The 132,787-nt window shown below is 37.7% G+C and overlaps 2 protein-coding genes across 3 annotated transcripts; one reads left to right on the top strand and one right to left on the bottom strand.

Annotated features, from left to right (window-relative positions):
• Positions 1 to 8,879: 8,879 nt before the first annotated feature.
• On the top strand, positions 8,880 to 31,144 carry LOC121370758 (phospholipid scramblase 1-like). The gene is made up of 8 exons (XM_041496204.1): positions 8,880 to 8,976; positions 11,045 to 11,104; positions 14,666 to 14,764; positions 16,001 to 16,078; positions 19,821 to 19,960; positions 21,836 to 22,000; positions 27,006 to 27,164; positions 29,825 to 31,144. Exons 2-8 carry the CDS (start codon positions 11,071 to 11,073, stop codon positions 29,888 to 29,890), a joined length of 741 nt encoding a protein of 246 aa, XP_041352138.1. The 5' UTR covers positions 8,880 to 8,976; positions 11,045 to 11,070; the 3' UTR covers positions 29,891 to 31,144.
• Positions 31,145 to 40,356: 9,212 nt separating this feature from the next.
• On the bottom strand, positions 40,357 to 124,794 carry LOC121370756 (mucin-22-like). Of its 2 annotated transcripts, none has more exons than XM_041496203.1 (7): positions 124,743 to 124,794; positions 63,827 to 63,911; positions 59,596 to 59,892; positions 58,430 to 58,579; positions 53,721 to 53,789; positions 48,427 to 50,532; positions 40,357 to 42,020 (listed from the first exon to the last, which is right to left on the bottom strand). In XM_041496203.1, the coding sequence occupies exons 2-7, from the start codon at positions 63,834 to 63,836 to the stop codon at positions 41,941 to 41,943; spliced, it is 2,712 nt and encodes a 903-aa protein (XP_041352137.1). In that variant the 5' UTR covers positions 63,837 to 63,911; positions 124,743 to 124,794; the 3' UTR covers positions 40,357 to 41,940. The 2 variants fall into 2 exon arrangements, with proteins under 2 accessions (XP_041352137.1, XP_041352136.1); XM_041496202.1 differs by lacking the exon at positions 124,743 to 124,794 and adding an exon at positions 94,314 to 94,545.
• Positions 124,795 to 132,787: the final 7,993 nt, after the last annotated feature.

Below are 132,787 nucleotides of genomic sequence, written 5' to 3'. Positions count from 1 at the left end.
TAACTAGTGGCGTAGGAAGGTGCCACAAAGTGTGTGTGTGTGTGGGGGGGGGGGGGGGGGGGGGCACACTTTTATATTTACACACTTTTACACTATTATAAAGCAAATATAAAGCTTCCTAAGCCAGTGATAACACGTTTATTTTGTTATGACGTACAATTATTTTGAATGTGTCAAAAGGTACACGCTCTAGCGGCATTCAGTGTAAAAAAAAACAAAAATCCACCCAACATTTTAGCCTGGAAAATTGTCTATCTATCTATTTACCAAACATAATTTCACATTTCACGATGTGTTTTCGTTTTTTATTTAAAATTAAAAATTTACATTTAATTGACAACTAAAAAGAAATCAAAATAATATGCTTACATGAGATAAAGCATGTTCTTGACAATGTATATTTCAGGGGCGTAGATCTAGACCTGGGGGAGGGGGGGGTCGAATATGAAAGCGGACCATTTGCTTCTGCGGAGGGGGGGGGGGGGGGGAGTGTTGGTCCGAACCCCCCGAACCCCCCTAACCTACGCCCCTGATATTTCCTGTTATATTGCATATATATATAAAGTTGGAAATATAAGTAGTGTCATATTTTTTTTAAATTTGAAACGAATTTTACATACCTGGAAGTGTATTTCATATCCGTCTTCTGTATATCATTAAAATAAAATTAATAATCTGAATATTTGTTTTATTTTTTATTTTTATTTTTATTTTATTTTTTATTGTCCCCAGAAACATAAGCAAGGTCAAGGTTGGGGCCTTGAATCATTGCTGTACATGGTATTAGGACTTCTGCACTGACTCTCGTGGGATGAAGTTGTGTTTGGAGAACGTGGAGATTACTCCCCCCCCCCCCCCCCCCCCCCCCCCCCCCCCCCCTAGGGGCTGTGTTGCGATCGCTTGGGCCTTTGTCCAAGTACAGGATCGAACACAATGGCGACTCGGCGACCGTCACGCTCATATATGGCAGTGACCGGAAGAACCGCGTACCCAGCAGAAGACGGAGGAGGCGACCCAAGACTTCGCAGGGGGGACCAAACTTGGCGGCTCAACCGCCAGGGGCGGTCCCACCTGTTCCGAAGAAGAGGACGGGATTAGGAGTGGCGCAGGGTGATCCAAACTCGGTGGCTAAACCACCGGGGGCGGTTCAGTCTGCGCAGCCTCGATCACCTACTCGGCCGAAGCACTCGCCAGGAACCATCCAGGGGGGACCAAAGCTGTCAGCTCCACTGACAGTGGCGGCCCCTCCTGTTGAGGAACCTTCGAAGATGGACACGGGCCACGTGGTCATTCATGATCCACCGGCGAGCCCACCACCACCTCCGGCAGTTGTTGTAGACACGGCGGCAGTCCAGCGAGAATCCAAGAGGAGGAAGATGTCATCGACCACCATACCGAAGACGTCCGATGAATCCGACTGGATTCTCGTCTGCGACAGACTCCCAGCCAAATATACAGGGGCGGTTATCGGTGACTTCACCGATACCAAATACCTCAAGGGACCTTGGATCGACAACCACTGGCGCCAACTTCCAAACGGACATGGGAAGTACCAGCTTCAAGATGCCCCAAACTCTGACAAACTTTACGTGACAGCCCAGCAGGACGGATTGTACAGGCAGGGGCTCCTGATGCCAACGATGTCAAATGGTACCATTCACCGCATCTTAAAGATGGTACTACGAGACATCTACCCAGGAGCCATCGGCCGCAACATCGAGGCCTTGACTGAAGGACTCCCCAACTTCAAGCCTGAACAGTCCATCAACTCGCCATGAGTCCTGCTGCGCCAACCTTAACTAGGACAGGTAACCTCCTTTTTGGGCTTAGTTGGACTTTAAACATTTTTCGATCGAGCTTCCAAATTCTTATGTTTATTTTTTTATAAATAGTCCAACGCATTTTACTTTGGCGCCCGTTCAATTGCTCAAATCACCTTAAAACCTTTTCGGCCGAGCAGTCAAACTTATTTTTGGGTTTAAATTCTTAGTCCGGACATGATGTTAGGTGCAGTTATTCTCCGTAGACTTAAGTTTTTCTAGTTAGATCCGAAGGAATCGAAATTCAGCCAATCAGAACATGGCCCATTTTCGGTGTCTACTAGTCGGTCCGCGCAGTCGCTGGACGCTACTAAATACTTATTCCAAATTCCGACCATTTCAAACTCAACCCCCCCCCCCCCCCCCTTGTCCTGGACTTAGTCACTGGCAAAGGCCAGAGATTAAGCCCAGGACAGGCGTGCGTGAAACCTTCGTGGTATATATGCACGTTAAACCTTTTACCTGACCGGACCTGACATGGTATTATTGTATACATAATTAAAGCTATACACTCGTATATAAAGCACTTATTAAACAATATGTGTATACATATGCATGTGCGTGTGTGTGAGAGGGATAGAGAGAGAGAGAGAGCGGGGGGGGGGGGGGGGGGGGGACAGACAGACAGACACGGACGTGTGGAGTAACAGGGAGGAAGCCGAAGATAGACAAAAGGGAACAGAAACGGCGCGAGCCGTATGCACACATACATAGTATTCAATATTAAGATGAAACAGATAGGCTTAACATGATATTGTAAAACAGGATATTAGCAATGCAAAAGCCTTACATAACTGAAGAGGAAATATTCTGGAGACTAGGAAGAAGAGTACTAGACATAGAGACAAAGAGTGAGAGAAAAAGAAGAAGAAGAAGAGAAAAAAAAGAGAAAAAAAAAAACCCCAAAAAAAACTTTCTTGAAAGATAAATAAGATCAATGCGATCTTTTAAAAAAAGAAATTATAGAAAGTCAATATACGTTTTCCGAACTGGCGATATTTTGCATAAAAGTATGTTTATTAGCTTATTCGTATATTTTGCTATTAATAAGTTTATACATGAATTTATACAATTTGTTTGAGGAACTGCTGCCAAGGTTTCCATTGATTATCAAAGTCTTTACACAGGCAATTTTTATAAAATATATATGTTTCAATCTGTATTTTATCAATAATGAATCTTAGCATTGCGTTTTTATTTAATCTGATCTTTTGTAATTTCGTTCTATATATATAATACTTAATATTAATAATGAACCAATTAATAAAACAATGCTTTTTTGTTATGATACCAAATAAAACCATGTTTTTATCCAACTGAAATTGTTCACCTGTTTTTTAATGCCCATTCTTCTACTGCTTTCCATAGGACAGTAACTTTAGAGCACTCATAAAATAAGTGTTCCAGTGTTTCTGGCATAAGATGGCAAAAATCGCAAATATTAGAATCAACATATTTTATTTTATGTAGAAATATATTTTTAGCTATTATCCTGTGTAAAATGTTATACTGAAACCACAATAAAGATGGGTCTTTAATAGTTTTGAATGGTAGAGCATAATACTTTCCTCATACTTGTGAAGTGAAGTCAAACCCCAATACTGAATATCTTTTTTGGGACGTAGGGACTATTGTAGTGCGATTTAATATTGCGTATATTTGCTTACTTAGGTTTGTATCTTTTAAAAATAGTTTTATTTTAAAAGGAAGAATCGGGTTGCAAACAGTGTTAAAACTATGATTGTTTGATTTTGTTGTTTTACAAATATATAGTTTAATGGCTCTGAATAAAGAAGCATATTCTAAAAAATTGGACTGTACTTGATATTTTGTTATGAAAGTATTGTAATTCATTAATGTCCCATTTTCGTCCATTAGATCTTGAATAAATATTATGCCTTTTTGCAAATACTTCATATAAATAAAAGGTTTGCCGTTTTTTTTTTTAATTTTGCTATTGTACCAAATGTTTAGGCTCATTACATCTTCATTATTATCAGGCGTTTCTTTCTGTTGAATGGTAAGCCAGCTTTGTAACACATCTTTCCAAAAATTATTTTTAATTGTTGTTATTTCTAGCTGAATATAATAATCACCTCCTTCATTTTAACACTCAAAAGCGGGGCGCTTCCCAACCATTTTGTCACAGCTACTGGCTTCTTCATCAGCTAGCGATGACCACTGATAGCAATAAAATACAGGTTAATATTAAAATTGTAGTTGTGTTTTTATTTTACAGTTGTATTAAATGTTGAGGCGAGATTGCAGCATATCTACAGTTAGCCCAACGAGAATCAAACAGATAGACTGTATACTTGTCACTGTACACTGTGTTTATGTTTACAACACTGTACTAAAATAATCCATAACCTTACCCGTGTTGCCTCCGGTAACCACAACAACTCTATCTCTTGGCAGGGAAACATCGGGAATACTCGGACCGCTGCCCATTGCCCTGTTATTATATTATATATACAGCAACGTCTAAACAGCGACGTTGACGTCTTTTATCAAGTTGTATGTAATGCACAACTATATGTCGTGTGTATGTGATTGAACAAGGAGCCTCGCAGTCGGGCTTTATTTGCATATAGCCTATCTAGTATAGTCCTGTTCAACTGTTTAGAGCCTAAGTAGGTTTTTTTTGCAAATGTTATACCGTATATGCAAAAATATTCGCGAATAAAATATACTGTAAAAATCGCGAACACGTTGACAGCACCGCGAATTTAATTACGCGCGAAGTTATTTCTGATTTGGTATTTTCATGGATACAAAAGACAAGCAGTCAGAGGTACCTGTTAAATTTATACTGAGTTTCATATGCACTTTGTCTTTACCACCAAATTATCCACAAGGTCAGGTGGTTCTGTAAACCTGCATGGTCACGTGAATTTGATCGAAGTGACACACAGTTGGGTGTAAGTCTGTTGTTACGTAATCTGTTTTGTTTGTTTTCTTTGTAATCTTGAATGGAAGTGTGTGGGTACCATCAATAATTAAAAGTTATTTCTTCTGATATTTGTGTTTTTCAATTTTCTGTATCACATGTGCGTGTTCCATCGATAACAATGTCTTATCAGACTTACATACAACATTGAGGTCTTGCTGACAGCATGGTGAACATGTCCAAGTGTGTGCGTGAAATCGTCATTGAAAAGAGTTTGGCAAATGAAATATGGGTAATTTTGATTTTATTATCGGGGGACACAGTCGCAAAAATAATTCCTCGCGAAAATGTAAAATGAAAGCCCGATCGCGAATTATTTTAGCCGCGAAAATATTTCCGTATACGGTATTTAATTTGAACCTGCATTCAAAAGATATATATTTAAAAAAAAAAAAAAAAAAAAATATCGAAATAAATAAACTTCGTGCGTTTTAGCTGATGAATTATATATGAAATATGTGGAGTTTGGGTTTGTTTTCACGCGTATGTAAAGAAAACAAATATTGAATAGGAATTAAACGTAACATTTGCAAAACACTTATGCTCTAAACAATTGAACAGGATTATAGTACATGTATATTTAGTTGTATACCGGCCTCGGTGGCGTCGTGGTTAGGCCATCGGTCTACAGGCTGGTAGATACTGGCTTCGGATCCCAGTCGAGGCATGGGATTTTTAATCCAGATACCGACTCCAAACCTGAGTGAGTGCTCCGCAAGGCTCAACGAGTAGGTGTAAACCACTTGCACCGACCAGTGATCCATAACTGGCTCAACAAAGGCCATGGTTTGTACTATCCTGCCTGTGGGAAGCGCAAATAAAAGATCCCTTGCTGCCTGTCGTAAAAGAGTAGCCAATGTAGCGACAGCGGGTTTCCTATAAAAAAAAAGTGTCAGAATGACCATATATTTGACGTCCAATAGCCGATGATAAAATATAAAAAATCAATGTGTTCTAGTGGCGTCGTTAAATAAAACAAACTTTTTTTTATTTAGTTGTATATCCGTATAGCGTCGAGTTCCCAACGTTGATTTGTGTAATTTGCATTATGTATTACCTAACCAAGGGGTCCAACCTAAAACGTATGACACATGCTTGAACTTCGTATACCACTACCAAAATGGCGGATAAAGCTCGCTTCGCTACACGACGGTGAGTACATTTTGTCTTACAGCTATATGATGGATGCCTTTCTGATTAAAATAATATTGCGATACGGCTCTAGAATGATTACTCTATCCATATGTTTACGTAATTCTCGATTTTGTTCAACCACAAAAAAGCTATTGAAGAAAAACCTCGTTGTTTTGACGGTTAAAACAAACATTATCAAAGGTTTTTGTATTATTTTAAGGAAACGAGTTATATTTATATACTTAAAAAGTGTCATGATGAAAGTTTGTATACCCTGAAAGCTAAATTATGCAAATACGTTTTGGAAAGTCATTTTATAATTTTCCATTCAAGAATTTTCTTATAGTTTAGGCATATCTTCGTCTGCTCTCTCGGGTTTAGAACACCTAATCGTATGTTCTAAATTTTGTTTTTCAGAACAGTTTGTGAAGACTGCGGCCAACAATACTCTGGAAGGTCTGCTGTCCGCAGACATGTGGTTGTCCATCACGGCAGACTAGGCGGGCACCAGTGCACTGACTGTGGACGAGTGTTTTCAATTAGGAGTCATCTCCAAGGACACCGCGTTTCCAGATTCATTGGAATGAATGATCTGGTTTTTATATATCGTTTAATAAATCGACATTATAATGCAGTGTATTATTAGTTTGTTATTAATCCCCCACTGGACACCTAAAACAACAATCCTAGTATATGGATACATGCCATGCATCTCGAATAGGTCAAAGTGACCGTAACTGACCCTTGACCTACATCTGGGTGTTTTCAGATGTGTTTAGACACAATTTAATGACAATATAATGTATTGTGTACATAAAGGTTCCACAACGAGTGACGGTTGATTATTGTATTTATTTCACCCGTGGCGGGGGGTCTGGGGAGATATGAATTTTTTTTTCGCCTTGAGCAGGGGGGAGGGGTTTCGACCCCCCAACCCTCCCCACCGGCGCACGCGCCTGATCATCGTAACTAAACCATGTTGGAGTCAATCCTCTTGGCAATATTAATTTATAAATTATGGACCATTGCCATAATTCAGTTATGTTTTACAAAATATCATTAATAAATGAAGTATGATGGTTACGTAGATTGTTGAATAAAGTACATTTTGGGACAAATCAAATACATATTTTTTATGTAATACTTTGTCAGGCCAGTGGTCTGTGACAATATGCCTTTAAAGGACATAGGGCCTGCTAATAAAAAATATGGCCTGCTGGAAATAAGACAGCACGGGGTGAGTGGAGGGTTTGGGACAGTGTGTGGAAAATTAGGATCTCTGAGGTGTATTTTAGAGCATTATAAAATTAAAATATAACAGAATCACGAGCGAAATAATTTAAAAAGACCTGCAACTTTAACATGTGGATTGTCATTTCACCTGCTAGCTCTAAACAATGGATTTTCGCAGGCCGCTATTTCGAGCCCTCTAATTAAAGTGACAGACCCTAGTTTTTAAACACAACGACGTATAATTTTTCGGGCCCGTTTCCGATAATTTAAATTAGAAGTTACTTCATTTTATTGTTCAAAGTATCCATTTTCGTACTTCCGAAGTGTTTCTGGTCATCCTGGTTTTTGAAATACTCCGAAATACATTTTCCATAAGTCTAAAAACACACGAACCTCTGAGAAATAACGGTTATCCAGCCAAGCTCTAGTCTATTTTTATATGGCATTTCCCCGTTTAAACATTATAAAATTTAGTTTCACTCTGTTGTAACTTTATCTGGATTTTTTGATTAACCAAACTTGGTGCTCATTTTTACAGGTTAAAAATGGGCATGAAAAAGAACCAGTCACCGTCGGAACACATTGAAATGTTTTTGTAAGGGTCTCGATACACCTCAGCCCCCGCGCGCAAAAAAAAAACAAAAAAAACAACAACATCCACCCCATTTTGTTCCTTGGGTTAGAATTGCCTTGTCTATATCTCACAACAGTGACAGATTCTATCAGTCTTCTCCACTGTGTTTCCAGAAGAAAGAAAGAAATGTTTTATTTAACGACGCACTCAACACATTTTATTTACGGTTATATGGCGTCAGACATATGGTTAAGGACCACACAGAGTTTGAGAGGAAACCCGCTGTCGCCACTACATGGGCTACTCTTTCCGATTAGCAGCAAGGGATCTTTTATTTGCGCTTCCCACAGGCAGGATAGCACAAACCATGGCTTTGTTGAACCAGTTATGGATCACTGGTCGGTGCAAGTGGTTTACACCTACCCATTGAGCCTTGCGGAGCACTCACTCAAGGTTTTGGATTTGGTATCTGGATTAAAAATCCCATGCCTCGACTGGGATCCGAACCCAGTACCTACCAGCCTGTAGACCGACCTAGCCTAACCACGACGCCACCGAGGCCGGTTGGCTCCAGAAGAGAAAATGTAGGCCTATTAGAAACGAAAATGTATTGCATACACGTAAAGACACAGGTATAGACCGTATAGTGATTTAAAAGCAGACTTATATCGAGTTGGCGTTAGCACCGATTCCTCGTGTAGTTGTGAATGTTATTTCGATAATTTTCTGTGAATGTATTTTATACGAAAGGCAAAGAATTCATTTCAAAATTTACAAAAATTTACAACTGGTTTTAAATGGTAAAAATTCTCAAAGTGAAGAAGACAATGCATTTGTTTTTTCATGTAGGCCCTACACGTAGGACTACAAAACGTTTTCCTTAATTAATAAATAATGTAGGGAGGTCAGTCTTGGATCGATCCCCGTCGGTGGGCCCATTGGGCTATTTCTCGTTCCAGCCAATGCACCACGACTGGTATATCAAAGACTGTGGTATGCACCATCCTGTCTATGGGATGGTATTTATTTCGGCCTGGGCACCTAGCTTTACTTTCTCACGTCGTCTGACATCATCATTACACGCCTATAAAGGTCATCCGTTTATTTTATTCCATTAATGACGTCAGGGAATTCCGACAGAATAGCCAATGAAAACATGCGACATAACAACGGTAGTTTGGTCATATTAAACATTTTAAAACTAAAGTTTATATGCCGTGAATCGGGCCATTGCTGGTTTTGTAAAAACGGTCTTCAAGTTCAAAGTAAGCAGTTGAATTGCTAGAATACGGACACTGTATTTTACTTTATTTTACGTTATAGGCTCAGAGCACACACCAAACATTTAATTCTTAAACTAAATTCTACACTGTTGTGAGTCATAATTTTTGTGCCTTTTAGTTTTATTTCCCCGTTTCAACGTCAAACGCTTGCTTCAGTCTATTGTAACTGTATCCAAATGTGTTACAGATTTATAGATTATTCAATTAAACATAGTATCCATTTTCATAGGTTGAAATTTAATAATGTGTGTTGGTTATTTTTTGGTTATTATTACTATTTTTTTTTAAATGTTAACAAACATCTGAACATAAATTATCTTCCGTTGACCTGTTTCGGTGAGGAACCTGTTTCGGTGGTTGCGTCGTTTGTGCGCAACAGTACGTACATTTGAAGATTTCTGACATCGTTGACTTTTGTATAGAGAAAGTAAAGAAATGTCTATCACATTCATAGAAATGTTCGTAAAAATAAGGTTATAACTAGCAAAGAAAGCAAGATTGAACTTGACCCTTCTTAACACATTTCTTAATATCATTTTTTCCCCTATGATTTTCAAAGACTCGTTTGAAAGAAAACTTAATATTAAACACTATTTTTGTCTGTTTTCAACTGACAACTGTACTACTGTCTGGTTATTGAAGTTACATGATTGTTACAGGGCCTGCTGGTAAACCTCTCTCCAGATAGGCCTACTTGCAAACAAAAAACATATGGTCCTTATAATATGTTTTAACATAAATATCTTTCTGGATGTCTGTTTATATATTTATTAAAACTCAGAATGCAGCTTATACTTTTAACCAAACAGTTTTATTATTATAATCATTCAGTTGCTCAACTTGGAACATGATTGTAAGACATCAGAAATGTTATATTCGTTTTTCAAACATGTTGTCTATTAACATTGGTTCTTGAAGACTCCATTTTGTAATTTGCCTTAAAATATTTAAAATAATATAATAACAAGTTACATAGTTAACAGCTGAAACATGTTACAGTTTTTAACGCACATGCAGTAAACTTAGCTACTTACTCAGTTAGTGGCCAGTTTAGTGCTCATTTGAAGCGTAGAAATACTAATAAAAAGGTAGCTAAATTAGAATAACAACTGTCTGTTTATAAATATTGATATGCTTTAGAACCGAATGCTTATGCTCACCGAAGCTGGTCTCCCTATGATATCACATTCGAATGTTGAAAATGTCACATTTTGCACCATATTTCTGTTAAAGTGCTTATTTAAAACAAAATACTCAAAGTGCAGTCTAAGATATAGCAGCTCTTGTAATTGTATTGTAATCGTTTAAAGGTGCTGTCAAAGTTGTGAATAATGACGGTTCCCACCAAATATAATTTTTTTCTTTAAAACAAACTTTATACCTTCAGCTATGCCTATAGAAAATTACAACCAAATAATTCCATTTACTAGTAGAAAAAAAAGATAGTATTTCAGGGGGGAATCTTGAGTGTATCACACACATTAACTGTAGTGATGTCACTGTTTTATGCATACACATTCCACACACTAAGATTTTTCCATAATAGGCCTACTTTGTAAATAACTGACAAAGAAACAAAGATGGTGACCATGCTATATTTAGCCACAAATTATTTTGTAAACCCCTCTTGACCAGTACAAAACTTAAATTTTTTATTATTATTGAGTTAATTATGAAAAGATTATGCATGGGATCCATTAATTTATTACAAATAAATATAAAAATAACAAAATATTGTACATAGTTTCAACTTTGACATTGGAGCTTTAATGCATCAAAGATAATTAAACAGACATTAGCTGCAACCTAAAACACCAAGGCCAGGGTATTATAGACTCCTTAAAGAATTTCTCAGCTGTCAAAAATATGTTTCCTGTCATTTACTTGCTCTCACCCCCACATTACCTGAAACAAAGTAGCATAACGCCCCCACCCTGCACTTCGATTATATAAAAAATACACGATTACATAGGTCTATTATAGTAATTGTAGATAAAAATGAGGATTCCATACTCAGTTTGTACTTTTTCTTTCATTTTCACCATTTTAGATTTTCCCACGTAATATCACGAAAACATGTCTGTTGCACCAGAAAAATCACCAAAAAAAGGTATGATGCCAATAATCCTGCTAGAAGGAGACTGATGTTAAGAGTGCATGGATTATGCAACCTTAGGGCAGTTCGGGTGAAATACATACAGTTTGCCCTATATCACTGATCTTCATCTTGCTTAAATCCACTTCGCCTTCCATATCTTAGAATTAAAATCATTACACCATCGGTAATATGGTCACCATGAAATCAGATTGCAATGATGTTTTCTCCAAAATAAAATTTAACAAGTAAATATAGGCATATGCAGGGCTCGAACTTAACAACGGCACCGACGGCATTTGTCATCATTGAGATATTTATTAAATTGTTGTGGGTCGGAAGCATCACGGACGGCACTTCAAAGACAGCAAACTTGATACATCTGGTCTACATTATCTGCCAGTATTTAACATTTGTACATTTTAAATATGTCTACATGTAACAAAATAAGCTTTCATATTTATTTGCTGAAAAGGCACATTAAAAAAATTGTCATAGGCAGACCTAATAATTGCCATAGGTAGGCCGTTTCACCCATGGCAATTGAAAAATAAAAATGACGTAGGTGACAAATTCTTAAGTTCGAGCCCTGCGTATGGACTCACATTTTTGTGGGAGAGGTAAAAAAAAAAAGGATCGTCCCTTTTTTTTAAGTCAAGTGACATACATGTATTGTGAGAACTTTTTACCCATTGTCAGTCATCTATGCCGTTGTTTGTAAACTTTTCACATTTTCAACTTCTCCAAAACTGCTTGACTGATGTACCGTCAGTCTAGGATCAATCCATGTCAGTGGCCTATTTCTCGTTACTGGTGTATCAAAGGCCGTGGTATGTGCTATCCTGTCTGTGGGATGGTGCATATGAAAGATCCCTTGCTACTAATGGAAAAATGTAGCAGGTTTCCTCTCTTAATTACTAAATGTTTGACATCCAATAGCCGATGATTAATAAATCAATGTGCTCTAGTTGTGTCATTAAACAAAACTAACTAACTTTTTTTCTTCACCAAAACTACTTGACTAATTGAATTTCAAAAACATTTTGTGGAAAATTCCCTTGGTACATGGAGAAACAAATTTGTGAATATGGTCATTCTGCCCCACCCAGGGGCCTATGGGGCAGTGACAAAAGGGGGGAATGTAAGCCAATTTTTAAAATCTTCTCTTCTTCCAGAAATGATAAAACCAAATAGTCTAAAGTTACATGTGTAAAGGTCAATTATGAATAGATCTGATTACCGGTAATTTGTTAATGTCATCAATTGTAGGTGCCCGTTTTGTTCCTGGAGAGGAAGTGAATACATTTAAACTATTATATCTTTGACTTCTTCTCCAAAAACCCATTGTGCTATTTCTCGTTCCAGTCAGTGCACCATGACTGATATATCAAAGGCTGTGGTATGTACTATCCTGTCTGTGGGATGGTGCATATAAACGTCCCTTGCTGCTAATCGAAAAGAGTAGCCCATGAAGTGGCGACAGAAGGTATCCTCTCTCAATATCTGTGTGGTCCATAACCATATGTCTGATACCATATAACCGTAAATAAAATGTGTTGAGTGCATCATTAAATAAATAAAAAAATTCTTTCTTCAAAACTGCTTGACCACTTGCAACCAACTTTTGTGGGAAGCTTCCTTGACATGGAGAAACACATTTGTGAATACAGTCATTCTGACACACACACACACACACACACACACACACACACACACACACCCTCCAGTTAAATTAATTTCTTCATTTCTACCATACCAATTCCAACTAAATTTGATGGGAAGCTTCCTTGACCCATCTTGAAGAAACAAAATTGTGAATTTGGTCATTCTGATTCCCAGGTCCCTGAGGGGAGGGGCTCAAAAGGGGAAAAAAAGCAAAAAAAGAAAAGAAATAAAAGCCAATTTTTTAAAAATCTTCTCTTCCATAAATATCAAGTCTTGGCACATGGAGATGTAAATTTGTGAATTTGGTCATTCTGATTCCCAGGTCCCTGAGGGCAGGGGCTCAAAAGGGGGAAAAAAGCACCAAAAAAAAAAGAAGCCAATTTTTTTTTAATCTTCTCTTCCATAAATATCAAGTCTTGGCACATGAAGATATAAATTTGTGAATTTGGCCATTTGGGACACAAAAGTGGAAAATTAAAACAATTTTAAAACATCTTCTCTTCTTCCAGAAATCCTATAACTAAATAGTTTTTATATATGTCATAAGTTTGCATTGGAATTTTTCAGCATTCTTAAAACGGAAACATCATGCATGTACCCAGTTTATGATTATTATAAGGAGATGCAAAGTGACGTCAGTGGAATTCTGACGTCATTCAAATTCAAAATTAGCTACATTACTACAATGCTTTGCCACATTAAAATAAAAACTGGTCTACTAACCTTGACCCCTGTCAAATTTCTATAACAAGCAGACAACGCTGTTTACAGGTCGGTACTTTTTTCTTTCTTTTTTAATTCTGAACAAAATATTAATTTTAGGTTTTAAAAGATGAAAGAAATAAAAAGTACCTTTTGTCAAATATATCATATCAAAAAATTACCGTTGGTTATATTACATGTATTGTGTACTAAGCCAAAACAAGGGTCCAAAAAGTGACTGTCGTCGACCTGAAGATTAAATACTGGTATTTGACAATCCTGCTTAGTGTTGGTAGATGTTAACCATCTATGAAGAGTATGTTTACTATAAGATTATCATATATATGTATTTATTATATATATTTATTTATTTATCATATGATATCTTAAATTTTCAGTGCAATCAAAGTATGTGATATTTTTCAGATCACATACTTTAAGAATTTGATAACTTTGCAAATTAGATGTAAATTAATTGAGGTCACGGCACTAGGTTTATTGACATTTAAGAAAACGTACTAGGGTGACACTCCATAATTGACGTATGCATTCATAGTTATCAAATAAAAATATTTCAATAGCAATTTTACACTGAAAGCTGTCCAGCATTCAGAAAACATAAAACATTATGCACTAGTTTATTTTGATGTAAGGACTTGAATCGTGTGTGTGGGAAGACATTACATCATAAGATTTCATGACATCAAACAAAGCTCGTCAGTTTAAATATATTTTGCGGGAAATGTAAGTGCATACAAATTTCCAGTGAAATAAAGAAAACATGAATGTAGACAATTTACTGATGGCATTATGTAACAAAACAATTATTGACTACATCTGGACGAAAATAGAGTTTATGGACCCATGAAATCTGGACATTTTGACATGTTTAGAAGCAAATGAAAAAAGGCCGGAAGTGGCAAAACTAAACGGTTGTACTTTGATGTGATTTGATTGGTTGAGAGCTTACGATTTGTCATGACATGAGAAATAGGACATGTTCTAATCGGTACGATTCCGACACAACTTGTATAAGACTGAAGTCGTTCCGATTTAGGTGTTCTCGCGGTACGATTCGATCACATGCGACAAGTCGGTACGACTAATTGCGTAATGAGAACGCCCCTGTACATAATGTGTACTGATGAGTGTCAGTGAGATGAGCTCAGTGTGAGACTGGTAACTGTGTCTTTGTCTTCTACATTATAGGACATGGACATAGATATAGTTCGCATCCACCCCCCGGTCTAGAGTACCTGGCCCAGGTAGACCAGCTGCTCGTTCATCAGACAACAGAGCTCCTAGAAGGTAAGTCTTTTCCATACAGCTCCCCCATCCCCATCACACACACACACACACACACAGTTCGCATCCACCCCCCCAATCTAGAATACATCGCCCAGGTATACCAACTTATCGTTCATCAGACAGCAGAGATCCTAGCTAAAAGGTAAGTCTTTTCCATACAGATCCCCCGCCCCCATCACACACACACACACACACACACACAGTTCGCATCCACCCCCCCCCCCCCCCAGTCTAGAATATCTCGCCCAGGTATACCAACTTCTTGTTCATCAGACAGCAGAGATCCTAGCTAAAAGGTAAGTGTTTTCCATACAGCTCCCCCACCCTTATCACACACACACACACACACACATACACACACACACACAGTTCGCATCCACCCCCCCAATCTAGAATACCTCGCCCAGGTATACCAACTTCTCGTTCATCAGACAGCAGAGATCCTAGCTAAAAGGTAAGTTTTTCCACACAGCTCCCCCAGCCCCAACACACACACACACACACACACACACACACACACACACACACAGAGTTCAATGACCTAGTTGATACTTGCTTAATTTAATGCTGCTAATTTACACATGTAAATTTACGATCATGCCCGATGGTGCTGAGATTCAGATACTTGGTAATTATGGTGCAGTTACTGTTTTAATATTTACTTTTAATCTGTTTTCAGTTCACAAAGTATATTTTATTTTTAACAATGAGGAAAAAATAAATCTTGAAAACAAAAATCAAAAATGGTCCACGTAAAAACAAAATGCAGCATTGCCGATTGCCACGGACAATTGCAGAGGTGGGGGTGGGGGGTGGGGGTTGATGGGGAGTGAGAGTGATGGCCCCTTTAACATTGAGGTTCTGCATCTGTGATAATGTTTTCAGGTATGTTCTTCGTTTTGTGTTTACTACAGCTCCATACACTGTTTTCATCGTCTGACCAGTGACCATATAGCATTTGTTGTTGTTTTTTTTTTAGAAGATTTTTGTCATTAGTATGTTATTGATATGCATAATTGTTGTCTTTCATGAATATAACTTTAACAGCTGTTTACATTAATTGTGTTTTATTGATAACATTAGAACTTTTGTATTGATGTTGATCATCATAATATACCTTTGTTTGATACATGTACCTGGTGGTTGATGATTGTATTTATTCATTAATTCATTCATTCATTTTATTGTGTACTGTGGCCCCGGGTGTCATTAAATATTTATTCATTTTAATTGCAGCTGTTCTTGGATTTGAGACGAATAATAAGTATGTTATTAAAAACAGTCTTGGACAACAAGTGTATTTTGCTGCTGAAGGTAAGATTCTAACACTGGTCAATGTATAAATAAAACACCAACACTCATCCACAGTGAAGAATGATGACTGCTCATAGTGTTTGAAATTATATTTCTTTATTAGTTTTTTCTACTGAACCCTAATTGTTTGTTATTATTTTGTTAATCTGTCTCTACTTAGTACTAGCTGGAGATCCCTTTTATATGTGTGTGTGTGTATATATATATATATATATATATATATATATATATATATATATATATATATATATATATATATACGGTATATATATATATATATATATATATATATATATATATATATATACGGTATATATATATATATAAGATTTTAAAAACCTAGCGATATTTATTTATATATTTACACCACCGGTATATTCTCAGGTTTTTATTTTTTTTATTTGGAGAAAGCTTACAACACCACATGGAAGTTTGGGGTTTTAAAAGAGCACCACTGCAAAATGTTATTTCAGTTTCAAAAAGATAGAATGGGATCCACTTTATTTAATATGTTACCCACCCACAAGAGATGAGTGTAGCTCAGGGTATCATCCTGCCTGTAACCTTATTCAGGCTGTCTAGTGATTCTACTGGTACTTTTTCATACCATTTGGTCTTTGTCCTAGTTTTCCTACTTTTTCTTCACTATAGTATACCTAGTTTTTCCTACTTTTTCTGTAAAATACCTAGTTTTTCCTACTTTTTCTGTAAACTACCTAGTTTTTCCTACTTTTTCTTGTTTCAAAATGTCGCACAATTTTGTTAAAGTGTGCTTATTGTTTGCGTTATTATAAGAGTCAACAGTTATGGGATTTTTTATTTTTTAAAACATTTTTAAAAACATGTTTGTAGCAAAATATACTGTATCTCACAATTTGTGGCAGCATATAATCTCAACATATTAAATTTACACTCTGAAAGTCAAATGTGAGATAAAATTTAATTTCTGACACTCATATGTTACTTTTGCTATCTCTAATTAGTGTTCTCCTTCAATACTCAGATGAAGCTGTCTGCTGAGTACTGGAGTTGTAGCACTACTATATTGAGTCTGTACATGCATGGGTTTTGAGTTATTGTCTTTATCTCACATTAGTATTTATGTATTTTTGCCTCTCACATCACTGTCAAAATTTGGTATTTATTTATGCTGTTTCTAACAGTCTTTAAATTTAAAAAAAAAAGAATTTCAGCCTTAAAATATCCAGATCACTCCTGTAAAATTTCACAATATTTATAATTTTCTACCTCATTTTACATTGAAAAGACCCAGACGAAATGTGGTGCAGTAAAACATTATTTGAACCCATGGAGAGGCTCTGTAGAGAACACAATCATTTTGGCACTGCAGTCAGCTAGTCATGATGTTATCGTGAGCCATACAATGATAGCACTGCATCCAGCTATTTCCATTATTTTATATATTTCACATTCATATGCTTTTTGTTTTAGCCGAATTTGACAACCTAGGTGCATTGACATTACTGTACATATATAAACATGAATATCGATTAATACAGTTTACAACAATTTCAAATTACCATTACATAAGATTCATATTATTGTGCATAGAATAAAAAATACAGATACAAACTGAGCGCGACATAAAAAATGGTTTACATGTTTTCTCATTAATACCTTTTTGGATTTAAGACATTCATTTATACCCAGTATGAGCATGGATAATGTTGCTACGTACTGTTTCAGTCCTACTTTTTCCTGCTGTTTTCCTACTTTTGTCCTACTTTTTCTATATTTTCATTCCTACTTTTGACCTGAGCAGGATAAAGCTGATATCTTAAGACACTAACCATTTATTTCTTTTATCCTGCAATTCTACAGGAATATTCGGAAAAGTATTATTTATTCCAGTTTTGTGTACGCAAATTGAGTATTGTCAACCTAGCAAGGCTTTTGCTGTATGATGTCATACAAGATGCATGATGTCATTATTGTAAAACGCTAGCTACATTCTGTCACATTAAGCGTTTATAAACTCTTAATTCATAAATAAATATACAAGTTTTGTATTGTTATAGCAAAACATAAAATTATTTGTATTTACGGCACTTCAACAAATGATTCAAAGAGTGTTTATTGAAAATCTACTCTGAAATACTCGAGTCGGGCTTATGTCACATGACCTATATTTTTGGTCAGTGACCAAAAATATAGAGATTTATCTATTGTCCGAACCAAATTGTGAACAACTACGAAAAATTGCTCTCCTACCTTTAATTGCCGTTAGGTTTCCCCCAAAGTCTGTCCAGACAGAAATCTTGAAAAAACCATTACAATGACACAGATTCCACATACCAGATGATAACTATGTCACCTATATCGACTTCGCTGAGAGCGCATAGGGAAAAAAGCTTGTAATTTTGTATCAGCTGCCATTTTAACTTTTTATGGAATATTCTTCAAGAGGGGTGAAAGGATAGGACTTAATCTAACAACGTCATAACATGTTATGATATAAAAGCAAACGCGATGACATCATATTATTATTTTATTATTTTATTTTATTATTATTATTTTTTTAATGATACCACTAGAGATCATTGATTTCATATTAATTGTGTCAAATACTTTGGAGGCTTTCACCCCTCTTGAAGAGCATTCCATAAAAAAGCAACATGGCAGATGGCAGAAACTGCATGTATTTTTCCCTAAGCAATCTCAGCAAAGACGATATCAGCGACATCGTTGCAGTCTCGTGTGGGGAATCTGTATATTTGTAGTGTGTTTTTTGCGATTTCTGTCTGGACAAACTTTGGAGGAAATCTAACGGCAATTAAAGGTAGGAGAGCAATTTTTCGTAGTTGTTAACAATTTGGTTCGGACAATAGATAAATCTCTATATTTTTGGTCACTGACCAAAAATATAGGTCATGTGACATAAGCCCGACTCGAGTATTTCAGAGTAGATTTTCAATAAACACTCTTTGAATCATTTGTTGAAGTGCCGTAAATACAAATAATTTTACGTTTTGCTATAACAATACAAAACTTGTATATTTATTTATACATTAAGAGGAAATCTAACGGCAATTAAAGGTAGGAGAGTAATTTTTCGTAGTTGTTAACAATTTGGTTCGGACAATAGTCACCATATCTTGCCAATGTATACAGTGATTGCGGGATAAATGGTATCTAACGGACATGAACGTATTATTCTATTTCTTACATATCCTCAAAAACCAGGTTTTAAGCAAAATTTAACATCTTTTCGACTAAAAGTTATTTACAGCCTTTGCACTTGTAGCTAACTTATGTGTCACAGACAAATGATTGTCAAGTTAACTATACCTCACAGGGTAATCAATTTTGATCGTGCTGGTTTTTCATTGGATGTATGGCATTGGTGACCTGGTCATCACCTAGGAGCAGCCAGTCGTATAACGAATGATGTTCTCATGTGTGTGTCAGAAATGCATTGCTGTGATTTGACCTGCTGACTATTATTGCAGGCCCATTGGGCTATTTCTCGTTCCAGCCAGTGCACCATGACTGGTATATCAAAGGCCATGGTATGTACTACCCTGTCTGTGGGATGGTGCATATAAAAGATCCCTTGCTGCTAATCGAAAAGAGTAGCCCATGAAGTGGCGACAGCGGGTTTCCTCTCTCATTATCTGTGTGGTCCTTAACCATATGTTTGATGCCATATAACCATACATAAAATGTGTTGAGTGCGTAGTTAAATAAAACATTTCTTTCTTTCTTTTTTTTATTATTGCAGATACGGACTGTTTTACTCGAAATATTTGTGGCCGATACCGACCGTTCAACATGACGATTGTAGACAACTCAAAGAGAGAGGTTATTCATTTGTACAGACCTCTGAGGTGCTCCAGTTGGATGTTTCCCTGTTGTTTACAAGTGCGTAAAACATTTTATAAAGTGTTTCTAAAATCAAAGTCTTCAATTTGCTGTCATTGATTCGTTAAGATGTTGCTGACCAACATGGACTTTTTTAATTACTAGAATTACATATTAAATATATAAATGGAAATTAAGTAAATTTATTTGTAATACTTGAGAGCTCGAGATGACATTTGTATTTTATGGTAATAACCCCCTGCAGAGAGGACGAGTTGAACTCTGTTAGTAAATAGCTAAATTTGGTAACAAACAGAAAATTTATTCCAGCACATGTTAACATTTTTACTGACTGTTACTCATTTTTGATTCTGTTAATACATTTTCGGATAATTAAGGGACAGTAAATTTCTTGCTGCCCTAATAATAGCAGTTTGACTACTCTGCAAGATGTTAATACCTATCAGTAATGACCACATGTACATGGATGTACATGTATATTTATGATTTGTTTTTTGATATTGTTGTGGGGTGGTCATCCCTAGAACAAATAAAAACAACTTTTAATTATTAAATATTGAATATTAAATGTGTTTCTGATTGTTCTAGTGTTTTTACTGGGTCAAACTTCAATTTAATTCCTAAAACATGTCTATATTTTTTTCGTATTTATATACAATGTACTAAATTATTGGGAGACTGAATCCAGTTTGGGCTATATTTAAATATGAATCTGTATTTAGTATGTAATTTTAGTCATTACACAATTGTGTTAGTGAGAAACATCTTACAATAACAGTAAACAAAGGACAATCTCTTTAAGGGATTCATGGCATTAGTCAGTTTAGCCTACACATATATGTCCCTATTTCTGTGAACTTTCATTTACAATGGATTCATTGTATTAGTCAGGTTAGCCTACACATATGTCCCTGTTTCTGTGAATTTGACTTACCAATAGAACTTGCTAAAGCTTGTGACAAGTGAAAATTATTTCAATCTGGTAATAAATTTGATAGCAACTGGTAACTCATTTATTATCTTCTATTATATCTTAAATGACTTCCCATAATCTAAGAGGGTGCAACTAGTCACTCTCCACAATTTGTTTTCACCGCGACGTCTGCTTTTGTGAAATTGGTCTCTGGTCTTGTTATCGTGTAGTTTGTGATCAACTGGAGCCAGTTTTGGTACCTTACCGTGCATGATTTATTTTGTTAGGCAATAGTTTTATATGCCTGATACAACATGAGCCCTGCATGTTTCTGTTTGGTAGTGGAGAACGTACAGTGAAGTGTGAAGTGTGGATTTGTGAAAAACAATGAATCCACACTTCCAAGTGCATTCTCAAAATTACCACTAATCAAAGTTAATTCTGTTTAACGACACCACTAGACTGCATTGATTTATTAATCATAGGCTATTAGCACATTTGGTAAGTTTGACATATAGTGACCGATAATTCATTAAAAATGTATCAAAGGGACATTCCTGAGTTTGCTTCAATGTTTAAGATGATATCGACTAACAGAGACTTTTTAATGACTGTACCGGGTAATTACATATCAAATATATTTTTCTGCATAAAATATCAGTGGCTGTATTTTAAACGTGTTTCTGATTGTTCTAATATTTGTACTATGTTAAATTTCATTTTATTTCCTAAAATATAGTTTTTTCGTATATACGAAATTATTTGAGGACGAAATTCAGTTTGGGCTTCTTACAAATATTAAGATGACCAGAAACACATTGAATATACAGACACTGATATTCTAGTATGTGGAATCTGTGTCCTTGTAATGGGGTTTTCACAGTTTTTGTCTGGACAAAATGTGGAGGAAATCTAACAGTAAATAAAATGAGGAGAGTAATTTATCGTTGTTAACAATGTGGTTCGGACTTTTTAAACTGTTTGGTTGACTTGATTTGCAGAAGATAGCAGTGGAGTCTCCCCCCGGCCAAATAATCGGCTACGTCTGTCAGGGCTGGTATGTGATCTTCCCACACTTCTACATCCAGGATGAAAACTATAATTCAATCTTGAGGATCAAAGGGCCACTCTGTCCGTGTTCATTCTGTGGAGATGTTAAATATAATGTAAGCAACTTGTCCTGCTTGTTTTATGTGGGGTTTTATTTTTTTGTTGTTGTGTGTTTTTAATACATATATCGGAATCTTTGGATTCGTGTAGATTTGTTTGAGTGTTTTTGTGCACGTGCGTTTGTGTGTGTGTATCCACCAATGTTGCACCATATTCGTTTAAGATGGTCTTTAATCCACCCGTGAAATCAGCTCGGCTGGTTTACTAATATATAGCTGTGACTAGTGAATCTGAAAGCAGTAAGTTGAAACTCCTGTGCAGAAAACCTTTTACCAGTCAAAACCTCGCTGGCAGGACCCTACCAGTCACTTGAAACCATTCGCAATTAGGCTGAATATATACAAAATGCTTCTGGTGAATTATGAACATGACGGAAACTAATTTTCAGGGCTCGAATTTAAGAATTTGTCTCCTACGGCAATTTTTTAAAGAATTGCCATGGGTGAAACGGCCCACTGATGGCAATTTTGAGCCTGCCTATTGCATTTTTTTTTTTTGAAGTGACATTTGCAGCAAATAAACATGACTGAAAGGTTATTTTGTTGTATGCAGACATTTCAAATGTGCTAATGTTAAATATTGGCAATTAATGTACACCAGGTGTATACATTTTACCATTGTTGAGGAGCTTTACCGATGGCACTTTTTTTTATGGCACAAAAGTGCCATCAGTCATTCTCTCTACCTATGGCAATTTATATCTCAATAATGGCAATTGCCGTCGGTGCCGTCGTTAAGTTTGAGCCCTGAATTTTGATATAATATTTGTACTCAACAAAATTAATTAATTAATTATTACGTTTTAGCATCTCGTTTTGAAATTCTCGCACTATTCCTGTAAAACAAGCATAAATAAAGTCTATTTGTGAGGCCACCATTCTTTATTGTTAGTGGCGGGACATAGCCCAGTGGTAAAGCAACCACCAAATGCGTGGTCGGTTTGGGATCGACCCCCTTAGTGGGCCCATTGGGCTATATCTCACTACAGCCAGTGCACCACGACTAGTACATCAAAGGCCGTGGTATGTACTACCCTGTCTGTGGGATGGTGCATATAAAAGATCCCTTGCTGCTAATCGAAAAGAGTAGCCCATGAAGTGGCGACAGCGGGTTTCCTCTCTCCATATCTGTGTGGTCCTTAACCATATGTCCAACGCCATATAACCGTAAATAAAATGTGTTGAGTGCATCGTTAAATGAAACATTTCCTCACTTCCTTCCTCTTTATTGTTACAATAAATGTTGATCAGAAAATTACATTTAAAATCTTCCATTCTGTTCATCGGTTCATCACAATTATAGTGTGACATAAATGAACAATGTTGATTAAACATTTAATTGTTTTTGCCTCAAATGTGGCTTCTGTTGTAGCACGTGTTTCAAGAGTTGGAACTTAACTTTAAAATCAGAAAAGCCTCAGTCAACTGATGACATTGCGTATGTCAGTGCAATTGTAAGCCATTACGGCACTGTGATGAGACTGATGTGATGTTTTAATGAAGCAAAACAGAATATTTTGACTGAAATTGGATGCTGAGGTCGATATTTATTTCTTGTTCTCCATGTATATTGCTCTATGACGTCATACATGAAACACGTCATCTGTAAGACGCTATAATTTCCGAATTCTCTCGAGCAAACCGATAGTGCTCATTGGTCAGTGCTAAGTGGATTCCCCATTTCACAACGGAAATAGTGCAATATCATGAATTATTGGTTTGCAGAAACCACAGAGCAAGAGTTTTAAATGTATTAATTAAATAAGGATGGAACGGTTCAGGTTTTTATTTTCAGTTTGATTTTTGGTGTTAGGTCCATGGTTCGATTTATTAGCGATACTTTTCACAAGTAGTATAAATATGCCAATTATCATACATACTATTTATAAACAAGATATTTTATTTTTAATGGTCATTTGTAAAATAATTGTAAATATAAAATTATATCTTGACTAGAAAACAAAAATTGCATTTTCACCCTGCTATGTTAGTGTGTTGGGTCTGAGGTACTTGGGCAATGTCAGGGTTGAAAATTAACATAAAAACCATGATTGCCAGCAGGGCCAGTTGAAGAAAAATCTTACTGGCACTTCTCAAATTCAAGTAGCCCTCCAAGTATCACACTGAAATTTAACTGAACAGCCAAAATCAAAACTAGAATGTTTTTTGTTGAATAATAGCCATGTGCTCACCGTACATAGTCAGTTTGCTTCAAAAGAAAACCGATGAATTGGTGTTTAACTTATAATGAATAAAGTTGAAATTCATATAAAAACATGTTAAGTTTTAAACCATTACCAACTCAAATAGAACAAAATTGAAAAAGAAATCAAGTATAACTAAAAAGGTTACTTTAATTTACAAAGTACCATTAAATTATACATATTAAATCTCATTTTTATACGAGGTGAAGGCAAAATGCTAGAACAGCCGAGGTATGCTGCTTGACTTGCATTGTCTCTTAAGTAAAATATAACGCAGTACAAAGGTAGAACTGTGCTTGGTTTAAGTGGCAGTCCTCTTTGTTGCGATACAAGAGGGATGAAATGGAATAAACTTTGTGGCGATGCAAGAAGGGTGACATCCCCAGTAAATTATTTCATCGAGAGTGGCTTTTCTCCTATAGACGAGGCACTAGATAGAGATCCATGGAATCATCCACTATTTTGGCAAATGCCCATTCGACTCTGCTTTGTGCAGAGATACGGCCCTGGTCATGTATTACAGTTTTGTCATTCAGATTACCTTGCATGTTCCATCAATTGCTTTAAAACCTGTATCAGAAAAAAAAGAGTTAACCTATGCAGTTTGATGGTAATTTGTAAATAATTTTTGTTTTAATTTACACTGGACTTTTACCTCCAATAAAATGTTATTTGAGATGGTATGGGTTTAAAACCTAATAAATTAATATGTTTTTATATGAATGTTATAATTATTCATTATTTTGGCACTGTAAAAATATAAAACATTTTCTATGTCTTCTGCTGCCAGATCTGTAATATTTTGTCACGTTCGATTCAGTTTTAGTGTGTTTCTTTTTCAACTGGTACCATACTTGCCAGACCCTAAAATTGATGGTCACCCAACGGACTACCTTTGTAAAATTCATAGTCGCCCTTAGCCAATAAAGGTCGCCTGTGGTGACCGGGCGACTGCTAATTTTCAACCCAACAATGTGTTCCCCAGGATTTGAATTCAGAGGGTTGTCAAAATAATTTGGGGGAGAGAATGCTAGGGGGTCCCGGGATAGTCTCCCATATTTATTTTTTAATTCAGTGGTCTTTAGATGCATACTGGAATACATAATATATGGGTGTCATGTACACATTATAGAAGTCTAAAAGAAAGACATATGTCAAGACATATTTTTGTAATGTTTATTATTATTTTGATAATGTCAAATCTTTGATGAGAAGTATATATATATATATATATATATATATATATATATATATATATATATATATATATATATATATATATATATATATATATATATATATATATATATATTTATCATATAATATCTTACATTTTCAGTGCAATCAAAGTATGTGATATTTTTCAGATCACATACTTTAAGAATTTGATAACTTTGCAAATTAGGTGTAAATTAGTTGAGGTCTCGGCACTAGGTTTATTGACATTTAAGCAAATGTACTTGGGTGACACTCCATGATTGACATATGCATTCATAGTCATCAAATAAAAACATTTCAATGGCAATTTTACACAGAAAGCTGTCCAGCGTTCAGAAAACAAAAAAAGGTTAGGCATAACTTTATTTTGATGTAAGGACATCCAAAATGACGCCATTCGAGTTTGACATCATTTCCATTCAAAAATATACTGCGCCACATATTCTTACGTCATTTAAATATCTAGTAATGGCGGACTGGAATTAAAGTTGCGTGTAGTTTACAAAAACATGTTGTATTAAGCTTGAGCTTATATGATAAAGAGATTATTACCCTCGTGTATTTCGGTATCTTCAATATCATATATACATAATACAATTTTTATTCCTAATATATGATATTGATGATACCGAAAAACACTCTGGTAATAACCTATATATATATATATATTTATATTTAAAGTATGGATTACTCAGTATAAGCACAAATACATAATTATAATATATAGGCCTACTGTTGTTTATTTAACTTCACACAAGTACATAAAAAGCTATCACTGATTAAAAAAGAAGATAAACAAGCACAAATACATGCACATAATATATAATAGTCAATTATTTAACTAGTTATTATTATTTTTTTATTTTGTGCTTGTACTGAAAGTGAAAAACAAATTCTGCAAAGATTTATTTTTGAAAAAAAGAGAAAAAAAAGAGTGCAAAGTAGTTTGCTTACATTGTACTTCTGGAACTGCGGACAGATTCGTCCCACTAAAAACTTAGGAAAATTATCGATACTGAATTGTTTCAAATTAATATGACGGAAATTGGGCACCATTTTATAATTCTTGAAATAAAGGTAGCTGTACACAGTTAATTCCCTTGTGTACCCGGGCACGCAAAGAGTTTGCTTGTTGGGTTTGCACAGTTCCATGTATGAAGGCTAATTATCTGGAATAGAAAGTAAATTCTTAAGCTTAGTGATAGCCAAGGAGTTATTTTTAAAAATGACAGTTGGTTTGTCACCAGCAATGCAAATGGGGCGTGATCATTTTGGGTAATTTTCAAACAAGCTAATTTTGTGAAAAATTGAATAGCTAAACCTTTATTCAAATGAGGCTTTTTGTAAGATTTGATGAGCAAACTTTTCATAAATATATGTATGATACCCGCCAACTCCCGCTTGGGTGTGGTTTATATGGGTGTGAACATTGCCAAAAATACACCTAAAAGCATGCAGTTTGGACACATTATGATGGAAGTAACACATTTAACAAAAAATATTTAAAATAAGTCCTCTTTATAATTATGACCCACCCCAATCTTGTACGCTTATGCTAATTTTGAGCATTTGTGTTTCAGCTTACAACGATGGAGGGAGCCATTATTGGGAAGATCACGAAACAGTGGTCGGGTATTTTAAAGGAAGCGCTGACGGATGCGGAGAACTTTGGTGTCACTTTCCCTGTGGACCTTGACGTCCGGACAAAGGCTATCGTTCTGGCAGCAGTGTTTCTTCTTGTGAGTTTGAAACAGTCCCGATATTTTAGAAAAAAATCACATTCTCAGTTAAGTTGGACCCAAAACATATCATTAGGCCTAAAAAAAAAAATATGTGTGTTTCCGGTTTCCCGACCTACCCTAGTTTTAATGTAGCAAAAAAAAAAAGAAAAAAAAAATTAAATTTAAAAAAAAAAAAAAAAAAAAAAAAAAAAATATGATACCTGATTTTGTTTTTTAATCAGCAAACTAAAGTCTGAACCAAATCTTGGTTTGATTTGAATTTTTAAAAAAAATGAAAGAAAAAAATGAAAAAAGTTCCTACCTACCCAATCTAATTAAAATTAGCTCCACTATTACATGTGGATCTAACACCAGCCAGTTGGAGCTCATGTCCACCAATCAAAACCTTACTTGCAGAATCCTGCCAGTGATTTAAAAATAATTTGAAAACATTCCGAATTATCCTGAGGGTATACGACATGTTTCGTGTGAATTACGAATGCCTTAAAACATGTTTTATTTTATAAAATAAATAATTTGTAATGTAAAACTGAAGACTGATTTAGTTTGGGTTTTTTTATAAATAAATAAATAATTTTTAAAGTAAAATTGAAGACTGATAACCCACCCCGTACGTATGGTTTGCTGTACTGCGGCCACTAAAATAGACTCGCCCGATTTTTTTAGAATTTGTATGCTCCCAAATAACGTTATAAAAGGCGAAGTGTGATTGGTCAATATTTAAATTATTATTTACAGACGAAATGTTACCTGGACATTGGGGACTACGCAGTGTTGTTAGCAATCCAATTAAAATTAGTTCTACTGGTCTAAATAAGGCATTCGTAATTCACATGAAACATATCGTATACCCTCAGGATAATTCGGAATGTTTTCAAATTATTTTTAAATCACTGGCATGATTCTGCAAGTAAGGTTTTGATTGGTGGACATGAGCTCCAACTGGCTGCTGTTAGATCCACATGTAATAGTGGAGCTAATTTTAATTAGATTGCTACCTACCTACCCTATTTAGTTTTTTCAGGCCTTGTTAGCATTTTGGCAAACATGGTCAGAATATCAATTCAAGTTTCATTTAGTCAAACAGAAAATGAGGGTAGGTCTATAAAGGGCATGTATGTGACTCAAATTGGCTTTTTGGTGAATTAACAATGAAATATATTTTCCAAGTTCGACTGGATAAATGACAGCTTCAAGTCTGAGATTGATCATAAGTGATCATCAAGACATTTTTCGCAATCATTTGTAGCTTCCAATATGACGTTCTTCAGCAGAGCTTTTCTTATACTGATTTTTCCGGTGTCTGTAGGTACAGGTAATAAAGAGATATTTTTTAAGTTTTGAATTTGCGTATTTTTGTAAAGTCCATCAAGTTTGTCTTTGAATCCTGTCCATGATGGGACATTTTGTTTAGTATGGCGTCACGATTTGCTACCAAGTTTTAGAGATCGCTACAAAATTTTAAAATATTAAACATTAGTTGCTAAACAATTTTAAATTGACTAGAAATATTGCTAATCAAGATTTTGAAAACAAAATTTTCCCTGCTATCTTAAATTATCCTAGAGTTTTATGTTATTTTTCGGGCTAAATATATGGGGAATGTCAGTTTGCATTAAAATCATTACAGGTACTCTGATTACGTGATTTTAATTCGCCTTGTTACTAATGGATAAATTTACCGGCTTTCCCCTGTAAAACTGTATGTCAATATTACCGAATGTTTTGATTAATAAATCAATGTGCTCTAGTGGTGTCATAAAACAAAACAAACTCTGTTCCGTTATCAGCTTCATGACCAGGGGCGGATCCAGGAATTTTAGCAGGGGGGGGGGGGGGGTCCAGTCTTGAGCCTTTGAAGGGCCCCCCCTCGATAGGAAATTTTCATATTTGAAGATAGCTTTAGATGGATTTGAAGTATATTCCCGTTGTCAAGATCAACTCTCTGGATCCGCGTCTGATGACTCTTACCATAGCCCAGTGGTAAAGCGCTTGCTTGATGCATGATCGGACTAGAATTAATCCCTATCGGTGGGCCCATTGGGCTATTTCTCAACCCAGCCAGTGCACCACGACTAGTCTGTCAAAGGCCATGGTATGTACTGTCCTCTCTGTGGGATGGTGCATATAAAAGATCCCTTTCTACTAATGGAAATGTGTAGCAGGTTTCCTCTCTAAGACTAAGAGTGAAAATTACCAAATGTTTGACATACCATACAATAGTGGTGTCGTTAAACAAAACAAACAAACTCTTACCAGTCTTGTTGTCCATGTTCCCGAACAATTAATATAAGATTTAGACAGTTGAATTACGTTCTCAATGAAGCCACCATTAAACATTTCACGTTATGACGTAACCAAGTGGAAAACTCGCTTGTGGAACAGTCTCTCATTGATTGATGAGTGGTTTTTTCATATGCATAAATGCATATATATATAACATACACATATAAGGTAGTACTTGTGCATGGAATTGCATTACTGGAAAGTGGGTCTAATATTAACTGTCTGAGCATAAATTGATGGGGTTCTTTTTATTAACTGTATGTATAATATATATATATTTTTAAATTACTCTTTTAATTAATTCCTGTTTTAATATGACAGAAATCAAAATTAGATGTTTATGTTTTGTGTTTTCTATTTTAATTTTACAGGATTTCATGTTTTTCGAAGATGGACCTGGGGATAAGGATAAAAAACTTTCATTGTTTAGTACTTAATGAACATGTTGCATTTGGTTACACACCTAGACATGTTTACCCTCCCTGCCTCCCTCCTTCCTTTCTCTCCCTCTTTCTCCCTCCCTCTTTCTCCCTCCCTCCCTCTCTTTCTCTCTATCTCCCTCCCTCCCTCCCTCGCTCTCTCTCTCTCTCTCTCTCTCTCTCTCTCTCTCTCTCTCTCTCTCTCTCTCTCTCTCTCTCTCTCTCTCTCTCTCTCTCTCTCTCTCTCTCTCTCAGACACACTTTCTCTCTCTAATTCTCTCCTTTCCCCATCATAATATTATAGGCTAATGAGATGTTTTGAAATGAAACTTAAAATACCCAGTTTTTGGTAAAACAGCATTAAAATTCCCAAAATCTAAACCATGGGCATCAAGTTAAATTTGAGAAATAAAAGCCTGGTAGCACATACCACTGTATTACATCAGCCATAGGGCATATTGCTTTAATGAGAATCAATTCAAAGCTGGTTATCCAACCCCAACACTTGATAGAAATTAAGTTGCCTTCGTTATCCCTCTTTTGAAAGAAAAATTTGCCTTGGTGTCCTTCCAACTTACCTTGGTGTCCATCCAATTTCCCTTTGTGGCCTAATTTTTGTTATTAAACTGAAGACAACACTTGCCATGTAAAATGCGACCCCTGGTGTAAAATTCTGCACACCCCACTCCCTATTTTCTAAAGACTTATGGTCTTTGCATTACGTTTCCATAGTACGTAAAGGACAACTAATGACCCACTTTTTGTATCTGATGTAGGGACTTGGAGAGTGAGTAATTGTTACAGAACTCTTTATCAATTTTAAAAAAATAAAATTAAATTAAATTAAAAATTAAAAGAATTAAAAATTAAAAAATTAAATAAAACACTATTAACACATGGTGCTAAGACTTACCCAACATGGAAACTTTTATGAAGTAGAATCATTGGACCTAGTACTAGGGTTAGAAAAATTGTAAATTTATATTGTGATAAAATAGTTTGTTTAATTTGAAAAAAACCCCCAGAAACTGTAGGAAATGCAGATATCTGTCTACGACTAGTTTATACATATGCACACTGGTATTTTAAATGATCTCACATGCTGATATATTTTACAAACCATATTTATGTCATTCTACGACTTTCATGGATATAACCTCACTTATATACAGAATATACTTGTGTACTTATTGGTGTTATTTTATTTAATATTATATTTTTTTAAATGTTGATCATAAAATCAATTCATATGCAATAAATTTATACACGTAATTCTATTTGTATTGTCTATTACCCACTGGCATAATTGTGAGGACACCACATGTTAGTGATATTTCACTGGTAATTTCAGTTTGAATAAGTAGAAACATGCACAGCAAAAAGCAGTGCATCAATACATTAACATAGCCAGCCATGAGCCCAGACCTTTCCCCCATTGAACATGTGTCGGCATCATTAGGCAACACTGGCCTCGATGGTGTCGTGGCAGGTCATCGGTCTACAGGCTGGTAGGTACTGGGTTCGGATCCCAGTCGAGGCATGGAATTTTTAATCCAGGTACCGACTCCAAACCCTGAGTGAGTGCTCCGCAAGGCTCAATGGGTAGGTGTAAACCACTTGCACCGACCAGTGATCCATAACTGGTTCAACAAAGGCCATGGTTTGTGCTATCCTGCCTGTGGGAAGCGCAAATAAAAGATCCCTTGCTGTCTGTCGTAAAAGAGTAGCCTATGTGGCGACAGCGGGTTTCCTCTAAAAAAATCTGTGTGGTCCTTAACCATATGTCGGACGCCATATAACCGTAAATAAAATGTGTTGAGTGCGTCGTTAAATAAAACACTTCTTTCTTTCATTAGGCAACATCCCTGAAATTTAAGTTGATCAGGGTCCTCAGTTGTCATTGGACGTTTTATGCATGCTCAGAGAACTGCAGTTGTTTTTCATTTTATTAATGCATTTCACAAGTTCTGCCACCCAATATCCGATGCATATTTTTGTGCCGTTAACATTCATTCATGCACAAGTTCTATGCTTGTTGCCTATATGGATTTGGTTAGTGTATATCTAACCTTGGCATACCTCTGTAACCTGACATACCTTTATATCCTGCCTTATATATCTGTATCCTGACATAGCACTATAGTTTGGTTTACCCCTTAGATTGTATCCAATCTGATTAAAATTAGCTCTACTGGTCTCACCAGTAGATCTAACAGCATTGCATGGACTCCCATGTCCAGGTGACATTTCATCTATAAATAACAATTTAAAGATCACCCAATTACACTTTGCCTTTTATAACATTATTCGGGAGCATACAAATTCAAAAAATATCGGTCGAGACTATTTATGCAATAGGCGAAGTTGTTGGTCTATTTCAACATTTAAAAAATGGGGGGAAATGCAGTAATAAACTCTGGATTGTATATTAGTATAAACAGATTTTATGGCTATACCATCACTTTTTTTTTTTAGTCTTGAAACGAATTTTATATAAAAATTTATATTGAAATTAGTTTCCGGCATACTTCGTAATTCACCCGAATTATTTCGTATACCTTCGGCATAATCCCGAATGTTTTCAAATTCTTTTCAGATCACTGGCATGATTTTGCAAGTAAGGTTTTGACTGGTTGAATGAAAGGTCAACTGGACATGAGCTCCAATGGGCTGCTGTTAGATCCACATGTAATAGTGGAGCTAATTTTAATTAGACTGAGATTGTATCCTGATATATCTCTATAGCCTCGCATACCTCTATATTCTGACAAATCCCAATTACCTGACATACCTCTTATAACTTTGCATACCTCTTTATCCTGGCTTGCCTCTATATCCTGGCTTACGTCACAGGATTGAACCACCTTGGTGGATCCATTCAACTGATTGGTTTTTTTTCTCATTCCAACTGGTCAAAGGCCATGGCATGTGCTTTCCTGTCTTTGTAAAAGTGCATGTAAAAGACCTCTTGCTGTTAATGGAAAAATGTAGTGGGTTTCCTCTGATGACTCTATATTTGACATTCCACAGCAGATGATTAATTCATCAATGTGATCTAGTGGTGGTGTTAAACAAAACAAACTTTAACTTTCTAAGTGTGGTATGCAGTCCCTTAAAAATGGGTACAGCTAGCAGAGAAAAAGTTGTTGTTTTTTCATGCCACTTTCAAAAAGTGGTAGTCGATATGCTATATCTTTTTCATGCAATTGGGCACATAAGGCAATCTTGGCATTGAAATGCGTTGTGGACTAAATGGTGATGTGCAACCTTTTGTAGGTCAACTGGTGTGAACATGGCTTGAACTTAACGATGGCACTGACGATAATTGCCGTCGTTGAGATATATAAATTGCCTTAGGTAATTGCCTTTTATGCCGTCTAAAAAAACTCCACAATTACAAAATGTATACACCTTGTGTACAATATCTGCCCGTATTTAACATTTGTTCATTTGATAATGTGTCTACATACAGCAAAATAACATTTCAGTCATGTTGATTTGCTGTAAACGGGCTGTTTCACACATGGCAATTATTTTTAAAAATTGCCATAAGAGACAAATTTGTAAGTTTGAGCCCAGCTTTTATAGTGAGTTAATATTTTATACTCTGTCAAAAAAGAAATGCATAGGCGAAATATTCACGGAATTATCTCTTTAATACAAAGTGGCATAATTTCGTTATTTATGGTTGTATCACAGTCAAATTTGACATGAGTATGTGGCAATGATCTTGCTATGGACTGACGGCACCAAACATCGTCGCACGAGGGCGCTGACATCAGTACCTTGTATAGCCACCAGCAGCAGCAATCACTGCGCGACATCTCCTTGGCATAGACTGAATGAGTCTCTGAATCCGGGCACGTATCTGAGACTCCGGGTCACGCTCGCTGTCCAGTTCGTCCCATAGATATTCAATGGGGTTGAGATCTGGCGATCTTGATGGACACTACCCCAATCTTTTCCCCGAGTTTCACGTGCATTCGCCAAAATCTGACCATTTCATGCCGATTTCCTGCAACTGTCGCACAACGTGCCACAACGTGTGTTAAATGTGTTTTAGGGTGCATTTGGGAATGCTGTCCCATTCCAGGAACGTTAAGAAATATGGTCATTCAGCAACATTGTACAAAAACCCCGATATTTTGTAAAATCAAACGCTTTTCTTCTTTCCCTATCACCTATGCGTTTCTTTTTTGACAGAGTATATTTTTACGTGACCTATATTAGTGACTGCATGTATAAAATATCAAAGAATGGCGTGTCATCAAAATAAAAGTAATGTGGATGATCTATTATAATATTTATATACTTGCATTAAAAAAAAAACAACCCCAAAGCCCAGTTGTAAAGTGCTCGCTTGTTGTCTGGGATCAATCCCCATTGGTGGGCCCATTGGACTATTTCTCGTTCCAGCCAGTGCAACAACTGGTATTTCAAAGACCATAGTATGTGATATACTATCTGTGGGATGGTGCATATAAAAGATCCCTTGCTGCTAATCGAAAAAAGTAGCCCATGAAGTGGCGACAGCGGGTTTCCTCTCTCAATATCTGTGTGGTCCTTACCCATATGCCAGACGCCATATAACCATAAATAAAATGTGTTGAGTGCGTCGTTAAATAAAACATTTCCTTTTTACAACTTGCAAAACCTGTATGATACCAGTATGTGCAGCTAGTGGACGCAATGTCCACTAAATATCTACAATTAGCGCTAGTGGGAATTTTTTGTTTTGTTTTAAGAAGAAAAAATTTATAATAAATTGCCAAAATATTGACCGCCGCCCTGCCCCGACGCCCCTGACCAGTGCCTCAACTATCTGTGGGATGGTGCATATAAAAGATCCCTTGCTAATAATGGAAAAATGTAGCAGGTTTCCTCTCTAAAATGATGTCAAAATTACCAAGTGTTTGACATCCAATAGTCGATGATTAATAAATCAATGTGCTAAAATGGTATCATTAAACAAAACAAACTTACAAAAACCCCCCACAAAAAAAACCCAACAACAGCCATATGAATTTGGTATTGCAGCTTTAATTATTCAGATTGCAGCTTTAATTATTCAAATTGCAGCTTTAATTATTCAGAAAAAATTAGTCAAGCAGCACACTTTCATATTCCCTAGTTAATTAAAGTTTCTTTTGTTTTGTCGACACTAATACAGAACATTGAATATAATCATCAGCTATTGGATGTCAAACATTTGATAATTCTGAAGAGATGTTATACTAATTTTAAGATAAAAGCTGAAATGATCTTTTCAAAAAGGTTTGTTTTATTTAACGACACCACTAGAGCACATTGATTTATTAATCATCAGTTATTGGATTTTGATCTGGATCTGGTATTTTTGACATAGTCATAGAGAGGAAACCCGTTACATTTTTCTTTTATATGCACCATCCCACAGACAGGATAGCACATACTACGGCCTTTGATATATCAGTCGTGGTGCACTGGCTGGAACGGGAAATAGCTCAGTGGGCCCACTGACGGAGATTGATCCCAAAGCTAGCGCTTTACCACCGGACTACGTTCCGACCACCTTTTAAAAAACTAAAACCTCTATACTATAGCTAAATAAAAATACTTTTAAAGCATTGTAGATCAAATCCAATCTACATTATGAAAATCATTTTACACACACAAAAAAAGATGAAATCTGATAATAAAAGTTGAAAAATCACATCCGAGATTCTGATCCAGTCTTCAGAAGAAACCACCATATTTTCTCAACAAAAAGAATCTTTCCCACAGACAAGACAACACATACCATGGCTTTTGATAGGCCAGTTGTGGTGAAAAAGTCCCATGGGTCCACCGATGGGGTTTGATCCAAGCACCACAGATAAGTGCTTTGCCGACAATGCTACTCATTCTGGAGTTAATTATTAGGGGTGACTTATTCAATAGTATTGCTATATAGTTAAAATACTATTGTAATAGTGATAGCAGTGGCGTCGGAACTGGGGCGGCAGGGGCGGCGACCGCCGCCCCAATATTTGGAGAGAAAAAACAACAACAAAAAAACCTTTAATTTTTGGGTGTGAGGTCGGGATCGGGACATGATTTGGGTAAACATTACAAGCACCCTGTGCAATGTAGTGATTATCTTATTAATAACATTTTAATTAGATGATGTAATTTGAGTCAAAGCCAGGCCAAGCTACTAAATGATATAGGCTATCATTTAGTAACTTGTATTGATGTGTAGGAGGACAGTTATAATTTAAAAGCTAAATTGAGTTATGTCACTTGGCCCATGTTTTCATCACTTTATAAGGTGATTCAATACCCTGGCTTCGTATAATAGCAATAACTGACTGTACTATGTTGTTTGTTTATTATTTTGTAATACATTCTAAAACAGTTTACACACATGTAAAATGGTATTTGCATTTTGCACACTTCCAAATATGTCAAAGAAAAGGGTACACATGGTGAGACCATCGGTGAAATACGCTTTTTTAATACACCCTCGCTTCGCTCGGTCAACATCCGCCTCCCCAATATTAATTTGCTTCTGACGCCCCTGGATAGTACTATTGCAATATTATCGTGACTTCTTAAATCGGGGGAGGGACGTAGCCCAGCGGTAAAACGTTCGATGCGCGGTCGGTCTGGCATCGATCCCCGTCGGTGGGCCCATTGGGCTATTTCTCGCTCCAGCCAGTGCACCACGATTGGTATATCAAAGGCCGTGGTATGTACTACCCTGTCTGTGGAATGGTGCATATAAAAGATCCCTTCGAGAAGAGTAGCCCATGAAGTGGCGAAAGCGGGTTTCCTCTCAATATCTGCGTGGTCCTTAACCATATGTCTGACGCCATATAACCGTAAATAAAATATGACGAGTGCGTCGTTAAATAAAACATTTCTTTCTTTCTTTCTTTCTTAAATCGCTTCTTAAACAGTAATATGAACAGATATTTCCCAAAACTATTTACCTCACTCTTCAATGTGTGTGAGTGTGTGTGTGTGTGTGTGTGTGTGTGTGTGTGTGCGCGCGCGTGCGTGTCTTTGTCTCTATGAGTGCGTACGTATGTACGTATGTTTGTGTTTGTATGTATGTATGTTTGTACTTGGTTATTTGTAGTAATGTCACTAGTTAGTGAAATCATGCGTTGGTTGTAGACCATATTTCACTATGCATACTATCGAGAATTGTGATAGTTATCGATAGTTGAATTAACTATCGGTGGGATGCATTGCTATCGAGGCACATTGAATATTGAAACATATCGATAGTTCTATTAATTATGCGAAAATTATGTCGTCTAGATCAGCACGAATATACTACAGCGACTGAGTCAACGGCATTTGGTCTACTCAGCTCAAAATAGGATCCTATTAATAACCATGAAAAATTAAAAAACACAATTGCATTATTTATATTCTTTATTCCGTATTGTGATTAAATAACAAATTTTGCGTACACAATGCTTGTTAATACATATTACATGTGCACAATGATTATAAAATACGTGTTATAGTTACTACACGTACACGACATAATTATTACGAAAAAAACAAGACGGTTACAAATAAGACCTGTTATCGGTAAACAAGTACATAAGCACGTGTTATATGTAAACTAATTACAAAAACATGTTTTAATCGTAAATACTAATTAAGAAACATGTTACGGTAATAAGCAAATAAACTCGTGTTACAGCAAAATAATGAATACATAAACACGTGTTACGCGTGAACAACAATTACATAAACACGCGTCACGTGTAAATAATTATTACATAAACACGTTTGCCTACACGTACGCAATAATTACATACACGCATGGTATACGTAAATAATGTTACGTATTGCTATAAACATGCGTTTCGTGTAAATAATGATTTCAGTTAATTAACTAATTTTACAAAAAGTACATGACAAAATATTAATGTACGTGTCCGAATTTATAAGAAATAACGATTGCAAACTGTTATAGAAGTAGATCAACGTCATTAGAACTATAGGAAATCCAATCGTATACCGCTTGCTTGAAAAATTAAAGAAGCAAATTTAATCCATAAATTAAATTTGGTAGCAATGTCTCCATGACAAAGGTAACATATATGAATATTTAAAATATCGCCTGCGGCCTTTTTTCCCCATTGCAATTACAAAAGGAACAATCATTCGCCTAAAATCCAGACAAATATAGGCCTAAATGTAATATAAAATTATGGATCCGACCCTTATTTTAAATCCAACAGTATTATATCTATTAAATTTTAAAATAACCTAAAGCTATAAGGTATAAAATTAATCACAAAATTCAAATTAGAAAACAAAAACGCACACAAACAAAAAAAAAAAAAAAAAAAAAAAAAAAATTTTAAAAAAGACTGGACATTTAACAATGACGCGACACAACACCGACATGTGCATGAATGTTTGTACAACATAAAATATTAAAAATAATCTCATGATTCAACGCGTGATCAATTGTACATATAAATTACAAATTACAACAAAGGCACGTACAAAGAATACTGATATTACTAAACAAATCGTTCATGACATTTTGTTCGTCAAATATCGCATGTAAAAGCTGTTACGGAAATTAGCACGGGAATCAGAAAAGGGTGTAAAAAATATTTTAAGTATTGGCACCACCCACAAAAAGTAGTTTACAACAATCCTGAATTTAAAATCATTTACAAGAAAAACATTTAACTTTATTTTAATCTGCAAACAAGCCAGTATCTCCATACACACAAAATGTTTTTTATTTTTAAAGCATAAAATATAATAGTATATATAAAAGAAAACTCCTCACAATCGCTATCATTAATAAAATAGCCCTTAGTTTAAAAAAATAAATAAACAAAAAACAACCAACCAAGACCCCCATCCCATCCAAACTCCAAAAAATCCCCCAACATCAACATACCATTGACCAGAAAAACGGAAATAAAATAACCCCCCCAAACAAGAATAAACTTACATATCATGATATAATAGCTATCGTACAATAAAACTTATAATGGGCACTTCGGACATAAGGAACCTGTACAAGAACATTTAAACAGAAAGTCAGATCTGTGTTAAACAACCACCTCATTGTGTATGAAACGGCAGTCTTTACCACACAAGTCAGTTTATACCATGCTTGGTCATTAAAAAAAAACCCAGAGGTGATTGTTTAAACGAGTTTACCGTTTGAGCAGTTGGTAAATATATTGATAAACTTCCATACTATGGACATAACATCTTTGAAATAATTTATCAAATGGAAATTGCCTATAATCATAACAATAATTTTGTAATTTATTGTCATATGAGTGAAATTGTTACACCTTTCTATATACATTTATTCTTTTTAGGTTGATACAAATGTATGACAGACGTCCTAATTAAAAATAAATTCTATAACTGACATACATCAATAATCATGTGATTTATCATCATTCGTATTAACGAGAAATGATGTATGACTTTTGATATATTCATAGCTTAATTGCCTTGTGAATAACTTAAACGGGCAAAAGGGTAAACAGATTTGAATTAATATTCTCAAATTACTTTTTTTCTCTCTCTCTCTTGAAGACCGTAGCTCAATGGGGATGGGATGGATGTGAATATCGATGATTTACAAATGACATACATATACAAAATTCCAATCCATTAATTATGTAAATTTAGGCTAATGACATCCGATATTGTTAATTAGGCTCTTTGTTTTTTAAAGACTGCCCTCAGTTAGCAGGAATAATCGTGTTTTTTTTATTAACTCTAAAATTACGCGTTTTTCATTTGTTAAAGTGTCAGTATGTGTTGGTGGTCCGGGTATGCATCTTTCCAACACATAAGGCTCTTGTTGGAGTTGACCCTACCTTTAATTTGGGAACTTCAATGGTGATGCAGCAAGTGTATTTCCTCCCCTTTCCCACTGCTTGCTACGGCATTGCAACTGATATTTGCACGTAACACTGCCATTATGCACTACTACATATAGTTATGTACAGTTTCCGCTAATAATTTATAACAATATGTTAAATATTGTACAATAGTGAGAATAATTAAGTATTTTTACATATACTGATAAAGTTCCGGTTGATCCACTCATCAGTAAATCCAACGATAATAACAAATGGGGGGAGGGGTGGATTATTAAAAACTGAAAATTCATATATAGAATAAAGAATTGTATGTACATGGTGTGTGATAAATATGGACAAGGGCTGTTTCAGAATTATCACTTGGGGTGGGGTAGGGGTGGGGGCGGCGGGAGAGACGAGGAAGGGGTGGGAAAAGCAGCGCACCGAACCAATATTCTTCTTACTGGGATTTTTTTTTTTTAATGTCTCTACTCTACTCTATTCATTCTCTCTCTCTCTCTCTCTCTCTCTCTCTCTCTCTCTCTCTCTCTCTTTCTCTCTCTCTCTCTCTCTCTCTCTCTCTCTCTCTCTCTCTCTCTCTCTCTCTCTCTCTCTCTCTCTCTCTCTCTCTCTCTCTCTCTCTCTCTCTCTCTCTCTCTCTCTCTCTCTCTCTCTCTCTCTCTCTCTCTCACAGAAGGACAAAAACAAGCAATAACCAAATATAAATTATGTTTACCATATGTGGTGCTGGAAAATATTGAAAACTATTTTGTTCCTTGTCACCACCGTGATCATTTTTGGAACAGCCCTAAAAATTAAATATACACGTATATATTAAAGGACGCAGCAGGGTTCACTGTGACATCTACGAGGTAGTTTCTCAAAGTAAGTAGACGCTGGGGCGACATATACACGGTAATGCTGATATGTTTATAGGTGGTAAAGACGAGTGCTTGCGACAGCGACGCAGGATAAATAAGCAGAAGATACAATTTCCCGCGTAAAATATGTACACGTACAGCATAAATAATCATAAAAACGTATTTAGCTTTTCTTTGGTTATCAACATAACATATATATATATATATATATATATATATATATATATATATATATTCGTAGCCAGGAATTCGTAAATGGGCTTTACTGCCGTAAAATAGTATGTATGCTTCTTTCTGTTAAATGGGTGGGGTAGGTAAAGCAATAAAATAGTAATTTTAAAAAATGCTTATTTATTTAACATTCATGTTACGAGTACCTCTTGTCAATCGGCTATTTTCGTACGAAGCACTCGTATCGTGTGGCTTAGACTTTAGGCAACGAATTACAATCTTAGTGTATCTTACATTGAATGTTTTCATTGGATGCACAGACTAGATTCTCATGTTTTCATTGGATACTACTGTATCATTTTATAATTTTATAAACTCAAATGTGTCATCAATTCTCAATTGTCAAGAGTTAAAAAAAAAATAATAATAATAAAAAAAAAAAATAAAAAAAATAAAACAAAATATCAACATACAGTTTCTGCCATAATGCTTTATGATAAAATCATGCGAATGATAACAAGGTATTTTTTTGGTCCACTGTAACAAAATACTAGTTTACCCTATAGTTCTAAACATCTAGACACTTTTTTTTAAATGTATTAAAATAGATATGTAAATAGGGTTACATGTTATAGATGATTTTAAAAATGTAATCTTTGGTATTTGGGTTATTTCTAAATCACAATGGCCACCACGCGTTAAGCCAAAATAATTTTATATTGATATGACTCTCAAACAACACTCGTATAATACATTACTTGATTTCCCTCCCTGCTTTTGTAAGAAATACAGCCATACATATTGCATATTGAAAAATAAAGGCCAATCACTCGTTTATCATACTGTATTACTTAACGGTCGATAACTCATTATCCTGTAATTTAAAAGGCCAGTAACCCCCCCCCCCCCCCCCCCCCCCCCCCCCATAATTCAAAGTTTGATCACCTTCGTGTCCTATTATATATTCCAAAGGTCAGTAACCCGTTTATGGTTTAATTTAAAGGTCGATAACTCTTTTATCGTTTAACGTAAAGGCCAACAACTCGAACTTTTTTTTATCCTGGTGTATACGGTAGCTTACACCATTCACTTCCGCGGCGTTATTTCATAATGTTATATTATTCTTCGACGTGTTTTTTCCCGGAATGGTGAGAAATGATGACTTCCAGTGTAGGTGGTGCTCTCACTCGACCTCTGGCGTGTCTCCCACTTCCAAAACTACGTGCACCTCTGTTTTGAATGCCGGTTCCTCCTTTCGCTCATCTGTAAGGACAACGAAGAAATATGGGGGTTAAGCAGACAGAAGCTTGGAATATACATGATATAAAAAAAAGTATGAATTCATAATAAAAACGAAAATGAATGCTCCATAAAAATTTGAATTCACAAAATAGAGTTGTATAATTTTTAAAATGAAGAGTGCGACGTCCCCACCCGGCTACAGGACTGAAAACTGCATGATACAAGTTCAAGTTTCTTAGTTAAAGCGACAGACGCTAGTTTTTAAACACTACGTAATATTAGATCCATTTTTAATCATTGAAATCAGACATTATTTAGATTTTATTGACTAGATTATCTGGAGTGTTTCTGGCCATCACTGGTCAGTGTTGTTTCTAATACCACAAAAAAAACCACTATTATAAGTAACGGTTATGGAGACGAGCTCTAGTCTTTTTCTTTTTAAAAAAATAATATTTCCTCATTTCAATGTCAAAGACTTCTTTCACTCTATCATAACTTTATCCAAATGTTTTTCAAGTTTGTAGATGAACCTAACTTGGTGTCCATTTTTCACGAGTTGAAACTAGGGTCTGCGACTTTAAAACATTAAATATATGGATCACTTCGGTATATCAAAGCTTATTTCATAATGACAGGAACTTCGTTAAATCATCACATCTTTGAACGACCAGACGATTCTAAGATATTGTGGTTTCCGACTGACAATAAATAATATGAAATACGAAATTACTGAGTGTGTCGGTGCAGGTACGTTACACCTCGTGTTAATGTACTTATTACCACCAATGCGGTTTTAGAACACCCGTGCATAAAAAGAACACGGACATGTCATAAACATCGCGACCTCCTACGGTAAGTGGTATATGACAGATAGGAAAGCAGCACTCCGCAATTACACTGGATTTTTAATTTAATTTATGGCCACTTTGTGACTCCGTCGCGATGTTGAAGGACCGGAATGGCGTGTTTTGATTTGCCCAAATAGTTCTTACAACTGTTGACACCTAGCGGATCAGGGTATCCCTGTTACGATGGACAATTACGGACAATTACAGGGTCTGGTGGCTTTAGTTTTAAGTACAATTCTGACGACGTCTCCAACACTCCGATTTCAGACAGGTTTATCATTGGATTCAATTATACTGATACTACATCACAGATGTGTGTCTTCGGTACCAGTAACCACACTGTTAGACTGTTGACGTAAGAATATAGTCCACGAAGTGATCTCAACACTAAGATCATCTTAAGTGCACTTAAGGTGATTTTATCGGCCTCGGTTGTGTCGTGTTTAAGTCATCGGTCATAAGGCTGGTAGGTACTGGGTCGCGCTCCCTCCCAGAGGGAGTTTTAATGATTCAGTGGGTAGGTGTAAGACCACTACACCCTCTTCTCTCTCACTAACAACTAACCCACTGTCCTCGACAGACAGCAAGAATGACTGCAATGAAAGCAACCATCCTTAGTGCCATGACGTCAGCTGCTGTACTGACATCAAGTTCCACATTACTGAAAATGATTCAGTCCCATCTTTGTATTTTATATAGACATTATATCAAATTAAATTTGGTCTATAATACCAAGTTTACCCGTATATTTTCTCTCTCATTATATATTGCGAAAAGGCTTTGCTTATTAAACTTGTAGACAGCGTTACCACCATAGTCGATGTCTTAATTTTATTAAATTATTGTTATCATCATCATCGTCATCATAACCACCACCATCATCATCATCATCATCATCATCATCATCATCAAAACCACCATCATCACCATCATCACCACCATCATCATCATCATCACCATCATCACCATCATCAAAACCACCACCATCATCATCATCATCATCACCATCATCAAAACCACGATCATCACCATCATCACCACCATCATCATCATCGTCATAACCACCGCCATCATCATCATTATCATCATCACCATCATCACCACCATCATCATCATCGTCATCACCACCACCATCATCCCACAGTCAGCCATTCTGGTGTTCTTGGCCTTTCGTATTTTAATATAATACATTATAATAATTTTTAAATCTATTTGAATAGTCGAACTATATAATTAAAAAACTTTCTCATACCAGTCCATTAAAATATTTTTTTTTCAATAATGATTTACTTCTTTTAGAATAATGGTGGCGTTTCTTATTTTAATAATATAATATATTATAATAATATTTAAATATATTTAAATAGTCGAACTTCTATATAATCAAAAAACTTTCTCATGTTAGTCCATTAAAATGTTTTTCACAATAATGATTTACTTCTTTTAGAATAATGTTAAGCAACATATTTTTCACCTCGGTATATGCTTTTACTATTAGCATATCAGACAAAAAAAGGAGAAAAAGTTATATATGTAATAAAACACTTATCTTCTGTTTTTGTTGAAACACCAAAAAACGTATATCTGAGTAATAAATATTTTATTTCTTGAACAGTTCATAAAAAGAGGACACACTGTCACAATAAATGGTGAAAGACAGTAACTGGTATTGCCAGAGGGTGTGTATCATATTAATCTTGTCAGAAGTTAGTTGTTGATGTGCTTTAATGTTTGGCAATACCCGAAAGGTCATTGGTCTACTGTGGTTATATTAACATTGCTGTCGTTTACCGTTTGTGTTTGCTGTGAACCCCAGCACATTGTTTAATCAGTGGCTGTTAAGTGTCTTAACACACAGTTCAATGGTGAATACTCGGTCTAGAGATTGTGAGAAAAAAACTTCTGCCACTAAATCTTTCCTCTTGCTTTAGATTGACAGCAAGTGGTATTTTATGTGCATTCTCACAGATAGAACAGCACATACCACAACCTTTTGCACCGTCGAGTGTCTACTGAAGGTAACCAGGCTCATGTGCAGGACATTATGCAGGGTGGGAGGTCTAGACTATAGTGGGCTAGCCTCCACACAATGAGAGGTGGTTTATCGACCTTCAGACACAGTGGAAGCAGCAAGTGAACATTAAAGTGAAAAAAATTGTTTTCGTTAGTCTTAAAGAGGAAACCCACTACATTTTTTTTTTCCATTAGTAGCAGGGAATCTTTTATATGCACCATCCTACATAGGATAACACATACCACGGCCTTTGATATACCAGTCGTGGTGCACTGGCTGGAACAAGAAGTAGCCCAATGGGCCCACCGATGGGGATCGATCCTAGACTGACCGCGAGTCAAGCGAGCGATTTACCACAGGGCTACATGCCGCCCTTAGAGGGGAAATGACTAAGATAGATGGCGCGAATCACTCGAGTTTCTAGGGGAGTTCGTGGAGAGCATGCTTTCCTGAAATTTTTTGTAAAGTAAAGTAAAGCTTGTTTTGTTTAACGACACCACTAGAGCACATTGATTTATTAATCATTGGCTATTGGATGTCAAACATTTCGTAATTTTGAAATATAGTCCTAGAGAGGAAAGCCGCTATATATTTCCATTAGTAGCAAGGGATCTTTTATATGCACCAGGCAGGATAGCACATATCACGGCCCTTGATATACCAGTCGTGGTTCACTGGCTGGAACGAGAAATAGCCCAATGGGCTCACCGACGGGGATCGATCCCAAACCGACTTCGCGTCAAGCGAGTGCTTTACCACTGGGTTACGGGATAATTTTGTAGTACACTTGCTGTCATGAACTGCAATTACAAGTAAAATTCATCATGACAAAGGCAAGAAACAAAATCGCTGTAAGCGGGGGTGGGTATAAGCGGGGGTGGGGTAGGGTTCGACCACTGAACTCCTCTGTATACACGCCTGGTAATCGATCCTACGACGCATCACACCTGACACCTGCGTTCTACCACCGGGGACACGTCTGCTCACGTATCAAATTGTTTAGTCTCGATTGCAGTGTCAAATGCACGCGTGTTTAGGAATACCTGTTTATGTATACCTAATACCAAGACAACATCATATGAGTACTGCGTTCAACCAGACCGAGCAGACAAAAAAACTAAAATGGCCTCGTCGGGAACCATTCAAATAGTTCGCGAACGTTAGCGAAACGTTTGCTGGCTGAACTTGGGGCCGATATCAGTTTTGTTTTAACAATATGTTGGGGGTGTTGTTAGACAATACTAGTAATTAAAGAAGTTCATTTAAACCTGTTGTCTTCTAGATATATTTCTCTATCATTCCATAGATCATCCGATCATAAAGTGCTACACAACCGCAACTCCGCAAAGAGAAGCAATGTATCTTTTGTACAATTTTCCACAAAACGCAGGGCTTAAAGTGACAGACCCTAGTTTTTAAACACTACAACGCATTTTTCACTATCAAAGCTGGGGTTGTATTTGTTTGTTTGTTTGGGTGGGTTTTTTTATAATTTAAATTAGAAGTACTTATATTTTATTATTTACAATATTAATTTGTGTACATCTGAAGTGGTTTTGGTCATCCAGAGGTGTTTTTTAAATACCACAAAATGCATTTTGCATAATTCTAAAAACGCACGTTCGTCTGAGAAGTAATGATTATCGAGACAAGCTCTAGTTATTTTTAGACGGTGTTTCCCAGTTTAAACATCACAGACGTTAAAGGCATATTGTCACAGACCACTGACCTACTTGATGGTCAAAAAAATAATTACCTGAACAAAAATAATTTGATTTGTCTCTAAATGTACTTTATCCAGCCATCTTCATAACCGCCATACTCCATTTATTAATAATATTTTGTAAAAATAATTGAATTATGGCAGTGGTCCATAATTCAAAAACTAAAATTGCCGAGAGGGATGACATAGATTTCACTCCATCATGGTGATGCGATAGCTAGATTTGGTTTCCAACAATTAATGTAATTTTTATTTATTATCCATTTTTAGAGAAATAAGTTCCTTAAATCCGTGACAGTATGCCTTTAACTTCTTTCTGTTATAACCGTATCCAAGTGTGTTACAGGTTTGTAGATTAACTAAACTTGGTGTCCATTTTTAAGAGTTGAAACTGGAGTCTACGCCTTTAAACTTAAGAATCTATTACGTACGGTAAATTTGAAATGTTATTGGCTGAGGCAAACTGCTCACCGACGGCAATTGTAAGCCTGTCTACAGCAGTTTTAAACCAGCAACTTTTGCAACAAATACATTTTAAAAAACAAAACAAATGATCCTTTCAAACAATGGCAATAATGTTTATCCAGTAGGAAAAAAACCCTGCAATCGGCAAAGTCCCTGACCTACGACAGTTGCGTCAGTGCCATCGTTAGATTCGAACCCTGCAGTGTAACACATACCTCGAACGTTTATAGACTAATCGTGGGTGATTGGTAACATCTACCACACAATGTCTGCATGCGGTTTCACCATCAGAACGCGTACGTTGCTTATTATTGGGGATAACGACAACCTGTACATTTCAACGTATGTATTATGTATAGTAGTAACTATTGTCGAATGAGAGAGAGAGAGAGAGAGAGAGAGAGAGAGAGAGAGAGAGAGAGAGAGAGAGAGAGAGAGAGAGAGAGAGAGAGAGAGATAGAGAGATCAGCCATGAAGTAGGAAAGGATGTTAATCATATGTCATGTACGGTAATGTCCACAATAGCTCAAGAATGTGTCCCTTTGAAAACAGGTTTGACCTTGACCTCGTATATACACAGAACTCCGCTCCAGTGATAGAGGCCCATTATACCCTGCTAAATGGGATGATACTTGATACGGTACCAGTATATTTACCTTACCCGCTGTGTCCACAACTATCCAAGCCAGCGACTGTCAGTCGAAAAGCGACAAGTCTGTGTACCAAAAATTCTTTGAATATATATTACAAGTACCACTTGATGTGGGTTGTTTTAAGTGTTTGTGTGTGTGTATATATATATATATATATATATATATATATATATATATACGTAGGCCAAATACGTGCATATCTCTCTCTCTCTCTCTCTCTCTCTCTCTCTCTCTCTCTCTCTCTCTCTCTCTCTCTCTCTCTCTCTCTCTCTCTCTCTCTCTCTCTCTCGTACACACTCATTATCTAATTCTCTCCCTCGTCCCCCGTTATTTAGGGTACTTGCTACTACCAGTTAGCAGAAAGGGGCAGGGCAGCACATACCACTATACTACACCAGCTACGGGGCACATTGCTTGAATAACAATGAGTTAAAAGCTATATGGTAATCCAACTAAATGCATGTTTCTGTTTGTTATTACCTAGCTAATGTACGTCTTTGTGATGCTAGTATATGGATTCATGTGCAATAATTGTGCGAGTATAAAATTCATCTTGAAACTTCAAGCATTCTTTCTTTTATTCCGAAATATCAGTATTTAGGTCTGGGTGATAATTTGTAAATATGTACTCATAGTTGTGTTTTGAGAATAAATTCACCGTGAAAGATGTTATCAGATTAGATTTTTAAAGTGAAAAATAATTTTAAAAAAAATCACTAACCTTTGTCTGTGCTTCCAGCGGATAGAACCTTATTGTTGTTAGCTTCCTTCTCGTGAGATGGCTCAGAATGTACTTCTCTCAGTTCGATAATCGTTATGGTTTCGGTTATCGTGAGCACCTCGTCTGACTGTTCCGAGCCGCCGTTTTCATGGACAGTTTCAGAGTCTTTGCCTTCATTATCCCCCTGTGAAACATCACACAATCTGTTGCTGTCATTCTCTGAGTGGCTTTGTTCAGCACACACATTATTGTCACTTGCATGCTCAGTAATCTCATTGTCCACACAAACACCACTGTCGTTCTCTGTGCATGCATGTTCAGTAGAAACATTACTGTCATTGTGTATGGAGCTATGTTTTCCATGCTCATTACTATCATATTCCGTTGAGCTATGTTCAGCACACACGTTACTGCCATTTGTAATGGTTCTCTGTTCCTCACAAGCATTGCTGTCAACAGAAATGTCACTGGATTCATTTATAGCACTAGTATTACTGTCAGCAATGTCTTTTGCACTCGTGGTTAATTCATGTTCGTCTTCACCTTGCGGGCCCTTGTCGACTGTCTTTATCTCACTGATCTCCGACTTGTTACCCACTGTTATCACTGTACAAGTTTCACCCGTTTCTATGGAGTATTTGTTTACGGCAATCACTTCTTGTGAAGGCGAGGAACCTTCTTCTTTAGGACTATCATCGCTTACTTGTTCACAGCAACTCTCTTCCTTGTCCACAGCTTCAGATTTCAGACTCTCCACTGCACCGTTGACGACCATTTCTGTGTGTGTTTTAGCTATCGCACGCATATCCTCGTCAGCGCGATCTCTGTCCTGTTGTCCCGTGGTCGAGGAGTCCTGTGTTACCGGCGACGACGTCACAAGATCTATTGTAGTTGTAGATACGAATTCAGAATTCCTATCGTGACTTTCCTTATCAGTAGAAGTCTCGACAGACACTGCCTGGTCCTTTTCCACCGTTTCATGCTGGACTCTAGTTTCTTCTTCACGTCTTGATCCACTGTCTTCATTTGTTTGAAGGTCTGTATCTTCAGCTCTCAGTGATGGACTTGCGCAATCAGCTTCTTTGCCTTGTTCTTGGTTTGTATCTGGTTCAGTGGTAACAGATTCTTTTATTGCTGGCACTTTAATCTCTATTTCAAAGAGCGATGTCTGTTCAACAGCTAGACCAGATTCTGCGGTCTCCCATTCTTTCTGTGTGACTGGTGACTCTGGTTCAGAGTCTCTGTTGACTTCAGTCGTCACGGACTTGGCACTGTCCTCTGGTTCTGTCTTCACACTTTCGTCTTTTACCTCTTCTTGTTTCTCGGTGGAAGCATCTGACGTATTTTCGGCTACCTGTTCGGCAGATGTTTCCGCAGCAGTAGAAGATTCATTAATGGTCGACGACTGATCCATGGTGGTTGACACTGAAGTGTCACCTTCGCTTGTCACCGACGTGTCGGCATTCTGTGATGCTGGTTTTTTACGATGCTTGCGAGGTGGAGGATTGGGAATTTCCACGATCTTAGGTCGGGTTAGAGTCACCCTAGATGACTCGCTCTCCTTTCCACTGCTCACCTTTCGCAAAATGGCCGTCTTCAGTCGTGGTCCAAGTGATACCCGTTTTGGTGTCCCGTCGTCATCTGACCTTGGGGACGAAGGCGGACTCTGTGACTCCTCTTTCACCTCGACAGTGATCGAACCCTCAGTAGCTGGGACATCAGCTGTCGTGTCTGTACCTGGCGTCTCATTATCCATCTGATTAGAAGTGACACCAGGAGATGCCGGCTGTGACTCTGATGCTTGCACCTCAAGAGGCACCACACTTTCTTCTACAACAAGGACAGGTTCTTTGTTCTTCATCGAATCTTTTTTCTGTTTTAAACTTTCTCTTTCTGCCTTCTCCTTCTTTGCCTTTTCTTCTTTCTCTCTTTTTTTCTCTGCCTTAGCTTCTTCTGTCTTTTTCTTTTTCTCGGATTTACTTTTCTTGCTCTTTTTGGAAACTTTCGGAGATTTTGATCCTTTTTTACTCTTCTTAAAAGATTCGTCTTTTTTAGGTGTTGATGTATTTTCAGGTTCAATGTTCTTGGATATGTTTGCAATGTCCTCTGTGGATGAAAATAAAAAAAAACAATATTAATTCACGTTTATTTTATACTCAGTAATACTATGTACACCACATAGTTTAAAAATTGTATTTAGGTTTTGTTAAACAATCACTTTTTTTTTTTTTTTTTTTTTTTTTTTTTTTTTTTTTTTTTCGACTCTTCATTACTATGACAAATGGAAAAAAAAGAAGTGGCAATTTTTATTGTCTCAAACGTGAAAAGTCCACAATCAATTAGTACAGTAGTTATGCTATCGGTCTTAAAGATAGTGGAACTTTAGGGCCAAACTTTTCTAACAACTACTTATGAATCCCCTCTCCTAATAGCCAATGCGTGTGCCCAGGACGGCATGCCTGAACCATACTAGGATATAAGCACAGTAGTCATATTAAAATACGTATATATATATATATATATATATATATATATATATATATATATATATATATATATATATATATATATAATATATATATATACATATATACATATATATACTTATATACATAAGAAACGCGAATACGTAGATTGGAGGTTTTGAGTGCACTCATTGAAATACGTCCCAAAGTTCTTAAAATAATCGTTTCTATGAAAAACTTAAACAATTCGTAAAGATGAGATTTCATGTTATTGACATGTTAAAAATCGAGGTCGCATTGTCATTTGAAATGTCAAGGCCATGGCGCTTCTTCAATGGCGTCACATGCCACTCAAACATGTCCACTAATAGCGGGTGTGTCCGCCATTGCTGGCCATGACCGCCGCACACCTCCTACCCATGGAGAGGAAGAGGTTCCTGATGAAGGCCCTGGGCACGTTGTTGTAGGTGTTCACGACGGCCTGGCGGAGCTGCTGCTGTGTCACCACGGGAGCAGGGCGTTGGTTCATCATGCGCTGAACCTCGTCCCACAAGTGCTCGATGGGGTTCAGATCCGGGCTTAAAGCTGGCCAGTCCATTGTGATGATGTTGTGCTGTGCCAGGAATGCCTGGGTGGCCCGTGCCGTGTGTGGCCTGGCGTTGTCGTGCTGGTAAACCATCTGACGGTGACCCGCGAAAAAAGGCACCACCACAGGCGTGAGCACTTCGTCGATGTAGCGCTGTGCTGTGACGCCCCTGCCGCGTCCTCGGCCGTTGTTGTCGAAGATGACAGGTTGTACACGACGTCCCCAGGATATGGCACCCCACAGCATGACGGAAGGCCCTCCCCAATGGTCCCTCTCCATAACACAAGCATCTGTGAAGCGCTCACCTCAACGCCTCCACACCCTCATACGACCGTCGGCCCTATCTAAGCAGTAGCGGCTTTCGTCGGAGAAGACGATGTTCTGCCACTGTCGGTTCCGCCACTGTCGATGCAGAACAGCCCAGTTGTGTCGTGCAAGGCGGTGTCGCTGTGTGAGACGTTGTCCAATGTACGGTCGACGACAGTTCAGATGGATGGCGATCAGACGACGTCGTACCGTGGTGTAGGAAACGGGGCGGTTGTGGGTTCCCACTGTCTGCCGGGCTGTTGTGGTGGCTGGTACGAACCGATCACGCATGTGAGTTCGGACGATGTAACGGTCCTGGCGCTGTGACGTCACTCTGGGACGGCCGCTACGTGGACGGTCGACGACGGTAGATTGTCGAGACATGGACACCGAAAGCACGTGCAACCTGCCTGGCATCCATTCCGGCCTCCAAATTCCCCAAAGCTCTATGTCTGGAATCAGCGTTAAGTCGTGGCATCGTTGTATCGCTACTCGTAAAATGAGTTGAACATTGCTGTCTGGCGTTTCTTTTATACCCAGGCCTGGTAGTGTTTCACGTGCAATTCGCATCTTTCATGATCCACCCGTTTTGCATTCCAGATCGATTTTGGTCGTCAATTTCAGCACGTGCGTGACGTCACACTGTACTCGTTTTTTTCATGCGTTATGTGGAATTGGATACGCTGACAAGATGGCTATTGGTCAACTTAATCGATTTGTACATAGTTTATTCAAATGTGGGTTTTTTAATATTTTAAAATTTTCGCGTTTCTTTTGGAGTTAAGTATACATACATACATACATACATACATACATACATACATAGATAGATAGATAAACAGATAGACAGAGAGATAGACAGAGAGAAAGAAACATAATACAGACAGTTAGACAGACAGATAGGTAGGCATAGATAGGTAGGCATATATATACTCTTTAAAAAAAGTAGGGGAACATACGTTTTGACCACAGACATCCTAGTAAATAACGTTCAGGTCTGTTTATCAACACACCGAAACACACTCCATAGTTTACACGTGCATTACGCAGCTGCCCCGTTTTTATTGTTTGAATTTGCGATTTACTGATAAAAAACGTCAATTTTCAAATTTCATTTTTGACCCCAATCGTCCTTCAAGATTGAGGTCAAAAAACCTATTGTAATACTGAACTACCAGTTGTAATGTTTGCCCAATTAAAAAACCCAGAAAGACAGAAATATTTTATTTAACGACACACTCAGCACATTGTATTTACGGTTATATGGACATATGGTTAAGGACCACATAGATATTGAGAGAGGAAACCCGCTGTCGCCACTTCAGGGGCTACTCTTTTCGATTCGCAGCAAGGGATCTTTTATATGCACCATCCCACAGACCGGGTCGTACATACCACGGCCTTTGATATACCAGTCGTGGTGCACTGGCTGGAACGAGAAATAGCCTAATGGGCCCACTGACGGGGATCGATCCTACACCGACCGCGCATCGAGCGAGCGCTGTACCACTGGGCTACGTCTCGCACCGTTTGCCCAATTAATTGACTATGACCATATAACCATTCCCCACATCTAATTTTGGCAATTGTAAATTATTATTAAAGTTTTTGAAGTGTAGAGAGAGAGAGAGAGAGAGAGAGAGAGGAGAGAGAGAGAGAGAGAGAGAGAGAGAGAGAGAGAGAGAGAGAGAGAGAGAGAGAGAGAGAGAGAGAGAGAGAGAGGGTATAGATAAAGAGAGAGTAAGATAAATAAATAAATAAATAAACATGATTGCATTCTACCCCTGCTTGGAGCGCCACCTTACAAGGAATGTCTAAGTGACAGCTCCACTAAACATGCCGACGGTGAAAGCTAGCGGGACCTGTGGGATGCGGCCCGCTTCGGATGCGGCCCGCTTCGGATGCGGCGTGTAATCCTATAATAAATGAATGTTTACCGTGGTCCGACAGATCCACTGCGTCAGTGTCATGGCATTCCGGGATCTCGAATTCCTCGAGGAACAGACCTGAAAACCAATGATAAATGTTAACACACCAAACCACAATTTATAGTATCCAGCACATCCGGGTTTTAAAGTACCCCCTTAAATAATGACAAAAATACGCTTCCGTTGTTTTCACTTCAACCGATATCCTAATGTGACATAAAATATTTTTAAAATATGTTAACATTGCTTCTGCTACTGCCACTGCTGCTACTACTGCTACTGCTGTTGCTGCTGCTGCTACTGCTACTGCTACTGCTACTGCTACTGCTACTGCTACTGCTACTGCTACTGCTACTGCTACTGCCACTGCTACTGCCACTGCCGCTACTACTGTTACTGCTGTTGCTGCTGCTGCTACTGCTACTGCTACTGCTACTGCTACTGCTACTGCTACTGCTACTGCTACTGCCGCTACTACTGCTACTGCTACTGCTACTGCCACTGCCGCTACTACTGCTACTGCTGTTGCTACTGCTACTGCTACTGCTACTGCTACTGCTACTGCTACTGCTACTGCTACTGCTACTGCTACTGCTACTGCTACTGAATGAAAGAATGAATGTTTAACGACACCCCAGCACGAAAAATACATCGGCTATTGGGTGTCAAACTATGGTAATGCAAACAAATAAAGTGATGATCAACATCAATACAAAAATTCAAGATTTAAATAAAAACACTGTGTAAAGAACTGTGCAAAAACACAAATATCACAGATAGATACTGACTTTTACTCAAAATGTTGATTTTGTGCTGTATTGGCCATTCTCAAAGAGAATGTTACACCTCTACACTGCTACTGCTACTGCTACTGCTACTGCTACTGCTACCACCACCACCACCACCACCACTACTACTACTACTACTACTACTACTACTACTACTACTACTACTACTACTACTACTACTACTACTACTACTACTACTACTACTACTACTACTACTACTACTACTATAATAATAATAATAATAATAATACATAAATAAATAAGTATAATTTAAAAAGAAAAAAAAAAAAGAAAAAAAAAAAGTTTAAAATAATCAATAGGTTTCCGCTCTCTCAAACAGAATATAACAAGAAGGTGTTACTGCAGATATTGATAGGGCTAGTTCTCACAGAAATTTGTTCCAAAGGTTTATGCATGTATAACAAGAATGTATATAGTAGAGCCTGAATGTGGTGTAATTAATAATTAACTGTATCTGTGTTGGGTATTATTTTATGGGTAAGTAAAGTAATAATGTAATTCGGACTTCCTTAAAGGCATATTGTCACAGACCACTGACCTATTTAATAGTCTAACAAAGTATTACCTGAACAAACATAATTTGATTTGTTCCTAAATGCACTTTATCCAACCATCTTCATAACCGCCATACATGTTATTAATAACATTTTGTAAAAATAATTGAATTATGGCAATGGTCCATAATTAAAAAACTAAAATTGCCGAGAGGGATGACATGGATTTCACTCCATCATGGTTCAGTTAAGGAGATGCGATAGCTAGATTTGGTTTACAACAATTAATGTAATTTTTATTTATTGTCCATTTTTAGGGAAATATGGTCCTTAAATCCGTGACAGTATGCCTTTAATTTAACAAAAACTGTTTGATACGGAACACGGATCTGTTCATGGCAATATTATACGTTCGCCTTTTTAGATTGCCAATGCTCTCGGGAACATCCGCACATATTCGTAACCTTTGAGACATCGCTGTGCTTGATTAATATTCAAGATATATGAGAACCTAATAAAGTTAATGCAGTCTATAAAAATATCTTGGATACAAGAATACATTGATAACCCATATATATCCGATCTTACCCAAGGGCTATTTGAACAATGCAGAGAAAGCTGATATTTTCCGAACGTGTCCTTTTCATAAACACAAGATTAATAATGTATAAGGTTTTTTTTTTTTTTTTGTTTTTTTTTTTTTTTTTTTTGCTTTGCTTTTTGTTTTATTATTTCATTATTTATATACTGTTTCATTATTTCATTGTTTATATAGTTTTTATTTTATTATTATTTAGTTTTTATTATTATTATTTTGTTTTATCGAAAGCTACTTAATTCACGTGCATGTGCTGGAAATTGTGCAGGTGGGATGGGTCTAGATTGTGGTGAGCGGAATTTCTAAGGGGGGGGGGGGGGAGGTCAGGTCATGCTCACCCGTACATTATATTTAAAACGAAAAAAATCAAAAACATTCCGCACACCCGCCTACAAACGACATATATGTATTTCATGCTAAAAATAATTTCTACATGACAACTGTGTCAAGTACTCTTCCAAGCCCACGCAATTTCAAGCTTAAATCTGTCATACATGAAAATAGCATTACAGTCGAACCGGCTATAAAAAGAATCCAATAACAACAACCACTTGTCCTTAAAGACAACTTTTAAAAAAACACAAAAACATCGCATATATCAATACATTTTAACCTGCATAATAATATTTTAACCACAGTCTGCTGTCTAAAGTCATATGTTGTATTTCTATTGAGCCATCATAAGCGTACGAGGTGGCCCCCACCCCACCCCACCCAAGTTCTGGAGCAAATCATCAACTTCGGGCAAAAATTATAGAGATATTCGGGGAAAATGTGCTAACCTGATACCTTTTTACATGTATTTCCATCATTCTACCCTCAAAATTAGTTGTAATCCATGTAAAAATGCGTAGTAACTCATTTGCAACCTGTTTGATTATAATGCTAATATAAATAAATGTTGTTGTTTTTTAGATTCGGGCATTTTCGTTTAATTCGGGCAAACACAAGCGTGCGCCCTCCCCCTCCTCCACCTACAAAAATGGGAGCCCGTACGCCTGTGTGAGCCATGTTGTACGAAACCGGTTTAATTGTATAACTGTATTAAGGTATGTTACGTTTATCTTGTTATATAACCTGTCAGGAGGGTCAAGTCGGGAGTGGGAATGCCGGGTAAGTATGATGTGTGCACGTTCCTCGTGACGGGAGAACCGTACTGTGTTGGCACATCACAAATCACTGGTGTCGCCAGGAACAGGGAAACCCGTCTCGTGGCGCGCACTCGGCGAGCACATGGGATATATATGATGTACTTAACATATATCCAGTATGTGGGGTACTTAACACACGTATGGTATATGATGTACTTAAGAGATATCCAGTATTTGAGGTACTTAACACACGTATGGTATATGATGTACTTAACAGATACACAGTATGTGATGTACTTAACAAAAGTATAGTATATGATGTACTTAACAGATATCCAGTATGTTAGGTACTGAACAAACGTATGGTATATGATGTACTTAACAGATATCCAGTATGTGATGTACTTAACAAAAGTATAGTATATGATGTACTTAACAGATACACAGTATTTGAGGTACTTAACACACGTATGGTATATGATGTACTTAACAGATACACAGTATTTGAGGTACTTAAAACACGTATGGTATATGATGTACTTAACAGATACACAGTATTTGAGGTACTTAACACACGTATGGTATATGATGTACTTAACAGATACACAGTATTTGATGTACTTAACTAAAGTATAGTATATGATGTACTTAACATATATCCAGTATGTGAGGTACTTAACAAAAGTATGATATATGATGTACTTAACAGATATCCAGTATGTGAGGTACTGAATAAACGTATGGTATAAGGTGTACTTAACAGATACACATTATGTGAGGTACTTAACACACGTATGGTATATGATGTACTTAACAGATATCCAGTATGTTAGGTACTTAACAGTAAGGGATCTTTTATAAGCACCTTCCCATAGACAGGAAAGCACATACCACGGCCTTTGTCCAGTTGTGGTGCACTGGTTAGAAGTAGAAAAAAACCCAATCAATTGAATGGATCCACCGAGGTGGTTTGATCCTGCGACGCAAGCACCTCAAGCGAGCGCTCAACCGATTGAGCTAAATGAAAGAAAGAGTCCCAAAAGAAAGATAATAAAATATTTCGGGAATGGATCTCACTGCATAATTACAGCATTGTGCTAGACACAAAATATATGTAAGAGGACAGTTAGAACAAAACTAGATGATATTAATGCTTTTCACAAAACTCGTATGTTGAATACAAAATAACAAACCAAAAACCCCTAAAAAAAACCCCGAAACCCTAAATAAAACCACAAAAACTACACAAAAACGAAAAAAATTTTTTTTACAAATCCAAGAAACCTCTTTTTTAACCAAAAATATGATCTAGTATTGAATTAATAATTATTATCTTCTGTACCTACTGATCCTAGGCTTGTAAAAACTGGTGAAGGGCCGGGGATAGGTAGGGGGTTGCTGTGCACTCCACTCGAGGAAAAAAATGTACAGTGTTTCTTTGTCTAACTCTATATAAATGAAGATTAAAAACCTGGGGCCGAAACTCTCGCAACTTTGCGATCTCGCTGTGCAATGCTAAAAGACTTACAAAGAGGATGCTTTGTTTTCTAGTAGAGCCTAAGAGACCTTTGTGAATTAGGCCCCTGACTTATACTCCACACTATTCCACTACAAACTGTCCCCCGCTACTCCAGATATTGTTCCTACGGATCTATTATATTACATATTACAGTATTCGCAGTTAGACACTTTTTTCTCGCATTTAGACAATGTTAACTGAACTTACTTTGTCGATTTTCCTCCTTGCTATTGTCAGATCCTGACGCCAGACTTGTAGATCCATTTTCTTTCTTCGATTTCTTCCGTCCCGAACCTGGTCTAGATCGCTTTAGACTGAAGGTGAACAACTTCCGAGCTTTTCTCTTCTCTTTCTTAGCTAAAAATACATTATTACGACATTAATAATCACTTCCATAACAACAATAATCCATGGGATCAGTGATTTAAAAAAAAATACTAGCCACGATTATAAATTCACTAGCCCTACTTTAACAAATACAATCAGATGCAGGTATGTCACCCAAAGAGAGAGAGAGAGAGAGAGAGAGAGAGAGAGAGAGAGAGAGAGAGAGAGAGAGAGAGAGAGAGAGAGAGAGAGAGAGAGAGAGAGAGAGAGAGAGAGAGAGAGACAGAGAGCTTAAAAACCCTTTGATTTGGGTAGGTGGGTGGGACAGGAAAGTCATATTTACTAAAAAGACTTAAATGCAGCATTTTACAACTTTTGTTTTACTAGCCGTCGGGCATGATGAAATTAGATATTTACTAGCCCAAAACTGAATATCACCAGCCATGGGAGTGGGACTAGCATAATCTAGAAGCCCTGTTTGCTGAGGTGTTATTAACAAATATCTCTTTCCTTGACTTTCCTTTTGGTACATGTACGTCTTCTGCGTTCATACAACAAAAAAACCCCACACTCCATTGACAAAATTCGAACCACGAACTCTCAGTATGAGAGTGCAGCGCTCTATCAACTGAGCTAATAGGGAAATTCGGACATAACATATTCACTTAAGTGTGTAAGTGTGTGGTGTGTGGGGTGGGAGTGGGGGTGGGGGGGGGGGGGGGGGGGGGTGGGGGTAGGTAGTAATGTTGGTATAAAGTGCTCCTATTGGCAGTAGCTAGTAGGAATATTCCTATTAGTTCAGAATTTAGTAGAGCGCTGGACGATTGTACCGAGGATCCGTGGTTCGAATCCTCTTAGATTTATCTGTTACATGTTTATATCTGTACATGTCCTAATCCCACCAACTACAATTTTCATAAGATAGTTCCACAAAAACGATAACAAAATATAAAAGATTGATTAGTCATTAAATATTATAGGTCACACATGCGGTATAATGCTTAAAACGGATAACTACAACGTAAAAAAAACCCCTCAAAACTCACTTGGAGAACCTTCGTTTGTGACTGTAGATGTCGACAGATTTGCTGACGCCGTCGTGTCTAACGCATCTGAGGTGACAGTCGTATCTGCCTCGTTGGACGTAGCCGTTGTGTTTGGCGACAACGTCACTTTCGAATTAGCGTTCACAGAGGTGTCCGACTTATCCGTGGTTTCTATGACTACCACATTGCCGTCCGTCTCTTTGCTGGTCGTACCATTCGTCTGTGTTTTCAAAGACGGAATTTCTCCGTTTGGCGACAATGATGAGCCCGGGGTGAAAGTACGCTTTCTAGACAAAGCTGCAATAGACGAAGAAATCGTCAGTATCATATGATAGAATACACATCTTTAGTTATAATTCATATAATATAAAGAAAGCAAAGGGCGGGTCCTAGAGCAGTGGTAAAGCGCTCGCCTAATGTGCAGTCGGTCTAGGATCGATCCTCATCGATGGACCAATTGGGCAATTTCTCGTTCCAGCCAGTGCACCACGACTGGTATATCAAAGGCCGTGATATGTACCATACTGTCTGTGGGATGGTGCATATAAAAAATTCCTTGCTACTAACGGAAAAATTTAGCGGGTTTCCTCTCTAAGACTACAGGTCAAAATTACCAAAGTTTGACATCCAATAGCGGATGATTAATAAATCGCTCGAGTGGCGTATAAAACGAAACAAACTTTTATCTTTAGTTATAATTCATACAAAAAGAAAGCAAGGGAGGGAAGTACCTTGCAAAACACCATTGTTAGCAATTACAACCATTATGCATGACCGTGTAAATTTGTCATGATGGACGCTCTGAGTAGAGATACGAATAGATCATTATTACGTATATATGTCTCCCCTTCCTTTTATTTTCCTTCTATAATTTTAATTTAAAATAGTCAGTCAGTCAGTCATTTATTCATTAATTCAGTCATTTATACATTCATTCTTTGGGTACTTGAAAAAGTAGCACGTGTAAGCTAAAACAAGTGTGTTTACTTTTATACGAGTTGCAAATATGTGTTCAAACGTATCATATTCTAATAATACAATGTACCAGTTGAGGTATCACTAGACAAAATTTTAATATGTATTTATTTATCTACGAGTTTAAAAGGGTCATGTTATATGTTGTTGATTATGGTTTGTTTCAACATTTTAAGTAATATGCTTAGTGTATGGCAATGAAATAAATAAATAACTTACGTGCTAAATACATATAACTTTATTTTTAATAGAAGACATTAAATAAATTGAGCATCACAGCTGTCCGTTCACAGACGTTACAGTAACATAACTCTTGAAATATGACGAATAATACAAGCGTTAACAAGTACAGGTACTCTGATATGAAGTAAACAACGCTATACGATATATTGTCGTTCAGTAGCGTGATGCATACATCAATTTTCTGAAGACGATCCAGATTTCCTCGTTGTAACAAGCCGAAATGTAAACAAACAACATAAATGCTACACCTTCCACCCTGTGGGCACGGAGCCAAAGTCTATTGTGAGACCTCACTTCCTACTAAACTGCGCACAGCTGGGCGCTGACTTGAAAGGGACAACGCCGTTGTAACTGAATAGTACACGAGAACAGTACCACTGCCAGTCGTCGCCGGCCACCAACGGCGTCGTAACCCCTAACATTCCACCCACCCACCCACCTGTTGAGTGACGACCTCGTACACTTAATTACAGGTCATAGGCGACCGATTGCGTACAGTGGAAATCAGTCGCATTGTCTAGTTGGTTAGAGGTTGTTGCGACTTTTATTGTACCAGCACCTGGGAAGTCGGAGGCTTAGTTGGCTATTAATGAAAGTCGCCAGTAGCTATCAAGTGATTATGCAGTCTGACACATGCAAAGACCGGTCTTTGGCTGACAATACTACCAGATTTTCAGAACCAATTTGTAGCTAAAGTTAAAACCACTTTAAAGAGAAAATCATGGTTTTATATTCATATGTTCAGAAATATTTTAATGAATATATTTTATAGTATATGCATGCATGTATGTATGTATGTATGTATGTATGTATGTATGTATGTATGTATGTATGTATGTATGTATGTACACATGCATGCATGTATGTATCATGTGTGTTTGTGTGTACATACAAAATGTATGTATATTCGGGTTTGACTATTACATACATAGATATTAACGCACTGGCGCAGGGACTCGAACCTATGGCACCGAATCGCCAGCAACTTGCAGATTTGCCACGATACGTTCTGAGCTATTGAGGCATCCATAAAACGAATGCTCTTTGACTCAACCATATGCATGGGGCCTACAAGCTACATGTATGTATGCATGTATGTATGTATGTATGTATTGATGTATGAATATCTATATATTGTATGTATGTCGAGATTGACTGTTACATACATAGATATTAACGCACTGGCGCAGGGAATAATTAAATCCTTTCTGGCTTCACAAATTGTCCCATGCCGTTGCTGGGACTCGAACCTGTGGCACCGAATCGCCCGCAAATTGCAAGACTAACCACGATACGCTCTGAGCTATCGAAGCTTCCATGTATGTATGTATGTATGTATGTATGTATGTATGTATGTATGTACTACTGAAATTAAAATATAGCATTATTTACTCATGCAAAATACAAACATAACAGCAATGTTATTGTTAATAAACTTATTAAACTTATGATATATTTTTACTATCAGCGATCAACATTAACTTGTGTAACATACAACATATTGTTGTTGTTGTTGTTGTTTTGTCTTTTGTTTTTACTACAATGTACAACTAAAGTGTTGATGAGAGCTCTATTCTCTGTTTTATTTTGTATGTACTTTTATGCGACCTAGTTTAGCGATAGCAGAATGAATTAATGAATGTTTAACGACACCCCTTCACAAAAATAGCAGCTGCAAAAATTAAAGGACCCTCCCCGTCTTTAAACTGAATTATCATTTCTACATATTTAAATATATTTAAACTATACACGGTATAGCAGCTTTACTTATAGTTAAATAGCAGTATTAAACAATGTCAGTAGGATGATGTTAGGGAGAACCCTAAACATTATCAGAATCATATAAATTTGTTCCATTTTAATGGCTTAAGGCCTCACTTCAATCTGAACCCAAACATACATACATATTATACACTGAGGGGTCAAGGATGATCCTACACAGATAGGTAAACACCCCCAACCCCGTAATTCGCTCACTCCACTGAGTAAAATCACAGAATCTCCTATTTCAAGATCCGCCCTACGGGCATGGCATTTTACTATTATAGAATCTTTAAAAATATAGGTGGTTCTTTTACATAATATTATCTCAGTTCATAAAAGAATCACTGCTTAATTCCACTAGATTAAGCAAGAAAGTCAGCCAACGGAGAATAACAGTTTGATATATAAAAACATTCATATAACAAAATCATTTAACTGTTTAACAGCTTCTCTCTCTCTTTTTTATGATCGAGCATATTTGCCTCAAGAAAGCTCTACAAGCATGATGAAAGGAAGTTTATGATGATCTCTGTGACAGATCGCATACGTCACAGGGGGAGTATACTTTCAGTGACATACTTTTGATAGGAAGACTGGCACTACTGGTTATAAAAATAAAATAAAAAATTCTCATTCAAAATAATATATTTGAATCCGTGTTACATGCAACATGTAATACGTGTTTGGTAATCCCTCCTAACAAAAACCAACACCCCCCCCCCCCCAAAAAAAAAAAAAAAAAAATTATTAAAAAAAAACACCAAACAAACTCAAACAAAACAACAACCCCAAAACAACAACAACAAAAAAAAATCAAAAAAAAAAATATATATATATATATATATATACAACAAAAAAAACTAAATTCTGATTCAAAATAATATATTTGAATTCGCGTTACATGCAACATGTAATACGTGTTTGGTAATCCCTCGTAACAAAAAAAAAAAAAACCCAAAAAACAACAACAACAAACAAACAAAATACAACAAATACAAAAAAAAGAAGAAAAAAAAGGAGAAAACAACAATATAAAAAACCCCAAACAATAAAAAGAAAACAAATAAACCCAAAATAAATCGGCCAGAATATCACATAAATATTCATCTACTTCTAAACACCGAATTTATGAAAACAAAACAAAACAAATCAATTAACCTTTTCCTTCCAACACTGTCTCCAACGCAACCCTATTAACGATACGATCATGGACGGATGAACAATCAAGTAAAATAAAGTGACAACATACCTTGACCCATTTTACTGTGTCCAAAAGCTCCTCAGAATTCTTCTCTTTTCTTCTTTTTTTTTCACCAGTCAAGCTTTCAAACTACCTGTGAAATAAAAGAAAAACGGGAATGTAAGATGCGCGGTTACTCGGGTACAGAAGAAAACTGGTACACTTTGTATTGTGTTTCACCACCGGGTAAATCAGCGCGGTATGCAACGTGTAACTAAACACATTACCAAAAACACCCGAGCCAGGTCACCCACCGTGACCAAACGGGCAAGAATTTGATTTCATGTGAGGAGTTTTGTAATTATCCCCTATGGAAAGCTCGCATTCACGCTTCGGTGATTTAAACGTTTATGGTTTGTGTCACAATTTAGGTAGTAGACATGGCAAAACGAGGTAGGACGGAGAAAAGCGAGAGCATGGGAAATAGTAGAGGCATCTGATGTTAAACTACGATAGAAATGTTTTTCTGGAAGTCCATGCTATTAAAACTTTCTTAAATTAACATGTGTGAAAAAGTAAATAAAATGTCAATCAGTTTGTTTCGTTATTAAAAAAGTAATATTAAATGCAGAACATAATTGTTACATCAAATTGTTACGAGTGATACAAATCGAAACTAATAAAACAATATTATAACAAAAGCAACAAAACATTTAATGCATCAATTTATGGCAATTCGTGAGATTGAAATTTTTTACGGCGGGACATGAAAACAGATATGAAGGAAAGAAGTAAACGAAAACGAAAGAAGTGAAGAGAAAGTTTCTTTTATTTAAAAAAGGTGTAACACAAGTGTAACGTGCTCTTCTTGAATTTTATGCACATGTCTACAGAATTTAAGCGTATGCCTATTTCTAAGGATGTGAATCCTGGCATAAAATTTATAGTCCATACTAAAACACATTGAAGTGTACTACCAAAACATGATGGTATGTCGTGCGGGGACAAATCAACTATGTTGTATGCCTGGCGGGTCTATTACATGCATGCATACATACATACATACATACATACATACATACATACATACATACATACATACATACATACATACATACATACATACATAAATACAGACAGACAGACATACAGACAGACATACAGACATACATGTATACGTACGTACATACCTACATACATACATGTGTCTGTATGTATATATGCGTCTCTCTCTCTCTCTCTCTCTCTCTCTCTCTCTCTCTCTCTCTCTCTCTCTCTCTCTCTCTCTCTATCGCTGTGTGTGTGTGCGTGCGTGGTTGTTTTTACAGTATGTCAATGCAAGAAGTTGGATATTCAGAATTACATTTGTTTAGAAGATGTAGTTAGGGGAACCAGAAAAATTGAATTTGTAGTTGTTTTGTTAGTAATTTTTGTTTTGGTCATGAAAGATGGGTGTTACTAACAAACATACCCGTAGGTGGTTTCAAATTAAACTATATATTCTGTAAATGGTAGGCGCTAAAATAGTTATTGGCCACCTTTACCCGCGTCTCATGTTATCGGTTTTTGAACAGACCCAAGATGGTAATGGCAGATTAGATTGGCGTGTTTGTATTTATTGTAAACATCAACAGTGACAGGAGATTGACCCTGGAGACGATGAAGAGAGATAATGAATCATCTTGTTATTTAAGAACGTTTCATGATAGATAACAAATCATTTCCTTCAAGGTCGTATATCGCGATTGTCAAACAGTTCTGCAACCATTCTAGTCTTCAATTATTAAAACATCATTATCTTAAGTGTAGCCTTGATAGTGATATTAGCTGTCCAATCTCTGGTAAGTGTGCATATAAAAGATCCCTTGTAACTAATGTAAAAATGTAGCAGGTTTCCTCTAAGACTATATGTCACACTTGCCAATAGCCGATGGTTAATAAATTAAGGTAATGTCGTTAAACAAAACAAACTTTAACTTTTAACTTTAACGGTGAAAATAGCTGTTGATGCATGGTGTTGGTGTCTATTGAGAGTGTTCTTATGCATTCGACATTTCTGTCAGACGCCATATAATCGTAAATAAAATGTGTTGAATGCGTCGTTAAATAAAACATTTCCTTCCTTCCTTCCTTCCTTCCTTCCTTCCTTCCTTCTTCGACGTTTCTGTTAGGGTTACCTCATCCTTAGTTCATATCAGTCTAGACTCTACCCATCGATATATCCTGCTTGGATGTCCCTAACAGAAGCTGAAGCTCCTTCTGGCACAGCTCTCTGGGTCATTGAGACATAAAAAAACCTCTTTACCACACCAAGGAATGGACCATGAAGGGAATTTTAGTGGCTGCATCCGGTTAAAGTTCAAACATGCTGACTAGTCTCTGTTAATGGTTTCTGTTTCAAACATGTTTCATTTCAGTCTGTTTTAGGGCTTATGTCCAGATAAGATTCAAGCACGCTAATCCGGTCATATAAACAGCTGTTTGGGAGGTCTATCCAGAACATTGTTAGTAGTTAGAGAGAAATACGTCAGTGGAGTTGTCTTTGCACTTTGTCTTTAAACTCCATATTCACTCTTGACTGTAGCCGTAACCAGGCTACGGACCCATTATCTCCCAGATACAGACCATAAGGCTCAACCACCACGTTACCAAGACATACACCATAAGCATTTCGATTCTTGGACTCTTACCTCGACCTTCAGACAATGAAGTTGTCTAGCGAGAACGTGGTGATTTCTCTCCCCCCCACCCTGGGGGCTGTGTTGCGTGTACTTGGCCCACTAGTCAAGTACCGCATTGAACACAATGGAGACAGTGCTGTTGTAACCTTGAGTTACGGAGCTACCAACTCATCAGGATCGAAGAGGAGGAACCGGAGGCGGCGACCTAAGACTTCGCAGGGGGGACCAAACCTGGCGGCTCAACCGCCAGGAGCGGTCCCACCTGCCCCGAAGAGGAAGATCAGACCAACGGGAGCGAGACAGGGTGATCCCAACCCGGGGGCGGTTCATTCTGCGCAGCCGCTCCCAGTTTCTGACCGGAAGCACTCGCCAGGAGCGGAACAGGGGGGACCAAAGCTGTCAGCTCCACTGACAGTGGCGATCCCTCCTGACGACCCACCTGCTGAGAGGGAAACTGGACACGTCATCGTGACACCCCCCCAGCGAGCCCAAAAAGCGCCTTCACTGATGATGATGTTGTTGCCGACCCTGCAGACGGAGGGGAGTCCAAGAGGAGGAAGATGTCAACGGTTTCCGAACCGGGGACATTCGACCAATCCAAATGGACTATCGCATGTGAAAACATCCCATCCAAATGGCAGGGTTGTATCCACGGCGACTTCACAGACACCAGCCAACTAAAGGGACTCTGGAATGAGAAACAACTGGCGAAACCCTCCCAACGGAATTGGGAATACCAACTGCACTCAACAGGAACTGGCAACCAGATCCACGTGACTGCAAAACAGGACGGACCTGTACAGGCAAGGACTCTTGATACCGGATATGACCAACACAACGATCCATCGTATCCTCAGATAGTGCTGAGAGATATATATCGGCAGCCATCTACAGGAATATCAAGGTCTTGATTGAAGGACTCCCCAAACTTCAGGCCTGGACAGTCCATCACCTCACCATGAGTCCTGTTATACCAACCTCCTACTAACCTTTACCTCCGTGAGTACCAACCTTTTTTTGGGGCTAGCTAGTTAGACTTTAAACGTTTTGGAAACCAGTTCTAAATCTTAGTTTTATTTTTATTATAAATAGTCTAACGCATTTTACTTTGGCGCCCGTTCAATTGCTCAAAAATCACCTTAAAACTTTTCGGCCGAGCAGTCTTAACCATTTTTGGCTAAAATTTTAGAGTCCAGACATGTATCGGTATGCAGTACTCTTTGTAGACTTAGGTAAAAAACAGGCTTCACCGAGGAATCGAAATTCAGCCAATCAGAACACGGCTCCCACTCGGTGTTACTTCTTGTTTATGAAGTGTCTGCTAGTCGGTCCGCGCTTACTAAATGGCTTTTTTCCAAATTCCGCCCACTTCAAACTCCCCCCCCCCCCCCCCCCCCACACACACCCCCAACCCCCCCCCCTCCCCCCCCCCCCCCCCCCCCCACCCCCCCCCCCCCCCCCCCCCCCCCCCCACACAGGCTACGGAGTCAGTCAAGAGGCTAATTCCGCAGTGGGCGTGCCTGAACCTTCGTGGATAGGGGCACGTAAATATAGTTACCCATACCCATACACCATAAGGGTTAACAATGTCATCGGAGACAGTTAAAAACAGAAATAAAAACACTTCACTAATGTCAAATTGTTGACAGGGTATTTGAAATTCAATTTTGTTTCAAAGCTTGGCATGGATCACTTTCTGACCCAAACTCAGCGAACTTGGAGGAAAACAAGTCACGATTAATAAGTGTTATTATTTGTGGAAAGGCGTGATAACACTGATTAACTGTGATTTGTGGCTGTTACATTGGTATCGCGTGTCTTATCGCACTGTCATCGGGGAACCTGAACTAAAGGAAGATTTCAGCTATTATGACAAACGTACGAGCCATTGACCCGTTGAGATGATGCGAAGATTCCAGCTGATATGTTTATACCCTGATGAATGGATCACACATTCCTGTCATCATCTCTCTCTCACACACACGGCGGTGGTGGACGAACCAGTGACATAACACCGCCTCCAATCGAGTGGGTGTACAAACTATCTTAGGAGTGAAGCATATGCTATAAACATGAATGAACTTTTTAAAGGCACAATATTCTGATACAAATAATTTTTATATTTTACCGCAAGCCCCCCTCCCCGCCCCCTTGCACTAAAAAGAAAGAAACAAAGGAGCAAATTTCTCCGCCCCAGTTATTGTGTATTCAAACGTTGTTGTTCTTTGTTGTTTCCATTTATTTTCGTGGTTATTTTTAATTACGATTCAAGCATGCTGACCTGGAACACACACGCACGCACGCACGCACGCACGCACGCACAAATAGAGTGAGATATATAGAGATAGAGTGAGAAAGTTAGAGAGAGAGACAGAGAGACAGAGAAAGACACACACACACAGAGATAGAGAGAGACACACACACACACACACACAGAGAGAGAGAGAGAGAGAGAGAGAGAGAGAGAGAGAGAGAGAGAGAGAGAGAGAGAGAGAGAGAGAGAGACCTCGGCTATCTGGGCTGTCTGTTCAAGGTTAGTTGTTACTGAGACAGACGTACGTCTGTGTAAATAGATTAGTAATGATTTGAAGAGTGTTTACTTTATGCACACAAACAAATATTCAATATTCCAGCAGACGATACAATCGTTGTTTGAGATAAACACTGGTTGACAACTAGAATCTAGTAGTAGTAGATACAGTTTGTATAGCTAATCTCAGAACACAAAGACAAAGATCTTTTTTGCGCTCAGGACCGGCGATAACAAAATCGGTGGTGTTGTGGTTAAGCCATTGGCAATAAGGTTGGTAGGTACAGGGTTCGCAACCCGGTACCGGCTCCCACCCAGATCGAGTTTTTACGACTCATTGGGTAGGTGTAAGACCACTACACCCTCTTCCCTCTCATTAACTACTAACCACTAACAACTAACCCACTGTCCTGGACAGAGAGCCCTAATAGCTGAGGTGTGTGCCCAAGACAGCGTGCTTGAACCTTAATTGGATACAAGCACGAAAATAAGTTGTGTGTGCCTTAATTGGATATAAGCACGAAAATAAGTTGTGTGTGCCTTTATTGGATATAAGCACGAAAATAAGTTGTGTGTGCCCAAGAGAGCATGCTTGAACCTTAATTGAATATAAGCACGAAAATAAGATGAAATGAAACGAAATTGCGCTCAGGTTCAGTCGACTAACGTACGCACATCGTGCTAAATATTGCGTACAAAGATGAATTCCATAAATACGACGGCAATCATGAGCACCGTTTTGCATATTGAATATATTATTATTATTATTATTATTATTATTATTATTATTATTCTGAGAACTTTTGTTTCCAGGTTTTGCGGTTAGACTTGAAACGCTCATCGGTCATTCCATGGGGAATAAATATCCCATTACAGCGGCGAATTGAGACTTTCTCTGATGTTTCCGCCTGCGTGTTACATTTGCATACAATATCCTGGAGTCACTGCTTCACAAAGGGTTTAGGTTTCGGGGACATCTGGTGGCAATAGTTCGAGTGACAGTTAATGTCCGACGATGACAAAAGGAACACAAACGATTACTTGGTGTTGGCGATAACAGGTGTAAGCGCATTGACACTGTCCACGTCTGGGTTTTGACCTGCTTGGTCACTGACTACTAGACATCGGGTAATAAGATGGTCTCATTTGGCCTAGACTGTTGCTGATAAGTCCAGAGGCTGGTAAGACCATGTTTGTAGTAAGTAACTAAGTTGTAATACACTATTTACCGTACTCGCATAAATGCCCCAAAAAGGTAATATAGTCTCAGTTGCTCCAGACTGTTGTTGATAAGTACTGAGGGTCTTGTAACACTATGCAGATAACAAGGAACTAAAATTAATCATAATACACTATCTACCATACTGACATAAATGCTCCCCAAAAAAACCCAGAGAGAAGAAAATAACAAGAATTTTACTGGGTAAATCACATATGATTATGTAGTGGTGACAACCAGTCCTTGCGTTGTGCTCCAAAGGTGTCTGAACTAAGTGTTGTCAACCTAAATTTGGAAAAACATTCTCAGCTTTATGATACATCATATCAAATAAGACATCTGTTTCTAGGTAATCCATGTTTATGTAAAGACGCCTGCAGGTATTTTCTAGGGAACGGTGCAACGTTACAAAAATTAGCATCTACAGTATTCGAAGGTACACTGACTTGAAGGACCAAAGTATTACATCTTTACCATCTTTTAAAAGAAAGAAATTCCTTATATTCATGTATTAAACATTGAATTTTCGCAGCACTTTCAAGCTGGAGAACAGGTTCGCACCTTCAACACCCTCCCCTTAAATTAGAGCATATTTTAGTTTAGTTTAGTTTAGTTCAGTTTAGTTGTCCAGTTCAGTTCAGTTCATTTCAGTTCAGTTTAGTTTAGTTTCGTTTCGTTTAGTTTAGTTTTTGTTTGTTTGTTGTTGTTTTTTTTAATTCCAAACTGTTATTATTTTCTCTCCAAAGATCTAGGAGCGATCGGGATTTCTGATAGTACTCAGAAGCAGAACGTAACCCAATGGTAAAGCGCTCGTTTGATGCTATCCTGTCTGTGGGATGGCACATATCAAATATCCCTTGCTAATAATGGAAAAATTTAACGGGTTTCCTCTCTAAGACAGTATGTCAAAATTACCAAATGTTTGACATTCAATAGCCAAGGATTAATAAATGAATGTCCCCTAGTTGTGTCATTAAAAAAAATTCTTATAGTACTCTGACAGGAGTCAGGTGACACCAGGAGTCAGGTGATACCAGGAGTCAGGTGACACCATTACTTGAACCAGCTGTGGTTTGTAATTCATCGGCCTCTCATTCTTGTCACCGCACTAACCAGAACAACGTAGCTGTAGCATCATCATCTGATCCATCAGGATCCCATTCAGATGGTCTTTCATGCCTTGCCCCATTTCTCAATGAACTAGTTCACTGGTCTGGTATTTAAACAACGTTTTACATCGCGCTACTACTGATGTATCATTCGTACTTCACAAATGTCCTGTTGCAGTGAAACGTGTTCACAGTTTTGCTCACAACTGTTATTTATAACGTTTATAAAATGTATTCAAAATGAACAAACACGACATCAGCAATATATTATTCATGTTTTTAAATGTTTCGCAGTAAACGTATTTTCTTATGAATGTTAAACTCTGTAAATGTCTGTTCATATGTACCAACTAATCACGAGGATAAACTATATTCAAAAGTTCTTTTAAAACAATGAAGAAAATTTATATAAAGTAACGTGAACCGTATTGTTAATGTTAATCTTTATATGAGTTCCTGATGGACGTTTAACACATATCAGTAAATAACGTAAACAAGAAAATTTAAGATGGTTAGGTAAGATAAACGAAGTAAAATGTTGTAAATCTTCATAATACATGAGTAATTAGATATGGCATTGTCATAAATAACGGTAAACATAGTAAACGTTTACGAGAATTCGGAACAGCAATTTAACACTCATATAAGTCTTACAAGACTATACAGTTATTGTAAATTATTCTGGAAATTTTCTATGGCAATTTAACATAACTATACCAAGTGGATAAGCAACGCGTTATAGCAGTACAACATCTAACAGCAGTACACATTGTAAACCTTTATATAAGTATTCGTTATAATGAATTCGTTACAGCGGTATAACATTGTAAATCTTTACAAATATTCGAGATAAGAGAGTAAACATCCATAACCTTTACACCAAACAACAAAATAGTTGAGAACACCGTGGGTCTACTTTTACAAAGCCCGTTTTTGTCTTACACACACGCGATGCATATTTATAATGCTTAAACACCTGGGTAGAAGAAGAAAAAAAGCAACAGACTTCGTAAATTAGAACCCATGTTTTCTAAATACTTACAACGAAGATCCAGAATTAATTACTTGTATTCCAAACAACATCAACATTCAAATCCAAAGAATTGCGGCATCTCTAAGAAAAATAATTATATTAGGCCTATTACAGTTTTGAAAAACACTGCACCCGTGTTGATTGTTGAGGGGGAAAAAATCCTTGACCGCGACCACTGACTCGATGTCTCGACTGGACATGACAAAGGGCACACAGGTGAAGACACACGCGGCATTTTACCTGGCGGTGGGCGGAGTCTCGCCACACACCTTCATCAACTGTGTCTCTCGTGGTTTTGTTTTCATGCACTGAAGGTCCAACGGTTCCGTGCAATGGGCACCGATTGTGTGGGGTAAGTCAAGGGAAATGGTCCGTGAGAGGCGGTGTCGGGTACCTCCGTGTGCGATCGCCCTGGTGATGGTCAAAAACGCATGTTACTCTCTCACAGAGTCTCACTATGTCTGCAGTATACGCGGGAAGAATGCGGAAAACCAGTCCGTGCGCACGTTTTGGTCCGGCTTTGAAGAACACAACACCTCCATTGTTTCACGTTCTTGAATGTGTCGTTCACGCCCGAGGACAAAGGTTACAGAAACTGATATACTAAAAAAAACATACTATTTCCGTAAACAACCGTTTGTCTGTTTTCTTCTTTTCTGTTGTTGTTGTTTTGGGGTTTTTTTTAAATCCACAACCAACAATACGTTATAGTAATATGGTATATGGTTTCATTCATGTTATTTGCTAATACAAGATAAAACATTCTGAGTCATATGGACGTAAACTTACAAAGTTCAAAAAATTATGAAAATTATGTAACTGTTCTTGATAAATTGCTTACAATCTTAAGCTTCTTAAAATCAAGGTTCATTTTGAATTAACTAATCTATTCTGTGTGATGCAACCAACAATGGTATCTGCATAAACGAAAATGTTATAAGCAATCTGATTAAAATTAGCTCTACTGGTTTACCAGTAGACTGCCATCACGCAACTCGGGAGATTATGCCTGGCTCACTCCTCCCCACACCAGTTAAAAAGAGAATTAACGCATACTTGCCCCTCCAGCTGCTGGCATCTTCTGACACCTACGATTACGTGATATAGCATAATATAATATATGCAATGTTAAAATGCTATGTTTGTTAAACTTATCTTGTGTCAGCCTGTTGACCATGAAACACAAGCTGTTCAGAGAGCTGTTCAGAGTTCAGAATCTGAAGTTTTTATTTCTGTGGGGTCAGTTACCAACGGTGCGCATAGGTTAAAGGGACATTCCTGAGTTTGCTGTATTGTAAGATTTTTCCGACTAATAAAATATTTATACGATTAAAGTTACATATTAAATATATTTTCTTGTTTAGAATATCAGTGTCTGTATTTTCAATGTGTTTCTGGTCGTCTTAATATTTGTAAGAAGCCCAAACTGGATTTCGTCTTCAAATAATTTCGTAGGTACGAAATTTTTTTATTTTCGGAAAAAAAATGAAATTTAACCAAGTACAAATATTAGAACGATCAGAAACATGTTTAATATACAGCCACTAACATTTTATGCAGAAAAATATATTTGATATTTAATTACAATCGTTAAAAAGTCTCTTTTAGTCTATAACATCTTAAACATTGCAGCAAACTCAGGAATGTCCCTTTAAAGCGACTGTCCCGAGTTTGCCGCCATTGTATGCTATTTTTGACAAACCGAGCCTTTTTAACAACTGCAGTTATACGTTGAAGGAAGTAAGGACATACCTATTTAACGACGCACTCAACACATTTCATTTACGGGTATATGACGTCAGACATATGGGTAAGGACCACACAGATATTGAGGGAGGAAACCCGCTGTCGCCACTTCATGGGCTACTTTTTTCGATTAGCAGCAAGGGATCTTTTATATGCACCATCCCATAGACAGGATAGCACATACCACATCCTTTGATATACCAGTTGTGGTGCACTGGCTGGAGCGAGAAATAGCCCCATGTGCCCACTGACGGGGATCGATCCCAAACCGACCGCACATCAAGCGAGCGCCTAACCACTGGGCTACGTCCCGCCCTTAAAATTTAGAATACCAGTGTCTCTATATCAAATGACCGGCCTTGGTGGGGTCGTGGTTAGGCCATCGATCTACAGGCTGGTAGATACTGGGTTCGGATCCCAGTCGAGGCATGGGATTTTTAATCCAGATACCGACTCCAAACCCTGAGTGAGTGCTCCGCAAGGCTCAATGGGTAGGTGTAAACCACTTGCACCGACCAGTGATCCATAACTGGTTTCAACAAAGGCCATGGTTTGTGCTATTCTGCCTGTGGGAAGCGCAAATAAAAGATCCCTTGCTGCTAATTCGAAAGAGTAGCCCATGAAGTGGCGACAGCGGGTTTCCTCTCAAAATCTGTGTGGTCCTTAACCATATGTCTGACGCCATATAACCGTAAATAAAATGTGTTGAGTGCGTCGTTAAATAAAGCATTTCTTTCTTTCTTTCTATATCAAATGTGTTCGTGGTCATATGCAAATATCTTTTAGAAGTAATTTTTCATTTTACTTTGTAATATATATTTTGTTCGTACGTGCGAAATTATTGGGAGGTAAAATCCAGTTTGTGCTTCTACAAACATTATCATAAGCGTATGAGACAGGTTGGCGAGGGTACTGGAGCAAAATCTCAAATTCGGGCAAACATTATACAGATATTCGTGCAAAAATGATACAGATAGCAAAATATGCTACCCTGAAACCGTTATACTATGTATTTCCATCATTCTACCCGCAAACTTAGTTGTAATATGTGTAAAATGCGTAGTGATTCGTTTGCCGCCCTATATAGCTATTTTGTAGTTATGCTAATATGAATAAATTTTGTTATTCAGATTCCGGCATTTTCGTTTAATTCGGGCAAAAGCCAGCCTGCTCCCCTACAAAAATGGGAGCCCGTACGCCTATGAACATTATAGCAACGAACACCTTGTTTATATATTCTTAAAAACCCCCACCCACTCCAAAATAAAATAAATTTAATATCTTATTTTAGTCGCCAGAAAGGCTGTTTGTCGGAAACGTGTTACAGTAGCAGCAAACACGTGACAGTCTCTTTAAGGCTGACACACACGCGCTCACTGACAGCCGTTTCCGTTCTCTTGATGATTAAGTGTGGGTAATCGGACAAAATCGACTATGTAAGTTGCATGTAATTTACATAACGTGATAATAACACACGGGCTAACACGTGTTCAGGTCTGTCCATTACACCGGCTTCACTTGGGAATTGCAGTCATTACGTCATATTGAACATTCTCGGAATATTTCGTGCTGTTACGTAACCTGACGCATTCCTCCGGTTGACGTAGATAAATGCGACTTAATTACGACAGATGGCTCAGTCACCGGACCGTGGAAATACGAACAGAGAACTAAAATAGAAAATATTTCTCGTGCATTTCCGTAACGTTATATATATTTACATTTTAATAGTTGTTAGGAAAATACACGAGATATTACAAACGCGTGTGAAGAAGTGTGTGTGTGTGGAGGGGGGGGGGGGTGATTTATTTTGTTCACAAAATATTTTCCACAGTCTAGACACCCCTCCACCCCAGTTTAAATTCCTGCACACGCGTCTGTATTAATATTTATTAAAAGCACACACTGCACGTGTAAAGCCTTTATGTTACTCTAAACATACAATAATTAGCGTTGTGTTCCATGTTCGCGTTTTTGGTTTAACCGTACCGCTTATGTAATTATTGCTATTGATAACCATAGAATCAATTTAAATTGTTTTACGCATCCGCGTTTAACGTCCCTCGCCCGAGCTGAACCATAAACCGCTAACATGGAAAACAATCCTTATATCATTCCTGAATATGTCCGAATTTCAAACAGTATTGCTGTGTTAATTTGAATCATTATTATTAAACAATAAATAAATAAATAACCACCCATCCCCACCCACTCCCCCAAAATAACCCTCAACCCACCCCAAAAACAATAAACAAAACAACGTGTCTTTACCACAACTAGTTGGATACTTCTATGTTCATACCTCAAATCCCGAATCGCTGAGTGAAAGTGTCAGCAAGCATTATGCTAAGTCGGTGTATCAATACCTCATAACTGGAACTCGTGTTACTTATAAATATACGAACAGACCCTATAATATATGTACGTCTGGGAGAAACACTTCGTGTCTTTACGTAACCCCGTAATCGCTGCAAGTATGCCATGAATGGAGACGTGTATTCGTTTACGGTTTGTCACATTTTAATCCGAAGGGTTTTCCGAAAGGCAACGATAATAAATCAGCGCAAAAACCTCTTTACTTATAATTTGACAGATTCGACACTTTGCATGGAATCTAATCGAGTGGAAATATCGTCGGCCCATTAAAGCTGAAAAGCATCGATATAAGTCGCGAAATGTAGCCATACATAAGTAGTTTCTTACAACTATTGACTTCTTAACTGACCCAAGTCATTTTACGAGCAGACACTCTGTGGTAGCGGTCTTAACCGAATTCCGTGTCATGTTTATTCGGCAGTTTATAATATATCCTTTTTGTATATTAATGAAGTAACGCGATAAAGGATCGGTAAAGGTTTTGTCACACGGTTCGAATTGTAGTAACGATATGGATGATGGATACGATTTTTTGTCAAGAAAGTAAAGTTTGTTTTATTTAACGACGCCACTAGAGCACATTGATTTTTTTTATCTTATCATCGGCTATTGGACGTCAAACATATGGTCATTCTGACACTGTTTTTAGAGGAAACCCGCTGTCGCCACATAGGCTACTCTTTTTTACGACAGGCAGCAAGGGATCTTTTATTTGCGCTTCCCACAGGCAGGATAGCACAAACCATGGCCTTTGTTGAACCAGTTATGGATCACTGGTCGGTGCAAGTGGTTTACACCTACCCATTGAGCCTTGCGGAGCACTCACTCAGGGTTTGGAGTCGGTATCTGGATTAAAAATCCCATGCTTTGACCGGGATCCGAACCCAGTACCTACCAGCCTTTAGACCGATGGCCTGCCACGACGCCACCGAGGCCGGTTTTTTGTCAGGAAGTTGTAGGACTAAGAAATGTTTTTAACGACACCCTATCACAGTGCAACTCTTGGGTATCTAAGATATCTAAGATATTGCATTGGCGACACTTAGACTATATTGAGAAGAAATGCTTTGCCTTCTTAAGAGTAGCAATAAAGAATCATTAAAATTAAAGTTTGTTTTGCTTAATGACACCACTAGAGACTATTGATTTATTCATCATCGGCTATTGGATGTCAAATATGTCAATGTCTCACGACTGGTATACGGAGGCGGATCTACATACTTTTGCTAATAATGAAAAATATAGAGGGTTTACTCCGAAGACCACCAGCCATTATGCTCAAGACTACCAATAGCCGATGATAAAATAAATCAATCAATGTGCTCCGTTTGGAAGGGGGGGGGGGGGGGGGGGGCAGAAGATATGTTTTATTTAACGACGCACTCAACACATTTTATTTACGGTTATTTGGCGTCAGACATATTGTTAAGGACCACACATATATTGAGAGAGGAAACCCGCTGTCGCCACTTCATTGGCTACTCTTTCTGATTAGCAGCAAGGGATCTTTTATATGCACCATCCCACAGACAGGGTAGTACATACCACGGCCTTTGATACACGAGTCGTGGTGCACTGGCTGGAACGAGAAATACCTTTTGGAAGGAAGAAAATGTTTTATTTAACGACGCACTCAACACATTTTATTTACGGTTATTTGGCGTCAGACATATTGTTAAGGACCACACATATATTGAGAGAGGAAACCCGCTGTCGCCACTTCATTGGCTACTCTTTCTGATTAGCAGCAAGGGATCTTTTATATGCACCATCCCACAGACAGGGTAGTACATACCACGGCCTTTGATACACGAGTCGTGGTGCACTGGCTGGAACGAGAAATACCTTTTGGAAGGAAGAAAATGTTTTATTTAACGACGCACTCAACACATTTTATTTACGGTTATATGGCGTCAGACATATGATTAAGGACCACACAGATATAGAGAGAAAAAACCCGCTGTCGCCACTTCATGGGCTACCCTTTTCGATTAGCAGCAAGGGATCTTTCATATGCACCATCCCACAGGCAGGATAGTACATACCACGGCCTTTGTTACACCAGTTGTGGGTGCCCCTTTTGGTGTCATTAAACAAAATAAAAATAAACTTAATTTTTTACCATAGGCTAGACATCTAATAGTCACAGTACAGTTTAAAAGTTTAAAATGTGCTGGGGTGTCTGCCGTTAGACAAATATTCCTTTCATTTCCCAGATGAACCTGCTGCCTGAATGGGGAATCATTTTAACGCAGATTGACGCTTATTTTCATTTCAACTTATTTTCATGCTTATATCCAATTAAGGTTCAAACACGCTGCCCTGGACACACACCTCAGCTATCTCGGCTGTCTGTCCAGGACATTGGGTTAGTTATTAGTTGGTTAGTGGTTAGTGAAAGAGAAGAAGGTGTAGTGGCCTTACACCTACACATTGAGCCCTTAAGAACTCGCTCTGGGTTGGAGCCGGTACCGGGCTACGAACCCTGGACCTACCAGCCTGTAGTCCGATGGCTTAACCACTGCACCACCGAGGCCGGTCGATTAGCGCTTAATAACCAACGAGCTGTAATCCGTCCCCATGTGCTGATCGATTTGACTGTCTCGTTTTGAAATACTGTTCGTTGTTAAACGGGTTAAAATTAAGATATTGTAGAAACGCAACTCGAGTGTATGCTACACACTGTTTCTGTAAGTTGCTCCCTGTGCACGCACCTTAAGGATTGCAAGACACAGATAAAACTTTATTACGTGATATCCAGTTTCGGTATCAAGTACCCAGGAACATAAACACAGTCTGTCTACACGAGTAGTTATAAAAATACCTTTCCATATTTAGAAACAGTCATGCATGATAAAATGAAAACACATTTTATTTCATAGGTGTCGAAAGCGGTGGGAGACGGAATGTGCAGTAGCGTAGCGTGGGTGGGTGGGGGAGAGGCCACGGGACATACATACATACATGTATAGTGTGAGTTGGCCCCCAATATGAGATTGGGGGGGGGGGGGGGGGAGCACTGGTTGCCCACCTCTAACAAAATGTATTGGTCCCCAGTTGAAAATCAAATTGATTTATACACACCCATCCCCACCTCCCGCCCCTACCCCAGTTGCTGTCGCCTTCCGATCCCTATGTATTTATAAACTTCATTATTATTGTCTTGTACAGTGTCTATTATGATTAAAGCGCTGTGCAGGGGGAGGGGGTGGTGATGGTCAAGGTCGCAAAAATTCTTCTTTTTGATCAATATATTTTCAGGGGAGAGCATGACTCGACACTCCTATAAACATACGCTCGACAGTCTTGACGACACCCCCGTCCCTCCCCCGCCCCCCCCCCCGGCTAAAATTCCCGCACACTCGCCTGTTAACTGTACACCTCCAACCGAAGAAAATAAAGTGATATATAATGTTTAATAAAAGTTGGCGGAAAGCCGTCATCATGCAACTTTAAATTAACAGCTGTAAACATCTAACAAATAAAATCGCACCCATGGGTACACACACTGTATACGCGTGTGGTACAAGCAATCCTTTGCCATATCGTGTCGGTATTGACCAGTGAGAGAGAGAGAGAGAGAGAGAGAGAGAGAGAGAGAGAGAGAGAGAGAGAGAGAGCGCGAGAGCGCGAGAGCGCGCGCGAGAGAGAGAGAGAGAGAGAGAGAATTGTGTGTGTGTGTGTGTGTGTGTGTTAAACTTCTATTGTGCTGGACATTGATGACACGAGAATCACAAGAAAACCAATCCCAATGGTACAAACAGTACCAGTCGCCCACGAGGTCTTTGTGATGAGCGCCGGGAAAAGGTCAATTAATGGCCTCCCTGACACGATGACCCACTGGGCTCCCAGTCTGGAGGTGGCAATAATTAATACAACCCGTCTGTCGTCAAAGTCCATAAAGGGAGCTGTTTTATTACGAAGCTAAGCTGGCCTGATTAAACAGGTTGATCTAATGTGTATAAACCATGCACACCATCGCACCTCACCAACACTCAGATGAGGGGTCGAGGCGTGAGGTCAGCCAGTGTTGAGAACACCACGGGATCAACATAAAAAGGTGTATTTAAAATCCCACCGAATGTGGAGGTGTGAGATTAAATGAACCGCCTGACCATCGGTGTGGGCTTGCTTTTCTTTGTAGTGCAAACGTGTGGTCGGGTCACCTCTTTGAACCCGTCTCGGCTATGAACCAGAGAAAATCTGGGTTTACAAGAGAAATAAAAGCACCTCCCACAAGGTCAAAGATACTATGACCCATATCTTCTATCGACATGTTACGATGGTCTCAGATAAACGATTAACGTCATAACCCAGTGGGATCAAAACTGTGTTTTAAAATTGTATTCCAAAGTGTATCTGTGTTCAAGAGTTCAAGAGACGTTCAGACAAAGCTGTTGCGTGAAAACAAATTCACTGAAAATGTTTATCCTTTCAGCAGGATTGAGCATTTTTTCAATGCAATGACTGCATATTTGAGTCATTTGATGCGCGTAAGGTAGCTTATATAAGTTTTTTTTGTTTAAAGGCATACTGTCACGGATTTAAGGACCTTATTTCTCTAAAAATGGATAAGCGTACATAGTTTTCAAAACTTACCAACTAACACAATCAAAATTCGGACGTTTCTCATTAGTTCCAACTGCTCCCAATCATTATGCGCCAAAATACCCTAAAATTCATGCGTATCTGTGTGTGTGTATTATTTGGCCTCACTCTCTAAAGGAACCCATTCTAAATTCCGCTCCACCAAAAATCCCTCGTGCTCTATAGCTTCCGGTCATCGGGACGGCTGTATGTGCTCCCTTGCGCTTGTCGGTTTGAATGTGCGGACCCCTTCTTCCAGGTCCCTTCTTTCCCCTTCCCAACTCTCCTCCTGTCTTGGACAAAAGAACTGGCCCATACCACAACTTGCGCCCATGACAGGCCATGGGCGTACATAGGGGGGGGGGGGGGGGGGGGGGGGGTTCGATGGGTTCTACCGAATCTCCCCTGAAATCGCTTTTTTTATAATTTAATATATCTGACATTGATATCTGACATTATTATATTTACTCAACATAGAAATATATGCCCAATATCTATGCAATCTATTTTGGAACTCCCTTTTCAAAATCCTATGTATTGGAACCCCCCTTTTCAAAATCCTATGTACGCCCATGCAGGCATGAGCTACAACAGTTTGCTCTGAACGTGCATATTAAATTTTTTCTATTCCATTCAAATTCCAAACTAAGAATAAGAACAAAGCAGTGATCTATTGGTAAAACACGAAGACACGAATAAGAGATGGGATATGCTGAATACAGCCAATGGGCCTAGAATATACAATTCTCCATTTTACGAACACCTTGTAACGTAGTACTATCTAGGTCATATTAAGATGATTTATGAGAAACAGCTTACTCTTCTCTGTTAACAACTGTCCATTGGAGTGCGTGGAGATACTCGATACGCACGTCTTTAAAATAATTGCTTCTTTAAATAGGATCTTGTATTGGAAAGAAGTATTTGTGAAACGACACCTCGGCATATTTTAAATTATGTCTATATTTGGTTACATTTGTTTTGCATCGACATCGGTTCTATTTGTATTAAATTTCGCATTTTTTATTTATAATCATGTTACATTGAGCAAGACAGTGTGTGATATTTTAACTAATGATCATATAAACATGTTTATAAGAAAACTGTTTTTGTTATGGGCCTAGAATTTAAAACCATTTAACCACAGGAGCATAGTAATTCAGGCAAATATTTTGTTTGTGCTGTTTGACAAAATGGTGATGGTGCTGATACAACTCATTTTAGTGTTATGGTGTAAGTACGCTGTCCTAGACACATATATTGTCAGTCTTTTATTGCATGCCTGCCCACAACATATGTTAATAAATTTGTAAGAGAGAAATTCCGCTTATTCAGAAATTCAGTGATGTTTAATACCATTTAGCAGCATGGAGTCATTTTATGAACAAACTACGGCCTTTGAGAAAACAGTCGTGGTAAGAAAAATAATACAACCGAATTAGATAAAACAGGGTGGGAATAAAGGGCATAGGTCTTTGACACAACTAGATTGTGGGTCAAAAGCGCCACCCTGTCCGCGACTAGGCAACGGAGCCTTCTTATTTTAAGGCAGGCTGTCTATTTTTTTTATTTTTTTTTCAGATCCTTCTGAAAAGTTGTATTCTTTGTAGTGCATGCGCTGGTTTAATTATTTGCTGCTACATTTGTAGGTTATCATTTGGTGAGTGTAACGTAGGTTAACAGATGGTGGATGTTTGATTTCTATTACATTTTGAACCACCTTGACTTTGTCCTACTTATAACATATGTATAGAAATCATGACATCGTCATTCTGTCAAGACAGATTCCTTCCGCTCCTCAAGCTGAAGCAGGGACGAGATAGGTGGGAACTCCCCCCACCCCCACCCCCACCCCCACCCCCACCCAAGTTCGAAGATGTTGCACCAGCCCCAGTAGTTGAAAATAGAACTGGCCACCCCCACTCCCCTCAGTTGCTGGCATCTTGCAATATTATCTCATATAATATGATCTCTTCTATTTACGAAGATACCCGACCGTGCACCTGGGACAACAGTATTAATATTACGATCGATGACATCATAGAACAAAGGGAGATAAGACAAGATTTATTCAGGCCACCTGACCAAGATAAGTACGATAAAATTACGCGTTGAGACATCGTTATTACGCAAGTTGTTAAACACTTTAGACAGATTGTTTGTATAATTCAAGTGACAGCTTTATTTCCAGACATAATGTTAGACCCATAATGGACTTTGCAGTTTACTAGAACAGGCGCGTGAGTAGGAAATTATGCAGGAAGGAGGTGATCTAGACTGGCGAGTGAAGTTTCTGGCAGGAGCTTTCGGAAGCAATTAAAAGCTGGTACGGCCATGAAAGCAATGCACATGGATATGATGAGATCTATACTTTGCGAGCGCAATACGAAGAGAGGAAAAAAACGTTCCTGGCCTAAAAAATTGTCCCGGCCGTACCGCTTCCGACGCCCCTGTCTCTAGAGGAGGGTGGAGGGGGGTCCTGCTCCCCGGATTTTTTTTTTTTTTTTTTTTTTTTTTTTTTTTTTTTTTTTTTTTTTTTTTTAAGTAATCGCTTTCATAAGAGGTGTGGGGGTTGACATCCAATCCCCCCGCATACGCGCCTATAGTATTTTGACATTGTTAAATATGTTTCTAGATATATAGTTTTGATATTTTATCATTTTAAAAATACATACACACTGTAACAAGCTTAGATAAAACATCAACATCTATGGTTATTAATATTTGACAGGGTGGGGGGCGACCTATAATCCTATATTCATTCCTTTCGATGAATTACGAGTATTAAGATGACCTATTTTATTATAACTGCGATCAAGATTAAAACATACATGCAACTTGATTTATATCCATGTGTTACGTAATTTTAAATCGACACAAACAAGGTGTTTAATTCGACTAATCTGAACGACAAAACCGGTAACACACTGAAGCTAATATATCTGCCCTAAAACAAAGTTCAAAGGAAGTTTAGAAATGGTCTTTCTTTCTTTTTCTTTTTTCTTTTTTTTAGAATCGGTCTAGGAAAGCGAATATAACTTTCAAAGCAATTTGGATATAAAGTCGACTTATTAAATAAAATAAGTCACATAGGAGATAATCAAATTAGTAACAAGTCATAACAATAATATGCATTAAAACAAGGCCAGTTTGGTGTGAATGACTCGGTTTAATAAATCGGACGACAAACTTGTTATGTAGCTTATTTTCAAAACAAAACAATTATGTGTCACCTTTTTCACGTGCTACAGACTCTAACGGTAACAAAAAGTTATACAATTGTCTATCATGCATCAACTAACAATCGTCCAGGTGACACGTCCAAACGTGAATACAATAAAGTCAGGTCGGGACATTACATTTTACTGGAAAACACGTATTACATAATACAACATGGTTTTGTTGGTGATAGTGATGGTGATAGTGATGGTAATTTTGTTATTGTTGGATGAAAAGTTAAAGTTTGTTTTGTTTAACGACAGTACTAGGGCACCTTGATTTATTAATCATCGGTTATTGGATGTTAAATATTTGGTATTTAGTCTTTGAGAGAAAACCCTCTACATTTTTCCAGTTAGTAATGTTAGGATCAGACTACCAACTTCCAGCACAAAGTTGGCCAACTTTCTGCTCTCACGACTTCTACGACTGTCCAGTTGCTAGTCTGAGCGATCTTACAATTCGATTATAATCGTATACAACTTCTACGACCGATTAGTTGTTAATCTGAGCGCACCCATCGTAAGTTGCCAGTTGGGGAATTACAACACAACCGTTGAGTTGGCCAACTTCGTGGTGCCAGCTGACAGTCTGAACCTAGCATAATAAGGGATCTTTCATAAACACCATCCTACTATCCCACGTTTTTTGATACACCAGCATTTGTTGGAACGAAACATAATACCATTCGGCTAAGCCTGAGCGCAAACAAATCTGGTATCGGCTAAGAAAGCGGTCGGCAGTACACATCAAAAGACGAGAAGCGATCAGAACGATCGGAAACTTTAAAAAAGCCTTGCGTGTTGTATTACAGAAATACATTGTACATGTACTTGTGTGTGTGTATGTGTGTGTGTGTGTGTGTGTGTGTGTGTGTGTGTGTATATATAGGTCTACAAGTGTAAATATTGAATCGTTTTGGTGAATGGACCACTTGGTTCCGTGATTATTTACAACAGAGTTACGTTCATTGAATCATGCGCCTGAAAAAAAATGTATGGCAACAAAAACACGCCTGCAACATTAGAATTAACTGACCGTAGCCACAGACACTTAATCCAGAACTGCCCCCATGCAAAGAAGAATTTCTCAAACCAGCACTATTGCCATGTAGTAGCTTGCGGTACAATAGAAAGGACAATAGAAAGTACAACAGAAAATACAATAAAGAGTTCTTCCGAACCCATATTGTATTATTAGCCTTATTGTGTCTACATGCAATAAACCAACAAAGGAAGAATAATAAATTCGTCTACTTATATGGACATTGATGATGTCTGTAATTCTGGCCCAGTGCATGCAGTCCGGTACAGTACACAGCTTTTGTACTGCATATTAAGGCACGTTTACACGGCGTGACTTGTGATATTGATTTCATTATTTGTATTCCATGTTGTTAATAATAGTTTCGACATCTCAAAATACATATAGTGTTGAGCTAAAATCATTAGAATTTAAGAGTTATTACAGTATATCTTAGCTCTGTGTTACAGATTGTTATTAATGGACGAATTGGTGTTTAACGACACGCTTGCGCAATCAAAAACATAGTTATTTGGGTGTGAAGCAAAGGTGAAATGAAAGTAAATAATATTTTTAAAAATACAAATCATTATAAAACGTGTAATGCTAGATTTACAGAAACGCAACTAATAGCTTTTTGTACCATGCATAGCAGTTTCCCCAGATAAGAGATCGTTATTGCAAGCCAATCTGTGATAACCCACCTTTACGTAGATGGAAACTAATAAGCGTCGATCGCAATGGGTCGTTGTAATTGTACCCGAGATGTCTGGTTGGCCAGAGCTGCAGTTTGACATAGGCGCAACATCTTGGTCACATACACAAGAAACATGAACGTATTTCTAAAGAGAAACGCGTCATTAGTGAATACCTGCAGACCGACATTCTAACCGCATCAGCTGTTTATGATGTCGTTTCTATAGTGATGATTATTGTTGTATTTGGGGAAACAAAATTCGGTGTTTATAGGTGACTCACTTATGAGGGTATTTTTGGTCATTTACACAGATTACCATAAGGTACAAGGAGGCCTTGTGGTTTTGGGTATTCTACCTGGGCATTTCAAAGGTTTAAATAAATATATAAATAAATAAAATAAATAAATAAATAAATAAATAAATTAATTAAAAACACATGGGATGCCATTGTTTTAAATAAATGAATGAATGAATGAATGAATGAATGAATGAATGAATGAATGAATAAATTAGTTAATTAATTAGTTTTTGTTAAAAAATAATTTACAGATATATTAAAATCCAAAATATTCTCTTTTTTTTTTTTTTTTATGATATATCATATGACAGACGATGACAGGGGTGTGAATGGGTGTGTAATGGTTTTCAAAGGACAGCCCACCACCCGAAACGTTTGAACCGGAAAGGTCAAAATTGTTGGATGGAAAGACTATTAGCACGTGAATCATTCGCGTTGGCTGTCCTCTAACTTAACTCTTTGCACAAAATAATAAAACAGAAATAATCCTGACATAATGCCGTAAACCTAAAACTCTTATTTGGTCAAATCTGACCCCCACCCCCCCCCCACCCCCGAGTACCACGCATCCTCCCTATTCCCCCGTGAATCACTCAATCCTCTCAAAACCATGCATACGAACTTGAATGACGTGTGTGAGGATGTTTGCTAATATACAAAAATCTTGTGAAATTAATACACATCAATGAATGTCTAAAACTGCATTACACAGGTGCGGTAAAATTTTGATGGTTATTGAGTGTGAAATACTAACCGCGTAGAATGCACGTACGTAGTATAACATGCGAATGTGTAAATCGGAAAAGTCCGAATATATTGCCTCGCGGTATTACTTTCAAGCCGATTCATCATATTTTTTCTTCTCAACTACGCATGTTGTATAGTGGAAGTGTCACGATCAGAGACGATTACACAACTCACTTCAACAAAATTGCTAGATCGCTAGCCAAGAAATGAACAGTAAAATGTTTCTTATCTTCCTTTCTTTCTTTCTTCCTTCCTTCCTTCCTTCTTTAATATCTTAATGTTAATTTAAATAAACACCCTGTGAAATGATCGGTAATCCAACTAAACATATTCATATTCGTAAACTATATTTCGTACATACCATCCCTCGTTTATTCATTATAGTCTTACTTAGTTGCCTTAATTAATATTTATATAGGTAAAATTGTAATTTAAGAAAAAAGTTTTTTTAAATAATACCAGGGGGAAAAATGTGTGAAAGACTTTATAGCGTCACGCCACCAATGTAGGTTGTTACGGTGTTCGGTTTTAACTGACAATACTTTGCGGGGATTCGGAAACAACGGTAAATCACCGTAACCTTGTCACGGCTAACAACCCTGGGCATTAACTGGATTCTTGGTGGGGGGTGGGGGTGGGGGGGGGGGGTTGGGGGGTTTTGATGGGGAGGGGTGGGGTGGGGGTTCAGTTATTTACTCATATCATACTGCAAACACCTTATATTTAGATCTAATTCAATTTTGGTTTGAGATATGTAGACGTGTATATTACGTACATACTTAAATGAATATACATGTTATATGAGTTCGCGCCGTTGTATTAATGGTCATGATGATTTTAGTTTTTATTGTTTTTAAAAAAAGGTACATGCATATGAAAGGCATCTTAGTGCTAACAGAAAACGTGTGGCAGTAGATGTCCTGATTGGGTTTTTTCCCCAGCCCCACCAGTGCCCCACAAAATTGCCCCATAAATACCAAAGCGCATGCTATGTACTATCATTCTTCCCCGGGTCAAATCGCTGACCTTGCCAGGGATAAGACCCAGGGGAGACATGCCTGAACCCTAGTGGATAGAGGCATGTAAATACTGTTTCGAAGTCGAAGTATGTACGTTGTACTACCATATGTGAAAGTTCATATAAAAATCCATTGCTGCTACTGCTAAGCGAAAAGAGTAGCCGATGAAGTGGCGACAGCGGGTTTTCTCTCTCAAAATATGTGTGGTTCTTAACCATATGTCTGACGACATATAACCGTAAATAAATTGTGTTGAGTGCGTTGTTAAATATTATATTTCCTTCCATTGCTGCTAATGGAAAAAATATAGCGGGATTTCTAAGATTACAGAATTATTAAGTGTTCTGTACATCCAAAAGCCGATGATTAATAAATAAGTGCGTTCTAGTGGTGACTTTAACCAAAACAAACTAAAGACTAGCACTAGTATACTAACAGCTTTTCGCACTACCAGGATGTGCCTGAACCTTAGATAGTCGCTTTGTTTGGATACTGTGTACTGTGAATGCTCCCATAGATGACAGTCATCCAACCATGCATGCGCAACTGTTTTGAGTGTCATCTTCTTCGAAAAGAATCTGTCATGGGCATTGAATGCATATTTGTAGCCACATCTGTAACACCTAACTACATTTTAATATCACAAAGAAAGATGAGGTTGGAGAGAGAGAGAGAGAGAGAGAGAGAGAGAGAGAGAAGAGAGGAGGAGAGATAGAGAGAAGAGTAGAGAGAGAAGAGCTAGGGAAAATAGCAGAAGACGGGGGAGGGTGAGCGGGGGGCAGAAAAGAGAAAAAAGAGGGGGACAAGTACAGAAAGTGAGAGAAAACCCCCCCAGATGAGGAGACAGAGCAGATACAGAATTACACAAGAGAGAGAGGTAGAGAGAGAGAGAGAAGAGAGAGAGAGAGAGAGAGAGAGAGATAGAGGAGAGAAGAGAGAGAGAAGAGAGGAGATCTAAAGAATAGCCGACTGGTTTTACATTATACACCCAATGCTTCAAAAATATTTGCCCGAATGCCGATCTCCAATACCACCCCCGCTTGTACTCCCCTCTCTATATACAGCTTCGCTCGGGTAAATAAACTGGAGGTAGGGTTAAGATAGTTTGATAATTCCTCATGCGACTGTGTCGAACACCTTTCGGGTAGCATGTTATGCCTTTTTTGACATGTGACATTAGTCATTACAAAGTTATTTTTGACATCCAGGCTCTATCTCCGCCATTGTGGCTGACCTCGGAGTAACAATGGGTCGTGGTTTGATGGTTGGAAACCGCGTAGGGTTTGTCAATTGGAGCGCTGACGAACATCCCGCTCAAATTCCTAAAAAACCCCATTCTCCGTTGGGTATTCGCAATTGTCAAATTGAATAAAAGAAAATGTTTAACATTGGCCGAGTCGACTAAGTAAGACTTCTCGATCATAGTAATAACGGGTCAGGAAGGGTTAACTATCATCGAAACAGACCGAGACGAAAAGAATCGAGTGACAAACAGAGACGAGAGAAACGTGGAAACCGCTCGATCTACTTCAAGTTTAGAGAAAATAATGAAAAGGATCTATTTGTTGGGAGGTTGTGGGTTTGACAGTGGAGGGAGAGAGGTCAGAGATCGTAGAGAAAGAGAATAGAGAGGTGTCAGAGAGAGAGATCATTGTGCAGAGGAGAGAGAGAGAGACGAAAAAGATTTTTGTTTGTGGAGAGAGAGGTCAGCAGGAGGAGTCGAGAGAGAGTGTGTTGGTGTGTGTGTGTGTGTGTGTTAAAGTTGATTTAGTTTAAAACGACACCACTAGAGCAGATAAAGTAACAGAGATAATTATTTTGTTAACAAAATGACTAGCGCAACTGGAAATATGACATGATTATAACATGATCGTTTTAAGTTACAAATTAATCAAACTCTGTACTCTTGAAGTAACATGGAAGGAAGTTGTAGGTCAAATAACCTTATGAATCCCCCTCTGAATATGGTGGCATAAACTATCTGATCATTAGCTCGTTATCTTTTTGGAAGACAACTTGACCATAAGGTGACAATTGTTATGAATATGAATATGAATATGATTATCATGAGATTGTAGATAATTGAAATATCGAATATGATGCTATTAGTGAAATGGAAAATGGAAATGTTTTATTTAACGACGCACTCAACACATTTTATTTACGATTATATGGCGTCGGACATATGGTTAAGGACCACACATATATTGAGAGAGGAAACCTGCTGTCGCCACTCCATGAGCTACTCTTTTCGATTAACAGCAAGTGATCTTTTATATGCACCATCCCATAGACGGGATAGCATATACCACGGCCTTTGATGTATCAGTCGTGGTGCACTGGCTGGAACGAGAAATAGCCCAATGGGCTCACTGACGGGGATCGATCCCAAACCGACCGCGCATCAAGCGAGCGCTGTACCACTGGGCTACGTCTCGCCCCTGCTATTAGTGATGGTCATAATTACTAGTGAAGGCAATGACTATACAGATGATACTAACAACTGATGTTGATGTTGACGATGATGTTGTTGATGATGATGTTCATAATAATGATCATGTTGACAACGACAACGACAGTGATGATACCAGTAGGTGATGATGATGATGATGATGATGATGATGAGATTAATAATAATAATAATAATGCTGATGATTATAATGATGATGACGACGATGATGATGATGTCGACCAGAATGACGAAACGTGACCTATATATAAGTAACCCTTTAAGTTATAAAGCGCTGTTGTGACCTTTAAGCGCGCCTCGCAACTGCTTGCCGAGTTGCTGCTGACCGAGCTGTCCATATCACCGTCTTGCCTGGACATACAGCTGGTGAATGTTGCACATGGGTGTGTTATCCCAGGCATCCAGCCGCGTCCACAGGACACCCCACAAAGGATCTGCATTAACCGAGGATTAGCTGGCTTGCAGCAAAACGAGAAAAGCCGAAATGTCACGTCGGACCGCGGTCACAATTAGTTACAAAATAGCGTTGCCTATATGGCGCGGGCGACATCTCCAGAAAGAGAAGCAAAAATCTACACACTTCGTCTTCCTTCGTTTGATAGTGGATTTGTAGCGTGAGGTTCCTGCTGTTTATTGATACATATATTATTATGTTTATTTACTAACAATGGTGACTCGCAAAATGCTTGTAGGATGTTAACATGATAAACTGTTCTGCCATGTGTCATTCTTTGTTAATATGAGCGTTTAGGCCATGGGTGTAGGTGCCCAAATTATGTGGAACCCGATTATTTGAAACTCGATTTTGTTAGCCCTTAAAATAGTGTTGTTTTGGGGGGGTTTTGGGTTGGGTTTTTTTTTTTTTTTTTTAGTCCTTAGAAAGCCTTTTGTGCTCAGCCCTTAAACGGGGCTAAACATCACTTTGAGTGCGAGATTGCGAATTAATTTTTATATGCTCATATACCACTAGAGTTTCGAGCATGACCGTCCCGGGATAGCCAGTGACTTGCTCTGGGACAGCAAAACCCCATTAAGGGGACAATTTTGAAATTTACATCCAAAAATTAAATAGTGGGCCTTTAAAATTTTGATGCGCTTCTCTAATTAATATAATTAATAAAGAAAATTCTATTCATTAAATCTGGTCGCTAGATTAGATCGGGCGGTCAAAAAGAAATTAAATAGATAGATAACTAGTTTAACGTGTTCGTATACCACCAGCGCCCCGAACACGCCCATCCCGAGTCTTACCTCCGATAAGATCTGTGGGGGGTTGAAAATGGACAGAATTTTTAAATTAGCAATTAGTAAAAGAAATTAGTAGGATTAAAAAAAAGAAAAAAAAGAGAGTTACAAGCCAAAAATAAAATGAATTGACTGCTCGGCCGAATATTTATATAATTTGGAGCATTTTAGAAAGACTTTGATGTATTCATTTGTGTACGGAAGTGTCTTATTGGTAGGTTATTGCTATACGGTTGTGCACCCTGTGTAGCAGGTGCGATTGTACAATAGCTACTGAAGTGAATTCATGTCATGTATACACGTGTAATGATACCTGCAGGGCTAACAGGTAGGCCTGGTCCTCCACATACTGTTACATGATCCTGTGTCCTGTGCCGTTTGTTTCCAATAAACGTATAAACAGAAACTGCTAAACTGCGTTTTACTATATTGTAATCGGCAGAAGGGATTGGTCAAAAGGTAATCAGTCTTAACGCCTCTGCTCCTACATTTCTCAGATTTGATAGATTCCGATAACCTTGTATTTATAAAATATTTATCTTTATTATTAAATATCATTGTGAGAGAGCGAGAGAGAGGAAAAGATAGTCACAGATTCGGAGAGAGAGAGAGAAAGGGGGGGGGGGGAAGAGAGAGTGAGAGAAAGAGAAAGAAAGGGAAAGAGGGAACGATGGAAATAGAAAACGAGAGAGTTAGAAAGAAATAAAGACACACACACGGAGAAAGAGAGAGAGAGAGAGAGAGAGAGAGAGAGAGAGAGAGAGAGAGAGAGAGAGGGGGAGGGCGAATGGGAGGGGGTGGTGGCGAGAACAATGTTTTGATAATCTTAATGAGTTTGCTATTAATGCAATTGTGCACACCTTTGAACAATACTGTTATTATATATAAGTTGGTCAAACAACCGTTTTTAGAATGCAATCCCCTTAACAAACATGGTTAATTGTGAATTCCCGTCAATTACCAAAACAAATGCGTTTTTGTTTTGTTAACAAAACACATGCTGTATGGTATGATGTTAATTACTTACTATGCAAAACATGTGACACTCAAAACAAACAGGCTAATTTCAAAGGAGTGCCCCCCAATAACCACAGATAACAAACGCCAATCTGGTGCTAAAACTCTTCAAACAATAGCGAGTGGTCCACTAATAGCTATTGCGTCACAGATGTGGCAACCTAGGGTATGTTCACAATGGGTGGCGCCCCACCCCGACAATCCCGGCTAATGAGGCAGAAATAATCAACAGGGAGGCATCAACGTGCATTAAATCTCAATAGGTCGGGATATGCCAGGAATGCGTTCCGTTTGTTGATTCATTTTAAGTCCATTCGGCGAAACCGTTATTTTCCATTGTGTTTCCGACTTTTGATTTGTTAACCGAACTGTTCAACGCCACGGGCTTTGTTGGAATATCGCTTGGTTTCTGTCTTGTACAGAAATACGATTTTGAATGTAATAAAAAAAAAATTGCTTTAAAATTAAAAGTATTTTTTTTAAGTTCAGTGAATCGACATTGTGTGTTTAGAACTGTAGTGAAATAGATGAAAATGAAGTGTGCATGGGGGTTGATGCCAATTACGCAGGAGCCCCCCCCCCCCCCCATTTTTTTTAAAGAGCAGGGGGTTGCTTTGAGCTTTTAATCGAATCGAAGAACACAAACAGCCGTCTGTTTATGATTTTAGATTAAGTGCTCCACGAATGGTGTATGGCCATGCTAGGATGTTATGGTATGTCAAGTTGTTTGTGTGGCGAATGTATATATAGAGAGTGTGTATATACATGTATATAGAGTGTATATATAAATGTATGTTGAGTGTATATATATATAAATGCCTATAGAATAATCCTTGCTGCTAATACTAGTAATAGCCTATGTGGCCTCAGCAGGTTTTTTCTCTCATAACAAACACTCATTAAGCTGTACTGAGGTGATGTTACATAAATAGTCCTTTAATTTCCAATTACCTTGCAATGTAAAACAGAATATGTTTTTAACAGAAATTATTTTACTCCATGACTATTAAATTTTTTTAAATGTTTATTGTGTGTGGTATTTTATATAACGTTCTAAAGTCATAAAACACCACAGCGGGTTTCTTTGATGTACGCCTTTTAAGAGATTATTTTAAAATAATTCCTTATCGCTTCGCTTCAAAGGAAATATATAGTGCAGCTGTGCTTATTTCGGGATTTGATTTGATTTGATTTCATAATTTTGAAATGTTATAACTTTAAAACACCAAAACCTTCTTAAGCCTATAAATTTAACACATAAATAATCAAATATAAAAATTCTAATAAACAATAAAATGGTGATAAAAAGAATGAAACCAGAAAAAGAAAATAGTGAGAAAAAAGAATTTAGGAAAAACAAAATAGTATGAAAAAGAAAGAAAGAAAGAAAGAAAGAAAGAACGAACGAAAGAAAGAACGAAAGAAAGAACGAACGAAAACAGTGTAAGAAAAAAAAAGGAAGAACAAATGAAAAGACATAATAAAGTAATCTATGTGCAATAAAATAAACTATGCAAACTAAAATAAAAAATATCTTACCTGTCTAAATTGCAAATCGTCAATGGTGGTAAAGGTATATCCAGGTAAATACCGCATACAAAACTATATAGCTGCGTGTTAATCTACACTACTACTACTATATAAACGTGGAACAAGTAAGCCGACCGATAATAGACTGAACACTTCGCTCCGTTATCCTCGACTGGTCTTGTTCCGACTGACCAACCCTCTCAACTGGTGCTCATTATCACAGGTAAGAAGCAACAGGTAAACCGCGGCCCACGTCCAGGTAAAAAGCAGCGCCGTCGCTCAGCCGACTCGCTCAGTGGCGCTGAAAGTGATTTATATGCCTCGGAATGCGAAATGACACACAGGTCACGGTCAAATACACAGGGATGCGACACAGCCACCGGAATGGTATATTGTATATATATATATATATATACACGTTCGGCTAGCTATAGGCACAGGCACCTGTTTATGAATTGGAGGAATAAGACAATAAGAATCGATGATAACAGGAGCAGTCCACTCGAAAGGTGATGTGTGTGTGTTGCTTGATGTATGCTGAGAAAAATAACTTGAGAATAAAAGCCACGGGTAGTCTTGGTTCACAGCTGTGTGAACTTAGCGTGAACAAGAAATGTATATAAGTGAAGTACTGTTATAACGAACCGCAAGGGACCATGATAGTTCGTTATAGCAGTAGTTCATTGTACACATTTGCGTAAGTTGATTATTAATGTATAGGGAAGATAAAACAGGACTTTACGATCAGGTCGTTCTATGCAGTAGTTCGTTCTAAGCATGTTCGTTATAAGTGTACTTTATGTTTAAAAAGTTTTTTTGTTTTTTTAAAAATAAAAACATGATTGGTTGACCAGTCGGAATTTTTTTTTTGACCGCATCGCCCCCTTTTTTCATCCTCCAACTTTATTTGTGACGTTTTCGAAATAATGAAGAATAACCATTCAATATATATATTGCAGCTCATAATTTATTCTTTTTAAAATTCTATAAACTTTTTTTCATACAGGCATAAAAGTAAAAGAAGATTTAGTTTAATAATTAAAAAATATATATTTAGGGGATGAAGGTTGCCGAATGATCAACATTATTTCAGTTGTGTTTACACTGGACACAGCCGTCGCAACTCCGTTCTTTTAGTTTTACGCATTTACGAAATTTACATCGCTCGCTCTATGCGCGGTCGGTGTGAGATCGTCCCCGTCTGTGGGCCCATTGGGCTATTTCTCGTTCCAACCAGTGCACCACGACTGGTATATTAAATGCCGTGGTATGTACTACCCTGTCTGTGGGATGGTGCATATAAAAGATCTCTTGCTGCTAATCGAAAAGAGTAGCCCGTGAAGTGGCGGCAGCGGGTTTCCTCTCTCAATATCTGTGTGGTCCTTAACCATATGTCTGACGCCATATAACCGTAAATAAAATGTGTTGAGTGCGTCGTTAAATAAAACATTTTCTTCCTTCCAAAAGGTATTTCTCGTTCCAGCCAGTGCACCACGACTCGTGTATCAAAGGCCGTGGTATGTACTACCCTGTCTGTGGGATGGTGCATATAAAAGATCCCTTGCTGCTAATCAGAAAGAGTAGCCAATGAAGTGGCGACAGCGGGTTTCCTCTCTCAATATATGTGTGGTCCTTAACAATATGTCTGACGCCAAATAACCGTAAATAAAATGTGTTGAGTGCGTCGTTAAATAAAACATGTCTTCTGTTCCCCCCCCCCCCCCCCCTTCCAAAAGGAGCACATTGATTGATTTATTTTATCATCGGCTATTGGTAGTCTTGAGCATAATGGCTGGTGGTCTTCGGAGTAAACCCTCTATATCGTTAAATAAAACATTTCTTTCTTTCATTTACGAAATCTGTTTGAATAAGCACCAAAAGGGCACATATTGCTCACAAAAACATCTGTAGCAGCCCATAATGTCGTAGCTGCCCTAGATATTTCAACTGGGACATATTCGGCCAAGGCACGCAGTTGACCATGGATGAGTTTTGGCTGCTAAAGCACCTGTACGATTTGAAAGCCTAACAAGAGTAGCTGTTATCATTATTTATTTTTCTATCCCAAATCTGCATGCGCGACCAGCCTCGGTGGCGTCGTGGTTAAGCCATCGGACATAAGGCTGGTAGGTATAGGGTTCGCAGCCCGGTACCGGCTCCGACCCAGAGAGAGTTTTAAAGACTCGATGGGTAGGTGTAAGGCCATTACACCCTCTTCTCTCTCACTAACCACTAACCATTAACAACTAACCTACTGTCCTGGACAGACAGCTCAGATAGCTGAGGTGTGTGTCCAGGACGACTTGCTTGAACCTTAATTGGATGTAAGAACGAATATAAATTGAAGAAAAAATACATGCGCGTGTGCAGTGTGTGTCTGTGTTGGGGTTGGGGAGAAGGAGGTTCGCGATTCGAAACCCTCCTGCTCAAACGGGTTTTTTTTTGGGAGGGTTTCTTTGTTTTTGTTTAACACCATTAGAGCTCATTGACATATATATCATCGGCTATTAGATGTCAAACATATGGTATTAGAGGAAATCCGCAACATTTTTCAAATTTTAGTAGCACACCGGCCTCGGTGGTGTCGTGGTTAAGCCATCGGACATAAAGCTGGTAGGTACAGGGTTCGCCTCTCTCAGTAACCACTAACAACTAACCTACTGTCCTGGATAGACAGTCCAGATAGCTAAAATGTGTGACCAGAACAACGTGCTTGAACCGTAATTGGATATAAGCACGAAAATAAGTTGAAATGAAAAATTAGTAGCAAGGGATTTTTTATATGCACCTTCCCACAGACAGGACAGCATATACCACAGCCTTTGATTTACCAGTCGCAGGACACTAAATGGGACGGGGGAAAAAAACAATGTGACGGGGGGGGGGGGGGAATAATCCAAGAATGGGACCATTGATGAGATTCGATCCTACGACGCCCCTGTTCAAAGTGAATTCTTTTCTCTCTTTTTTTTCCTCCAATATATTTTCCGGGTGAGCATAACTCGACACCCCTTATAGAAACTTCGCTCGCCACAGACCAGACCCCCTCCCTACATAAATTCCTGTACACACGCCTACTGCTGTCCAAAATGTTTCCTTAACGGACATGTTAATAGACGATTACAAACAAAAACATCAGACCATGCGGCCACTACCACACAAAAACCAGAAGTAATTTTGTCCCTTCTATATTTACAGATAACAATATGGTTAGCCATGCAAGCATTTCATTCAAGATGTAATTACATGTTGACGGTATTTTTTATATTTTATAAAAGCTTTCGAAAGAACTGTTCTCGCTACGGAGGTCATGTCCCTACACGGACATTGCAATAACAAATCTTTGATTTATTTGTCACATATGCGATTTTGTAATAAAATGTTACTCCGCATTCCACAGGTAAAAAAAAAAAAAAGAAGAAGAAGAAAAGAAAAAAGGAATTCAGGTTAACTATTCACCCGCATGGTAAACAATCGGACTACGACCTAACGACACACACACCTTAGATTATGTTCCACTGTAGTGCGGTGTATATTTTCACAGCGCCAAGTGTCCAGACCACTAAACACAGATAATGGTGTATTTGATAAGAAATTTCATACCCAGGAATTAAAACACACTTTTTCCCCCTTTTTTTCTTTTTTTGGATTGCGCTGTACCAGAAATTAAGTATTAAACGCCAGAGCACGCTAGTACAAAGAAGGATTGTCCAAAAAAACAACAACAAGAGAACTCCGGGACATGCTGTAATTTAAAACGAAGATATTTTCTGGACTAAAAACAAACAACAAAACATGTTCCGACTTCATTGTAGCCATTTAATTTCATTACTGCCGAAATACTAGATCATGATCCTTATTGTTTTTTTCAATTCGAACATTATGGTTACCGTAAGCGTCAGAATTAGGGTTAAGGTTAAGGCTAGGGTTAGAGTTAGTTTTAAACTTAAAATAAATATTCTGCAATTAAATTCCTGTACCTTATCTTCCTGCATAATCTCAGACGGACTCAGTTTTTGACATGATGTAAAATCGCACGGATACAAGTAGTAACGTATTAATACCACATCTCTGTACTGGACTGAGGCCCAGGCAGCGGTATACCAAAAGTGTACGTGTAGCCCACATCTGGGTATAAAGAATGAAGAAGAAGGAGTTTGTTTTGTTTAGCGAAACGACTAGAGCACATTGATTTATTAATCATCGCCTATTGGATGTCAAACATTTGGTAATTTTGACATATAGTCCTAGAGGGGGAACCTGCTACATTTTTGTTCATTAGTAGCAAGGGATATTTTATATGCACCATCCCAAAGACATGATAGCACATACCAAGGCCTTTGATATAACAGTCGTGGTGCACTGGCTGGAACGAGAAATAGCTCAATAGGCTCACCGACGGGGGTCGATCCCAAACCGACCGCGCATCAAGCAAGCGCTTTACCACTTGGCTACGTTCTGCTCCTTCAACTGGGTATGAAAACATTTCCTGGAATCTAGACCTATGCAGTATCCCCGGTAATAGAATATGAATGATTATGTAGCTACTACAAATGGAAACTAAATTATATTTGGCATTGTCAGTAAAGGTCTTTGAATTTCATTATAATAATACATATCAATCAAGAAATAAGCACATCATCAGTTACGTGACAAGACGTGTTTTGACACGAATCAATGTGAAAATATCGGGGAGGGGGGGGGGGGGGGGAGAGAGAGAGAGGAGAGAGAGGAGAGTGAGAGAGAGAGAGAGAGAGAGAGAGAGAGAGAGAGAGAGAGAGAGAGAGAGAGAGAGAGATGTTTATATGTGTGAGAGAGATGTTTATGTGTGTGTAAGAGAGAGAGACAGACAGACAGATAGACAGAGAGGCAGATGTTTATATGTGTATGTGAGAGAGAGAGAGAGAGAGAGAGAGAGAGAGAGAGAGAGAGAGAGAGAGAGAGATGTTTATATGTGTGAGAGAGATGTTTATGTGTGTGTGAGAGAGAGAGAGACAGACAGACAGATAGACAGACAGACAGAGAAACAGACAGACAGATAGACAGAGAGGCAGATGTTTATATGTGTGTGAGAGAGAGAGAGAGAGAGAGAGAGAGAGAGAGAGAGAGAGAGAGAGAGAGAGAGAGAGAGAGAGAGAGAGAGAGAGAGAGAGAGAGAGAGCAGGGATGGAGAAAGAGATATCGAGTGAGGGGAAGGATGCAGAGAGACGAATGGACAGACAGACGGACGGGCCATGGACCAGCTGGCAGGCATGAGTTGAAGAAAAATTGGTTCGTGTAAACACCCGTCATCTAATTGTGTTATTTATTTAGGGTTTTTTTTAATGGTTAACAAAAGTTCAACATGCTGCAGGCAAATAATAATAAAAAGTATACCCAGAGATTTTGAGCGGTGATAACACTATAAAAAAATAAACCACACACCACTTTTTCTATTCAAAATCAACGTCGCAGTATATTTCCACCTGTGCAGTTCGATATCTAATGAACTTCACTAGCTATACTCGTTTGTTTTCAATTTAATTTCTGATTATATACTTTCCAAATGAATATACTGATACGCCGTTATAAAAAAAGGACTTTTCCCGGATAAGTGGGCGAACACATTTATTATCATTAAACTAACAAAATGTGTGATTTGTGTGAGAATATTGTGTAACTGATTACACTTTTTAAGTCTTCACAATGTAACTCCATTACGCAATTTTTGAAGATATTTGATCCAATCTACCAAACGCCGAGAACTGGATAATTAATTATATATTGTGTCCATCCTGGTTGTTCCTTACTACATCTTTTACTAATTAGTAACGAAGCAATACCATATGTTACATGTATATTTACACGTTTGTCTGATGTCGCTGTTTTTATGTAATTATGTAAATTTGTTAGACCTCTTTCACATTCCACTGCGCATGTGCCCGTTGCGGGGTAACTCGAGGATGCAAACCGCGAACTCACGCGAGATCTCGCAAAAATAGACCTGTGGACAACTTGGGGGGGGGGGGGGGGGGGGGGTGCATAGACAATGGGAGGCCACGCAATAGGAATGTAAATATCTCCATGATTAATTATTCTATCAGTAGGGAACCCGAAATTTCTGTCGACATCCAACAAGACTTATTGGAGACATTTGTGAATTACTGCTTATCACGAAATAAAAAAATATTTTGTGTTAACGCCCGACAAACCATCGGTTCGGATTCGTACGCAATAAATATCGGATATGGGCTGAAATAATATTAATGTGTGCGCGCGTGTATGTATGCAGATATTTATTGTATTTAACATAATTTAAATATTTATAAAACATTATACAGATAAATACATTCAGGATTCTTGTCGGGATTTCTTTTCACCAAGTTATTTAAAATGTTGTTCGGTATTTGGAATAAAATTAAATGATACATATGAAAGTTGAGCTATGGTATATAAAACATTAGAATCAGGCCCGTAGGAACGATATCTGGAGTTGGGGGGAGGGGAGGGGGCACAATCTGTAGTGGAGGGACACAGTCTAGTTGGTGGGTGGGTGGGGGGAGGGGGGGGGGGGCAAAAGCCATATTTAAAACAGGGTTTATAAAAGTGGGGCTATAGTCCCCCCCCCCCCCCCCCCCCCCCCCGACTTCTTGGTTGCTACCGACCTGAGAATGGTCAGAAATGTAACTGTATTGCATATACAGCTATTTAAATTCGAAGCAAGATTATTTAACCTAAAAAAGATGTAAGTTTTATTTATAACAGATTAGACTAGCTGACAGCTTGATAATATAGCTACAAACTCAGGATGGTCTCTTTATTATAAACTCATGAGGGTTTATTATGCGCAGTCATAAGGTACTTCGTTTGAATGTTTGAAGCAAACATATTAAGTATCTTGTCGGGCCCGTAGCCAGGGGGGAATCAGGGGGATCGGACGATCCCCCCACGCAGGAATGAGAGTTCCGCTCAAATGAAAAACAAAATCGGATTTTACATATAAAAGTCCTTGTCCCCAAATGACCGGGATAACGTAACAAGAACGTATGTCAGAGGTTCCATTTGCTGAAAGTTCGATCCTCCTCAGTGGCCCCGTTTGATTATTTCCCGTCCCAACCAATGATCCATCAAAGGACGTCGTGTATACTATCTTGTTTGTGGGATGTGAGAAGTATGCCATGTATCATTTATTATAAATACATTGGTACGACTGAAAACAAACGGTTTCTTGTCGTGGCTCTGTGACCAGGCCATTTTACATGCATACCACAACTTAATACAACTTCTTAACGTATATTTCGAAACAAAAGTTCGTGTATTATTCTCGAGTGTAACCAGCGTCATCTCATTGTTTGGCAAGGGGTGTTTTATATATATATATATATATATATATATATATATATATATATATATATAATATATATATTATATATATATATATTCGTATATTATCTGTGGACCCCCCCCCCCACCCCCAGTCGACGGCTTCGCGACTTCGGCGCCCTCGTTTGATGAGTTCCGTTTACATGACATGAACTTTCGACCCCCCCCCCCCCCCCCCCCCCTCTAATCTTGCTGGCTACGGGCCTGAAGTTATATACACTATTCATAAGTTAGATCAAACATCAAATTAAGATCGTATCGGGTTGCATGGGTCTACCACTCTGGAAAAGTTGATGCACTTTATGTTATGTATAATCATGTACGTTATAAAAACGTGTGATACTTGCATATACCATATCGATATATAGGACTTCTCCCTATACTTGTAAATGTGTATCAAAGTGCAGATGGCATCGTTAACGATCTCGACCAATGTTCTCAGGTACAAAATACAAAATAGTAACACTATTGTACATACAGATATATCTTTACTTCAAACTGATCTTCATGTAAAGAAGAAGATGTCATCTACTAAATTCTTCAAAACAAACAACGCAAACATCATGTCAACTTTTACTTACGCGTTTACATCATACATGTGATGTCAAACTTTGAGCCGCGTTTACTCGGTTTCTGACGTCATGCTAAGTTGTAGGTTTTCGCGTGTGACGGCTCATATATGTTTTAAAACTTCGTAAATATCAGATATTATTATATACATAGCAATGAAATATATAGATCTACGGAAACCATAAAAGTCATATCTGGTGAAAAGTCATATGTTCACTGTATTTTAGCTACAGTGAAAATATAGAAGTCGTATTTACTTTTTTGTAAAAGTGCACGATTAAATTATCTCCCTTTGTCTCGGTTCTTCGTATTTAAATTTGATGATTACCAATGCATCTGATCGTATTTGAAAAAAAAAAAATGTAATTTAAACAACTGTACCTATAAAAACGGGATACGAAGTGCAATTACGATAAAATATATAAAACAAATTGAATACGACGCTAAATAATGATGACACAATGTAATGTCATCGAGTTTAAGTGTAAGAATTTAACGGCGTTCGACTCGTTTTGTTTTTGTGGGAGTTTTTAGAGGATCGCTTTGTCGGGTATGTTTGCACCGCAGTATTGTTAAATAAATGTTAATAAAGATAAATTTTAATCAAATTTCTTTTTAAAAGTCTATGGTAAAGTAAATTTTCTGGCAAAGTTCCATAGGAAGAAATATATCATTACGTGTTTTCGATAGGATAAGTGAAAGATATTACCAAAGAGCGAAAGATATTGTCAAAAATTAGGAAATATGTATATAATAAATAGACCATTTCATGGTGTTTTTCCTAATACGATTTTTTATGTCAACGAGTGATGTGTGAAAACTATATTTTCACGAATTGCGAAGCTACCAATAAACTAAACATACCAGTAACATCTGTTAATACTAAATTCTGTTCCAAATCCTATATTGCTTTCCATTTTTCTGTCTCTCTCCGTATGTTTGTCTGTCCACCTCTCTCTCTCTCTCTCTCTCTCTCTCTCTCTCTCTCTCTCTCTCTCTCTCTCTCTCTCTCTCTCTCTCTCTCTCTCTCTCTCTCTCTCTCTCTGTAACATCTTAATTTTCCTAAGGGTTTAAAATAAACCACAATAAACTGTGTACGTGTGTGTTACGAGTGTACGTGTATATATGCATACTCGTGTGTGTATATATCTTGCCAAAATCACAGTTTTGATTTGATTGAACGACAACGTGTCAAACCAAGACAAAAGGAAGCAGCTGTGTCTAGAGCCTATCAACCTGCTACGGGAACAAGACCAGTTCTCCAATTCCACCATAATATGGATAGCTCCAAAACCCTGGCCCATATTCGGATGGGATTATCCGACATATAAACTGAATGCACTTCTGAATTTTAGAAATGACAAAACTATATTCATTGTTTATCAACTATGTTTTATCTGATCAAACCAAAAACATTTTAAAATGGTCAAATAATCATGTACTTTTTCAGTTATTAATGTCCGAGGAGGAACAGCCAATACAGTATCATAATGACAAAGAGTCAAATGAACAATTCAATCAACAATTCAACTGAATTGAAAACAAAATCGTCATACTAAATATTCCATATTTCTGAATGTAATGTGTTAGATTTCCTGTGATGATGATATTGACTGGTTTGGTGTAACGAAAATCACAATAAGCTATTTGAGTATTGTAATAGTTTTACAGTACATAACAAAAGAACACTCATTATTAAACTTACATGCATCTTGCAAATGAGTAATTAGCATTACCCAATAAAATCAACTGAATTGTACACAATAACCTGGATCAAAAAGAATGGATGTTTCAAATGTTGAGTACGTACCAGTACTACACAATCGAAAATTAACAGTGTTCTTAAACAAAAATTAAAAAGTCAAATGATTATGTTAAAGGGACATACCCTAGTTTTTAAACACTAACACATATTTTTTTACTATTATAACCGTTTTTGATAACTTAAATCATACTTTACTTAGATTTTATTGTTTAGATTATCAATTCCGTACATTCGAAGTGTTATTGGTCATCCTGGTGTTTTTAATATCACAAAAATCCATTTCTCATATTTTAAAAAACGCACGTGCGTCTGAGAAGTAACAGTTATGGAGTCGAGTTTTAGTCTACTTTAGAGGGTATTTCACCATTTCAAAGTCACAGACTCATGTTTCACTCTATTATAACGTTATCCAAATGTGTTGTAGGTTTGTAGATTAACTAAACTTAGTGTTAATTTTCACGGGTTGAAACTAGGGTTTGTCCCTTTAAAGCTACGACAGAAGTTTCGGATGTACTCGTGCATAGTTTCTTTGCCACATAAGGTTTTAAACAAGTTGCATTGGGCCAACTTTACACATCTTCCTGTGTCGTGCAAACGATGGACGCCATTTGAATGTTTTACCACATCCACGCATTTTGTTCATATCACCGTGCTTACCAACCATGCGATCTTGCAGGGACGCTGATGTTTTGATATTTTGCATGTATATTTTTCAGGGTTATCACCGATACATTGTGTGTCTTCGCATACTTGAAACATATGCAAAATATTTTGAGCATTTAGGGCAGTTGTAAGGCTTGTTTCTGATATGGTTATTCAAATGGCCGAAATAAAGTGACTTATCACAGTATGTCTTATGACAACATGTACACGAATACGTGTATGTCTTAGTATGGTGAGGCTTTTTGCATATAGAAAGTCCTTGTAGAGTTTTATAGACTTTGGAACACACCTCACATAGCAGTTTGGCATAACCCTGCGAGAAAGTTGCATGCTGCTTTAAATCAAATTTACTGGAATATCTTCTCGAACATTAAATGTTTTCATTCTCATGCTCAGCCGTGACATGTCGTTTCAATGAATGAATGAATGTTTAACGACACCCCAGCACGAAAAATACTTCGGCTATTGGGTGTCAAACTATGGTAATGCAAACAAAATAAGGTGATGATCAACATCAATATAAAAATTCAAGATTTAAATAAAAACAGTGTAAAGAACTGTGCAAAAATACAAATATCACAGATAGATACTGACTTTTACTCTAAATTTCAATTTGTGCTGTATTGGCAATTCTCACAGAGAATGTTACACCCCTGCACCACGATGAGGTTACAGCACGCGCAGGGTGTCGTTAGCAAATTACTGCCAACTGGACTTTCGTAAAGACAAAGATCACTTTTTGTTTGTTTTAATACTCCACCAACCTTTGATTTTGGGGTTGATGTTATAACACGTGTACAGTTATTAATGTCAGCATTAATATCAGTACAGTTGTAAGAGTTGGTAATATTGTTTTCTTTGACATCTGGCAAAGAAATATTCATTGATATATCAGTTTCATTAATGATAACAGACGATTCATCAATGAATGACAATTCCAAAATCAAACGAATACGGTAAACACGTCGTAACAGCATTGGAAAAACGCCGTAACCTATAAATAGAAATCGTCAAAACTCCGTATCATTTCTGTTTTGATTTAGAAACGATAAACATGCATTTTCTGATATTTTAAAGCAATGTTTTGACAATAAATGCTAACATATTTATTCTACGGATCGTTTTTTAGCATGCAATATTGCATGACACTGTATTAAATAGTACTTTAAACTACGCTATACATCGCTATGCACTAAATTAAACACGTGCATATATACATATATGTTTGAATAATTAAATATGAAAGTTACCGTGTAAGCATAAACAATATTGTCTAAAAATCTACCGGAGCTCGTGCAAGAAACGAGCAACACGCCGTAACAAAAATCGTCAACAGTCTACTCTCGCTTTAACCGAGTACCGATACAGTGCTGTTGTCAATAGAAACGATATCTCTTCCGATTTTTTGTTTGGTGGATAATAACATTATATCCAAAAGCATTGAACACGCTCAATGTGGACACAGTCACTGGCTTTAAATCAGGAATTATAAGAAGGTAAGGCGAGATGACTTCTAATTTGAAATTCAGACACTTTTACCATGCCTGTACTCAACAGTTAATAAGTTAAAGTTTGTTTTGTTTAACGACACCACTAGAGCACATGATTTATTAATCATCGGATCTTGGATGTCAAACATTTGGTGAATTTAGTCTTAAAGAGAAAACCTGCTATATTCTTCAATTAGTAGCAAGGAATAATTTATATGCACCTTCCCACAGAGAGGATAGCACATACCACGGCCGTTGATATATTAGTCGTGGTGAACTAGCTAGAAGAGAAATAGCCCAATGGGCTCACCGGCGGGGATCGATCCTAGACCGACCAAGCATCAAGCAAGCACATTGATTTATTAATCATCAGTTTTAGGATACTAAACATTTGGTAATTTTGACATTTAGTCTTAAAGAGGAAACCCGCTACATTTTTTCATTAATAGCAAGGGATATTTTATATGCTCCATCCTACAGACAGGATAGCACATACCACAGCCTTTGATATACTAGTCGTCGTGTACTGGCTGGAAGAGAAATATCCCAATGGGCCCACCGACGGGGATCGATCTTAGACCGACCGCGCATCAGGCGAGCGCCTTTCCACTGAGCTACGTCCCACAATTTTAGAGATGTCTACCTTGTACACATCTCCTGACATCGTCAGTAATTGAGGGCGGGACGTAGCCCAGTGGTAAAGCGCTCGCTTGATGCGCGGTCGGTCTGGAATCGATCCCCGTCAGTGGGCCCATTGGGCTATTTCTCGCTCCATCCAGAGCACCACGACTTGTACATCAAAGTCCGTGGCATGTGCTATCCTGTCTGTGGGTAGGTGCATATAAAAGATCCCTTGCTGCTAATCGAAAAGAGTAGCCCATGAAGTGGCGATAGCGGGTTTCCTCTCTCAATATATGTGTGGTCCTTAACCATATGTCAGACGCCATATAACCGTAATTAAAATGTGTTGAGTGCGTCGTTAAATAAAACACTTCCTTCCTTCCTTCGTCAGTAATTGTGTCCAGGGAATTAAAAACATTTGGTCCTCTTGTAGTCCTGAACAATAAAAGCGTCATCGTTATCAACATCATATCTCCACAAAACTCACCGTCGAACGGGCATTTTGATAAGGTTGTGATTGTTTTCAGGAATAGCTGACGGGTATATGCTATTTCTGCTTTAAAATTAGGTTGTTGCTTGAAATAGTTGGGGTTTTCTCCACATATGGAAGGAAATGTTTTATTTAACGACGCACTCAACACATTTTATTTACGGTTATATGGCGTCGGACATATGGTTAAGGAACACACAGATAGTGAGAGAGGAAACCCACTGTCGCCACTTCATGCACTTCATGGGCTACTCTTTTCGATTGGCAGCAAGGGATCTTTTATATGCACCATCTCATAGACAGGATAGCACATACCACGACCTTTGATATACCTGTCGTGGTGCACTGGCTAGAGCGAGAAATAGCCCAATGGGCCCACCGACGGGGATCGATCCCAGACCGACCGCGCATCAAGAGAAAGCTTTACCACTGGACTACGTCCCGCCATCTTCTCCACATATAGTCATTTGCAATTCAGTTTAGAATCCATATATAATCAGTTGCAAATTCGTCCGTATCCTTCAAATCAAAATTATAAAATGTTATCTGGAGATGGGATACTTATAATAATGCTCATTAAAAGTGTTCTGGACTGTCACACAACCCAATAATAGGTGTTTCTGAATAGTATTTACAAAAATAACAGAATCATCCAAATTTTTTTTTTAAAAATTGAAGCGCCGAACGGTCAAGTTTGTTATGTTTAACGACAGCTATTGGATGTCAAACATCTGGTAATTTTAGACCTATAGTCTTAGAGAAAAAAACGGATAAATGTTTTTTCATTAACAGAAACGGATCATTTATATGCACCATCCAACACAGGATAGCACATATCACAGTCTTTGATATATCAGTCGTAGTGCACTGGCTGGAACGAGAAATAACCCAAATGGGCCCACTGACGGGGATCGATCCTAGACTGACAGCGCATCAAGCGATCACGACAAGACACTGTCTTGAGCTTCTACAAACAACAGGATGAGTAAAATTAATATTCCAAGCAAGAAGTAATCAACCAGAAGTACTGAACATTGTTTTCAAAGACTATGCACCTTTAACAGGCGGGTACCAGGACCCGTGCTTATAAAACATTTAGAGTCCAGACTCAATCTCTAATGACGTCACACGCATGCAATTTGTATGGCGTTGTCATAACATTAGTGTCTCAGACTCTATTAGAGTCTCGAGTCTAGACTCTAAAAGTTGTATAAGCACCAGACCAGGTACCTCGTCCCTTTTATAATATACTATTAGATGTGCACTGTTTGTAAGACCGTAGGAAGCGGTAATAATAATCATAATATATAAATATATATATATATATATATATATATATATATATATATATATATATATATATATATATATATATCATACAGCATACTGAGTCGTTAAACCTGCTCAAAATATATCACCAAACATTCTCATTGAAAGTTATAAATTTCTGTTTCTAAAATGCCCTCAAGATAGAACCAAAAATAACTATTTAAAAAACATTATTATTATCTCACATTCTCTACGCGTCAAAATAGGCCGTACAAATAATGTTCGAGCTTCCTACGAGCTTTGGCCACGTTTCTCGAAGCGTCTTAACGCTAAGATTACCTTAAGTGCATTGCTACCTTAAGGTAATATTTGCGCTAAGATAGCTTCGTAAAACCGGGCCCAGGTTTACGTTGCTACCATAAGGTAATCTTAACACCAAGATAGTTTCGTAAAACCGGGCCCAGGTTTGCGTTGCTACCTTAAGGTAATCTTAACACTAAGATAGTTTCGTAAAACCGGGCCCAGGTTTACGTTGCTACCTTAAGGTAATATTAACACTAAGTTAGTTTCGTAAAAAAGGGCCCAGGTTTACGTTGCTACCTTAAGGTAATCTTAGCACTAACATAGCTTCGTAAAACTGGGCCCAGGTTTGCGTTGCTACCTTAAGGCAATCTTAGCACTAACATAGCTTTGTAAAACCGGGCCCAGGTTTGCATTGCTACCTTAAAGTAATCTTAGCACTAAGATAGCTTCGTAAAACTGGGCCCAGGTTTGCGTTGCTACCTTAAGGCAATCTTAGCACTAACATAGCTACGTAAAACCGGGCCCAGGTTTGCATTGCTACCTTAAAGTAATCTTAGCACTAAGATAGCTTCGTAAAACTGGGCCCAGGTTTGCGTTGCTACCTTAAGGCAATCTTAGCACTAACATAGCTTCGTAAAACCGGGCCCAGGTTTGGGATTGGAAGGATGAAGGATGTAGTAGGCCTACAATTAGATCGGCTAGGACATCGACGAAGGGATTTCGACCTCCGGCAGACGGAAGCTGAGACCCGTACGGATCCAGAACCCACTCGGGTGTTATCGTCAAGGTAAACGCCCTGCAAACTTGGCCATCTCCCGGCCTCAAGCTAGCGAGCGTCGTGGATGAACTCTCTAAGGTCACAGTATTGGTCTGGAGGCTGGCGGACAGACACACCGGCGATGTGACAAGATAACACAGACAATGTAGGCTGGAGGGTATAATGTTATAGAGATATCGAGTAGGTGTGATCGTAATTAAATAGCCTCGGATGTTCACCACGTAGCGATCTGCGGAACCCAATAGTACATTATAATATGCCGACAGTGTTACAAGATGGGATGCCGTCACTTCCGGAATATTACAGGCACTATTAATTTAACAGACCTAAGCAGTAAGAAGAGTAATTTGCGTATTTAATAACTAGTTATCATGGCCGTAGCTAGGATGTTTTGTTTGGGGGGGGGGGGGGGTGGGGGGGGGGGGGGGGGGGTTTGGGGGTTTGGGGGGGGGGGGGGGGGGGGGGGAGGGCAACTGTGTAGTTAATAGTCTAAAACTCCTTAAACAGTTAAGAAGAGAATTTTCTTTAAGTTTCTATAATGCTTTCCGGATTTCTTCCCCTTGCCCCCCCCCCCCCCCCAGCTACGGCCCTGGTTATGGAAGTAACAAGAGAGGGAGAGGGGAAAACTCAAAACAACCCAAACCTATTTATTTTAGGCTAAGTACGGTTCTAATGGGCAAGGCAACGTAATTCGATGGAAGACGATAGGACGCTAATTTTGAATAATAGATTAATATTTCGTATCTATTAGTGCAATTTTATAATACATAAAAACCCATCCCCCCAAAAAAGAAAAAAAACCCCCATCAAAACCCCACACATCGTAAACAACAAACAACAACAACAACACGCAAACAACAACAACAACAACAACAACAAACAAACAAAACAAAACAAATAGGCCCTACTTCAACAACAACAACGAAAAACCACAACAAACCGCCCCAAAACTGACTTTGCTATACTGTAAAACCTGAACCATTAATTATAGGCACCATCTACGCTAAAGGATAATTATTTTAATCGGTAAAAGTCTCGATGTCTTGTAAACTTGTTCTGTGGTGAGATATCACCATGCAAAAAGACGTTGATAACATCAAACATTTCCCACTATGAATGGCTAGTTCACCGATAGTCAAGATAACGGAAGGCTTAAACTGGTGCAGACTTCGTAAAGCTGGTTACGTGAATTCGCAGGTTGATGAGGAAGATATAGATGAAGACACGTTACATCCATACAGGTGACGAAGACTAAACCATAACACATCACACTCTTATTATTATTAAAAACAAATATTTATATTAATTTACCATTCAGACATCCAAGCTACCTGTAACATAGCTCGAGTCACCTCTAGCCCTCTCCTTATTCATATTTTGTAGGGGAGAGCTAGAGAGGACTGTGTGAAAACAAATTAATGAATGAATGTTTAACAACACCCCAGCACGAAAAAATACATCGGCTATTGGGTGTCAAACTAGAGGACTGTGTGTAATACGTTTGTAATCATCGACGACCAAATGGTAGCAAGCTACTGTGTCTAAAATACTTTTTTTCCTAAATCTGATGCCACAGAGCTTTAGTTTGATTATTCTCAAGTCCAGTCATGACATTAAACTTACATGCTGTTAACCTGTACCAACGTATCAAGTGGGCACAAGAAAGTACAGCGCAGGTTCGTGTCGCATAGAGACGTCGGGTTTCTTCGTGTAGCGTTGGTAGCGGTTAACAACATGTAAGTTTAATGTCATTATTGGACTTGAGAATAATCAACTTAAGCTATGTGGCATCATATTCAGGGGAAAAAATGCCTCTTAGTACAGGAGCAAAACCTCAAATTCGGGTAAAAATTATACAGATATTCGGGCAAAATCTGCTAACCTAAGACCTTTTTACCATGTATTTCCATCATTTTACCCCCAAAATTAGTAGTAATTCTAATATGAATAAATGTTATTATCCAGATTCGGTTATTTTCGTTTAAATCGGGCAAAAGTCAGCCTGCTCCCACCCCCACCCCCCGCCCCGTACAAAAATGGGAGCCCGTACGCCTATGGCAATGTTGATGCATTTTGTGTAAACATACTGAGATTAAACATGCAACTCATAATTACGGGTTTCCTCTCTAAGACTCTATGCCAAAATTACCAAATGTTTGACATCCAATAGCCAATGTTCTCTAGTGGTGTCGTTAAACAAAGCAAACTAACTTTAAAAAACAAAACAAGTTGTAGTGATAAGAAAACGTCGTGATAGCAAAACAAGATGGTAGCAAAAGAATTGTAGCAAAACGTAGTAATGACAAAACAGTGATAGCAAACCAGAGCGATAGTAAAATAATGATAGTCCGAGTGAGAGTAAAATACGGCAATAAAGAAAACAAACTGTCAACCTCAAAGAAATAATGTACGCTTCGGTTGTTGCTTTTTTGTGATTAACGCCGTTTTCGAAGATATTTATGTCTCAATAATTATATGTACATAATAAATATAAACATGTTTTACACCGCGGTTAGTCACTATACATATTATGCACGCACGCATGGATGTGTGTGCGCGCGCACACCCATATACACACACACACACACGCAGATATACATACACACGCACGCATGCACGCACATACGAATGCGCGTGCGTGCGCGCACACACATACATACATACCACATTGTTTAATTAATGTCAGTAGGTGTCTAACAGATGTAATTACGAAATTTTTCTACAAAATGAGCAAAAAAACCTATCGCTACCACATTTCGATTAACAAAACGTGAAAAGTGCAATTGCAACAGTTACAGTTTTGGCGTTCTCACATTGCAACCATATGCTACATATCGTTGTTAAAAGTCACACCGTCGTAACACACCTTTATTGTGTTATTCTGGACATTACACCCTCGTTACAACTGCGACACCTGCACGGACTGCAACCCGCGGAGACGAGTTTGTCAATACACAATGTATGTTTTGTTTCTTTTGCATTCTTTTCCATCTACCGTTAATACTGTTAAAGCATTGTTTTACTTTGTCCGCACATGTTAAGTATGCAGAAATTCGAGGAATCCGCAGTGAGAAGAGCTGTTTAATAAGCAGCTATTTCTCTGTTTAATATACAGTAATTGTGACACTTCGTAAGGAATTAATGAGAGAGGAAACCCGCTGCCGTTGTACGAGCTTCTGCTTCTAATGAGAAAAAAAGTGGATATCAAATACTCCCGGCTTTTGATACCACTGCGGTGAAGAAAGGACTGGTTGTGCGAGTAGTGCGGGACGTAAAGCGCTCGCCTGATGCGCGGTCAGTTTGGGTTCGATCATCTCCAGTGGATCCATCGGACCATTTTTTCTTTTCTTTTCTGGCCAGTGCACCACGACTGGTATATCAAAGGCCTTGGTATGTGCTATCCTGTCTGTGGGATGGTGCAATTAATAGAGCCCTCCCTTGCTACTAATGTAAAACTATAGCGGGTTTCCCCTCTGACCGCATGTCAAAATTACCAAATGTTTGACATTCAATAGCCGATGATAAAAACAATCAAGGTGCTCTAGTTGTATCGTTAAACAAAACAAATTTTAACTTTTAGTTGAGCGAGTATATGTAGTGTAATATTAGCGATGCTTCGTCGAGAAGAAACTCGCTGCCGCGTATAGAGTATATACAAAATTAATAACGGGGATCTGTTATAAGAGAAGACTGTTATGAGTGGCCGTTACATACTATTTATTTTATAAGTTGTTTTTAAAACAATTATGGTGTCTAACGAATAAATCCGAGTTAAATACATTTTAACTAAGATATATACATCAAAATATTAACAATAACTAAAATCAAAATACTGCTTAACATATTTTTTTTAAAAGAAGTTTGACAAGAAAGGTTATAAATACTGAAATTAATTGAAGCCATTTGGACAGATAACAGAAACTGTGCACGTACGTCTACAGTCTGTCAGCAGACTACACGTATTACCTGTTTGACCAAAGATACATTCACTCATGAAGTGTGATGTACGACTTATAGGGCAAGAAACCTATGTAATTGCAGAAACATGTTCTAGACATTCGGAGGTCAGCAACCTATTGGCCCGGACGTTGCTTCGCATACACGATCTCAAATGGTCGAAATTTCCCCGTAACTAGAAAACACTATTCCTTAAATAATAGTATTAAATAAAGTGTATCACGTGTTTTATGTATAAGCAATGGTTCATGTTTTGGGGGTTTTGTTTTCATCTGCATGGCTAACGTATTATACAACTGAACTAAAACCTACATTGCACCAGTTCAGTTTCCACTGGAGATAAAGTTAACATTTTAACAACAAAACTGACATAGTCAACATGCTTGTGCACTGGTCTTGGATTATGATCCGGAAACTTCAGAGAAAACCTGAACACGTCATGATTGATGTAATATAGCAACGTCCTATGTAGCTATTTTTAAATGACAAATATTTTTGATAGATTCTAAGATGTCATGCAAAACATTGCTATTTGGACAGATTATTAAAGACCATCTAAAAATTTGCTATAGGACATATTTTAAGAGGCCATCTAAAACATTGCTATTTTGATAGATTCTAAAAGACATCTAAAACATTGTTTTTTTGGACAGGCTTTAAGAGGCTGTCTAAAACATCGCTATTTGGACATATTCTAAGGAAAGGAAGGAAATGTTTTATTTAACGACGCACTCAACACATTTTATTTTACGGTTATATGGCGTCAGACCTATGGTTAAGGACCACACAAATATTCAGAGAGGAAACCCGCTGCCGCCACTTCATGGGCTACTCTTTTCGATTGCCAGCAAGAGATCTTTTATATGCACCATCCCACAGACATGATAATGCATACCACGGTCTTTGTTACTCCAGTTGTGGAGCACTGGCTGGAGCTGGAACGAGAAATAGCCCAAAGGGCTCACCGACGGGAATCGATCCTAGATTGATTGTGCATCAAGCGAGCGCTTTACCACTGGGCTACGTCCCGCCCCGATATATTTTAAAAGATCGTCTAAAACATTGCTATTTGGACAGATTTTAAGAGGCTGTCTAAAACATTGCTATTTGGACAGATTTTAAGAGACTACCTAAAACATTCCATTTTGGATAGATTTGAATAGGTCTTCAAACATTGCTATTTGGACAGATTTTAAGAGACTACCTAAAACATTCCATTTTGGATAGATTTGAATAGGTCTTCAAGCATTGCTATTTGAACAGATGTTAAGAGGTCATACAGGGCAGGGCCATTGCCCCAAAACAAAATCAGCCTTATGGTCCAGGACCCCGTTTGACAAAGTGTTCTTAGTGCTAAGATCACCTTAAATGCATATGGTAGTTATGCACTTAAGGAGAGCTTAAAGAACGCTTCATAAAACTGGACCCTTTGTACTTAAGGAGAGCTTAAAGAACGCTTAATAAAACTGGACCCTGTGTACTTAAGGAGAGCTTAAAGAACGCTTCATAAAACTGGACCCTTTGTACTTAAGGAGAGCTTAAAGAACGCTTAATAAAACTGGACCCTGTGTACTTAAGGAGAGCTTAAAGAACGCTTCATAAAACTGGACCCTTTGTACTTAAGGAGAGCTTAAAGAACGCTTAATAAAACTGGACCCTGTGTACTTAAGGAGAGCTTAAAGAACGCTTCATAAAACTGGACCCTGTGTACTTAAGGAGAGCTTAAAGAACGCTTCATAAAACTGGACCCTGTGTACTTAAGGAGAGCTTAAAGAACGCTTAATAAAACTGGACCCTGTGTACTTAAGGAGAGCTTAAAGAACGCTTCATAAAACTGGACCCTGTGTACTTAAGGAGAGCTTAAAGAACGCTTCATAAAACTGGACCCTGTGTACTTAAGGAGAGCTTAAAGAACGCTTCATAAAACTGGACCCTGTGTACTTAAGGAGAGCTTAAAGAACGCTTCATAAAACTGGACCCTGTGTACTTAAGGAGAGCTTAAAGAACGCTTCATAAAACTGGACCCTGTGTACTTAAGGAGAGCTTAAAGAACGCTTCATAAAACTGGACCCTGTGTACTTAAGGAGAGTTTAAAGAACGCTTCATAAAACTGGACCCTGAAGTTTGACGACACAGGCATGCCCCTCTTTGGTACCAAACGTCCCGAATACAATGGATGGTCAACCTCAGGTCAGGTCAGGTCATAAGGTTTTACGTGCACGTTCAGAACAAGCTGTTGTAGCACGCGCCTGTCATGGGCGAAAGTGCCGTCCTCGGCTGGCTCCTCCGTCCAGGACTGGAAAAGGGTTGGTGTGGGTGGGAGAGAGAGTTGGTTTTGGTGCTGTTGAATTTGCAAATGTCCCGTAGGATTAAAGCCAAATAGGAAATGTTGCGTCTTTTCTTGAAGTTAATCTTGACGCATAATTTAGAATGGTTCATCAAAATTGAAAATGGAGCTACAGGGCCGTACCCTCCGGGGGGGCAGGGGGGGCAACTGCCCCCCTGAGAATCTTGTCCTTTTTTTTTTTTTATATATCTCCAGTAATAGCATAGAAATGTTTAATCTTTATAGTATGTTAAAAATTATTTATAAAATTTAGTGCCCCCCCCATGGATTTTGGTCAGGGTACGGCCCTGAGCTAATTGGTTGATTTGACTTAGTTGATCGAAAGGTAGCCCCTTGCTGGAACCTTTTAGGATTGGGTAGAGTGAGCCGGTATTCTTTTGTGTACAATCTCTATTTCAATTAATATTTATACATGAACAGAAACGATGTGATGGAGCGATAACTCGCTTCATTAAGTTCTCTCCTCTTGCGCTCCCATTCACGACCACCAGGGGACGCTGTGGCGCCACTCGGGTGTTCCCAATTCGAGGTAAATTAATAAATGTACACACAGGTCTTTACTGCGTTTGAATGCCCTCTGAATAATATGCGAGATATGTTAACCAGGACCCGCGAAGTATTCCGACTATCTCACTGACCTAAATACATCATGTAAGGTTTTGTCACAGGGCATGAGTTATTGTACCAGTGCAAATACCATAGTACTTCTAATATATGATGCCACGTGATCCTCGCGTCAGCAATGAAATATACCAAATGTGATAACAATTTAAGGTTTGTTCACACTGACCACAATAACAACAACAACCTTGACAAATATGTTTTATTAATTAGTAAACAGATTGATTTTATTTATACTTTAAAAGAAATTATTCACAGATTTTGTAAAATACATTTGTTGTGAATCCCTGTACTTTAACATGTTCTGGAACAAAATTTCAATAGCGTAAAATAAAATCTTTGTCTGTTTGTCTGTCTGTCTGTCTGTCTGTCCCAGTAATGCTGATTGCAGATACATACCTGTTTAAAAGGGCAGCAGTTTTATTTGTGTTTTGTACAAGACAAGACAGTACCTGGTCTAAAATAGGGCAGTAGAAAACGACAACAAATTTAATGGTTATTTTGTTAAACTATACCACTAGAGCACATTGATTAATTAATCATCGACTGTTGGATGTCAAATATTATTTGATAATTCTGGCATGTAGTCTGCAGAGGAAACCCACTATAATTTTTTTGTTAACAGCAAGGGATCTTTATTTGCACTTTTCCACAGTCAGGACATCACATACCACGGCGTGGGCACTGGTTGGAGCAAAAAACAACAACAATGATTCAGCCAAGGTGGTTTAATTCTAAGAACCAAACATCCCAAGCAAGCTTCCTATCGACTAACCTAAATCTGGCCCATGATTAAATACCAGTAGTCTTTTCAAACTAGACAAACAGGGCACGTCTCAACTAAAATGGTACGCTTCGTATATGTTTCGAGGAGGAACGATTGTCCCCCGCCACAACCACCACCCTCGTTGACTATTTCCATGTGAAATAAAGATACTAATTGACTAAAAGACAAAAATCCTATTAGTACTTTAAATGCGCAGGCCCTAGTTTCAACTCGTAAAAATGGACACTAAGTTTAATTAATCTACAAACCTGTAACACACTTGGATAAAGTTAAAACAGAGCGAAACAACAAGAGTATGTGACGTTAAAACCTGAAAATATCCTTGAAAAACAGACTATAACTCAAATCAACAACTGCTACTTCTCAGACGCACGTGTGTTTTTAAAAAATATGAAAAATGTATTTTGTGATATTAGAAACAACAGGATGACCAGAAACACTTCGATTGTACGGAAATGGATAATCTAAACAATAAAATATAGATAATGTTTGATTTCAGTGATTATAAACTGCTCTAATAGTGAAAAATATGCTGTAGTGTTTAAAAACTATGGTATGTCCCTTTAAGCGAACGTGTGAACTCCCAAAAGTAAAGGACAGAATATTCCAAGGTGACTTTCCATTATGCCTACACCCATATTACCTACTACACCCGGTTTGCCTACACCCATTTCACCTATTTATCCTACAATGTTTTGCAATACCTGACACCTATACTAAAAAAAACCCACAAAAAAAACTCTCTAATTACCGGTACTCTGTGACCCAGTTCTTTACTTCTTTAACTTATTTATCTCCCGTGAAACATAGCTTGTAATGACGAGGTCACGGTGAATAAGAACTAATGCGTTTTCACCTGACATTTACGGTAAATAATAATAAAAACGTTTTGTCTCCAAAGCCAAATCCGAAGTTAAGCCCAGTGATTAAACAGTGTTTTATTGATGGCAGAGGCAATACGTTTTGTGGTTCTTAGCGGGAGTTGCAGTCAGTGTGGTGGATTTTTGTTTTATTGTTGGCACAAGTAATACGTTTTGTGTCTCTTAGCTGGGACTAAGAAAGAAAGGGACTCCATATATCTTTGCCTTGTAACACCTAATAGCCGATGTGTATTTGTGTGCTGGGGTGTCGTTAAAGGGACAGACCCTAGTTTCAACCCGTGAAAACTAACACTAAGTTCAGTTAATCTACAAACCTGTAACACATTTGGATAAAGTTACAATTAAGTGAAACAGGAGTCTGTGACTTTGAAATGGTGAAACACCCCCTAAAAATAGACTAAAACTCGATTCCATAACTGTTCCTTCTCAGACGCACGTGCGTTTTTAACAATATGAGAAATACATTTTATGATATTAAAAACACCAGAATGACCAAAAACACTTCGAATGTACGGAAATGGATACTCTAAACCATAAAATCTAAGTAAAGTATGATTTGAGTTATCAAAAACAATTATAATAGTAAAAATATATGCCTTAGTGTTTAAAACCTAGGGTATGTCCCTTTAAACGTCCATTCATTCATTCATTCATTCATTCATTCATTCATTCATTCATTCATTCCATGTCACTGCCAACCAATAGCCGATTTTTTTTTTAATGCCAGGGTATCGATAAACATTCATTCATTAGTGAAAAAAAACAATGCATGTTTGTTCATTTTATAACGACATATCATGATATTTTACTTATCGGACTTGTGGTACTTGGTTGAACATTAAAACAAAAGTCCGACTCATTCGACACTGTTAACAAAGGCAGTTTTCACTATATCTACTGTCTGAAGATGGAATACGACCATTGGCGTAGCCAGAGGGGTGGGGGACCACTGCCTCCCCCAATGTGAGTGCCCCCCAATATAAAATCCTAGCTACATCAATGAACATGTCTACCATACTTAATGATACTTGGTATATAAAATGGCGACAACACTGGTTAAAACAATCCAAAATAATCGAAAAAGATATATAATAATAACCATGTGGTGCCTCCCGCCTTCCCCATGTGATCGAGTCTGATACAACCTTCAACGAAGTATGTTAAACGAGATGTAACCTGTGCAAAGCATGGGCATGGGATACGATGGCCTTTTACTGGACCCCCCCCCCCCCCCCCCCCCCACCTCCAAAAAAAGAAGAAAAAAAAGAAAATAAAATATATATATATCTATATCTAAACAGTAGTCTATAAATATATATATATATATCATATATATTATATATATATATATATATATATATATATATATATATATATATATATATATATATGACCACCGTTTAGATAACCAGCCCCATCGCCCAGACTGTATACACGACTACCCTTTATATGGCGACCTCCTTTACAGTTGTATTTATGGCATTCATCTTAGTACGCAATATGTAGCACGATGTGTGTACATTAATCGACTGGACCTGAGCGCAAAACAAAAACAATCCTTGCAAAATGCGGCATCGGGTAAACGTTTATTTTGTTTAACGACACCACTAGAGCACATTGGATGTCAAGCATCGGGTAAGTGCAAAGAAGTCGATCGGCAGTGCAGAGCAAAAGAGAAGAGGTTATGTAGGATCCGAAACTGTTAAACAAATTCTTGCGTGTAATATTATAGATAATGAAGACATACATTTTGGACATTTAACGTTCTTGGCGTACAACTCAATAGCAACATTACTATAAACTGCTTTACACATTAAACCGTATGTATGGACCTTTAAATGGTCAGTTGGTTAACTACAATGGTTCATAATTTTTTTTTTTTTCAAAGCCAGCTTTAGAAAGGAGGAATGTTAATGGGTAAACCCCATTTATCCACTCTTTTCATTCATTTTTAGCCAGAAAAACACACACGAGACCCTATAATTGCTTCACAACACGATGACCAGTGTAAACAAGACGGTTAAATAGCCGAGGACGCATCGTAAGTTAAATATCATGTCTTTCAGAGTGGTGTTAACTGAGTAACGTACCACGCTTCACGTAACCTCGGGAATGCTGCCCACTATCCGCGGACAATGGCGTCGGGATAGATCCCGTATATACATTTTATTGTGGTTTTTACACCACGTTAACCCCGATATAAATTTTACCGATGAGCTCCGTCCCATTAACATGGCACCTTCGTTCATTCATGGAACTCGTTCCCATTTAACGCAGGTTTGAGGTTTTCCTTTTTATTTAAAGAAAAAACAAAGGACGAAAGACACACACGCACACACAAACAAAAGATAAAAAAAGCAGAAAAAACAACAACCAACAAACAAAAAACAAACACCCCCCCCCAAAAAAAAACAAAAAAAAAAAAAAAAAAAAAAAAACCACACAATAAAACAACAACACCAAAAAAAACAACCAACAACAACGACAAACAACAACAAAACAAGATGCCCATATGTCTAAACGGTCACCTGAATAAATTGTTGACCCCACCTACCAAACTCCTGGATGCACAAATACCAAATTTCCGGGAGGAATGGTGGATGATGAAGGTCAACAGTGGCGGATCCAGAAAATCTATTGGGGGGGGGGGGGGGGGAGCAATGACATGAGGCGGAATGCCAAGGGAACTTTGGGGGAGTTTTGGAGAGGAATCGTAAACAAAATAAAAATTAATATATAATAAAATTATAACTGACAAAATTTTATCCAAATACCGACTCCAAACCCTGAGTGAGTGCTCCGCTAGGCTCAATGGGTAGGTGTAAACCACTTGCACCGACCAGCGATCCATAACTGGTTCAACAAAGGCCATGGTTTGTGCTATCCTGCCTGTGGGAAGCTCGAATAAAAGACCCCTTGCTGCTTCTAAAAAACAGTGTCAGAATGACCATATGTTTGATGTCCAATAGCCGATGATAAGATAAAAAATCAATGTGCTCTAGTGGCGTCGTTAAATAAAACAAACTTTACTTTATTGATATAACTATATTAAACTTCACCCCATCCCTGATGGACCTCACATTTAAGACCTTAAAAAACCCACAAACAAAAACCCTAAACAAACAAAAAACCCAAAGGAAAAGGAGGAATTTTTATTTTATTTTCCTTTAGTATTCATTTTTATGTAGGATATTCGAGAGATGCATGTTGCTATGTTTACTACGTAAAGGAATTGTTGTAACGAGTATTTGCATATAACACTTCGAAACGCCGATCTAAAGAAGTACAAAGCATAGTAAAATATCCTTGTGTATTTTTTTTTAAAGATGTTTACAAGCTGAGTTCCTTACGTCAGTGCAGTTTTAAACTTTAAAACACATTTACATTCTAAAGTTTAACATTGCATCACGCAGCACTTGCAGCTTTGGGCTTACTTACAGAAAGACACACCTATATAATTTATCTTTTTGAAAACAACCCCAAAATGCTAAAGAAATTGCTGCCCTTTTTTCAATTAAAAAAAATACTGTTACAGAAAGTTGACAAACAAAATAGTTATCATGGACGAACAGTTTAATACTGCTAATGTTTGGTCAGTTCTGTTTTGGAGATCGTTCCCACGGTAAATAAGTAAATAAATTTTACCGACCCTAATAATGCAGCCAATCTATTGACAGTTTGTTGTACAAAAGCATCTGTTAATTGTCCGGCTAATTGTGTTACTGTATACACGTGTGTCACCGTGGTATCTGGATGTTTATTTATCACAAGACCGGATATCCGAGGAATTCGTCTTATCCCCCACTCCAACCCTTATTACCTAAATCAAAGATTGAACGTGTTGGACAATTTGGAAAACCTTTTTCAAATTGAAGTGTTTTTGTCTTAAAATCGTGTTGAATATTTTACATCATTAAAAAAACACCTGTTATGGCATATATGGGTACGCTCACTGTTTGTTTGTTTTGTTGTGGTTTTTTTTTTTTTAAATCTAGTATACTGAATTCCATTGTAAACGCATCAATCAGTTTTGTAGTTGAAAAAAAAAATATGACAAGAAAAAATAATACATTTAACTGATTTTGGATAACTGGATGTATTCTTATAGGCAGTAAATAACCCAACTGTATACAATGGTTATATATTAGGGTTATTGTATTTTTTATTGCCTCTCTCGGGTAAAACGAAATCCTAGTTTAAGCCACTTTTTTAATATAAATTCTACCTCATACATGCGGTAGCAATAACAACGGGAATTGGTCACTGGCGATGTCAGAGGCGACGTCCGGGGTGGCTGTGCCTGAACCTTCGGGATATGGGCACGTTAATAGAGTTCCCTTCCCTTCCAACAACTGTATAAGACAGAACCCGACGAATATATTCACAAAACCCTAACAAGACATCCCAAATGTAATTCGTTCGTTAAAGTTTGGTCGAATGTGTCCTTGCACTAAAATCTCGTCTCAGTATGTATTATGACGCTGTATGTATTTTTGCGCGCTGTCTTTAAATAGCGATTGTGCGTCATCAAAGAAAACTATGACGGCAAATGCAGACGTTTTTGTTGATGAAAGTATTTTTTATTGATAAAAATAAAGCAATGTTTACAATTTGCCAGTTTGCAGTAAGTATTAACAATTAAAAATACCATGTAATTAAAAGTACTATTTTCCGTAAGGCACTTTTTTTTTTAACATTTTCAAATTCTTTTATTGACCGTAAGCTTAACAGCTCATCGGATCAGCAATAAATACATTACTTCATGGTGAACAAATGACAAAGAGTAAAACAAAATATACAAATATTAGGAGAATGCAAACAATATACAATGTAAGTTGATCTAAATATAAGTATTTCTCAGATTCGTGGCACTGTATAAATATTTACCAAAATTTCGTAACTGCTTAGTGTTATTAATTTTAAACAGTTTAATAAGTTTAAACACAGAAGGGTTTTTCCAATAATAAGGTTTGATATATTGTTTTCTTAGAACGTTATATAATGGGCAAACCAGTATAAAATGATATTCATCTTCAATTTCATCAACACAAGCAAAACATGTTCTTTTAGAACGGTCAGTAGTGTTATATCTACCGGTCTCGATAGCTAAATTGTGAGATGACAAACGAAATTTAGTAATACAATTTCTAAAATGTACAGGTATAAATTTGGACAAATAATACTGCAGTGAATAGACATCAATCAGGTATTTGTAATAAGTACATTTTGGTGATGCAAATATCTGACTTCTAATCAGTTGTTGTGATTGATCTAATAAACTTTGTTTAACAGCAGGTAAATGTTCGTCATCTATGTGTTGATTAATCCACAATTCACTGAACCCTAAAATAAACAATTCATGCTTTACATGGTAAGCCCAGTTTTGTTCGCTATATTTCTCAACACAATCATATAGATATGAATAGCTAGCTTTCAACATGCAATTATTTGTCTTAACAATCCTGTGCCAATATCTTATATTAAATAATCTGTAGACTCTTAATGGTACACGACCAAGTTCAGCATAAATTATTGAATTATTTGTGGATAGTTTAGTACCAAGTAATCTTTTACAAAAATCAACATGAACTCTTTCGACAGCTTTTCCTTTATGAGAGCCCCATACCTCAGATGCATAACACAGAATACTAGTAATATAACAATCAAACAATGAGAGTATTGTTTCAGTATTTAAATATAATGAATTCATTTTAGAGCACAACGCAAAAGCGGCTTTTCTACCTTGATCCGCTAAATGTTTTTCTGCAACTGTAAACGTATTATTATAATAAAAAATAAATCCAAGATATGAAAATTTATCAACAGTTTCTATCAGTTTATATATTATTATAATTATAATATAAGTTATCTGCACTACTAATTTTCCCACCATTTCTAAACACCATTGCTTTTGATTTTTCTATGTTAACTTCCATTCCCTATTTCTGTGAATATTCAAAAAGACAATCCAACATTTGCTGTAGACCATTGACAGTTTCGGAAAAGAGCACCAAATCATCAGCATTCACCATTAAGAATAAAGTTATATTTGCATATTCATATGGTGTACATCCTTTTTCAATTAAGTTCATTTCAATATCATTAATAAAGAGAGCAAATAATATAGGTGATAACACTTCTCCTTGCATCAGACCCAGATATGTAGCCATTTATGGAAATACAACTCTGAACATTAAGGTACAATGATTGAATAACTCTAAGAAGTCTTCCTTTAATGCCAGCTTTAGAAAGCTTACGCCATAATTTCTTCGATCTATGTAATCAAATGCCTTTTTAAAATCAATAAATGCACAATATAATCTTTTTTTAGTGGACAGAGATTTTGAAATTATAGCATGTAAGGAAAAAATGGCCCCAGCCGTTCCTCGTCCCGGTTGGAAACCAAATTGAGCATAAGAGATAACATCATGACTAGATGACCACGACAACAACCTTTGATTTAAAACACTAGTAAACAGTTTACATGCAGAAACATCTATGTATCTCCAAATTTTCATAATGAATTTTACTCACCTGCTGCACGAAATATTGTCGTCTGCTACTAATGAAGTAAACACAAGACAATTCGACCACCTCTACCTCAGTCTATTTCTATGGACGTCCGAATGAGTCCCCTGTCATTATACGTGCACTGCATACGAGTAAATTGGGTCAGGATTAAACGACATTCAAATGCATTAGTCATCTTAAAATAATATCTATTTCACATGAAATGTAAAGTGGACATTGGTTTCAATAATACTAATGCTAAACAAACAAAAAAAGTCTCGAATGGCTGTCAAATTTACTGCCACTCTATCAATGGACAAATAGTGACTATATCTGGGTCATTCTACAGAAAGTGTCACTTTTATGTCCCTGCACAATTTCTTTTTTATTTATATATAGAAAACTAAATTTGTTGTATTTAACGATATCTTAATAATAATATCATCCTGTCATAGCATTTTTTTCTCTCTGGTAATCAGCTTTGATAGAGATTTTATTCGAGATTAGTGTAAAATGTCATTGGTGTTACCTGTCCCTAGCATAACACTGTACATAACATGCACTGTTAAAATATATAACAGAAGACATAACACTGAATACATACTGATGGCTGACTTACTCACTAAAGAAGGAATGTACTTTATTCAACCATCTACGTAACCACCATACTCCATTTATTAAGGATATTTTGTAAAAATAACTGAATTATGGCAATGGTACATAATTCAAAAATTGACATTGCTGAGAGAGTTGACATGGATTTCACTCCATCATGATGTAGTTAAAGTGATGCAATAGCTAGATTTGGTCTGTGAAAATTAATGTAATTTTGATTTATTATTAATTTTTAGAGAAATAAGGTGCTTAAATCTGTGACAGTATGCCTTTAAGTTTTTTTTCTTTCTTCTTTTTTCTTCTTTTTTGTTTTGTTAATAATTCCAATTTAGTTTGACGTAAGAAGACAAGTAAAATTGTTTTGAAAATAAAAAATAAAAACTATTTTTGTGTCCAATTTATAAAACAATTGGCTCAGAAATAAATAGCATGTAGTAAATTTCATAGTATGATAAAAGACGTTCCTTGTGGAACCGTTGGTAAAACACGGTCCGGACCGGAACGCTGGACAAACTGATTTTTTCCTTTAAAAAAAAAAAAAAAATTAAACAAAGTGTTTGTCCATATATTTTATCATATAGTTATTTTTATAAATTGAAAATGTCGAACGGCGCATGCGCGAAAATGTTAGTTTTCCAAATGCTAAACGCAGTTAGAAACTACTAACCTTTCCTGTTTAAGAGGTTAACTTTATCATATAGAAAAGTTAAAATCATATCGAAAATGTATTACCAAGTTGTAGTCAAATATCGGAAAATTACATTACGTATGTTTTCATTTCCAATAATGGCTATTTAAATTTTGTTTTAAAAAAATATTGAATATCCTGCATTAAAATAGCTTTTTAGTTAAAAGGAAATTGTTAACTCTTTTGAATACTGACGCAGTTCTTATGATTTATTTCTTGAATAGTGACATAATTTGTTTGATTTGCTGTATAGTGTATGTACTGAACACATTAGAATGACATCACGTATTTCTGAAAATATTTGGAACATTTAACGTAGAGTTTTGCAGCGCTTGCGTAAAAGCAAAAGTAGGATTACAACTTTTTACTTGTTATTGGGAATACAAGTATACAGTAAAATAGATTTTGAGGCTTAATATAAACACCAAAATAACTACATAAATTATTGAATAAATACATCTTTAATTTAATATTTAAACAAAATTAAAATTATGTATCTTAATTTAGTATATTTTGTGAACTGTCTGACCGGCCGTAATTATCAATACAGAAACACACAATTATTATAATAGGCCTCTAATAGTTGTAGGCTGAAGAAGAAAAAAACAGAAAAAAATACATTTAAGGAAATATTAATTACATAATTTTGCTAACAAGTAGTGTAGTGGTAGTCTCACGAATAATATTATTTCCAGGATACAGTCTTGAATGTCATTGGTGTTACACATTGTCATTGGTGTTACGCAAGAATATTTTAGCTTTCATTTCTCAAGAAACTTTATTTTTTAAATTGTTTATTTAGGAAAGCATACCTTCTACCTTTATGACTTTGATGAAATCCATATTTTAAAATAATTAAAACTGCCACAGTGTATAATTTAAGTTACACACAGAATATCCGTGTGGAAATGCACAATTACACCCTTGGATAGTTTTTAATTCTAAAGCTATTCCATATATGTTATTAGGGACACGCAAATAACACATCCACGTGCTCTTGATCACACTAAACCAATTGGATCACATTGAACAACTACCCCACTTGTCCGGTAACACCAATGACATAATGAACTTGTTCATAGAGTAACATGTGTCTGCACGTGCAGGCCGATTACAGTTCTGCGTGGCGAGATATAATTTTATGTTTCTTTGTTCATCTAGTTTCCAAAAGTTAACAATAAATATTTATATATTTTAATTGTTTTATCTTGAATTTATATTTTGAAACGTGACGCTTTCTGTAGAATGACCCATTTGCACTGGGCTATATGGTTTACATGTGACAATCTGGTTAAAATGTATTTTAATTGTGTTATTTTTGACGTGTAGTATTAATATGGAATTTATGGACCACCACACATCGTTTCCAGTTGTTTGGAGTTGTTTTTCTTGAATATTAGTCATTCACAAGTTATCTAGATGTTCCGCGTCAAAATACATACCGCATCAAAAAGGTTGGAATATTACAGTATGCACATGTAAGCTAAAACTAACTAAAACTAAAAATCTCACTATATATTGAATTTAATGTTTATAATATATATACATTAGGTTATGTCTCTGTAAATAATACAAGAAAAACATCATTATTTTTACTCTACATGAGATCGTTGCTTATTTGCGTCAAAACACATACCGCGGGGATACAGTTAAAGGGACATTCCTGAGTTTGCTGCAATTTTTAAGATGTTGTCCACAGATAACAGATATTTTTTAACAATTGTAATTACATACTAAATATATTTTTCTTCATAAAATATTAAACGTCTTTCTGATCTTTCTAATATTTGTACTAGGTTAAAGTTTATTTTGTTTCCTAAAATAACAAAAATTTCGTACGTACGAAATTATTTGAAGACAAAATCCAGTTTGGACTTCTTACAAATATTAAGAAGACCAGAACACATTGAATGTAGACAGTGATATTCTAAACAAGAAAATATATTTAATATGTAAGTTTAATCGTAGAAATGTTTTATTAGTCGGAAACATCTTACAATGCAACAAACTCAGGAATGTCCCTTTAAGTTTTCAAAACGTTATTATTTTGTACAATAATTAAAAGTGACCAGTATGAAAGTTACGTATTTCACTGTTAGTCTTGGGGGCGGGACGCAGCTCAGTGGTTTGCGCTCGCCTGATACGCGATCGATCTACGATCGATTCCCATCGGCGGGCTCATTGGGTTATTTCTCGTTCTAGTCAATGCACTACGACTGGTATATCAAAGGGCATGGCATGTGCTATCCTATCAATGGGATGGTGCATATAACAGATCCCTTGCTGCTAATCGAAAAGAGTAGCCCATATATATGTTTAGTCCTTAAACCATATGTCCGACGCCATATAACCGTAAATAAAATATGTTGAGTGCGCCATTAAATAAAACGTTTCCTTCCTTCCTTCACTATTAGTCCAAACGGCATATCATGTAACAAGGTAAAAAAAATAAAAATTATGGACATAATATTGCCCATTGAAGACCACCACCCCTCAAAAAAACCAAAACCAAAAAAAAAAACCCAAAACAACAACAACAAAAATAAATCCAGACACATTCAAAAAGAAAGAAAAAAAGAAAGGAAAAAGAAAACTAATATAACATTTTTAAAAAAGGAAAAAACGGAAGTAAGCATTATACTGGATTAGACAGGATCTCCAATGACACTGCTATCATGGAAATGTTTTCCATCATAAGTATTTCTAAATGTTCAAACCAATGGAATTTAATCAAATTATCATCGAGTTCACCGTATCCCCTCACCCTTGGGCTCTGAATTAATAGCATGTCCTGTTTGTTTTTAAATTTAACCACCATCAACATCATCATCATCACCACCACCACTACCACCACCATCACCGTCATTATAGTTGTGCTATGGGGCGACAGTGCAATATAAAAGGTGGTGCCCGGGTGACAGGCTTTAATCATCTTCTCATTCCCCAAATAAGTTGAGTTAGTCTCATACGATCACGAGGTAACTGCTACTACCCTCTAAGGCTTCCAAAAACAACCGCTACATAAAAAAAAGTCTTTCTAGGGATAAATCAAATACAACTTGCATTTTTATCAAAGGGTAAATCAAAGTCCTTTATTATTTCAAGGGTTGCGTAATTATTTTATCTGTGTATAGTTTGTCCCTTACCATATTAGTCTTAAATTTCGAATGCTTATCGGCTTCGTGCCATCAAACATATTGTCCAAACCCTGAGTGAGTGCTCCGCAAGGCTCAATGGGTAGGTGTAAAGCACTTGCACCGACCAGTGATCCATAACTGGTTCAACAAAGGCCATGGTTTGTGCTATCCTGCCTGTGGGAAGCGCAAATAAAAGATTCCTTGCTGCTAATCGAAAGAGTAGCCCATGTAGTGGCGACAGCGGGTTTCCTCTCAAAATCTGTGTGGTCCTTAACCATATGTCTGACGCCATATAACCGTAAATAAAATGTGTTGAGTGCGTCGTTAAATAAAACATTTCTTTCTTTCTTTCAAACATATTGTGAATGAACACCCTACTTCCCTCATCATATTTTGTTTTTCGTTTTTTAGCTACGGCCTTGTGATTACAAGTAGGCCATTTAACTTAGCACCTAAACCCCGCCCACTATGATTTAAACCATTGTAAGTGTCATTGTCATAAAATACAAAGGTCTAGCCTGGCGTAGGCAGAAACTCGTCAGCATTTCCTGTTCACGTAAATTGCCATTCATCACTTGAAGAGGAAATGGAAACGTTTTTTGACAGACGCACAAAAACATTTTAATCTACGGCTATTTGGTTATTATATTATCTACTAGTAAACTAGTATCATAGGCTGGAGCTCGTACAATCATTATAAATCGAATTTGCCCCTCCTGTTTAACACCCCTGTAATAAGAATCAGTTTAGTCCCTAACATTATCAACAGCAAGATTTCTGGGATAATAAAAATATTGTTAAAAACCATAACAAATCATCTTGGTTTAACGAATTGATGACTAGAATCATTTAGGACTTCGCTTGTGCTAGCGGGCCAATACGATGGATTGACGACTGTTATACTCTTGGAATAGGAGGCCAATATGAGAGACGAGCAACTAGGATCCATTTGGTTTACTGTACCAACACAATAGACCAACGACTATAAACATTTTCGGCCAGCGAGCCAATACGACGGACTTCAGAGTTCAGACTAGGATTCTCTTTCTTTTGGAAGTAGCGGTCTGATACGATGGACTGCAGATTAGAATTCTCTTAGCGAGATAATATGACTGTCTGGTGACTAAGATCATCTTGAGTTAGCGGGCCAAGATAGACTGAGGATTGGGATCCATTTGATCTAGTCTGCCAGTGCGATGGACTGATGACTGGAATTTTCTTTGTCTTGCACTAGCGGACCAATACAATGAACTAATAACTGGGATCCTCTTGCTACGAACCAATACGGTGGACTCACTACTAGTACCAGGATACTCTTGCGCTATCGGGCTAATACGATGAACTGATAACTGGGATCCCCTTGCTACGATCCAATACGGTGGACTGACTACTAGTACCAGGATACTCTATAGCTAGCGGGCCAATACGACTAGCGTCTTCTTGGACTGGCTGGTTCACAGAATAGACTGGTGACTGGAGTCCTGTTTGTCTAGCGAGCCAACAAAATGGATCGTGAACTCGGGTAGTCAGTCTGATGGGCTATAACCTGGTGGGCTGTCCAGCTGATAATAAAAATGCTCACAATGACAGGTTGAAACTCGGATGATTAATAAAGTAAAAACATACCATTTCACACAATTCAAAACAGACCCCCCACCCACCCCCAAACCCCCAGCCCACCACAAAAACCCCACACCCTTAATTCGATTTTACACGCATACAAATACCAATACTACGGTACTAATTTCACTTTGTGTGACCACATTAAGCAAATGGTTCATAACCTAAAACACTTTATACGACACACCTGACCGAAGAAATGTTAATGAGTTGACGTGACCCTGACGCGTAATGACAGAAACACAATGAGGCATACGTGCGATGGCAGACAATTTCCGTCTTCTGTACTGAAAAACAAAATTAACAGTTAGCGACCCCTGGCGTGGCACGACGTGATTTCCTTGTCATAGATACCGTGTTTTTACGTATGTGTATTTGTTATTTGTACAGCGCAAGAGGGAGACATTGCGCAGAACGTTTGGTTTTCAAAATGTACGTCGTATTTAGTTACTCGAGGAATTCTAAATGAGGTTTTAGTTACACAGCTGTGAACTGAAGAGTGTTTTCACACAAAAAAATCATTACGTCTTCAATGTGCCATTTGTGAAAATGTATCTTTTACGTCTCAAAAACTAATAATAAAGAACCTTTATTCATTTTTAGACAACCACTACACATGCACATAACCTTGCACAGTATATCTAACAAGCAATTTTCCCCTCAATTTTTGACTTTTTGTTTTTGACTTTTTGAACTGATTTGGACTTAATGTGTTTTGTAATTTAAATACTTTTCAGTTTCAACGAAGATTGTCATACAAATGCACATAATACATAGTACGTTAAGCAACAAATGCTATTTCATGTATTAAGTATGAACAAGAAATTAGTGGTGTTTACATAGATTATTAAATCTTCGATACAAATTTTCTATATTGAAAAATAAACGAAACAAACGTCCCGCTCTCTCTGTCTCCGACTGTCTGCCCGTCTGTCATTGTCTTTGTACGGGGCGGGATTTAACTCAGTCGGTTGAATGCTCGACTGAGGTGCGTGCATCGCAGGATCGAACCACCTCAGTGGATCCATTCAGCTGATTGTTTTTTCTCTTTCCAACCAGTGTACCACAATTGGTCAAAGACCGTGGTATGTGCTTTCCTGTCTGTGGGAAAGTTCATATAAAAGATCCCTTTCTGCTAATATAAAAATGTAGCGGGTTTCCTCTGATGACTACGAATCAAAATTACCAAATGTTTGACATCCAATAACCGATGATTAATAAATCAATGTGCTCTAGTGGTGTCGTTAAAAAACCCTATAACTTTCACTTAAACTTTCGCAACTTTGCAATCTCGCAAACTTGTCTTTGTACACACACGTGCGCACACACACATGCACACACACACATGCACACACACACACGCACGCACAGACGCACGCACACACACACACGCACACACGCACACGCACGCACACACACACGGACAGACAGACATGATCAACCAAAGAGGTGAATGCGCCTATGAAGAAATCCACCCCACTAGCTACTACCATCGAAGTACTTCAGGTCAATACCACTATGTATACGTGGAATTCCTTCAAATTATATTCTCTTCTCTTTTTTTTTTTTCGTTCTTTCTTTTCTTTAATGGTTTTGATGGACTAAGATATACATTTGATCGTAGAGCCGTATGGACATAGCGAACAGAAAGAAAGAATGCAGACAGCTCAGACGGTGTAATTCTGGAAGGTGCAAAGTAATCCCAAGAAACCCAGCAGCATTCAGAGATAATCCACATTGGACTCGGTCCGATTCACGTGTCTGCGCACCTGATATATGTACCTATCACTTTGTCACATGGCCAGTCAAGCCACCCGTAAATGAAGAGCATTTCACCATTAAAAAGTCATTTGAAAAAAAGTCACAAAAAATTGACAAAACCGTCGCGGATAAGAAACAAGAATGAACATCTATTGTAATGTGTGGGGTGTTTGCTTTTTTTTTATCTTTTAGTGTACGATACTATAATTACGGTGGTTCACACATTCGAAGGTCAGAGCCATTATGGT

The sequence above is a fragment of the Gigantopelta aegis genome, chromosome 4 (assembly GCF_016097555.1).
Source record: "Gigantopelta aegis isolate Gae_Host chromosome 4, Gae_host_genome, whole genome shotgun sequence".
In the NCBI taxonomy this organism is placed as follows: domain Eukaryota; kingdom Metazoa; phylum Mollusca; class Gastropoda; order Neomphalida; family Peltospiridae; genus Gigantopelta; species Gigantopelta aegis.
This window is presented reverse-complemented; position numbering and strand designations above follow the sequence as displayed.

Bases quoted from the DNA above. Each gene is read 5' to 3' on its own strand.
- LOC121370758 (XM_041496204.1), top strand. From the start codon at position 11,071: ATGTCTGTTGCACCAGAAAAATCACCAAAAAAAG. The intron at 11,105-14,665 runs GTATGATGCCAA...TCTACATTATAG, and splicing joins AGAAAAATCACCAAAAAAAG to GACATGGACATAGATATAGT. The intron at 19,961-21,835 runs GTGCGTAAAACA...CTTGATTTGCAG, and splicing joins TGTTTCCCTGTTGTTTACAA to AAGATAGCAGTGGAGTCTCC.
- LOC121370756 (XM_041496203.1), bottom strand. The intron at 58,580-59,595 runs GTGAGTTTTGAG...ATGTATTTTTAG, and splicing joins CACAAACGAAGGTTCTCCAA to CTAAGAAAGAGAAGAGAAAA. The intron at 42,021-48,426 runs GTTAGTGATTTT...TTGTCCTTACAG, and splicing joins CGCTGGAAGCACAGACAAAG to ATGAGCGAAAGGAGGAACCG.